General features: G+C 37.8%; 1 long non-coding RNA gene across 6 annotated transcripts; it reads left to right on the forward strand.

Annotated features, from left to right (window-relative positions):
- Positions 1-865: 865 nt before the first annotated feature.
- On the forward strand, positions 866-95040 carry LOC121295356. Of its 6 annotated transcripts, XR_005946908.1 has the most exons (6): positions 866-1807; positions 35826-35951; positions 38604-38680; positions 54455-54582; positions 79993-80133; positions 94474-95040. It is a non-coding gene; the product is annotated as an uncharacterized LOC121295356 (long non-coding RNA). The 6 variants fall into 6 exon arrangements; XR_005946909.1 differs by lacking the exons at positions 35826-35951; positions 38604-38680 and adding an exon at positions 53322-53493; XR_005946907.1 differs by lacking the exon at positions 35826-35951 and having other exon boundaries at positions 867-1807.
- Positions 95041-144179: the final 49139 nt, after the last annotated feature.

Raw genomic sequence — 144179 nt, forward strand, 5'->3', positions numbered from 1 at the left:
CAAGAAACAAGCGGCGCTTTCATCGTGAAGTGATTCAAAGCACAGATACTGACTCTTAGAGCAGCAGATATGTTATTCACACTAGCATTATAGACTCTAAATCTAAAGCTCATACAACCATAGCGTGACAGGAGGTTATTTTTTTGTCCTTCATATTACAGTTTGCTCAGCTGCAGGCGTGTTCATAGACACCAACATATGGTATTGGTATGAATAGTTATACTGAATATTGTTTTTTTTGTTTTGTTTTGTTTTGTTTTTGTTTTGTTTTTTTGCTGTTTGTGAATAACCTGGCGTTCTCTCAATGTTAAGTAACAGCGACATCGTTAATAATACAGCCTGATGACTCGATGGCTAGATGTTAGAATTGACAGCATGTAAAGTGATCTTGGGGTTTAGTTGTGCGGTTTGTTCGAAATGCATCTGGTTCCCAAAGCAATTAAAGAAAGGAAGTATTTTCCACCATCAAATACCCCGAACGTCTGCCAGCCCGTTATTTCTGACTTCTAAAGGGAATTGACACAGTTCTGTGGTTCACTCGAGCAGAGATAGGTTTTTTTGTTTTGTTTTTAATGCAAGCTGTAAAAATACATGCATTCATAATATTAACCATAACTTAAAAATGCTGTTGAGATACCAAAATATAATGCACGATTTCATTGCTTTAAATCTTAGCATCCTGTACATTAATTTAATTTAAATGCATTTTATTATTAGTCGTATGATGATCGTATTATTATTATTATTATTATTATTATTATTATTATTATTATTATTATTATTATTATTATTATTATTATTACAAGGGAAAGGGAACTAATGCTTAAACTTTTAACTGTTTGTGTTGTAAAACTACAACTCCCGTCATCCTCTGCTCCCACTTGTCAGGTGAGCCTGATGATTGTAGTGCTGTATTTAAACTGAGAATGGCACAGTCTGTAGCAGAGCGAAGTTATGCTAGATGTTGAGGGAGGTTGCTGGAGCGCTGTACAGTAACGTGTAAATACAGATGCTTGAAACTGCTGTAAAACATGTATCGGATCACTGGCTATGCTCTACACAAGGATAAACTTGACAATGGGATGATCTGCTGTATAAAGCCGGGATCCGAAAAGTTTGGAACTTTTTCGTTTGGGATCTTAACATTGTGGATTTCAGCACTGGATGTTCCGTAGTACCTGTGTGGGAACATAGGCTACTACTATAACCCCTTACTGGAATTGTTTAGTAATTTATAAGTTTTGTAATGGATGCGATATATATTTTTCCACGTTTCTTTCTTTCATTTATTTTTAAAACAATCCTAACAGTGTATAAGGTTTTAAATCTTTACCATGCGCCGGATTGGATTACGCAATGTGTCGGCAAGATCCCTGCAATTGTAACGTTTTCATGGATACAACGTAACGAATCCCTGGACACAATAAGGGGTCCATGAGTTCTCATTACTAACATACGGTGTGGGAGTCAATGACGATGCTCAGTATTCACCGGATTCATGGCTAACCTCAGTTTCTACGATTGCTGTCAGGCTCTGGGGATGAATTTCTTTGAGATTTGACTGCGCTGTGTTGTTCAATTTACGTTGGATTTATTCAGGAAGTTGTCGCGGATGCCGCTGTATACCTGGGGGTTCGAGAACGTCCACGTTTGTTACATTTTACAATATACTTCACACCTGTGTGTAGATAATCACGTTTATGTAATCTACTGTATATAACATGTACATGCAGTGGAAATGGAATACCTTTCTCACCATGTGGATTTAAATGGACACCCATAATGTAACGCCTTCACCTATTTATAGGTAAGCATTTCATTTATCTATTTATTTATTAAAGCATCGCTTTTAATTACTTTTGGTCAGTTTTGATTTGTGAGCCGAGAAAAAAAAAAAAAAAAAAAAAAAATGCAAGTTACCAGATTCAGTAATCTCCTGCTTTGTTCAGAGCATGGATTTTCACCATAAATGCACGTATACTAAAAAAACACCCTATTTGACGTTAGTCATGTATTTGCAAGGTGAACTCTTCATATAACATTAAAAACAAAACAAAAAAAGCTTCTCAAAATTCACCAGGTTGTTTTAAAAATGGGAAAGCGAGGATAGTCAGTTTATCATGCTACTTTTAAAATAGCAGGTGTTTTAAATGTGATTTTATTTCTACCACAGTAAGTTTGCACTTGTTGCTGACTGCATGGTTTGGCAGATCCGTTAGTTTTGAGTTTAGTTGTGAAACAGCGCCTACAGACCGAACAGGGGAGTTTAACTACAGGATAGCGAGCTAGGTACTGGATATGGCACTCGCTGTATTCAAATAATGCGTGAGGTGTTCTAAGGACCGATGGTGTAAGCCTACTCTTACTGGTTACACTTGTGTAGCTTCGTCATCAGTTAAATTTATCTATATGACACGTCCAGGAGATATATATATATACACACACACAAAACAAGTGACATTAACGTTGGGTTGTAGCTTCACAGTGTTAGCATAGCTTGAATTCTAACCGGATAAAGGGTTTCATTCCGGTTTGAAGTTGAGCAAAAGCAGCAACCATTAACAGACCCCTGTATCTGTTGGCTTCACAGGTGCTGCTTAGAACTAATCTAGGACTACCCAATGTTACTAATGTCGTCCGGGATTGGTACTAATCCTGGTGGTCTGTGAAACCCGCCTATACCCTTGCTGTCATACATTTTATTATTAACATCGTTGGGCCGGTGCATAAACGGTGTACTGTTTATTTACAAGCATAATGTTTTTGGACTGTAGTTGACTCCAAATTGCATAGTAGTTTAATCCCTTGCAGTCTTAAAGTGAGGGTATACACACCCTTGAGCATGTGACTTGCACATTGTGTTTACTAAAGCTCATATAAACTTCTACCCTTTAAAAAAAAAAAGTTTAAGCATTTCACTGAAACCGTACAGTGTACTCTTGTGTATGCCCTCGTGTGTGTGTGTGTGTGTTTTTTTTTTTTTTTTTTTTTTTTTTTTGATAGATTCTGTTTTGATTGACAGTGGGGTGGGGTGCGGGGCAGGCCTTCTAGAGAAAGAGGTAACTGCATCTTTTTTCATGTCCCCCAGCAATTGATGTTAATAGGCCCATGCTAAGAAAATCAGCAAACCTTTTTTTAATGAAAGCACTCCTTTATGTGGAGCTTTTAAATCTATTCCCTGTGCCCCAGCCTCCCTGTTAGAAGTCTATTTATTTACTCTATTTGAGTTCTTTAGTCACTACTTAAGAGGATTTGTTCTGAGGGGTGGACTGAAGGCTACTATACAATGAAAGGGTTCCCAGACCTCAGAAATCCTATATGTGGCGAGAGGCCACAGTTCGTAGTGGAAATACATTGAGGAAATGTGCACATTTTGGTATGACATCCTATAACACATGCATCTGGTGTAAAGACCTGGTATTGCACCTGCGGCACTTTACACACAGATTAAATGTGTGCTATGCACCTGACAGTAATTTTGCATTCTACTTTATTAATTACAGCTAAAGCAAACATGGTTTTTATTTTACTACTGAAATCAATCAATCATAAACATATGTTGTCTACCTACTTATATAATAATTTCAAAGTTATCAAACGCTGTGTCTTCCTAAACTATACTGAAATACTCTACAAACATGTAACAAAGTTTTTCTCATAGAAATCCATCTTTCGGTCTACCAATATTTAGGCATATGTGCAAGAGAGTGAGTAAGCCAAAGATAACATAATAGCACTATATTTAGACGGGTTATATTTAATCTCTTACCTATGCATGCCTGTGTCTGACTACATTTTTATGAAGGACAACTCTCTCCGTGAACCAGCTACAACTGGCCGGCTCTCTTTCGAGTAGTTTTCGTGTGGTTATGACAGGTGAAGCTTGTGTGTGGAGATGTGTAGGAGCTGTGACCTGGGCTGAAGACACCAGCATTAATCTGGAAATCCTCTGACCCCATGTAGAGCCTGCGTTCACGAACACAATGATGCTTTGACCCTGCTGAACTCCTTTGTAGAATGGGGGCTCTGTAGTGGTCTTGCGGGGGCTGAAAACGTAGACAGACTGCTTCTAAGAGTGTGTACCAGAGCTGGCTGTGAACGAAAACACAGGTCCTCCACCACACAACGCTTTTAAAACAGCACTCCTGCTCGCCCCTTCTGTCATAAATCTGACAGCCTAAGCATCCAAGAGCACAGTTAATAGAACAACACGCGAAAGCAGGTTTGGATGCAGATGCTAGTCTGACAATAACCTTTTATTTTGGATCTCAACCACTGTGGGATTGTACACAATGTAAATATCGCAGATCAGTGATTTATATTCAGATGCTAGTAAAGAAAATAAATGGTTGAATGCCCACTGCTTTGGGTATGCCTGCCTATTATAAATCGGATCTGGTGTGGTTGAGTTCTATTAAATCCCTGATCATTGCTGAATCAGCCTAGATGTACATCCGAAGTTTTAACGTCCCTGAATTGCCTCCTGTGGATGGTTAATGGTGTTAGGAACTGTCAAAAGGTCACCGACCGCTTAGAGGGCAGAAAAACATTTCATGTTAGCGAGGTGTCAGCGATAGTCCAGCAACCATGGCATAGTACCTGTATTGCACAAATATTTTCAACGCAAAAGCGGTTAACCAGTGAAAAAGCAAACAACCACCTAAGGGATGTGTCCGAGAGGTAACGGCAGCATGACATTAGCACCATATACCACCTTGAAGCTGAAGCATTTACATTTATAGAATCCCCGAACGATCCCCAAGAAGAGAATCCAAGTTATTTAACAATCCACATTCCTTGGCTGAGAGACTAGAGCCAGGTATTATTTCCCAGTCTTAAGAGCCTGGGTCAGGATTCAATGCAGGTTTGTGCCCCACATTCACAACTCCCAGTCCCACACGCAGTAAAAGAGGGTTACAACAAAAATAATTTCATGGACACAACCCAAGAGCCAGGGTTTAATCCTCTCTTCTGCAGCAACAAGAGCCTCGCCCTAGCTATTGAAGCTATTGCTATTCTGTATAAAAGCCAGCCTGCCAGAGTGCAAAAAATTGCTGATGAAGGGTGCTATCTGGGGTACCAGTAACTTGCAAGAAAGCACGTTTCACCCAGGACCTCCGATATGCAATTTGTCTAAATTCAAAATGATTTGTTTTAAGACCTAATGTTTTGTATTTAAAAGGTGCTGGCTTTAGGTCATTCTTAAGCCTGACCAGAGACTGGTTCCTTTGTGTTGTGTTTTTATTTGTGTGTTTAGCAAGTAAAGAACCCACAGTGAGTGCTTACTACTTGACATCAACAGGTTGTACAGGGGCAGCGAGTTCCAGATCTTTAAATTGACCGCTTAAACAAATCATTTTTGGTTTGCAAAAGTAGCTACCTTTTTTGTTATTAGTAGTAGTTAATCTTGGCTGGTTTCATTTTTGCCACAAAGCTGTGTATATTTCCGCGGGAGGGTTGTTAAACATTCAGAGTGAAGGTATCTGTCAAGCACCTTCAACAGTCCTTCAGCACATTCTTCAGACATAATGTATCTCTATTTCTTTTTTGCCTGCAGTTTCTTAGCCTTAAAGAATTCCATCTATTGTCAAGTCCCAGGACAGAGCTCCCTCTATGCCTCTGTGTGGTGGAGCACACTGGCTCCCTCTTTTTAGCCCCCCCCCCTTCATTAAAATCTTCTCGGAACAAGTCTTCCTTTCTCCTCTGAAGAGGGACCCTCTGTGTAACGCCAAGTGACTCTCTGGGGTAGCATTGAGGGTCAGACACTTGGTTTACAAAGGGAGCTGAAGTGTCAAATAAACTCGGTCAGAGCCCCCGAGACACACACATTTCTTTATTTCGTACCCCCACTGGGAGACAAAGGCGGACTTTGTGTCAGTGTGAAGGCCCTGACAAAACAGTGTTTTACACAAGGAGAGGGTATGGGGCTGTAAATCACGCTCTCCCTCTCTTGCCACCTTTCTCTCAGCATCTGCTCAATGTGGGAGGTATCCATTGATTAAGGTATTGGTAACAGGATGCATCTTAACAGTGTAGTAAGGGACTAGTAGATACTAGATAATATGATTTAAATCTGGCTGTTGATAAGCAAGCAAATTAATTAGTGATAACGTTAAAGACCAACCCTTAAATTGATGGTACCCCCACCTCCCCCAAGTAATCCTGTAACTTCCTAAATTCAGCATGACAAATGTAGCTGGTATTTGTCTATTGCTGTAGCTGCACAAATGTACAACGAATCAAATGTCTCTCATATTAAGTCAAACATAGAAGTTGTCAGTCCAGCTACAGCTTTTAATTTTCTCTCTCTTCACACTGGCTCGCCTGTTGGAGTCCTGTGAGCTGTGCCTGTATTCATCAGCTGTGATTCTGGTTTTCGGGATACTGAATCCAGTCTTCCAATATTTCCACGTGGACCTCCCAAATGCCAGTCACTGTAGGAAGTCTGATTAGGTATAGCTGAACTGACATCGGGCTACTCGCAGTGGATTCTAAACTGACTCCTGCAATCCGAGATCGGATCGTTTGAACTTGTTGTGGATAGAAGGTTAGGTGCAGTTCAATAGATGCTTGTCCTATTGGGTATCTTCTGCTCTGCAGTGTCATGTTTTAAATTGGTTAAGCCACATGGTTTATGGAGCTAATGCTAACTCATGCTGGACAGCCAAGCTAGTAGATGTCAGAGTCTATTGATTCAAGGCATGCTACAAAGCAATGATTCAAAGATGATGTGAATGACAAAGGCTACCAGAAGATTTTCTGTAAAAGGTATTTAGAAGGTGCATTGAATTTAAAAGACTAAATGACTTTAAGTAAAAGGGTTTTCAGCTCAAATTGTCAGGTGGCAAAGTTACTTTGTACAGTACAAGAAGGATTTTTATTTATTTATTTATTTTTATTTATTTATTTATTTATTATTTTTTAAAACATGTTTGCTCTTATTCTGTATTTTATTAGATATAAAAATGTATTTTGCCAGCGTGAAACAGCTTTGTTTCAGATCTAATAAAGTTCAACAAGTAACAAAATTAATAACTGTTTAAAAAGGCCCCCTTTTTATTTATTTATTTACTTCATTTTATTTCTCAAGAGTGACTTTAAAGTGTGTCAGAACAGGAGAGTTGTCATTTATTAGCTGAAGGGGAACAATGGCCGGCTTGTCTCCTGGGAGGCTGGAGCCCGCGGAGCTGGGGGAGGGTGGCCGAAGATTGGGCAGCGACGGCCGAACGAAAACAAGCGGGCGTCTGATATAAAAACTGCTGACCCTTTGGGAGGAAAATAGCACCTTTGTTTCGAGGTGTGTGTGTGAGGAGGGGGTTGGGGGGGATTTTTAAACCAATGGAGATTGTTTGCCACAATTCCACCTCTTGGTATTCAAGCTAAAGTAAAACTTTAAATAAATAAATAATAAAAAAGGCATATTACTTTCACTGTACAGTACTGCCATCTCAGTTAATGTGGCTGAGGTCTCAACTAGAGCCATGTGTATTACAGTCTTCTCTCAAACCTTTTTTGGGGACTGGATCTTGATTAAATTACAGTTTGTGGTACCATCCATAATCCCCCCCCCCCCCCCCCCCCGTTTTGTGGTACAGTTCATAATCTTTACCAACGACGGGCAAGAGACTAGGACGAATTTGGCACCATGCAACTGGTTCCTCACTGTTGTGATATGTACAATACATAAGATGATAGTAGTGCTTAAATACACAAGAAAACAATAAAAACATGAATGGAAAACCCCAGACGTTGTAATTATTACAGCATGTTAGCGACCATGAGTAGGTGTTGTGGGCAATCCCATTTTCCTCCCACCTGGCAGCTGAGTTCTGTCATTGTAGCGGGCAAAGTCAGCAACCTGTCAGCAATGTGTCCAGTGATACAGGCTCTCAGGCTAGCTAGACGAGTGGAAATTATTCCTGACAATGCTGAACTCTTACTGTCCACAAGGCTGGCTGTGGTGGGAAGATTGAAGCTGTGACAACTCCTCCTACCACAGAAGTGCCCTTGTTGACCAATGCACCATTTATTTCTTCAGGTCATACCCTTTACACTGGGGTCCAGTTTGAACCAAACTCAAGGCAAAATAAAAGAAAGGTTAACTGGATTGACTGCAACAGCCTTTAAAATAACAGGGTTTGGTTCCAACCAGACCCTACAATTGAAACTTATATTGCAGCTGCAATTGTAGAGAGAGAAAAAAAAAAAAAAACATCTTCTTGATGGACTGAACATTGCCTTAGTGGAAAGTAATGTCAATTTTCTATAAACCATGAGTGTCACTGACTGGATTGATATATATTTAATGACTGAAACAGCAATGGATCTAAATTCTACCACCTATAATTCCTCCTGGTTTTAGTTTTCTTTATTCATTTATACATCCTGTACCATTAAGGGCCCTGAAGAAGAACAACATTGAATGTGCTTAAGTCGGTGATAGAGCTGGGATTGAAACCCAGGATCTCCACGCAGCCACAAGACCAAACCCTGATTCCTCATTCCTCAAAGTCCAAGCCTAGATAAATGACTGAACATCCAAGCCTACAGCCTCCACTGGCAATTTCTAGGAACCTGCTCCTCAATATTTATAAGATGGATATTATCCACAGAACTGGATGGGATGTCTGGAAGAAGGTTTCACGAAGTGCAGGAAAGAGAAAAGATAACAAGCAGTAGAGGGACCTGTTCAGGAGCTGTGTTTCGGATTTAAAGTAAGGTAGTTTTAAATGAGTGAAAGGACCTTTGCTAGTCTCAACCTGTGTTTAAACCATAGCAGCCCATTAATGAGCGCCCTGTCTAAACAGCCCTCCAGAGTGTCGACCTTGTCCGACGGGTTTCCCAGGAGTGACAGAGCCATCTTTGTTTAACAGGACCAGCTTCAGGCAGTAAAGAGGGAGAGGGAGACAGAGAGAGGCCCATTCAGGTACGCAGCTGTCTGGGACCCCCAGATTCTTAAAAGCCCCTCCAAAAATTATTTATTTGCTTTAAAAATAAAAAAAAATCTGAAATATTATTGAGGATAGAACAGGAGCCCTGTCTGTATTTTTCCCTGTAGTCTCATCTTGCTATGTACCTAGCCATGCATTTCCTCTGAGACAGTTGTGTTAGTGTTGGAAACTGCTGAGCCTAGGATTTGTTTTGATATAGTGTTGGCGGCATATAAATTAATAGGACTGCAGCCTTAGGCGTGAAATAAACACACATTATAGAATCCATCTCCAGGGCTGGCAATGGAACATGAAACAAGCAATGTGATTGGTCGAGCAAGGTTCCAGCTGTCCGTATATTGGATGATATGGACAGTTGGAGCCTTGTCATATCTAAATCACTGCGCTGCCTCACAGAATTTAAAGTATCAGCCAGTAGCCATCTTGCTTGTACAGTTAGGTACAAATGTAGAGCTGCAGCTATGAAACTGAGTGACCAGTTACCTGCAAAAAACCCCAAAGTAGTAAGTAGACATGCCGATTTGGATGAAGAAAAATTAAATGAACTGGGGAAAAAAAAGAAAAAAAAATCTTTATATGCAGTCAACCCAATTTTGGCACTTAAAAGATTGTTTTTTTTTGCGGTTTGTAAACGCTACAGAAAACCACAAAAAGGCACTTCTGCACATCCACCCCTCTCAGACACAGAAATGACTGAAATCTGAGATTGCTCAAACAGCGTGTCCGCGACGGGAGGGAAAAAAAAAAAACTTGTGCCATCGTCAACTCCTCCCCTAGTGTATGTTAATGACAATGTCTACAATATCAAAAATACAGATGTACTTTCTTTTGTATGTTAATAAAGTTAATTTACTCGGCTTAACTTAGCGTGCCGTTTTTAAAGTTATAAACTACTTTATTGGCGTAAGGTTATTTGATTAAAAAAACTAATAATTTTTTGCCCTGAACATGCTTTTTTTTCCCTTCAAATCTACAGTTTTACCTGGATTATAAATGCAATAAGGCCCTTATACGTCGAATATACAGACTTCTAACCCTCACAACACCCAAGGTGTCTATCTATCTATCTATCTATCTATCTATCTATCTATCTATATCCAGTCTGTTCATGATAAACTAGTTTTACTGTAGAAATATTAAGTAATTGCACATTACTTCTTTTTAATTAGCAAACATCAATTTGACACATTCCAATTAATAAATGTCATATACTTTAATTCCATATGCATACCTAATGTAAATTCCTTTTTTTAAACAGCATGTACAGTATGTAATGTTACTTAAAACTAAGTAATTTTCCCTCTTCATATGTGTACTGTAGCCCTAGTATTGATTGGTTTAAGAGTCTTGCATTGTAAACACATTTATCCTGCTTGAAGATTTAATTTGAGAGGTGCAGAATGGTTAGCCTTTTAGAAGTATGGATTAGATGGTTATGCTGTTTCTTCAAAGCTAAAAGGAACTTCAAAACATTTCCAGCTGAAGAATGTTCTTGTCCTGAGCTCTGGCTTTCATTTTCCCATTGTCTGTCCGCGTTGGATAAACAGTTTTTTTGTGAGCTCTACCATACCTCCCACTCTGAAATGTCACATTCCTCATCTCCTGTGGTCAGTGTAGGCCCTATTGTTTCTCCTGAAGCCTGGGAGATAGTGTTAGCTCAGTTGCCATGGTTATATAAAGGGGAGGGGTACCTATTCTTCACGCCCTGCCCTGTAGTTGGTAGAATATACCATGCTGTGAAAATTTCTTGTTAAAAATTGCATGAAATTCTCATATGTGCTTGGTATGTTTGCTGCTCCCAGGCATGTTCTCCAAACAAGAAGTAAAGCTTGAAAATCTTTCATTTACTTAAAAATGAATGTCCAACAGTCATTACCTGCTAGACAATTGAGGCAGCTGTCCCAAGGCTACAGCTAAACAAACAAATGGCTTTGTGTTGGGAGACATTTTTAAAATGTATTTTTAGTTTGGTCTGGATCTCTTGAGCTGCTTTGTCACGGTTAGTTTTTCTCTAATGGCTGCCCTACTCAGGACTTTATTGGCTTAGATTCGCTGTGAGGTTTGTAATGTACATTTTCAATTTACATGGGAAGGCAATAACACATATTGGTTATAAAGGGTTTGTATATGACGCTTGGGTGGCCTATAGCAAAACATTATTAGGTTTAGGTGCTTTTAAAGGTGATGAGAGATTGGATGCAAATTGAGCATCTGTGACCGCAAATGGGTTTAAACAGAGCAATATTCTAAATGCGAGTCAATGGGAAACTCTGCATGTAGCATACTGTAGTAACTCAAGAGTTGCTAGGGTTTTGGAAATGTCTAGAGAGAACACCTTATACTGAAAGAAGACTCCTACTAAAATACTTGGAGGTAAACAATGAAATGGGTTTTACTGTGCGGTTCTGTGAAGTTGTGCATCTCTGTCATCCTGTTTTCCTGGGTCTTGAGCCTGAGTGGAACACAATCCAGGGGTTCTGATGACATCATCACCCAGGAGACTGGCTGTTCAGAGCCCAAATCTGTGTGTAGCAAGAGCTCAGACATTGAACAAGTCAACTGTTGTTGCATTATAAAATGTGATGTATGCCGTATGGAATTTTCTTCTTGAAATAGGCCCTGGTTTATCTTGAGTGCTTTCATGTTCCTGGTTGGGGGCAGTCTTTTCAGTTTATTTTCTGTTCTTTTAAATGATCTCATCTTATTTCAAGGGTTTATTCTGAGATACTGGGATATGAAGTCAGTAAACTTGAGATTGCATACACACCCTGCTATACTAAATCAGAACTGAACTGAACTGGGTCTTGTTGGGATAGTGCAGCGGTTTGAAATACTAACTTGTTCAGGGATAGAAATAGGTCTCCCATTGCATAGCTGTTTGATCCATTCCTTGTTTTACTATGATTTAATAAGACACACCTGAGCTTGATACCTATACACTGTAGCTAATCAAGCTCGCATTAAAACCTGGAATGGGTGAAACTGCTATTCAGTAAGAGTCCCTTGTATTTCCATTCCTGTTTAATAAATCAGGCATTTTGTTGTTACAAATTACAATCTGTGTAATAAAAAAATTAGAATAGTCATGTGTTCCAAGCTTTTCCACCTGTCTTACAATACAGCGCTTTACTATGGTTTGCTTTTGTGTTATTAAACATACCTCTCTGTGACTTGCCATGCTTTTTCTTTGCTTTATTATTTTTTTTGATATGCTGCATCCTTTTGTAAGAGTATAATCAGTATAATAGTGTAAGAGTATTTGCAGTATAATCGTAAATCTCGAAAAACTGCTCACTTCTAAATCTTTTGTAGTCATTTTTGTATTACTTTAGTATAAATACATGTTAATTTGGATTCATATGTTGTTTTTTTCTGACTTTATGTGAACGAAAAGACACACATTTGCCTGTTTTCCCATTGGAAATAGTGATATTTTGAAATATCACTGTCCTGGTCACAAAAGCAAAGTCTGTGGGGAATAATAGCCTTTTTCTATACTTTTTGAGGCATAAGCAATTAGGAAATAACACTTACTACCCAGGAACCGAAAAAAAAAAAAAAAAAAATTACACTGTGTTTTTATGTGTGTGTGTGTGTGTGTATGTGTATGTATATATATATATATATATATATATATATATATATATATATATAATATATGTCAGAGCCTATTGCTCCAACAGACTAGGTTGGACTGCATTAAAGTAATTTTTTTTCTTCCAGGAAAATCGGGTACATTGTTTGCTAAAGCTGTGCTGTGAAAAAGTTCACATTGAGTGCATTCAATGAATGTCTCAGAGCTGTTTTCTTTTAGTCAACAGCGGCCTCTGCTGGACAAAGTGATTCCTCCTTCTCCCTACTGACTGCTGCTTTAGCTTCAACAGAAAGTTGTCATATCCACTATAGCCACTAGGGGCTGACAGTGAAGGAAGCTTGGTTCATACATGACAGGCATGGGGATGCTGGTCCTGGAGTGCTAACCCTTTGTTCTAGCTTCAAAAATACCGCATTCAGTGTTTATTAAAACCATTTAATACAAAGGAATTTACTGTTATGGAAGAAAAGAATAAGGCATATTCAACAATCTTATGTTATCTAAATAAAAAAAAGTTTGATATCCATGAAACTCCAGCAGTTTCTTGATTACACTATCCAGTGTCATAACTTTAACTGTCAAAAAGGCTACTAATAAATGACAAAGCTTTAAGCTATTTAGTGCTCATTTTATAATCACAGCTACATTCTAGTACTCAACACCTTCGATCAATGCCTTTTATTCATGAAAACGGACTTTGAGAAATCCTCTTTAAATAACCCATGAATTAAAGCTTTGTGACTTGGGCCTAACATTTCAAAGTTGAATTTCTCAGTGAGCAGTATATGCCAATACTTTTTTGAACAGTGTAACAGTGCTGCATTTGTGGTGTTGTGGCGTCCTCTGCTGTTGGTTTGTATAGTTGCAGGGAATTCAAAACCACCCTTGTTTTAAAGCTCTGCTACAGGGGTTCCCAAAGTTTTGGTCAAGGAGGGCCACATAACATGAGAGGTGGGCTGCATGATAAAACTCACCAATTTAAACACCAGTATGTGCAATACATATAACATACATATATGATCCAAGACGTACATCTTTTCGGCTGCCTTTTTTTAAATCATGTTTGTATTTATACTTTATTGGCTGGTTTATAGACCCAGGTTATCACTATTGTTGGTTTATTTTACCTAAATTAACATTGGGTAGTCCAGGACTAGTACTAAAGGGACATCTTATAATGCTTATTGTGGATTAATAATGTGCTTAAATGGAAAGCAAATGCTTACAAACCTTGCCAATAGCGATACAGCAGAGCCAGAAGTGGACACTAAATCTCTAGCATTTTGGCTAAATCTATTTATATTGTTTTTCATACTCATTATCTTTAGTTTTGAAATTGGATTTTTTTTTTTTTTGTATAAGAAAAAAATAAAAAACACTGAATACAGAATTTGACATAACAACCAAATCAGCTTTGAAAAGAAAGCACAATTTTGGATTGGAAAAAAAAAATACTCTAGCAATTGCTTAATCATTAAAATATGTATCCTAGATAAGAATCTACATTTAGTTATTCCTGTCCCAGCACTCTAGTATATTAAATACTAAAGTAAAATGTCTCTGATTAGTAAATCAAGTGAACTTTAGTTCAACAGAAAACAACAGTTAAACGAAGGCGTTATCCTCTGGTTTCACAGACTTGTCTAAATTAACATTACATAGTCTGGGGTTAGTGCTAATGAGGGTCTTCAAAGCTAAACATACAAGTTTAAACTATTAAACTCGGATTGACAGTCTTAGGCCCTGTCACCACTACATAACCGATCTTGAGAACCGTCCTCGAAACCGTTCCAGTTAATCCAGCTCAAAGCGTCCACACTAAGGTACCGTTTCATGTTTAGTTAGGCTTAGTGCGTCCACACACTCTTAGAATAGTTCGGTTACAGTTCTTAGCAGCGCAATGAACGGTGGAAATTAATACAATATTATCCCAGCATGCACTTGCTTTATTTTAAAATGTTATGCTTCATATTAATAGAGGTGCATATTACTAAAAAGAAATAAAACAAACATTTTGGAAAAAGTAAATGCAAACGCACACAAGTAGGGCTTGAAGTTTTGGGGTTTTATTTTTAATCAGGTGACGTCCCTTTTAAACAAATTTAAGCGGATTCTGTTTTCATAATTAAACTCAGAAAAAAAGCTGTTAATTACAAAACAATCTTTGTTTTTACCTTCATATCTTGCCTGAGCCTAATTTTGGTCCCCTTAATTTTATTTCATATATATATAATTTTTTTAAAGCATAAAAATGAATACCCATTGTCGTGTGTACACTGATAGCAAGTCCTTCAGGCGCCAGTATTTCGCCAAACGTTCCACAAAGCATTTTGGGATATTTGAGGATACACAAAAAATGTAGTATCACAGCGTCCACACTTCTGATAAACCACACTACCTTATGCGATCTAATTAGAATCAGACTCGAGACTGCCTCCTGAGGTGATCTCCAGTCTGGTTCTCAAGTATGGTATTGAACGCTGCGTAGTGAGGACACAAACCCTATTCAGCATTTATTTGTTTATTTATTTATAAGACTGGGTTTAAAGGCTTAGCTATTCTGTCCCATAGGTGCACAACAGCTGAATGCCAGCAGAGACTGAAATGTGTTCTCAATGTAAAACAGTGACCTCTAGTGTTTATATGTACATACAACAACTCTTGGTAGATTTCTAGGAATGCTGGACTTGTTAGATATGTTTTTTTTTTTCCATAAACATGTGTCTCTAATCTAGATGTGAAATAGTGCTCTAAGCGAGCAGCATTGGTTGTGTTTACCCCATTTATGTCCATCTGATTTTAATCTCATCTGGATTTTAGGTAATAACCTCTTCAGTCTCTCTCTCTTTTTTTCAATAGAAGATGTATGCCTCATGTTATCTGTAAAAATCCCAACCCCAATACTCATGCACACAACAGGTTTCAAATATTCTCATTCCACATCATAGCACGTAGCTTAATTCTAATGGGCTTTAAAAATATTGAAGATACGGCTTTGCGTAAGAGGTTAGTATATTCTGATTATATATAGTATATATAGTATATACTGCATTTCAAAATGAGCTCTCTGTCAGTGGAAGAGGTACATTCTGTTAACCAGTAGAGGGGGCTGTCACAGTGCTGGTGTCATAGGGGAAAAGGTAGATTACACAAGTGCAGTAAGGTAAAAGGAAGGCGCGGCAGCTATTTGATTAAGGGGGACTCAGCATTTTCTGTCTGATCATTTTATTTGCCAGATCATATGGTAATGTGTTCACACACCTCTTTCTTTTTTTACATTTTTTTTCTGTCTGTAAAATATGTGTGATGCAAAGTTTTCTGCCGGTGTGTATTTAAGAATGTCTTTGTTAGTCTGATGTAGGCAGCAGTTGATGTGTACTCGCAAAGATTTATTTACTGTATATTAATAGGCTTTACACGTCATAGTGTTGTCAGTCTTTAATCGAATACACAATACACATAGGTGCTGGAAGTAGGGGTGCTGCGGGTGTGGTAGCACCCCTGGCATTGCATGGCTCCCATCATATTTACAGGGATTTCCCATCAAGGGTTGCAGTTTTGTTCAATGGCTTTCAGCACCCCCATTTTAAAAATCGTTCAAGAGCCACTGATACAGCATTAATAGTATTGCTTATATTATTTTGAGAGTAACTAACTATACAGTTTACAAAAAGTGAAAGCATAAACGTTATCATCCTAGTTTTAAAGAAAAAATAAGACTACAAGAACTCTGACAGCTAAATTTAGAAAAAAACAAAAAACAACTTTGAGTTGCAATAACGCTTGTTTAAACAGACATACACATTACACTTACAAACTTAATTTTAAATTATGTATCTATTGTTAATGTATATCACAGCTATTATCTATCGTTATACTGTCAAACGTTCGATCTACTTATGTAAATTTATACTTACAAAATCCATTTAAAAGTATTTCTTTTTTGTTACTATATCCAATCTACTTATTCCCTGGGATTGAGTAGTATGGTAGTAGTACAGCGATCTATGCGTAAACCTTAGAAACAATGGAACCTCCCCTTTAAATTCTAGACTGCGATCCACTTTTCCCTGGTCTATTCTTCCCCCAGGACACGTGTCGAGGCCATTGGAGTAAGATTTGATTTTCAAACTTTTTTTTTTTTTTTTTTTTTTCAAAAGGCAAAACTAAATAAATTTACCGCAATCAGTAAAATGTACCAATTCTTTTTAAAGAAAATAACACAGCTGAGGGAGAGAGAGAAACTGAAGGAAAGAAAAGATAATAGCAGAAGTGCTACTGGGGTGAAGACACAGCAGAAAGTGAGGATGTCGAAGAAGGCCTCTGCTCTTGAGCTGGCCTGGGGACTAAACCGACTCCTTTCTATAAAAATATTTATTTGTCATCAAATTCTTCACACACTTTTTTTTATCTATCTACAGACAGGCTTCTTTCATTTCTGTTGGCATGGTTGTATTTAAAAGAAACAAAACAAACAAAATAACCATTTACAGCCTGATAAGAAACAGGTTTTCCAAGTTGGGTGGAACATCAAAATGAAGTGACTTTAAATGCATGTAATTTCAATTTTTCTCATTGAACACTCAAAATGAAACATCCCGTCAAAATGGTCACTGTTGATGTGAGGCTGATGATGATGATTACATTTTAATTTGACGCTCTAGAAGAGGACACAATACTAAAATTATTTCCAGGTTTAAAAACATGATCAAGTTTTACATTGGAGTGATGAAAGTGGTCACACAGGCTTGGCTAGAGACTAGAGAACAGGCTAGGAGGGGCCATGCAGATATTTGTAGCGGAGCACGTTTGCTGTGTGGTGTCCTCGGCTCGTGGCTGTGTAACTGGTTGCATCTATGCTAATCATGCTTTTCACAAGCGAGGACCAGGCTTCGCAATACACTGCAGGAGCTTGAGTTTTTAGCCTGAGCACTCTTCGGGTCAGGAGATGGAGGTTCAAGACAGACCTGTTCATGCATCAGTGAGGTTAAAGGAGTAAGACTTGCCTCTGGTGTGTGTGTGTGTGTGTGTTTTATTCAGTCAGGTCCTGCAGACAGGGTAATCCCCTAAACGATTACCATTATCTAGAAATACTGTCAGGACTGACAGTATGTATAATAAATATGTATTTAGAACATACATACGAATGGACAGACAGACATTAGGACAGGTTCCTCTGATCCCCAGACTCTAATACCCTGAATAACTTGTTGCATAGAAAGGGGTGTGACAATGTAAGTGTGACATACCCTTGGGCCACTTGGCTCTATATGTTGTGTTCTAATGTATTGTGGTAGGTTTCTGTAATTGCTAAATATGCTTTCTGTCTGCTGGGATTCATTTTACAAGGCTACAGTGGTGAAAATTAGTATGTTTATGACATTTTATGGAATATTTTAATAATTAGTCAACCCCCTGACTTCTGGAGTAAGGAGGAAATTAAAAACCTGTTTTTTTTTTTGTGTGTGCATTGCTTTCTGTAGGGGTTTTAAAATTGTAATGCTCGAAATGGCCACATGATGGCAGTGTTTCTCCATGCAAGAGCAGTTACACCCCAAATCTTACAGCACGTAAGTGTTCCAGAGTTTGTATTAACTTGTTATTTCCACAGTAATTCTAGCGTCTCTCTGTGAAGACCAAAGCTATGCTTCGTTTCAACTTGTATCAAGTGCAATTCCTCCAAAGAGGATTACTCTAAAATAAAAACAACACATTTGTGTTTAAGAATTAAATACTGCTAAGCCTAATTTGTCATAAATGTACTATTTTACATTTGTCAAAACCAGCATCAGAGTGTACCATATAAAGATGTAAAGGTGAGAGAATTATAATAAAAACCTAAACAAAAAGTCCAGGTACATATTGGTGTAAAGAGTTTACAGTTAGTGCAAGTGCAAACTGACAATTCAATATGGCTGGAAAACTTAAGAGTAGGTAGAAAAGAACTTCTAAGACCAATAAAGGACCTGCATTTTTTTTTTTTTTTTACTGCTCAATAATATATGTCTGTCTTCGGTTGGCTCTCTGACAGTTGTATGCCTGGTTACTGAAGTTCAAACAGGATTGAGACAATATTGTAGGTGGCGTGATTGATATGAGCGAGCGATATGTTATTGGTTGACAGAAATAGCCAGGGTATAAATGATAGTCTGCGGAAGTCATTGTGTACCTGTGTGGAGCGACTTGGAAGCACAGCTGTGCAACAAATGCCTCTCCTAAACCAAAAAAAAAAAAAAACCCAAAAAGGGCTCCTTAAGAGGGGTGATTTAACAGGTGTGTGTGTGTGTGTGTGTGAGGTTGTGTTACTGTAGCAAGAGGCACTGTGCATCCAGACATTTAAAATATAAGATTGTCAAGTCAATAGATTAAGTCAAGCACAATAGTTTGTAATAGTTGTCTTGTACACAATAGCATACTTACAATCTAGAATGCGTCTAGATTAAAACGTCCTTAGTTTACTTTGAGCGGTGTGCTATCTTGAACAATTGAAATACCCCTGCTTGTCTATATCCCTAGTTTTATCCACCCTCCCCACTGTTACAACTGAGAAATACTTCTCTCTTGAAATCTGTATGTGAGGTGTTAGTGAACACAGTTTGACATTACCACAGTACCTAGTCATCTGCTCTAAGTACTGTAATAAGTCACAATACCCCATTATGTTTACTGTTTCAAGATATTAAATGTTTATTTAGCTAAGAGCTTATAAAATATATCCTAATATCAAATTATAAGTAAATGTTAGATCATAGATATACATTTTGTGAGTATTCAGATATGGATAATGCAGATTTTTCATGTTTCGGATATTCTTTCAAAATTGAAATGAATGTTAAATTATATATATATATATATACAAAATCTCACATGAGTAAAATAACCTGGTGCCCCATCAAATTACTAGAAGTAAGAAAGCAGAGGGAGTTGCTTGTTTTAGATGTCATTTATGCATTTGTTTACTCTGCATAATATCTTTTTGATACAAACTGAAAGAACATTTTTGACACTAAATAAATTTCAAACAGTGTTTCTTTTGAATGTTTGTCCTAGCACTAGTATATACACATCTAAGTGTGCAAAGGAGTTTTCTAATTTTATCAACAGTTTTATGCATAAGTAAACACTTGGGCAAAAGTTTATCGAAATCTGGCTCATAATGTGAATTCAAGGTTTTTTTTTTTTTTTTTTTTTTTTTTTTTTGCACCGTTCTTTGAAGGAAATCTTAATGAAACTTGAGGTGTCTAAAGGAATTTTGTGTTGGTGTGATGTGTGCCAGCTAGCACAGCTCTGTCGACCTGAGCCGGGCTCTTGTATCAGAATTTATTTAGTAAAAGACTTTCATTCCAAAGCTGATTAGGGCAATCTCAGCACTGCGCAGGCATGCACAAAAACAGGCACACGGGTCCTTATCAAGATCAAGTTTCTGTTGCACGAATCTTATCGCTTCCTCGCTAACTGTATTTTAAATGAAATAAGCATGTGTGGCTTATCAGTTTGCTGTTGTACCTTTTGCTTGATTTTTTTATCTTAACATTTTTCCCCTCGACTCTGTCCTTCCGGTACTTCCAGCTGGTCTTTTTGTTGTTGCTTTCTTTTGAATCCTTGTTTTTCAGCCCTAAACTGTTTATTAAACAGGCAAGGATTCCAGGCTTTTATACTTGCAGACTGGAACAATTGATCGCTATTCAGCTCTCCCAAACAGAGACTTTTGTGTCTACAAACCAACCAGTACAGTAAAAAAAAAAAATCTGCTCTTGTAATAGTAAAACAGGCATATGTTCTACTTAGTTTAGGTCTACTGAAATTAAGATTGACTGTACTGTATAGTGTAAAATTAGTTTTATGAAAGTACATTTTATAATATATACTGTGCTAGTAGTATGCTGCATACTCTATAGATAAGGACAGTATATTATGACAAACAACTTTGGGCTCAATTCAATCATCTCTTATTGAATATTGTGCATTTTCAAAGTGGAGTAAAATAAACTATTTCAGTTGAACGTCTTTCTTAGTTGCATGTACTGTAGACACTATTAAATTCCATATTTCTGGGTCATTCCACAGTATGTGTTCTTCCTTAATATCTTCCTGTAACATTCAAAATAAACAGTGGACTAAATAAAACCTTGGGAGTTAAAATATTTCCTACACATCTTCATTTTCCAGTACACTGTTTTTTTTTTCTTTTTATGGATAAATATACATAGTGGAACAAGCCTGATTAAGAAAGCTCTTTCCCTTTTTGTTTTGCATGCAAATTGCTTCTTCAAAGCTCTTAGTAAGTTGTTGTAATGGTCATTTTTCTTCTGTAGTGTAGATTTACAGCACTGATACAAGAGCCATAGTTCCTGATAATTCTCATATTAATAATTTTTTTGGCACAGCGATTTGCTGTGTGATGTTTACCGAAAAGGATAAGGTACAAAGTCTATAAGTGGCTTTTATGACTTGTATTAACCCTGTGCTGTCAGAGTGACCAGCTTAGAAGGGCAGTGGGGTTTGTGTTGAGATACTCTATAGGAGTAGAGTTGCATGCAGGGCTGGGATCCCTCTTTAAAATCAATTCCCAATTATTTTGACGGAATTGATGTTTTAGAAAAATAATAATGGTGGTTATTGTTCAGCTGCTTTCATTTTAAACCAATTTAAGTGACTAACAGCGACTTCAGTGGAGGTAATCTGTTGCCACTGTGAGCAGCTCATTTTAACAGAATACTGCTAATTGCAATTGTGATCAGTGACGTGTTGGAATTGATTAAAAGGGAGTTGGGAATGGAATTGATTTTAGAAAGTATTTGGAAATAGAATTGGAACTGAAAAACAGGCATTGACCCCAACCCTGGTACTATATGGGGGTAGGGTAGGTAAAACTTCTAAAAGATTAGTTATGTTCTGTTTAGTTAGGCTTGAATATAAAGAACTACCTGTGCATGTTTGTAGTGTTTTAGACAGAATTCTACTGACTATATAGTGTTGTTAATTGGCATCTCTGACAGACATTTATGATTTGTCAAAACTGCATAATAAATTAACCTGGGTTTATGAATAAGATTTTATATACAGTAATGTGTGACTCTATTGCAGACTGTTAGTATTGCTCTGCAGTATACGTTGTGTAATGTGTGTGTTTTCTTTACTGCTGCAGGTCCTACACGTTATATATTGATTTATGAGTGTCAGTCACCTTACAACAGTAAATCATACTGTAAGAACATACATTTTTGATTGGCAATAAACTGAAAGGTAGTTTTACCTGCTTTGGTTATGAAAAAACAAATGTCCAACCTTTTTTTTTTCTGCTGTTGCTTAAGATAATGTGACAGCTTTGAGTGTTGGTAATTTATGGATTGAAGATTTATAGAATGCAAGATTGATGTTTTTAATTTAAGAAGAACAATGTAAGCAGGCTACTCAAACTGTCTTGCAATCTTTCCTATACATATCAGTTTACAGAGTGAATGACACACAATTTGTTAGGAAAGGTTTTGTATGTTTTTCTTATATCGTTTCAGCTATGAAAGGTCCGGTTTATGTCCAAGGGATTCGCACATGTACTATATAAGGTGCTTTAGGTAGCTGCAGTAGTTTTGAAGAATTTCCCTGCTAATGGTTGTTTGCTCAATTTCAAGTCTGTAATGTAATTATCTCTGTATCCAAAACTGCAGAGTTGTGCAGGTTTTATTTTTTTATACCTCTAGCATTACCGTATAAACACAGACTAAACCTGGTGATTAAAAAAAAAATGTATAAAAACCAAGGGAAAAAAAAAACCTTTAGCAGCAAAACTAGATCCAAGAAATACGCCCCCCCCCCCCCCCCCCCCCCCCCCCCAACCCCCCCCCCCCCCCCCCCCCCATGAGGTCCACATGTTTCAGTGTTTGAAAGACTAGCTCATTTAAAGAGCAAGAAGCACACAAAACCTACCCTTTGTCATTGTGTGAACAGTGGCGCTGAACCGATCTCGGTTTTTTTGGACTTGTTCTTTTGCTTTCACTTGTGTTTTCCAACAGGACATTGACATCATCCCTCCGTTCTAAACCCCACCCCTTCATTTCCTCTTTTGCCTCGTTTCCACTGTCTTTCCCCAGGTCTAACTGAGCTGGCCGGTCTGGGCGAGGTGCAGTTGGGGGGTGATGTCAGCTGTACCTCAGACAGTACAGTTCCCTATCTCATACCCAACGGGGCAAAACTGCACTGTGCGGAAGTACGTCATCGAAATGCGTGCGCTAAAAGAGACAAACTGGTTTGAACAGTGGACGCTGTAAGCGAAGGCTGTGTTAAAAACAAACCCGACAAAGTTGTTGCTTCGTGGGACGCAGAAGAAATTACAGCGCTCTTCAACATTTGGGCAGAAAACCATCACATTTAAGAGCAGCTGTCATGCACAGTTAGAAAAGTGTTTGACAAAATCCCGGAAGTACTACAACTGCATCTGACAAAAGTACACTAGAATTCAGGCAGCTATCTATAACTACACCTTGCCCAGACCAGCCAGCTTACTAAGGGGAACTGAAATCTGAATTCACTCGTCACCAAAGGGTGTTTTTCTGCTGTTAAAGACAAAATGTTCACCATTCACTTGTATTGTTCTGGGGGTTAGTAGCTGGTGAGATGCAGATTTTAGAGGACTGCAATCTTTGATTCAAGCATCAATCTTTCAATAATAATAATAAATTGGCTAAAGTCAAAAGCTGTGCATTAGGCAGAAATCGTCCTTTAAGAGATGATGCAAAGTCTAATTCTCTCTTTTTTGGTTACAAGTGAAAAGTTTATTGGTCTCTACATCTCAACACTGCCACACCCTTGTCAGTCTTGCTTGAAGAACGCTCAGGACGGGTTGTCAGCGGGGTCAGGCCATGAGTGAGATAGCGGGCCTCTTTTCAAGAACACCCAACTAGCGAATAAATAGTAACGGAAACAAAGCACTTCCGTTATGCATTCTAATTATTTTGTATTAATGAGATATTTGGAGATATCCGCATTGTGGACTCACCTACACAGACCTCGTTACATCTCCACTGCACTATTGAATCCAGGCTACCCGGCAGAGCCAAGATGTGAATTTCCAGCCTCCTGATTACTGACGGCCAGCACTTGAATCCACTCTACCAGCTTATCTGTGTTTTGTGCTTCAGTTTATGAGTTAATGATGTTAGCAATCGCCAGTCTCTCTGCCTCTAGGGGCCTTGAATCCCTCACGCTGGCCAACTTGCAATAGACAAGGCCAATAACATACAGATGTTACTGATTGAAAAGTATGGGGATTTTGTGTCGTGTCCCCCCCCAAGTAAAAAGAGAAAACAGCCGAAACAACAATGTTAACTGAGCTGCTGAACATACAGACGAGAAACTGAAAATTGAAGGAATGAAACCAGGATAGACTGTGAGTTGTTGGAAATCTGGTTTAGATGTCTGGGTGATGTCAGAGGTCTCTGGAAAGTTTTAGCCTTGCAAATTCTGCACCAGTTTTACATTAAGATATTGTATATGCATACAGATATTAGAGTGGCCTGGGTGTTTTACTGTGACCTATTTATTTGTATTTTATACTCTAGAGCAATCTTAACTTGATTTGGTTTACAGTGACAACCTAATGTAAAATGCATACTGTGTTTTGTATTCCCTTTTCATGTGGGCATGTGTACCATCTATTTTAAAAAATGCATCGGCTACGAATACCCTTAAAATGGAAACCCAGTCTTTGCTTTTATTTGCCAACACCACATTTATAGTGCAAGATCAGTGTGATTTCTTGTGTTGTACTTTGGGCTCTGCACTAGTAAAACAATGCGTTTTATGACTTGGGCTTGAGCACTGTCTGTTTTCTCAAAAAATTAATGCTTCTTGTTTTTAAACACACGTTTGCCAAGACCCCCCAAGTCTCTCATTCTTCTTGGTTCAAACAAAAACAGAGTTCATATATTTCAGCTGGTTTGAAAGATGACAAGCCAACGCACAAATTAAACCCTAAAACAGAAACATGCATTAAAAGGTAATGTGTTATTAATTAAGAACTATGTTGTGGGGCTGAGCAAATCCCAGTGCTCTGTTTACCTGAGACTCTTTATTACCTACCTGCAACCACTTAACAATCTGGCCGTGGAAAACCTAGGAGACCAGATTCAACTTTAACTGAAAAAACAGGCACCTATAGCAGTCTTAAGTTTGTTTGTTTACAGCAGTCCTGGACTGTGTTGTGTGTTTTACACTATTAAGAGCGGGCTGGCAGTGCCCAATACTATAAAACCCTAAATTAGAATCACTGGGCTTGGCTTTTCTCAAAAATTGCTCCACAGAAAACTTTGCACCATTGGTTTAGGAAAGGGAACAAAAATATCACCTGTTAATGTCCCAGAAGAAGTAACAATTATTCTCTATTAATTTGCATGTACTTTGTAAGTTGTCTTAAAAATCCTAACCTTTATAAACCCCAAATATAGACCGATACACACGTTTTCAACATTTTATATTTTAAAATATGCCAGATATTTTGTGTACTACTTTGAAATGTAGGAGGGTGCGACGTGTATTTAGGGCTGGTGTTTACTTGCAAACATTTGTAGTTCTTTGTTGTCAATAGAAAATAGATATTTGTACTAGGCAACTTGAGCACTTGGGTTGTCAAGTAATTGATTTTGCATAGACCTTGGACAGTACGTAACCTATCACTTTTGGCCTGAAGATAAGGAAATAAGAGACCATAAAACACCTTACAAAGTCTGGGTTTCTGTAACACTGTAATTTAAGTAATAAATCCTATTGTAAAATACAGATCTAAGGGGGATTGTTATATAAACACATCTAACATTAAAAGATTGCTGTATTCAGCCATATAACCATAAAGGGTGATTTCTAAATTACCAGTGAATCAAAAGGAAATAATCTAACATTGGTACTGGGAACACATTTCTGCTGCTGCTTACTAAGTTATTGGCTGTTGTCACTGGCGAGATGGTGTAGTTTATTGGTCCCGGGACGTCACTTGCAATTCAGTTGTGTAGTGGATGAGTTATTTATAAGAATACCATTTTGTTTATAAATTGTGGTCAGCTGATATGTGTGTAATGTAACACTGTCCCTATGGACAACTTTTAGCTTCAAAAGCAATCACCCTGCTTCAAGAAAAAAAAAAAGCAGCTACCGGGTACTGTAGCACTTGACAATGCTAAATCAAGTATTTCTTATTTTCTGCAGAAAATACATTGATAAAAACAGTAAGGGGCGACACGGTGGCATAGTGGTTAGCACTGCTGCCTCACAGCTCCAGGGTCCTGGGTTCGATTCTGGCCTAGGGGGGTCTGTCTGTGTGGAGTTTGCAAGTTCTCCTCACATTCACATGGGTTTTCTTCAGGTTCAGGTTGATTGGTCGCTCTAAATTGCCCACTGTGTGAGTTTTTGTGTGTGTGGTGCCCTGCAATGGACTGGCATCCCATCTAGGGTGTAGTCGCACCATGTGTCTACCTGGTTAGGCTCCGGCTCACCACAACCATGTAAAAGGATTAATTGGTTAATGATAATGGATAGATGGGTTGATGGAAAAACAGTAAGAAAAAGAGACACATGCAGTAAACATTGCAGCTTGTTTATTTTCTAGTTGTTTCCGCAAATAATCTGCATTTGAATATTTGGCCAGGCCTCTTGGCTGCTAAAGTCTACCATTAGTTTGAATAATCTTGTTGAGGGTTTGTTGGCTTCATGACGTAGCACTGGGTAGCCTGGCAGCAGGAACATGTGTGAGTGAGGACTGTGAAATTTACATGCATAAATGTGAGGTCTCGCTTTCCCAGCATTGACTGAGGAAACCTGTCCATGAGGTGTTTAGGTGGCTGGTGGATCCATGTGTCGTGCCAGCTGTTTGCAAAGACTGCATCCAGATAGCTACTCAGGTGGCCTCAAGATGTGTCTGTGGAAACAAGGATGGGTAATGTAAGACAGTACACAAAGGCAAAACTGCATGTCTCCGTAATACACTTGAATCAGAATTGAAGTTGAAATGCTTTGTCTTTTTTAATGATTATTTTAAACATTTTTGTGGAAAATATCAAGTTGAGAAATTCCTTTATCAAATTATGGGGTAACACTTGCATAGACACTTACACCAATGTGATTATTTTAGGCACTGTAGGTAATCATTAATAACTGTTTTTTTTTTTTTAAAGATCTGTATTCATATTGGAATATTCTTGTTTTCTTTCAGAGCCTTTCATGGGAGAAGTATTAACTGTAAATTGCATACTGTAGGATTAGTAGCCATGTCACAACAACAGCTAATAACGTGCTTCCACCAAATAACATTATTCAGTATTGAAAATAGAGTGAAAAATCACATTAATATTGTATACATATAACCCATCAAACTGCCTTGAATTAAGAACAGATTCAGTTTCAGTATTCAGTATTTCTGGTTCTGTAAATTAAACAGGTGCTGTTGAAAATAAGTAATTTTAGCTTTGAAAATCATCCTCATAGTGACCTTACATATTAAACTATTGCAAAGAAAGAACTATGTAGACTATTATATAAAACTATTGTGTCATTCATTTTTTTATGAACGAGAAGAACTGCCTTTTTCTTTCGTTTTTTTTTTTTTTTTTTTTTTTTTTTTTTTTAAACAGTTGGTTTTGCACAGGATCGCGGGGGCGCTGAGAGTCTGGTTAAATAAACACAATCTAAAATTACCTGTCTGTACAAAACTGTCAAAATTGTTTTTTGCTCTCCTTTTATCTCTGCCCTCAGTGGAATTCCCCTGGAATCTGAGTTTGCGATTTCCACTTTGTTTTAACCTAATTAAATATTGTCAGAGCCTGATCGCTTAATGGCACCTTTGTTTGTGGAATGGGCGATAAATGAAAAGTTTGTCTTTCAAGCCAAGGACATTGGCAGCAGTGTGAAGGGCAAGGCAGAGAAAATTAGGCACTTTTAACCCTTTAGTGTCCATGCAGGACTGGGAGGTGAGAGACTTTATCATTGAAATCGAACCACAAACCGACCTGCCTCTACACTGATATGCTGCACGTGATATAGTGATGTCCTTATTAAAGATTCCCACAGTAAAAGCATAGCAAAGTTTATTTGAAGCATAGCAAAAGCATGGTAAAACATAGGTAAGCATTGTAAAGAATAACAAGGTATGGTAAAGCATATGGTAAACCTTGGTAAATGTATAGTATAACCATGGAAAAAGCATAGTAAAACTGCTGTAAAAATACTGTAGTTAACTTGTTATACAAATTATAACATAATAGTTATGTGGTTTGACACAGATATTGTCCTCTTTCTTTCGGTTATGCTAAATGGCTCTTGGATCATATTTACACCAGATGGAAAAAAAGTACCTTTCCAACAATTTACAAAGAGTTGGAAGAAGCCATTTTAACTGCAGACACAATAACTGCTAAATTCTTGCTCTGCATTCATTCACTTGCTGCAGCGGACTGGACTTTTAAGACCTGCTAGCAGACAGATTCAGACAAAGTGTCAAGTCATAAACAGTGTTATGTTTGAAACACTGGTAACAAGAAACCGAGAACAGCCAGAGCACAGAGTTTGTTTTACAGCATACCTCCCCACACAGGCATCTTATCTTAATCATACAGTATCTGACTCACTGCTGGAATTACTTTGTGATATTAAATGTTAAAAGTAAGGGGCAATTGTATTTGTCAAATGCATTTCACTAAAATAAAAAGCTCACATTAAGTGATATGCACTACTGAGGCATTTACTTGGAAGTATATTATACAATGACAGTGCAAATGATCTGGTCATTATTTAATTGCATTACGCACATAGTAGTTCTACAGAACACCATGTTTCTTTCAAAGAATTTCTATTACTCTACTGTTGCTCATTTTCCAATAGCGGTATGATAAATTTATTCACAATGTTTCTAATTGAAAGAGACTAACATAGTCAAGTTTACAACGAGAGGAGGCCATTCGGCCCGTCTTGCTCGTTTTGGTTGTTGGTAGCTTATTGATCCCAGAATCTCATCAAGCCCCTTTGTCTAATCTTTATTTGTGACCCCTGGTCCTTGTTTCTTTTTTTCAGGTCGAAAAAGTCCCTTGGGTCGACATTGTCAATACCTTTTAGAATTTTCAATGCTTGAATCACATCGCCGCGTAGTCTTCTTTGTTCAAGACTGAATAGATTCAATTATTTTAGCCTGTCTGCATATGACATGCCTTTTAAACCCGGAAGAATTCTAGTCGCTCTTCTTTGCACTCTTTCTAGAGCAGCAATATCTTTTTTGTAGCGAGGTGACCAGAACTGATGAGATCTTACTAATGTATTGTAAAGTTTTTAACATTACTTCCCTTGATTTAAATTCAACACTTTTCACTGTATACCCAAGTATTTTGTTGGCCTTTTTTATAGCTTCCCCACATTGTCTATATTAAGAAATTTCTGAGTCAACAAACTTCTAGATCTTTTTCATAGATTCCTTCTTCAATTTCATTATCTCCCATATGGTATTTATAATGCACATTTTTATTGCCTGTGTGCAGCACCTTACATCTTTCTCTGTTAAATGTAATTTGCCATGTGTCTGCCCAGTTCTAAATGCTGTTGAGATCATATTGCATTTATGACCTTTGCTGCTGCAACAGTGTTTGCCACTTCTCCTATTTTTGTATTGTCTGTAAATTTAACAAGTTTGCTTACTATACCAGAATCTAAGTCATTAATGTACATTAGGAAGAGCAGAGGACATAATAGTAATCCCTGTGGTACTCCACTGGTTCCCTTCTCCATTTTGAGGTTTCTCCTCTAATCGGTACATTCTGTTTTCTACATGTTAACCACTCCCTAATCCATGTGCATATATTTCCTTGAATCCCTACTGCTTTCAGTTTGAGAATTAGTCTTTTATGCGGGACTTTGTCAAAAGCTTTCTGGAAATCTAAATAAACCATGTCATATGCTTTTAAATTTATCCATTGTCAATGTTGTATCCTCAAAAACATCAAACATGTTAGTTAGACACGATCTCCCTTTCCTAAAACCATGCTGATTGTCTCCCAGGTCAGGCATATTGGTCTGTAGTTACCTGGTTCAGTTTTGTCTCCCATTTTGTGGATCAGTATTACATTTGCAATTCTCCAGTCTGTCGGTACAACCCCTGTCTCAAGAGACTGTTGCATGATCTTTGTTAGCGGTTTGTAAATAACTTTTGATTTCTTGGAGTACTATTGGGATGATCTCACCCGTCTGAGGGGATTTGTTTCTTTTAAGAGCTCCTAGTCCCTTTAACACTGCTGCCTCTGTTATGCTAAAGTTATTTAAAACTGATAGGAACAGGTCGACACATGGGGCATGTTGTCTGTATCCTCCTTGTGTAAAAACTTGTGAAAACTAATTATTTACTATAAATCACAAATGGAGATTAGATAAAGGGGCATTCAGAACAGAAAATAGGAGGCACTTTTTTGGTTATTTTTAAACGTACGGTATTTTCTTCTTTTTAACATTTGTCTGTGAGGACATAAAACCAATTAGTTATACTCATGAAGTATGTCAGGTACAGTCCCATATAAGACTACTGTTTCAAGCCAGTTGGTTACAGTAATTATTGAGGTCTGAGCAGCGTTTCGGGTGGTGAATATGTCAATGAAACGAACAAATGAACTAGAAAGAAGCATCTCATCGAGATTTTTACTTCCTTATACAGACATTGACAAATGTAGCTTCACTTCGGTGCACACCACACTGAAGCTACTTACTGTACTTGCAAGTAACTTGAGATAACATATCCTTATGCGTTCATGAATTTCTCTCTTGCCTAAACCTTTCAATGGGGAATACATATTTGTAAAAGAACTTGACTCCGAAAGATAAGAATCGTAGACATGCACACATTTTTATCTTTTATTGAATTGAGCCCCATGTCTCTAGAAACGGCTGAGCAGTTTTCCTGCAAAGGCAGGTTCTCCATCCTATGTTTCAAAATAACAAGGAGCCTTTAGATCTCTGTGCAAGGCTTATCCTCACGACAGGGCCTGAAAATAATATGTCGCCCCGCCAGCCGCGGTGACTTGACAGGCCTTTAATCAGGAGGCTGTCTCGCAACGTACCTCCGTTCCCCTGCTGAGTCCTGGGACACTTCTTATCCTGCATGGCCTGCCCTCCTTCAGAGATTTCTTCAGACAAAACAAAGATTGGAGAAGGAAATTAAACTCGGTAGTCCATCACCCACCAAGCCGCTCTGAGATAGACTGCCAGGTGGGCCCTGGATTCCCCACTGTTAGCTCACCTTTCCACTGTCCAAGGGGCAAGCAAAACCCCTACTTTTTAAAGTTACTGTATTTAGTGTCCAATTCAATTAACGTTTTAGTGGGGGGCGATTTAGGTTTGTACAATGAATGGGTCAAGTGTACAGTGGAACAGTATTTATTTTAATGTGTTTAACAACATAGCAGGCCTGATGTTGAAGCCAGTAGAATCAAACCATTGAAATTGTAAAAACTAATAAACGGGAACAGTTAAATTATTGTAATTTTATATCTCTGACAATTCTTTTATATTTTTATATCCTATCATCCCTCCCGTAGTGAGCAATCCATTTCAGTTATAAAAGTTAACTAATGGAAAATTTGTAGTTGGTTATACGATAAATGTATTGTGTTTACCATGTTTTTTTAGTTGTTTTTTAACCACACTTTGCCATGTTGTCTATTACTTGTCATACTTAAGTATGCTTCATTGTGCTTTCAGTATGGTTTACTACTATATTTTGTTGTGGAATTAAAGAGTTACAAATGTCTGCCTATTGTTCTCCTTCCTTAAGCAATGTATGGGGGAAAAGCTCTGGCAAAACTTACTGGTAAATCAGAAATATTTTGCTTGGATTTATCTAAAAGGATTTTTTTATTTGACATTATTGTTGACCGCTTTTTTTTTTTTTATTGTCATAAGTCGGTATTTGTTTTGTTTATGCAATCCATTGTTACTTTTTTAAAGCTACTTATACGTAAATCCAGATTCACATCTCTTGGTTTTCATGGATGTCCTTCCAGTTGGTTTGCAGGTTCAAAGACGTTTGCCGTCTTTGAGTCCAACACCATAGTGTTAAAGTGATTCCAGCAAATGAAATCATTCCATAAATCTATAAATCATACTTACTGTGCGCTTCAGTGTGCTCCAGTATCTGGTACTACACTAGCTTAAATTAAGTTCTCAGCTTGCTTTATTTTTAGGTTGCATTTTACTTCCTAGGTTACTTCTCCTCAGCATTTTCTGGGGGTCAAAGCATGTAACTGACTGCAAAGCAGTCAGTATGGGAAGCAGCTGGTTGGTTAACAACTGGAGGTACTGTAAAGTGGAGACAGGTTCACTTTCCAGGGGAAATGACCAAGAAAAATACAGAAGTCCAAATTTGTAACACTGGGATATGTAAAATGACCACTTACCCTTTGCATGTTGCTGACTTGTGTTTATGATGTGTTTGAATGCGTGTGTGTGTGTGTGTGCATACGCACTGCGTGTGTGTGCAATTATGATTTAGATTTCCGCACCAAAAATGCTCCCTGTGTACATAATAAATATTTTTGTAGAAGCAAGTCTGGTTTTGTGCTGCTGCAGCTTGGAAACGGCTATGTAATTTGTTGCATTTAGGTGAAGGAATTCAAAATAGTTACCCACACCCCCCCTTCAAGGATTATGCCAAGCATGCTCTGTCTTGTTTAAAGACATAGACAACAAAGTATAGAAATGCAGAATACATTTTTCAGAGGTGCCAGCTAGGAGACTCTCTGCTTGGTTGGTGTGGTGGTGTGCTGACATTGTGAGTAGAAGTCTGAAAGCAGGGCGGGGGGCATCTGCTTGGAAACTGGAGGTTCATTAGCAGGAAATCTGAAAGTATACCAAGGTAAAGGCTTAGTAAGTTGTGTTTAAGTGCAATGACAGAATGATTTGAAGGGATCATTCAGTAAGTGGAATAAAAAGGTGGCTCAGAATCCAAGTAAATCCTTTATTCATTGTTGTATTTACTTTAACACATTCTGAATAACTGCCCTTGGAAAGAATTCAGTACGGTTATGCCGAAAACCACAAACCTATAGACCTGGAGGGCAGCTGTGCAGAATGAGAAGACAAATAGTTGTTTGATAGCAACACACAAGAACACACAAGGAACAAGAATAAACTATAAAAACTGCAGCTGCATTGAACGACCAAACGTTTGGACTTTTGACAGGAATAAAGAAATTCCTCCCATTTTTTTGGTTAGCGCTAACCTTGGTAAGCCGTGTTTACAAAATGTCTCACTTCCTGCTTATTAATGAACACAAATACCAATGAATCAAGAATTTCAGATAACACAAGCATTTGTAAAATCTATTGACTTTTTTCTTTGATTAGCTTTAAAGCTGACTTGATGGGTTTCTGTGCCAGAACTTGGCTACAGGTTCCCAGGGTGAGAGCTTAAAGCTCTACACACTGGAATGAACACATACAGTACCGGAATTTAACTTTATGGAAAACTTGACAATATATTGAAGCATGTATATAACAGTAGAAAAGCCTCTTTAATTGCAAACCAAGTGTAGCCTGCATGGATCTTGGTGATACCAATGTGCTGCACAGGTGTAGTGCAGTCAGCTGCTTGGTACAACGTTCAGATTTTTGTGCTGAAGGTAATCTGGAGTCAGAGAAAGAACAGTCCAGAGACATTTCTGCAGTTTGTCCGAACTGACGTCTGCACACTTGGCTGACAAAGCATTTACTGCTGTGCTAGTTTAACTAAGATCTCTAAAAACAAAAGGTTTCAAATGAATAATTTAGGGGGTTAATTTAAGAACATGTAGTGTACATAAGAAAAGTTAGAGAACACGAAAAGGCCATTCGACCCACAAAGCTTGTCTGCATACCATTTGTGAACTTGGAGTGAACTAATTTGAAAGCACAGAATCTATTCTTTTTTTTTTTTTATGTTCCCAGTGTCTTAGCTCCTACTGCTTCACCTGGTAGGCTATTCCATGCACACTATATAACTCTGTGTACATTCTATTTGTTTTTTGATAGTTCTGTAACATTACCACTTTGTATATAAATAAATGGGGCACAGTACTTAGCAATGCTTTGTGAATATAGCCATTGATGTGCAGAAGCAGTTGTTCAATTGCAGATTTTAATAAAATGATTCCAGATTACTTGTAGCCTTTATAGAGCTTATTGGTGTTCTTATAGCAGTATCATCTATCAAGAATGATGTTCCGAACCGGTTTGGCTCCCAACAATAGCCTTATAGAGAGGCAGCACTCTCAGGGAGGAAATCTCGTAGTTTTTTTTTCCTGTTATCGCTGTTCTCCATCCTGCAATCTTTACATGGCTAAAATACAAACCATGTGTTTTCATACATCGAGAGATCTTGGTGCTTTTAAAAACAATGAACTTGCAGCGACCTGGGATTGTGGATTCATTTCAGCTGCATTTTTTTTTTTTTTTTTTTTTTTTTAATTATTTCGGATCCAACTTTTAACTCTTGTACCTCCTGGGGAAATTAGAAGAATATTTCACAGTCAGGCTCACAGCATAGTCAGCAGCGACCGCTCTCAGACAGCATCAAAGGAGGAGAGACTGACAACCGCTTTTATTGAAAAGCCGTGTAACCAATCTCTGAACAAAGAAAAGAGAGATTTCCTGTAAAACAAGAAATTGGTATTTTATATGCCTTTACGTTATAGGTGCCTTTGTAAATCACTGCCAATAGAGATCCATACTGATTCTGAAGGAGCCACTAGCTACATGACATAATGACTTATATTTCTATACCTGTCAAATTTGATTAGAGTCCCATATAAGCATGCTAAGAAAGTCACTGTGTCTAATGGTGTATCACAGGTTGCTCACTAGTAAAACTTTCAGCAGTAATTATGGGGTTACTACAGTGTAGTCCAGTAAGCTATTGTAATAGTATTACTTTACACAGTATCTGGTAAAGAGATTTTTGTTTTAGATACAGGATACATTTCCATTATAATGAATAAAGTATTAGTACAGTTTTGTTTTGAAATCCCAGTTTATTTCACTTCTACACTAGTGTACTCTTCAACAGCTGCAACAGTTGCTGTGCTGTATCAGCCACTATTGTTATCTGTTGCAGCCACACATTGATGATGCTCCGGTGTATGCATGAGAAAGTTCTGCTGTGGGGCATACCTAGACTCCATTGCACCACTAAGGTCATCTCTGTTCCAGTTTCACAGCCACCTTATAGATACATAAATAAGCAGTTCCCCCAGCTCGTCACATCACACCAAGGAGAACCAATGTGTTGTTGACATCAGTTTTGCTCAGACTATTTTAAGCCAGTTTAAGACCATCCTTGCGGTTTGTTCTTTCACAGCCTGACTTGACTGAATTCTAAGGGCCTTTATATTCAGCAACGCCAGACAGTGGAAGAAATAACAGTGGTGTTAACTTCTAAGGCTGGCCTAAACGAAACAGGAGTAAGTAAGTCGTGATAATAATAAACCCAGTGTAGTGCACTCTGGCAGCGATGGCAGTAAACTAGGAACCCTCTGCATTCTTTCACTGGAACAGGTTAAAATGTTCTCCTTTTGCTGTTGGCCACCTGGCAAAACACTAATCTGTCAGCACTTGTGGTGTGGATTTATTTGTACTTAAAGAAAAAAAATGGCCAAGAACTGGTAGGGTTGCAGACGCACTTTGCAGCACTGGAAAATGTGCCTCTGGCATACGAATCAACCTTTCCAAGTATTTCACCTTCCTAATAAGCACATTTAATTAAAACCCATAAAATACAACACAAATACAGCTAGCGTCAGCCTGGGGAAGTTGCTGTAAAAGTACACCATACCCAGTCTCTAGAGCAAACCAGGTACCCTGTTAGTGCGCTAGAGAGTCTAGTATCCAGATTGTTAAGTGCAAAACTAACTGCTGGTGCACAGAAGCTCTATACAATTATCAGTAAGTCACAGCAGAGAATGCTTGACAAATCAAAGTATGTGGTGATCTCACAAGATATAATCTTGATCATAAACGCTGGTTGTCTGGAGGCTGGTCAGCTTGTTTTATTTATTTATTTAGTTGCTGTGATATAACTGTGCATACCATGTCAGAAAGCACAGGCATGCATGGTAAATCACAACAGTAACGACAAAATTACATGGAGACGCAGGATAGCCAGGGATGGAAATTGATATTCACTTTCCAGCAGTAATGAAAATGACTTTGTTGTCCAATATTCAGTTTGTGTACAGTATGAGTGAGAGTTATGTTGAAAAAGTCTGTTGTTGTCATCATGGATTTTCCAGGTGCTGTTATCAGGACCCAGCTGTACCGTACAGTACTTCAAGTTCTTGCTGAAAAGAATGAATAAAGAAAAAAGAGTAATTGACCTTCCGTCAGTCGCTGCCACATGTTGCTCACGTGGGGCTCTGGTAGGTGTTTTAACTGTGAGATCTTTACAAAGAGCAGCTGTTTATATAAGAGACAATGCCCCCTGGGAAACAAGTCAACTCTGTGTAATTCTTTTTACAAAAACAAGCAAAACCAAGAACATTTTGTTCAAACAGGTGATGACATAAATGACAATAGAGGGCCTTGTGCAACCTCACAAAAAGGTTGGCAGAGGCTTCTACTGTAATTTTTAAGCAGCGAGAGGTTGTTGTGGGTTTGGGGGGGAGGGGATGGACGGAAGTTTTTATTTATTTTTTATTTAAAGGTGAATGGATGTTTTGTTCTAGCACTGAAGGTTTAACTCAGTCAAGGGAGGATGAGTTTCACTTTCGTGAACAATGCTTGGTGTTGTATGGGCTGAGAACCTGAACTCCGAACGTCACGTTTATGACACAGGCTGCCACCTGTGGAAAACGTGGAGGAGTTTTCAAAGACCTGCAAAGATTATAGACCTTCTAATCGAACCTCATCAAGAAAACACGCTGAAGGATTAGTTTTTGTGTGCGAGACAAAACGTCCTTTATCCTGACAGACCACAGCACTTTAAGTACTGGGGGAATTACACCTAGGATATGCTCAGTTTTAATTGCGTCTACACCTCCAACCATACAAATGGATGTGTCAGCTAGAATGTATTGTGCTGCACATTTCTGCGTGTGTACTGTTGTTTTAAATTAAGCACTAAAGCATTATTCAATTTGATTTATGTTTGTGGTTTGTTTTATAAGATTGACAGTTTTGTTTTAATTTTATATATCACAAAACTTTAAGGAATGTTTTGTTTTTTTTCGTTTCTTTTTGTTTTTTTAAAAGACATTCACTTCGATTAAACAGTGTTTTGAAAAGCGACGTCTAACCCGCTCTAAATCTATTGAAAAAAGGTTCCTTTTAATTGATCAAAATGGGATTGAAATGATCCTTTTGTGAGTAAGGCCCGTAATTATCAAAACAATCAGGCCATGCCAAACCCTAATCTCTGTGTATTGAGCATGTGTACAGGATTGCACTGTCTATATTCTGAATTTAGTGTTTTGTAAGTGTTTAAATACAATAGCAATGTGCTTGTGGCTGTATAAGCATGGGTGAGGCATAACACACCAGACCTTTGCTTCTGTGTGAAATGTGTTATAAAATATAATGTTACAAAACTATTAGCATTGGAATATCAGGCTGTGGCAGGAAATGGCGTTGCAGGGACCCAGACCAGAAGAAGCACAACCAAAACAGAAGGTACAATGCAGTGGCGCATGCGCCGTTTTATTAATGAACCAAAAAATAAATAAAATATTTGAACAAAAATAAACACTTGCTCGCAGAGCAGAAATAAAACAATTAAACAAAATAAATCACGAACACAAAAAAATAAACGCTAAGGTCCGGCTGGGCAGTAGCCTTCACGGATCCTTATTCTTTTTAAATATCTCTCTCGCCTCTCGCTCTCCCGTTCTCCACTTCTGAACATCCCCCTTAACATGGAGAGCTGCAGGCTTTTTATACAGGTGACCATCTCCCGACCATCTTCTGCACGGGTTTTAATTATTAGCATGGATGGGCTTCATCCACGCTGCAAAACAAACGCACAGCAGTTCGCAGTCAAATGCATTTTTAAAATAATAACACAAAAATGCATGGCTGCACAGTCATATAAAATAATAAACAAATACAAAAATAAACACATAACACATAAACAAATACAAAATAACACAAGGGTGGAAGGGGAGATCCTGTTCTAAAATACACTGTACAGGGCTGCTCTCCCTGCTACACAGTGTGATATCCAATAGCAATCGGTTTTACCTTAGACGGACCCTAAGAGTTTTTAAGAACCTGAGCATGTTATGTATTACATGCGAATGTGGAAACTGTTTAGCATTGCTTTCCTCCCCCTTGCCCAACAAGAGAGCATGCTTATTAATCTGATACTGACTGACTGCAGTGCACAGCCAGTTTAAGATTAAATGTTTGAGCCGCCAGACCTGTGTCGCCTGTTGTTTACCTGCAGAGGTGCAGCTCCAACTGTGTGGGCCTGAGGAGCTGGGCCTCAGCCATAACTCAACCAAGTCAAAACATGGTGAGAACAAAGAGGCCGATGGGAGCAGACGTGATTTATAGGAATATTGCAGCAACAGTTTATTTAAATAGGATTAACTTGAGTTTCTGGATCTCGGCTTATAGTTCCAAACCTCCTCCTTGAGTAACTTTATACTGAAAGGGGAACAAACTTTTAAAAAATACTTTTACTGGTTTAGATTTTGAGTCCGGATATTAGCTCACGTTGGCACGTTTTATTTAGTATCGTCAACTAATAACGTTTAGTTTCCTCCTCCAGTATGTTCTACATTTTTAATTTTTTTTTTTATTTATTTATTTATTTATTTTTTTACCCCTATAGTTGTAAATTTATAGTGATTAGCTTCACTCTCATCCCCCCAAAAATGTGCTTTTCTTCACTGAACACTGTGCTGCATAACCAATGGAATCAGCTCTAACCAGATAATGCTAGCTTGCTGCGAGTCAGTAAGTCTCTTATTACACAAAATGTTTGATCATATCTCTAACATTAATATATTATGGACATTTTATTTGCCAGGAAATAGTGATTATTTTTTGTATGCTTTTTTTTCTCCCTGCAGATCACTTGCAAGGAATACCGTGAAGGTGCTTGAACATATTATATACATGCATCTATGTATGTCACTTGTACCAGAACGTAGGTTATGATGTTTTTTTCTTTCATTCATGAGTTAAACTCCAGATACCAGAACAGTAATGTAATTTGAGTTCCTTGATGCATTGCAAAATACAACTTATTGAAATGCAGCATTGATGCAGAGCAGAACCACTGCATCAGTTAAAACAATACCCTTCAAAAATTATAGTATCAGCACCTCTGTTGTGGGGTTTGGTTTTCTTGAGCTTATTCACAGACTTTTATCATAACTAGACTGGTTCTAATTACATGCACAGTATATGAAAATCTGTGTCAACATAACCTCTGTAATGAGGCATTTGTGCATTTATCTCCTCGCACAGTGACTATTTCCTGTATATTGCCTTTGACAGCTAAAAGACAGGTGTTAAAACCCAGTGCAGATGGACTATAATTAAAACCTGCAATATCACGTGCATTCAAAATCCATTTGTTTCTAAAAGACACTGCTTCAGTCGTGTTGGTGTGAACGTGATAGGGTATCAAGTGAAAGTCAGTGGTATAGCAGTAGGTGACATGGAGGTTTTGAGTTTGAAACTTGTTGATGAATGAAACCCTTGGCTCGGGTCCCTGGAGATGTGAAGCTGATTAAAGCTGTTGACAAATATGGATCCTGCTTGAAATGTGAGACGTCTTCATCCCATCTCAAGACCACCCATGAATAATTCAAGTTGAGGAGCAGTACAGTAATGCTGCTGCTGGGTAGCCATTACTGCTTCGACACATCGTCTTTTCTGTATGATTGGCACAGCGGGAACAGGAATGGATGTATCATTTAACCTTTGTCTTTGGGGTTCATTGCTATCTTTTGATCAAGGATCTGATGGAGATGATCTCACACACGTGGGAGAAATGTGACACATCCAGATTGATCTCGCAACTCAGGAAGGACTACAAGTGACAACTGTCTCTTTCATCACAAGCGAGATGCATCTTCAGATTTCACGTTTCATGTAATATAGTTCTTGAAAAGGTGCACACACACTTTGTATTGTGTTTTTTTTTTTTTTGTTGCATGAATACCATACTTGCTTTTTTTGACAGCAGAAGTAAGGAAAGTTGCAATGGAAGTTCTAAGTAGGGCAAGACTATTTTGTAATTTAACCACACAGGAAGTTTCTGTTTGCTTTGTAATATGCTGATTTGGATCCTTATGAATATTTGCAGAAATATTTTTCATTTTTATTCTTCAGGTTGTTTCTATTGGTTCCCTTGTCATTTGTTAAGCTTGATTAATTACAATATATTGTTTGCTCAGTAATATTGTAGTGATTCATTCTATAGAGCTTTAGCTGTAAAGTGAATGTTACTTCAGTTGCTGGAAAGCATACGTCTTAAAAAAAAAAAAAAAAAAAAAAAAAAAAAACCTCTGGTTTATGAAAAAAAGTGAAGCATGCTGCTTATAACCATAAACCAGCTAAGAACACTTATGAAGGAGGGGCTGTTTATGAATAAGATGACTGGGAAAAGCGATGTTTGCCTGCAGGTGTGCCAGGTCTGTTGAGGCTTGCACATCGAAGGTGAGATGGCTACGTGAGCCCTTTAATGATAGGCTGCTGCAGGTGAAGACATGACAGCGCTACGCCTGCAGATATGTGCTTCAGCTTTAAAACAGAAAATAATGTGGCAGATGTCAGACATTTCCCACACTGGATTGAACATTATTAACAGGATGAAGACACCGCCAAGTATGCGCTTAAATGAAGGGGGGCATTTGAGGTTTGGGGCACGCCATTCTTCTCTCGGGCCTTTTTCTGGCAGTTGTCAAAAGAACAGGGTAAAAGTTCAAGGTTAGAGGATAGGTCTAATCACATCACTGAGTCAGAAGCAATGCCAAACCCAGATTTCCACTCAACTTGTATGGCCAGTTGTTTTTACTAAGATTTTGTTTGCACCACAGCATAAAATAAGAACAAGCAGCTTTACGTGTGTGTGTGTGTGTGTCTATACATACATACATACATACATACATACATACATACACAATTCCTTTTTATTTTGTTTGCTAACATTCTGAGAGGTCCTTAGTTTCCCTTTACCTGGGTTTCAGCTTATCTGAAGTTTCAGAATAGTCGTCCTCATTCCATTGAATTCATGTGACAATGGGATTTTTCATCCTATTCATCCCCACATACTCTACATGTATGTAGACACAGAGTAGCTGAAGGAGTTGAAACGTTCTATTGTCGCACGATTTAAACGGAATAAGGAATGAGGTTAGTCCCAGCATTTGGGATTCTCCAAACAAACCCAAAGTCAGGTAAAGAACTATTAAGAGAAAATAAATAATAACTTAATATTGGAGCACCAGAACCTAAATGTTTTTTTAAAAACAATTAACGTGACATTCGAAGCTACTTTTATTCTTTTAATCTTTCAAAACTAAAAATATAGAATTAAACTCCAAACAGGCACCAACGTGGTTCTGTACTAGTTTTGTAACAAACAGGCTTTCTATTGTGACAACCAGGCTGCAGCATCTGTGTATCCATTTCTGAGGTCATACTGCTAGACTATTGAAGTGTGTGATGCATCTTTGTACATTAAGAATGTGAAAAGCAGTAATCGCTGCAGGCTAGAGCAGGCTAGATGTCTAGTATTTATGCTAATAACAAATGGATTGTTCCCCTACCCTTAATACCTTTGACAAAGATGTTTGTTACATAAAGATGAACTACTAACCCACCTTTTTATCTTAAAATATAAAAACAAATTATTATATATATAAATATATATTATATATTTTATTATATATATATATATATATATTATCTATATATATATATAATATATACACACACATGTACATATATATATATAGATCATACATGTGACACTGTTATATAATCAATATACACAAATGTTTTGAACTTTTTAATTTTTTTTCATAATAGTTTCTATATTTATTCATGTCGGTTTATCAGCTTGGAAATTATGCCCAAATTTAGAACAACCATGCTGAGATCCCGTAATGACATCAGTGTATTTTTCTGAAGAAATCACTATGCAAAAGATACAACTGCATTCGTACTTGCTGAGTTTTTAACCTAAACTCAACGATAAGGGTTAAAATCTGTAACGGCAATGCCTCACACAGCACTGCCCTTTACAAATACGTGTGACAATGCCTGTGATTAGCATGCAAAAATAGTAACCTAAATACTGTTTCCATCCTCTTAAGGAGCTGGTGAAACATGGTGGCAAACCTAGGAAGATATTTCATCGTCGTAGTTACAGTAGATGGGCTTCCAGGCTTGCGGTTTTTAAGCAATACTTGAAATAACTTTTTCATGTTGCGTCTTGCCCACCTTGGTTTGCTAGGGATTGAAAAAAAGAAAAAAAAAAAAAAAAACTTAATTTTCTGCATGGGACTAGACTGAAAGCTAAAGCCTGACCAGCACAAATTGATCCTCTTCTGTGTATTATCCTTCTGACTTTGAGAAAAGGAAGGCGTCATAACTTCTCCACCCCATTGCCCCGCTATAATACATGTTCAAAATATGATTTTAAATGTAGTACAGTAGGGAGTGCTTGACTGTTGCAGGAATTAAACTCCAGAAAACTTCAGAGAGAACTTCTTTTTTTTGTTTTATTTTTGCTTCAATTCTTTTTTTTTTTTTTTAATCTCTGTGAGAGACTGTGTTTCCCTGAGGCCACCGTGGTTTATATATTTTAGATTTTGTTTCTTTTCTTTATTACATTCTGGATGCAGAACAATACTTTGGTTTGGGGAGCGTTCTTGAGATTTAACACACTTTACTGGATTATAGGCTTGGATGCAAGAGCCTGTGGAAAAAAAACAAAAGCAGTAAAAGCTTATGTACAGTGAAGAGGGCTCACAAAAAATAACTCAACCGTTTATTCTTAATTATTTGGTGTGTATTAGTAAGAACAGGTCTACCGTTTTAACTTGAGGAATAATAAAGAGAGAGGAGCCAGGAGACCTGTGATTAACTGGTAACATCCCTATTTTGGTTTCAGGTGTTGTGTAGTAAATCTGAGGCTCTACTATATCATGGCCTCAGGTGCAAAACCAAAACCTTCAGAAATGCAAGTTATTATTGATTTTTGAATCTGGTAAGAGAATGTTGATTAAAGGTATGTTGCAGAACCATCTCTTAAATCACTTTATAAAAGATAATTTTCTTGTTGTGCTGCAAGCCTTGCTGAAATTATTTTTTTTTTTGGGGGGGGGGGGGGGGGGGAATCTTGGTTCCGCCATGTTCCGATCAGATATGTTCACATAAACATCTGAGAAATTAACATCTGTTAAAAGATGTGTGGGCCCACATTTGTGCAGCTTGGGCAACCCTGCTGGAGATGAAAGAGGTACTGTCCTTCCTTGGGGTGGGGAATCTGGAACTGAAATCACTAGACACTTGATACAAGCAGGCGCTAGCAAAGATTGTCTGCTTTGATTTCTATAGGAGACCTTTTAATGGACACTTCCTTCACCTGCTGTTTCTCGATTTTTCCCCCCCAGTGGCATTTTCTGACTCTGCCTATCGAATTGATCAAGTTAATCTCACCCTGGAATTAAAAAAAACAAACAAAAAAATTCCCAAAACAAACAAAAAACACATGAAACTGCATTCATGTTAGACAATTCAATTTTACAATTAGACATTTTAAATACAGGTACACCATGACGCTCCCTGTCAATATTGTGTAAGTGATACAATGTCTAATCAAAAAAGGAGCTGATAATTTGCATAGATAACAAATACAAGCTTATACAGTGACAAACACTCAAGAACAACCAGCAAAATATTCACCACAATGATGGATTTCTTCATTGTTACCCACCTGTATCAATATCCTGTTACCACTACAGTATGGGACCATAAAATACTGAATATTACATGAGTAACAAAGTAGCATTCCCCAGTAATTTATAATATTTTTTTTATTATTAGAAAACAGATAGTAACTTGATGTACAAACGTTCCCATATTACTGTATCTTTATGGTATTTTATTAATTCAGTTTGGTCTCTCCATCTCCATAGTGACCAAATACAAACATATAACTGGATTCCTGCCCCTCGACCTATATTTTTGGAATGTTATAAACTGTATTTTTGTAATCTTAAAGGTGTGGAGATGTGTGTGTTCAATTCCTTTTTATTTTTATTTTTTTAAATGTAGTCATCGCCAATGGTTTTTACCCGGGTTTTCTGCCCAATTTTTGTTCAGGTTCACTGCTGCAAACCCCTGGCAACTTGAGGAAACGGAGGCTGAAGCATGCGTCCTCCGAAACGTGTTCCTGCCAATCTGTCATTTCTCGCACTGCGGATCCACAGTGAAGCCAACAGATCTGTAGTGCCGTAGGACAACACAAACCTGAGTGGCTCCACTGCAGACCCGCAGGCACCATGTCAGCAACAGGGGTCGCTGGGGCTCAGTGAACTGTGGATTCTCCTGCCGACCTAATTCCTCCCTACCCGGGTGGCGCTCGGTCAATTGTACGCCGACCCCTAGAAACCCCCAGTCACGGTCAGCAATGACATAGCCTGAATTGGAACCTGGCGATCTCCAGGCTATAGGGCACATCCTGCACTCCACGCAGAGCACCTTTACTGGATGCACCACTCGGGAGCTTCTTTTTACCAGCTGTATTCCTAGGAAATCTTAGTAACACTGGTATGCATAGCGAATAATTACTAAAAGGGAGGCTTACAGTAGTAACACTGTTAGACAAACCTTTTGATGAGAAGTTTTGACCTATTATGGTGCAGATACTTTATAACAACGAACCCTGGCAGACAACTCTAGCCCTTGAGATCCATTCCAATCTGGGGCTTTGTTCCAATGATGTCCTAAATTAGTTAATTGGCCCTTAGCATGGTCATTGAACTAATACAGGATCTGATTGGAATAAATACCTGGACTGGAATGGATCTCAAGACCTTGACCATCTTGATCTCAAGAGCAAGATTGTGCTCTACTATGCCAAGATATTCATCTGTCAGTTCTAGCTTTTTGCCCAAGGGCCATTTTATTAAATGTTGTGTGTAGGTTATGGATAACTATGGTTAAAAAGGTGTACGGCCCTTTAAACTCCATCATGAAGTTTGTATGTTGTGCAAACAATACATGATTATCTTACCATTACCAAATTCCCCAAAAATATTTACATATAATCTCAGAATTCCTGTTTGTAATGTCAGTGACGCACTGGACTGCAGCGTGAGGTTACAGCCTCTTGCTCCTTATCATCTTAATGCCGAGTTGCAATGACTAAGGATGGGTATGGCTTGCATGATATTTGGCAGATAAGGAAACTGTCATTTTGAAAGCTGGGTGGTGGGATTGCAATGTTTCACACATAAAATGCCTTCATTAAATGGAAGAATGCAGACTCTGAAGTCATCCAGCGGTGAATGTGAGAGGATGTTAAAATAAGGTGATAAAGCCGACAGAATGTACTTCCCAAAGCTTGAGTGACAGTGATCTAATTTAGCTGTGGGAACTCAATCCAACCTATTGTTATACTGTGTAATTACGAAGAGGGCCAATAGAGTACAGAAAGTTTATTTTTATTTATCTGATTCTCACCATTCAGCCTTCAGATCCCATTCCTGGGGTTGTCCGTGATGCTCAGCATGATACCAAAGTGGAAGTCAGCCTGCTCCTGTGACATGCCACCTTTCTACGTCATTTTAGAAATGGAGGGACTCTTATTTTAAGATATTTAAGGACATCTTTTATAAGTGTGTGTAATGCAGGCCACAGCGCCCCACTCCCAATGCTGTCACTTGTTTGAGAATGTGTTATATTTTTTGACATTCCTATTATGCTTGCTAAATCTCTATTTTTTGCGCTTTTAAACAATATAAGCGCAAAGTCTCACTGATGCTCATGTCCATGCACACTGTGATCATATCTGATTAACAAAACAGAAATTAACAAATATAGGTCACTTTACAGGGAACCGGTGTAGCATGTCTATATTGGTAGACTGTTCATTTCACGAGCTGAAGTTCCTGTTCTTGTTCATTCTTGAAGTTTCTTGTTATGTCAGGAGGTCACTGTTAATAATGTCATCCCATTGCCTCATCTGATCCATCTGCCTTGCCACTTGTTACAGATTAACACCTGGTCTGGAACCCGCCTGCATGGACCTTTTAGAAAATACCACTGCTGGATATACAATATATAGATACAGATATACATTGTATACAGAATAATAGATTTGAACCTTCTTGCTGGGTCATTACAGGTTCATAAAGCAGACAGTGCTGTTTGACCCTTTTTGGTTTTGGCACACATGGAAGTGACATTCCTTGAAGTGTTCAGACCTCCCTGCTTCACAGTTTAGACAGATGGTGGTCAGCATCTGGTAAGTGACCAAGCGTTTTAACCCACAACCTCCTGCATGAAGACCACCACTGAGCTACTGTACTGGTCATTTGAAACAATTGTTTATCTAGAGGGTGAATCCACCACAATTATTCATCATGTTTCCTGGGATGTCCCATTTTAAATTAAGGGAAGCTGTATTCATGCCAGAGTTTGACCAGTATTGGATCCTGGAAATACTATACGGTGGTTTTCGGGTTATGAATGTATAGATCTAGTAAATGGCAAAAACATCAAGAACAAATACATCGTTGCCCTTATTTTCTCCATGGTCCAGCCGTCAAAGGTGGTCAATAGACAACTAGGGCTAGAGTCGTGGTTTTATTAGCCAAGGGAAAGAGTCTCAAAATACATTTTGTTTACTTTCAATTTGAGTTCCACTATGGCCTCAGTTCAAATATGTCATCAAATTGAATGTATTGGTAACAATCAGTGTTGACTCAAAGTGTTTTCTCTTCAATTTGTTATAACAAGTAACAGACACCTACAGTACTTCAATAGAGCTCATTTTAAACACTAAATGCCAAAAAATCTCTATCCTCAGTAAAATGACACTGACTCTGATATTACGTTAGCTCCACAGAACAAATTAAATATCCTAGATTATAGGTAAAAATGCTGTACCTTGACTGAATCATATTTGCCTATAAATCTACAGTTAGCCAGGGCTGGTTGGTTTCTAGCAAGAAGTATGGCATTTATGCCCATAACACTGCAGTATTAATACAGGAACTCTGATTTAAAATCATTAGCAGTTTTAAAGTGAAATGGCAAGTAGACAAAGGTTTTGGCTAATGCCTTCGTCTGAAATCGTTCAGTTAACACATGATTTGAATAAAAAGAAAAGCATATAACCGCGTTTATCAATTTTGTCAAAACATGTGTCATCATTTAAAAAATATAGCTTGCAGATATAGAAAGCTTTTAAATAAAAATAATTCAGTGCTCTCATCCAGACCTTATGAAGACTTTTTTTTTTTTTTTTTTTTTTTGCATGCTATGGTCTTCTCTAAATAGGATTTGTAGCCTTCCATTGCATCCCAAATCAGTTCAAGCACTATTAAAAGGCTTTACAGCTAGCTAACCGTATAATTTGAGCTGCATGCATCAAGCAAAGCATTCCAGTGTTACAAAAGCGGTTGCAAACATTGTCAACAAAGAGCTTGCTCAGTGAACCAAGACCTGCCAGACCCGGTATTGGCAGCGTTCTGGGTAAACTTGCAAACAATGACAGTGCCTCTTTTCATGCTTGTTTATGAGCACCGGCTTCAAGTACATACATATTGTATCCAGTCCTTCCACAGCTTATTCAGGGTCATGAGACAAGCACCACTGGAGGTTCTTGCTTCTGTAGGCTTGGTGCACAAGGGAGACGTGGCTAGTGCCATGCCTGACCACCTCGGTTACCAACTATTCAGAGATTTACATGAGTTGCGCTGCGTTCGCAGTTTGTGTTGATTGGGGGGGGGGATCCTGTGTGAGCTGGAACCCGCATCATTCTGAACTTTCCAGCTCATAGCCGTCTAGTAGACTTGCTAATCCAAACCCAGAGAGACTCAAATACTGTCCCTTAGAGCTACTCAAACCTACCCAAGCAATGCTGCTTCTGTTTATACATTTATAACTATAGGTTTGAACTGCAGGACTGTATGTGCTTCTGTTCAAACTAGAATAAACCAGTTCTTGGTCATGCTTCATTACCACCAAACATTTACTGCATTCTGAAAGGGATAAACACCGAAAAGAATTGTAGCCGGGAAATAGCCAACTGTGTTGGGTGTCATTGTTAAGCTTGAGAACTGTGGACTGTATCAGCAGTCATTCAATATTTTGGGCCCATTTGGCAAGTGAACGTGAATGAAATAAAACAATGTTCATATTATAAATCTAGAAAGCAATTGCTAAGAACAATCACTAAAGTCATTTCTTTTGAGTTCTACCATAAAATAGTTTTATTCCTTTTGAAAATTTGTGTTTTGAACATGAATCACTGTTTTGAGTTGTCGCTTTCAGAATTAAAAATGCACTGTGCATTTTGTACTAACTTGTTGACTTAGCTATAACTGACAAAACTTGCAATTAGATGGAGCATAATGTAGCTGTTGTGGAATTACTTTCTGTGGTTTTTCTTTTTCTTTTTTCTTTTTTAATCATAGGATTAATAAACTGGAAGTTTGAAGGATAAATGTATATTTGCATAGTGCCTTTTGTTTCAAACACCCCAAAGTTCTGTAGACGGCATTATATATACCTGATTCACTGCCTTTGGTGTTTCTCATGTCACATGATCCCAGTGCCAAAGCGGATGAACTTAGAGGAGAGTAGCAAGACTCTCATACAGGCACAGTTTATCAGCTGGAAAAGTTTGTCTTTTGTTGTCAGCGAGTATTCATTTTTAAACTATCTAAGCCTTGTAAAGTCTTGTATATCACCATAAAGATATTGTTCAAAGCAGAACTTCTTTTTTGCAAATCGGAGAAATAGCTAGGTTTAATAATGGGGTTCTAGAGAGATTTGGCATGCTATAACAGTGTTACATGGGCATATTCACCTTAGGCAATGTGTGTGTTTTTTTTTTATTTTTTTTAACATACATCATTCATTCAAAGCTGTCAAAAAAAGAAGACACATCTACAAGCCGATGAACAGTTGGTTGCATCAGAGGGAAGCATTTTCATATAATTGTAGCTTTTTTTTTTTTTTTTAAACGCCATGCTTAACAGTGAGTTAGTGATTGTTGCCTCGCCCCTCGTTTTTCCCGCAGGTAATGTCTGCCTACAGTCTAGTTATTAATAAAATCTTCCTCCTGCTTTCCTCCACACACCTGCACTGGCCTGGAGCAATGCCACACAGAGAGTGCACATCTCGGCATTGCTTTCCACTGAGGTCATGTTGCTAATCCTGTTCTTGAGCAAAGAACATTCAGGTGGTGCTAAAATCAATAAATGGAACCAATTACAATGTTACTGTTTTGTTTGTTTTACTGAAAATGATGGGAACAGCTCAGCAGTTAGACAGTTGGAATGCAATGTCTAAGCTACAGTAGTGAGTTTGAGTAACTTGGTAGCAATCATGCCCACTGATTGTAAGCTGGCCAGGGCTGGTTATGTTTTTTTTTTTTGTTAAACTGGTATGCTGGTTCATAAACTGCTTCATTTTTGAACATTTCATGGTCCCATTCTTTTAGATTTTTGTTTGATTTCAAGATTCAAAGTAGATTTTTAAATGTGCAAAATGCATGACACCCATTTTCTCTCATGTACAAGGTCTTTTCAGACAAACGGAGCAAGGCCACTTGGCCGGCTGCATCACTTACCTTTTTATTATGTTTATTGATGCTGGCCACGTGTAATAATTACCTTGGTAACCAGGCACTGCTATGAGATTATTCCTTCTGTGATGAATGCTTTTCTGAAATTTAGTTGGCTCTAATGTGGTTGGGCTGAAAAAAAATAAAAAATACGTGCATGAGGAATACATAAGTTTTAGTACACAATGCTCCCCGCAGGGTGTCACAACAGACTACACTGCAATTGTTCTTGTTAAAAAAAAAAAAAAAAACGGGCTATGTTTTTCTAAACTAGATTGATAACCAGCAAAGAATCGGAGCATTGGTGTTCCAGGTCACAGATAATGATGCCCACCAGCAAAACACAATTCTCAACTGAGATACAAAATCGAATTTGCAAGGATGTCCTTTCTCCCTGTTGGCCAGGGTGGGTTTATACCAATTTGGGAATTAATTCAATTACTGAAGTTCATTTCAGGATCTGGCTTACGGGTACAAAGCAGATGAGTTTTTATTTTCTGAATGGACCCCCCCCACCCCTTTGCCCCCAATATACCAAAACCACAGAACATTTAAAAAGTTTTAAAACAAGGCATTGAAACTCAGTCTTTTGGAGAGACTGCATTGAGTTGGCAAATGTCAAGCACATTTAAAGTCTGAAACAAACAAAAAAAAGATTAAATACCTCTATACCCCCCCCCCCCCCCCCCCACTGTGAAAAGCATAATTAAGGGTTCCCAACTGTTGTAAAAATATGCTTTCATAGAAATGCATAGCTTGGCATTTTGTGCAGACAGCTTATAATTCACAGTCACAGAGAGTTAAAGAGAGTTTTAATTTAGTAAACCCTGTTAAAGAAATTACACCCACTGATACAGATCTGATCAATGTTTGCAGGTTACAGCATCTTTTATTACAATGAAATATATAGATTTCCTAAGGATCACACTAAAAGTTAGTGACCCTAGAATTACCCCTAACCATGGTGTTAAAATCAATTTTCTTACCTCCTGTTAGCAATAACATTATTATCTCCATTACTTCAATTTGTAATGTGCTGTTTCAAAGACAGTGCTTAAGATGCTGCAGCTGCTTCGTGGCAGCAAATAATTTTTTCTGTTGCATTTCAAACTTACTCTAGTTGCCTAGCTGCAAACAGACCATGCAGCAAAGGTACCTACAGTGTTATATTGGAAATATCCCAAACTGACATTAAAAAACAGATTCTCAGCGCAATAAAAGCTGAACCAGGAGCAATGTTAATAAAGCTGTATAGCAGTTAAGAAAGGATTGGTTAGCGCTCCTTGAAGTGAGTTATCTAAGTGCGGAAAGTATACTGGCCTGTTGCATCACTGAGCCACCAAACTGTTCAGCAAGACACTTTAAATTAAGTCTACAAGTAGCAGTGAAAAAGGCACAGTGCCTTTGTTGTGAAACAGAAGAGTTATATCTCCATTGTTTGCAGTCCTTTCTCTGAATTCCATACACGCTGTAGGGATGTTTGCTTAATACCAAGAGTGGGAAAGTTGTAATTATAGATATCAAGTAGAGAACATAGTGACCCTAGATCGATGGTGGTCAATACACCAAACACTGCGATCCATACTGACGGATCTCGACGGGCTCCGAGATCCACCGGTAAGCTGTGACCAACAACTATGAGCGTCATTTAATATAATAGTGTCCAATACATAAAATAGTAATAATAAAACTAAACAACCACAAGAACAAAAATGCAGCATTTTTAATATTAAGCACAGATAGTTATAAGACAGATACTTAACCAGCATTTTTCGTCCGACTCTTGAAACCTGGTGTAGGCAGGGCTTTACGCTAACTTTTATTTTGGCACATATGCGCCTATGTTAAATGTCTGGCTGATGTTTCTGGATGTATGCCTCTTTGCACATTGCGTGCTGTTTTGAAGCACTGTGTTTTAATATATTTTCACGTTTGAACTTCTGGCTCCCTGTTAAAAATGCAGTCTTGCCTGCCATCAGTTCCCCTGCATCCTGACAAAAATGTGCAAAACATTGATTTTTTTTTTTTTTAAACATTGTCAAACATAAGCCAATGAAAATCTTTTAGCCACTGTTGGTTGAACTTGTATGTTCTTTTGTTACTTAGAACTGTGAACATGCTGTAACTAACATAGCCCTTCTGAAAGTTCCCTGTTCGGTTTCATCTTCTGATATGCCTTCATTGCTCCATTTCTTGTAAGACGTGACATATCTGAATTCTTTTGAAACTTCTCCAATTGCATGAAAATAATTTGTTATTTTCCTCACCTTGGTTTGACAAGTTCTCAGACTGTCTGGAAATGAATAGACTTCGCATTGATAAATCTGTGAAATATGCATATGCGCAAACTGTTGGGATATTTTCATCTGTCCTAATGGGCGGCACAGAAGGCTCTCCCCATCAGCCGTAACAAACTGTTGTTTGCTTGTATGTTCGTGCTTGTTCTGAATTGCCCCGAGATCCACCAAAAATCTTTTGCGATCCACGTATTGGCCACCACTGCCCTAGATAGCTGGAGCTAGATAACCGTGGAACGCTATGCTTTCTGACTTGTATAAATGGGAAGGAATTAATATTATTGAAAAGCTTCCTCATCCTAGGTGTTAATTATATGTGTTTTTTTTTTTTTTTGACAGTGTCAATGGTTTGTCTGGAGTGAATACAACCCCATAGAATGAACTAATTTTGCTTCGTAAAGTCGAATGAAACAGGCTGAATGTTATGTTAATACATTGAATTACATACCGCTTTGAAGTTTTCCATATACTTAATGAAAAACTGGGGACAACTGAAAATCTACACTATCTTTTACTTTTATAAATAAACAAGGACTGCATTTGTATTTTTCATATCTCTGCATATTGTACAGTAAATTGTTCACCTTGGAATGGGCTAGGATTTTACAGGAGGGTGCAGATGGAACATGCATAAAAACATCACTTCACTTATATGAACACCTTATTGGGTTTTGGGTCACTGTCCCACCTTGTTCAACCCAGACTCCAAAGTTTTATAAATGTTTATTTTTAAACAGTATAGTTCCCATGTTGCCAGCTGGTTTCAGTCTAATTGAAACCTTACAGCTTCAGGGTTTACCCACATTGGTTAATGTTGCATATGAAGAACCAGATTAAATGCCTCCATTACCCCACTGAGAAGAATGATAACGACAAGGTGCCTGGGTGCAGTGCTTTCAAGATGTCATGTCAGCACAGACTTTAGCATCCCAAGAGACAGTTTAGGAGCTGTTAGGGATCTTTTTTAAAGGTTACCTCTTCATAATTGTTCAAGTACAGCCCATTAGTTTGTCTAAGTGTTTTGGATTAGGCTTCCCTGACAAAACTGTGCATGCATGTTTTATAAAGGAATAGAATTGTGTGTGTCGACTTGCCTTAAACATTACATACTTCTTTTGAACCATGTATACAGCTGAAGATGAAATATACATTAATGAGGACTAATCCTATTAGTCTATATGGGGGGGCAATTCAGTTTGACTGACGTTTATGACATAACATTTATAAACTCCATATTTGTGTTTACAGTAAATAACTGTAAACCTAAGGGTGTTTTGTACGTTAAGAATGCTTATGTAGCACATGTTGTAGTGTACAAAATATATGCTTGTATGTTCACAGTATACAGTATGTTCACAGTATAGGGCCCTGTATATTTTTAATTTAATGATCATTTTTTGTCTGCCCCAAAGGAAAGAATGAGCAGCCCTTTACTTTTATAGTGGTACATTTTATAGATATAAAAGCATTAACAGTTCATAAAGCAGCATTTTTCACACACCCCTCCCCCCTTCTGCTTAATTAAAAAAAGCATTAAATACAGAAAGTATCTTTTTAATGCTATATTGCCTTTAAAGCATGTTAACAGTACTCTTTGTGGTTCAGCATTTTAATCTTCAAGCTGACATATTTTGTATTTTTTAACTTTTTTTTTTTTTTTTTTTTTTTTGCAGCTTCCGTTAGATAAAACTGGACAAAACTTGACTTCATATTCTAAAACCAAAATATTGTAAAGCAAACGACATTCTTCCTGCGTGGTTCTTTCCACATTTCGTTACCTCTTGCTGCAGTCTCTGGGGTAGAGTCATATCTAGCGACAAGCTTAGTTAATCCCAATGATGTGAGGTAAATGACACACCTGCTAGTTTTCAGTTCATGCAGTGGCCTTTTCTCTTTTACCTGTACCTGTAACATCTGAGTAGCACAAAGTCCTTTTAATTCAGCTGGATTATTTGCCAAAGCAAGATACCCAACACCCTTTGTACATAGGTAGTTACTAGGGTGTCAGACAAGCTGAATAGTGCCGTGTTATGCACTGAAATCTTTGAGGTTCTTTTTACAAGTTATACCATTTTGTGATCTATTTAGTGATGCATGTTTCTCTATAAAGACATAGTTGTTTAAATGCATGTTTGCGACAGCCTCCAGCTGCAGAGAAGCTGACAGCTTTATACCTATGTGCAGTTACCAGCACAGATTAATACACCGAACATGCCAGGAGACGACTCTAGCTCTAAGTCCCACTTGTCTGTGTAACACTTACACAAGGAATAATTCATTTAATAGGGATACCCTTTATGGGTTTTGAGAAAGTAAAGTTTAAGATACATGATATTTTGTTACCCTTTTTTAAACCCACAGTTTCTGTACTGAAACTTATACTATGCTAAAGAATATGAAGGAATGTACACATCTAGAGAAGGGGCTAATGTACTGTACAACATATGTTAGGATGTAAGCTTCCATATGTCATATATCATTTTTTACAGGTATAGTTTGGGTAAGTGCTTTACAGGAGAGATCTGGTTACCATCCTGTAGCTCTAGGGGGTGCTATAGACTGAAAACCATTTTTTTTTCTTTTTAAGCAAAATGTAAAGCCTTTTTCATGTCTATTTTTGTTTTCCTCAGAAAACCATAAGCTTTAAATTAAGTTTCAGGTCTTATTTTAACGAAAGGCATGTATATAGCACACAATTATGTGAACACTATAATAATAATTTAGGTATTTCACAGTAAAGTAACATACAATTTTACAAATGCAGATTGGGTTTGTTTCTTCATTAACATTGACATATCCTGTGTAGGGTCATCCTGTGTGTGGTTGCAATATGGTAGCACACAATAGAAGACTGAATGAGAACTGCTCGAAGTGACGCTGCATACAGGATTGGAGGTCTGGGATGCATTCACGCATTGGCTTCAGAGATGAAAGGTCAGTGCCTATCCGTGGGACAGGCTCAATCAGCCACCCAGTCCACTGTTCAGAGGCTAGATCTCGATTTTTAAAAAAAATAAAAATAAATCTACTGTGTAAGCAGCTTACACGTGGAACAAGAAAAAATACTTTGAGCAATAATCCTCATGCCACACATCGGCTAAAAAGTTGAAATATGCTTTTTTTTTTTTTTTTTTTCCTAGACCAAGGCAATATATTATTTAAAGGAGCAGTTTCTGTGCACAAGTCAGATACAAATTGCACAGCCTGCTAATAAACTGCAAAGTACATGAATGTGTATCCTGGCATTGCCAGCTGGGAGCGGGATATGAGATTAATCAAAAGGATCCCACAGCGGGGGTGGGGTGGGGGGTGGTGGTGTGATATCTTCCTAATCTTACGGAAAGGTTGAAAAATGCCATTAACTACAATGGTATCATAATTTACTTAAAACATTTTGTACAGTAGCACAGTGGTACATATACGACACCATGCTGCTGCAATGGATCTCCAGCATGTACTGGTTCATAGTGATACAAACATATGAACTGTTAACACTGTGGTACTATTGCAGCTTCCACTGCCCTTAGCAATGGGACCTTTGCATTCCTATTGCTGTGTCAGTGTGTATTATTTATTGAAGTTCAATTGGTTTATTGTAACTTTCATTCCATTTAACTGTCCAGACTATCAGTCGGGAACCACCTTCTCTCAGTGATGTGTCACTTGAATCAAGATAGTCTTACTCCACTTTTATAGGAAGAATGCATTTAAGCCCTCAATACTTCATTCAAGGCATAAATGTAGCTTCTAGTAGTGTATTGTCCCAAATGATGTGATTATTTTCCATGCCAAAAAGGTGACGGTGCTTATGAGACAGAGAGACAAAACAGACAGCTAATTATGTACCAATAAACCTTGCCCTCACATCTGACTCTGGTGTAATTGTTCAAGATTGCCCCCAGCTGTAGATAAGCTGAGAACTTTATACCCATGCACAGTTCCCAGAACAGATCAATACATCAAACATAACAGTTGTGTCTTACTTTCTGTGTAATAAAGGCAGATCAAATATATTTTGTGTTTCACATCCATAGGAATGTGATTTCGGGCAATGTCCCATATATCTATAAATATTTATTATTTTAAAAGATCTGATCAACAGTTGCTCAGTTATAAAGGGTGCTATCTGAATACCTTGTCTGACCATATTTACATAAATAAAGAAAACAGTTACAACTTTATTTCCACAGTTAGTGTAATGCTGGAAAAATCATTTTGTTGTATTTTAAACCATTTTAACACTTCTAACTTACCATAGTTAAGCCTATAGCAGTAAATGGAATCCATAAGACTATAGTTGATCAGAATGAGTAATAGTTTGTGCAGGAGTACAGGAGTGCAAGTTTTTTTTCTGGCTGTGTGAAGTCATTCATCTTTGCTTGGAAATCTTTATGGGGCATTGCATTAGCTCAGGTGCTCACAGTGCTACAGCACCCCCCCCCCACCCGGCCAAGTTATTGAGTTCCTGGTTTTAAACAATTGGCTTGGCGGTGGGATCAAAGGACTCTTGCTGGTCTTCGCTGTCAATTAATTAAACATTAATTGGGTAAAAATAATTGGACACATGGTGGCAGCAGTGGGCCAGGTTGAAATTGAAATAAAAATAAATTTCAAGTTGGGGAGAAAATCAGAAACATAATTGGCGATTCCAGATTAAAAATAATAATAATGGACACTATAGAGTTGTTCAATCTGTATAATATCTTTATAACATCCAGCCAAGCACAGAAGAAAACTGAGTTCAAGAGGTATGCTGTACTTTAATAATCATGAATGAACTTTCACCGAACTCTCAAGTCTGACTGCACCAACAGATTCTATGCTCTTATTGTGTCTTTCAACATAAAGGTTTACAGAAAGGACAAAAAACAGCTAGAAGGAAATGAACGCGGCTGTCAACACATCAGTCAAATATTAATCAAGAAAATGACATTAGTCACTTTTTAGTCAGCCTTTATAACACCTGTCCTGTTTGTGGTTTTGTCGGCAGTTATAAAAGTAGTCTCTGACATCACCTGTGTTTATAATCTGTTTTAGAAACCAGCCTGAGAGACATGCTTTAGTGGTTAGGTGATTTTTTTCTTTCTATTAACTCTTTTTTAGCCTGCAGTGGAATTTTCTAAACTAGATAGGTTGGAAGGGAGGAAGATTAAAAATAATAATAATAATAATAAAAACAAAACATTGCCTCATGTTTTGAAGCCATTTTATAGAGTTTGACATAGATGAAACCTGTTTCAGACAGTTTGAGTGTTTTTTTGACTAATTGTATGTGCGATGCATCTCTGAAATGATCTGTTATCTGAAGTAGTCAGCCACGTGAGAAAACGGCAAAAGGAATTCACTGCTGAAGGAGTAGTTTTCAGCCTACGGTATATCAGTAGGGAATAATTAAGATCTTTCAGTCTTAAATACACTAGTGGCTGGGTCAATCATTAATTACAGTACACATTGAAACATGTCAACATGCAATAGTCTTGCTGTATTTCTGTAGCTTGACCATCAGTACTTCAGAATAAGTATGCACCGTGTACAGTATGAAGGTCAGGTGAAACCGCACATTCAATGAGATACAGTAACAATTATGAAACTGAAAAATGAATTTCATTTAATTTACAGTACATTATTTACATTCTACTAATTGGTCTAGTTGTGCTGCTCTTTTTTTTTCTTTCTGTAAAACACTGTAGGAAGGAGTTAATTTACAAGTTGCTGGAGGCAGTAAAGGAAGTGAGTCACAAGTTAATAAACATGATGCCCGAAAGCCAGCCTGACAGCACCTGTCTGCGGTGCACAACTAACTACAACTGAAGGTATTCATACCTAACTTAGCCTTGTGCATTAAACAAGACCCCCACCCCCCGTTCTAAACCAGCAGAGCTAAACAACAGTTACTTTAGGCTGTGCATGGATACGTTCCCTCATGACAACACTCACACTCTGTATGTGTATACGTGTGGGTGTGGATGTGTCTGCAGCTTATTTTAGTTAATAAATATTAACAAAGTTAGTGCCCAGTTAGACCTTTAATTACTCAATGTCTTATGTAAGCTGCCTGTTGTGTAGGTTTCAGGCCATTATCCCCTTCAGAATCTGAAAGAGAGAATGAAAAGAAAAAAAATGTCAAAAACTAGAATTAAAATCGAAATAAATTGCTAAATTCACAGCTATACAGTATTTGTTTTTGGTGGCTTGTGATAAAGTAAGGGGGAAGGTAGTGGGGGTATATAGGACTGCATTTATTACAGAACCCATGTCTAGTATAAGGAACATATAGTCATGTTATTATAAAGCCCAGAAGGGAAACTATCTCCTAGAAGACAGAGCGGAGAGAATTTAATTAAGGCACACCTGTTGGGAATTAAGGGATCATATATATATATATATATATATATATATATATATATATATATATATATATATATATATATATATATATATATATATATATATATATATATATATATCTATATTATAATATATACTCCCTCTCTCCTCCAGCCTTAGGGGTGGAGGCGGTGGACGAATCCCACTCCTCTCTACCGTCTCTTTTCAATTCTTGTAACGCCGAGTTTTTTTTTACGTTCCCACGCGTTCTTCGTTCAAAACACCTGCTTGTTGGCGCGTCGGCCGTTGGAAAACCTGAGTTGGCTAGGTAGCGCTCCAAAAGGAGTTGGTCGTTTGTTTTGTTTATTTTTATTGTTTGTTGTATAAATAAAAAATACAGGCCCAGCCCTGTTTTGAGCCCATACTTTTGGTGGAGTTTTCTTAAACACACAGTGACAGTGGAAAAAGGACTGTGGCAAAAAAAAATGTTTTATTCAACATCATGTAATCAAAGAAACTACAAAATGAGATCGCAAAAGTCTAACGGAAGGGCTATAGCTGTATTTTGTGTTACGCCTTAACTATGTCATGGCGACATCATCAATCCTAATAGGATCATTGTGGTGGTGGGATCAGGTGACTCTGAAGTGTTCTCTATTTTAGGAAACTAGGACACACCATTTTAAAAGGAAACCAGAGATTGAATGATTTTTATTATTTAAGGTATTACGTTCTCCAGAAAAGAATGACTTTTACTAAGCTTTTATTTTTCATTTTTGCACTTTTAAGTAGACCCGTTTTTAAAGAAACAAGGTCTATGGGACCCGTACCAACTTTTAGGTTTTAAAAGGCATTTTAGAAAAGTACACATCCATGCAATAAAGTAAAGAGCAATATTTTTTATATTGATTGGATTAACATGTCATCACTGTTTTGAGTACATTTTGAAATGTACATGAATAATCAGTCACTTTAACAGTAACACTGTGACACAAATTATCATGCCTTGTTCTTTATCATTACCTCTACCAGATAGAAACTGCTACTCTTGTAAGCATCTAGCACAGATGCCAAGACTGTCCCGGCAATACCTGTCATTCTGGATTGGCAGGGAGTCGCAACTGATCTTTCTTGAAGCGTCCAGCGCCACATTCTTTGGGCTGTCTAAGCATTGAAACACAGACTACAATCAGTCTGGGAAAGCTGTATGATTAAAACCTCAGGTTTAATTGGATATTTCCAGTGTGCTACAAAAGCAAACGTCCATGGTATTATTTGCTGTGACCATATTCACATCGTTGGCATATGTGTTCAGGTTACATTTTTTGTCTTTTTTTGTATAAAAAAAACAAACAAACAAAAACACCCTAAACTAAATGTTTCTGTTCTCAGTCAAGCATATTAAGATTAAAAAGACAAATCCAGTTTACTTAGAAAATGTAATAAGTGCAAATATTATTTATTTATTTATTTGTATTTATTACTTTTCAAATTACTGTAAGGAAATTACTGTGGAGATATTCAATTAGCATTCAAGTCTGTAATACCAACTTCAGTAATGGTGTGCCAAAAAACAACATTACAAAAAAAAGTAATTTTAACGTATAATCGTCGTATATATATATATATATATATATATATATATATATATATATATATATATAATATATAATATATATATATATATATATATATATATATATATATATATATATTATATATATATATCATATATATATTATATATTCCAAATGGTTTACCTGTGTTAAATAAAACTGTTGAAGCTTACAAAACCAGTATCATGGAGAAGGACTTTTCAACATGCTTATGAGACTAGCAAGCATTGTCTGGTTTAGCATTCTGCTACAGTACAGAATATAGTGCCAGTGTAACTGGTTTCACAGAGATTCTTGTGGTCAGAATTTATATTTGCAGATGCCTCTTATCCTTGGCAGCTCCCATGCAAATCAGGAACGTGGGAATTCGCTTGTAAAAGTCTGACATGTCCTACCTGAACCCATACGTCGTGGTTCTTTTTGTCCTGTTACAAAGTACATGCGGTAACCTAGCAATGGACAGCAAGTGCCATTCGGGGGCCCAGTAATCTGCTAACTTGAACTCAAATGCTGTGTCATTTCTTGTATTCATTCTTTATTATTTTCCCCAACCAATCACAAGCTCCTCAAATACCTGTGAACCAATAATGTCTTGTTAGGGGATGTGGCTCAGTAGCAGTGTGTGTGTGTGTGTGTGTATATATATATATATATATATATATATATATATAATGAGAGAAATACTTATTCATAGAAGTTCATATTTTGCATAAAGTATTGGGTATAAACAATATTGTATTGTATGACCATTTTGGCACTGTATAGATCTGCTATCACTGTAAAAAATGGTATATTGTGAAATAGAAAATGTTTTCAGGCAACACTACAAGTTGCTCATCTAGTTGCAGGCAATATTTCTTGTTTCACAATGCTATCAGTACCTGGACATTTACAGTTAACTGCATTACTACTACAGTATATTCCATTTAAGAGCATTACCATCTAACTACTGCCCATGATGTAATATGTATACGTCTCACCATCCGTATAGCTTCCTCCACCTACTGTACATTAATTTTTTTTAATTTATTATTTTTTGGACGTGTAATTGTAGTGAGTAGCTGTCTCATGAATTGCCCATTACTGTATTCAAGCCCCCTTTTCTTTCACATACATCAGTGTCCTTTCAGCCGCAGCACTAATGATGTCTGTGAAAGAGTAACCAAAGGTGATGTGCCTTCTTAATCACTCTGGGGCCTTTTGACTTGGAAATGTTCAGTGTTTGCAGCTTCATTTAGTTGCCGGATATGGGAGTAAACTGTTAACTGCTTTAGGTCAGCCTGTGCTCTATTTTTCCTCTTTTCTAAAGGCCCGCTGTTGACTCATCTCCATGGAAATGGCTGGGGAATTTGTTTTCTCCCATGCATTCAAGCCCCCCCCCCCCCCTTTACCCCCATCCCACAAGTGTCAAATAAAACACTTCTCCAAACCAATCACATTGTATGCAGTCAGTCACATGAAACCTCAAGAAGAAAATGTTCAAATTGTTGGAAACTTCATGGGGGAAATCTATCTGATCTGTTGTGGAAAGCTAATGTGGATTCGGGGCAATGCTTTGAGTGGCTTTTCCATGACAATTGCAAGATGAATGTACTGAAGACATAAACTCTACTTACACTTATTAAGGCTTTGCTTAGCATGGTAATTGTGTGGTTACATCTGCTTCTCAGAAGCATGTTACCTGGTTTTCTGCAGGGTATATATTTATGGACTTGAATACAGAGAATTGTCTTGCTACTCAAGCAGTGCAACTGAAAATGACTGCAGCTGAAGGGAGAGAGAAAGAGAGAGATAGGCAGTAAGAAGCTAGCAGGAGCCCTGTTCAGTTACCAGTTCTATCTGGAGGAAAATGTTAAGTGAATGTAGAGTGATGGATAAAGTTAGTACAGAGTAAAATAACAATAGGAGACAGGTGTCAATAGTTGAAAATAGGTGGCTGTATTCCTACTCAAGGCTTGACTATAGTACCAGTACCATACCGTTAAATCAGCATGGACTTCACCAAGACTGGCTATGGTTAGGGTGGGTTTTTTTTTTTTTCTTTTTGTTACACCATGCATCTTTTTACCCTTTTTGTATATAAATGTAAGTTTATGCCATGACTCATGCACTGCAATCTTTAAAGCCTTTCTGGCGTGGTTAGTTCTGTAAACACGGCAAGTTTAGAAATAAGTGAAACATTACACATGGAACAAAGCACAGGAAGCAGAGAATCGAGAGTGTTCTGTTGGCATTTACCTGGGCCGCAAGAAGCTCACCTGATTTGCTTTATTTACGGAGGCCGACGTGTGTTTACTGACCTGTCACAATGTATTAAATCGTTTTTTAGGAGGTAAATTTGCTTTGCTGTTCTGTTTCTGGCGCTTTTGTGTTGCTGTTTCGTCTGGTGCCCTGAGAATTGTACACTTGAAGTGTCCTGACAAGTTTCAGTAATGTATTAAATTCCCTGCGCTTCAGTTTGAGTGTACAGTAACATGTTGACCTGAGTTCTTGGAATGTGTGTGAGTATGTATGTGTGTTCAGGTGAGCACTTGAATCAAACCAAGGGATGCATTCTCAGTTACAGTTAACTCCAAGTCATCGTTAGTGCAATTTATTCCTCCAGTTTTAAAGAGACAGATGATGTTGCCGCTGTTAGTTTCTCATTGGCAATTAAAGAAAGAGATAATTTGCATGAGGGTAAAAACACATGGAGGCCCATAAATATTTACCCATTTAAAATGTTGCACCTCCATGCTAGGTGCATGCAGTTTTAATAACTCCTACACCTCCTAGTAAGGGTTCCTTTTTTGCTGGTATGTTGCAACAGAACAAATTTAGTAAAAACAGATTCCAAATGTGACCAAAACCCAATTAACAAACTTGAATCAAACAGTATCAAGAAGTTCAAGGTTTTCTTGTCACTTTTGCTGATGTTGGAGAAAAACAAAAGCAGTCAAACCAGGGAAAGCACCCCTCAGTTTGCTGACGTTCCCAGTGTTTTACATGCATGAACTGACCTAGATTCACTGGTCTCTGTGGTGTCTGCCAGTCTGCAGTCTGTCTGCAGCGGTCCAACGTCAGCTCAACAGCAGTGGTTTAAAGACCGCTGCCTCTCGGCCAATACACTGTGGCAGCCTCAGCCACTCCACTTCCTCCTTCAAGCCACGCTCACTCCGCGGCCCAGCACTGCCACCTCAACATCAACTGTGCTGTAACACACATTCCGAGACAGGATGGCTTTGTGTGGTTCCAACCAAAGCAAGGGCTCCACAACAACACTGGATTCAAAAGAAAGCTGTTCATGTTTATTTTTTATTGTGTTGCCTTTTGATTTTGTTTGTTCTGGCTCATATCCCCTTTTGGCCCTGGGTCCACAATGTGATAAGTATTTAAAATGACTCCTGTGTATAATGTTGAACAATAGATTCAAGTGATGAGTTTATTGTAATATTGGTAGATATTGTATACGCCAGTTCTATTCCGAGAAATTATGTTGCGCTCAAGGTAGACAAGTACTGCAGATGGACTGTAGAAAACTCACACTGGTCAGATCAATCACCTGACTTTCTATTGAAAGTATAGTTTCTTAGAAAATGCATATCATTACATTTAAACAATTTTAAAATGTGCTCCTCCATAAACCTACAGAAGGCAGGAGAAACATTTTAGAACATGGACCCTGAACAACACATGAGAGTGAATAGATTTGATTTTCCCAATCTCAAACACATTATAGCAGTGTGTTTGTTTTTTGTTTTTTCTTTCTTCCTCATACAATAGAGAGGTAATGCACTGGTACTTTTCTCCCCATAACTCAGTATATTTATATACAAAAACCAAGATCAAACTAAAACCGTCGCATCTCTAAAGAAAACAGACAAAAGGAAACTACGATATGGAAAGATAAAAGGTATGTTCTGTATTATTATTGTTATTCTTCCTATTATTATTTTATATCTACTACAAACGCTGTAAAAACATCTCTCGATGCTAGAAAGGGTTACAATTGCTTCAAGAGGTCCCTGTTTGGAATCATTTGTCCTTTTATTTCATATGATCACAGGATTCGTTTTCTTTTTGTTGCTGCATGCAATTTATTTTGATTTGCAGGTGGTCCTCTTTTCTGCAGACAGGGTTCCTTTTGAATCAGAACACCTTTGACTTTGACCTTGGCACTTGGCTTTCAGACAAATGTAGCCATGTAGGACAGGATTAAAGCCCAGGTGGGTGGGGGGTGGTGCTGTGGCAGTCCGGCAGAAAGGGCTGGAATCAAAGACATGAGTAGGAAAGATTAAAAGGGTTAGCTTGTTCCAACTAGGCTGAATTACACCCCGGATTGCTTTTGTACTCTGCAGAAAAGCCACTCTGCTATGTTGTCTCTAACCCCAGCAGGTACTGAATTATGGAACAGCATGACCAAGTAAAGAAAAACTACTTGTTTCAGCACTTTCCACATTGAAACAAAAAAAGAGCTCTACTTTAATGGGGTGTTCTGGACTCGCAACAGAGGAAAGCAATCGACCACACTGCAATGCATCACTTACTTTCCCTAGTCTGTATTTTAAAATAATTGTGTCCAAGTAAGGTAGGATATATTATTAAAGGCATTTTGCTACTTTCTATAGCAGTTCCTCCAAACCTTGCTTCAACAAAACCGATCCATTAGGATGTAGTGGAGCATACTCTATGATGTCGTTGATAATAGAAAAGCAAGTTGCTTCTCTTGCTACTTTTGCTTTCAGAAGTTGTTGTTTTATTGTTCAGCAAGGTGCAGTGAAATGACAATAGCTGGGTATTGTACTGTGTAATGCCAGTGATTTTACAGGATGTTTTCTTCCCACTATGTACATATAACAGATACGTCATCTTCTGATTAAAGTTTCACTGTCCCCTTTCCTTCCATTGCCCTTTTAATCCAAATTAGCCAATTCTTCTTATTCTGTGTAATAACTGAGAAGAAAAAAGTTATATTTAAACAATGGGAGATCAAAGTCGAATCCATTTCAGTTTAAATTTGGACCTTTTTACAAACTGTACACTTAAACACATTTGCAGGCAAACCTACAATTAGGAGACGCTCATGCACAGGCATCCTACTTTTTAGTGATTTTAGCAGGAACATTATTGGGCTACGACATTGTTTAGTTCAAATAGGGCTAGGTTTTAATTTCATGGGTTTTTTTTGTGTTTTTGCGGGGGGTCTTTTTTGTTTCTTTACTGTTTTCTATTATTGCAGCAACATGTAGCGTCTCTGAAATTAGTATGGTACGCTAAATGTAAATGTAACAGGTTGAGTCTTGTTTTCCCTGCTGGTTAGATGAGGAAATGTGATAAAAGCATGGTCAAATCTCTCTCCTTTGTACGTTGGTTAAGATGTTTGCTCAGGGGCTTGCAGTATAAGTTCTTCAACCAAGAGATGGAAAGAAATACTTCCACTACCTCTTCTGTGGCTTCAAACTACTGTTTAATTACTGTATATCTGTCTTATGTTAAATGAGAATGAGCTATTCACTAGCCAGGGGGCGGCAGGAAACTCATCTGCTCTGACCCCAACACTCCTTGTTCCACTGCTTTCACTCTGGGTCTAAGAATCATGTGTTGTAGATTAATAGGCCTGGCTGGGGCTACTTTGTTTGGACAGCTTGTGGTGGCTGCAGGACCTGGGGGATTGCAGGTGTGCATTAATATGATGTAATTTGCTCTGGTCCAGGATCTTCCCTTTGCCTCTCTCTCCGCTCCCATGCTGGGGCTGTGCAGTGCTGCATGCTGTGTTTCAATGGGCCGTGTTTTTAACATTTTAACTTTTTTGCTTTTTTAACTTTTTTTTTTTTAGTTGTGCTTAGGTATAGCCCAATCACGAAGACCATTATGTTTATTATTCTGGCCTTCTCTCAAACTGACAAAATACATACGGCATCAAAAAAAGATGACTTTTGGCTTAAAGCAGTATTCAGTCGAAAGCCTCCATTTATAAAATCTCTGTTCCTGAGATGTACAGCGGTCTAGTAGTGGATAATGTCTGTTTCAATTTGTGGCAGTGGGCATTGAATCCCATTTTAGTGGATAAATTTATTTTTAATTGTTGGACTGACCCCGTTTAAAAACGAAATGGGGCCACACACCCCTTATATAGGCTATATATATATGTGTTCTAGTGTATATCAAGAAATAGCTTTTCAGTCGAGCTATATATATATATATATATATTATATAAGTATTATAGTTTAAAAGTAAGTTTTCAGTCGATACATTTTTAGCACATTGCAGAACTGCTTGAGAAATTCCAACTGATTCTGAGACATAAAACAAACCATGCCATTCCTGTACCATGTCCATCTGATGTTGTATTAAGTATTAATGTTTTATTTTCAAGTGAAAATGATAAACATTTGAATAAGAACCAGCTGTCCAGAACCATTCTCATAGGATTGCCATACCCTCTATTAACAATTTAGACTGGAGCTGTAATTTGTTTATTTAGGTTTCTTGCTCTTAATTCCCATGTATAGATCAGAGTTCTATTAGTCATTTCACCTTCTCCTGCTTTTTCCATGTATTTCAATAAAACAGATGCATCTGATTTTAAACAACACATGTACAAACCCTTGTCTTTCAAACTGTGCACAGTGCACTGGGGGACTGCATTCTAGCATGAAAGCAATGGCACAATAGCACATGCAATAGGTTTGGACCGGATGGTGCTTATAATGCAAATACAATATGACTTCATTAATAATCCCTGGTTTACTTTTAACGCCTTCTTTTAAAGACACTTTTCGCTTTGTTAAGCAAGTTTAATTTGCATGGTAGGCAAAATTCCATGGCAACAAACTTTATGTAACTCAATATTATGCTATAGTTTTGGTTTTTTTGCCTCAAATGCTGGAAAACTGCAAACCTTGTACCATATTGTTTGTCCAAATAGTTTCCTGGCATAGTCTGATCAGAGGAGTGTATTATAGGGTGCATTTAATTTATAGGTTTTGGTCACATGGGTTAGTAAGTTACTGATCTGGTGATGTATTATAAAGGTTGCTGTGTTTTTCATTACATTGCGGAAATGGTTAAATACAGAACTGTGCAGAATTGCATTTGACTTGAACTATTGGATGGAAAGCTAGGTCTCAGACTGTAAAGCAAACGTGTATGGACGGCGTTCACAGTACTGTATATGTGTGAATGACTGTATGCCACTGCTTGTGCTTATGAGTGGCTGTGAGTGAGCTTATGGTTGTTTGTATGGGAGAGAGAAAAAAAGAAAAGAGATCGAGTGTGTGTGTGGTCAGAATGAAAGACTTTAATGATAATCAGGCGCTCGACTGGGGGGTGTAGGAAGGCCGCTTGTGGCTCGTTTGAATTATTGACAGGAATCTGGCGGAGGAGAGCCCTTGTCTTTCCAAATAAATCTCTGGGCTGGAATTCGATCCACTAATTTACATTCAGATGGAGAATAGACCTTGTCAATTATTAAACAGTTTTTGTGCTAAAAACAAAGCAAGTGCTGGTATTTCTTTTCACTACTGCAGTGCTCGAATTGTTACACTTCTGGGTTTATTTTGTAAGACAGTCAATACCTGTACTGTATGTCTTAGATACACTTTTGCTTGTAGTAGGTAAAGCACCTAAAGGTAAACAGAGTGCTGTTTTCCTCTTATAGTACAGCACGTTCCTATTAATCTGGTAGAATGTCATATTAAATAAATAACACAAAATAAAGCGCATTCAGTTGTCAGGAGATGCCCTGTAGATTCTCCCAGTGTCTGTCTGAGTCCTCTTGATTCACAGCCTCCTTGGGCTGATTTGTTGTAAAGTTCTAGAGCGCTATCACGGGGAAACATATGTAGTTTTTACCAAGAGCCAACTTCCCAGCGTCTCAGAATGTTTAACATACTACCTTTCATAAAGTAATGTTAAACATACGGAAACGTTGGGAAGTTGGCTGTTTTGAGCAAAAACCTATTTGTGTGAATCTATATCTATATCTGTGTGTGTGTGTGTGTGTGTGTGTGTGTGTGTGTGTGTGTAGTTTGCACGGGTATAGGGGTCAAGGTTGGTATATATAATGACTGAGAATCCCAGAATAAATGTTAAATAAAGACACGTAATAGCTATAGTGCTTTGAAACATGTTTTATATGCAACTAAACAGTTCTAAAAGCCAGCCCTAAAATTAATAGGCCTGAAAAAAATGATGCCTGTCTGCTGCAGTATCTCTGCATGCAATCCTACTGACGTCAACGTTCTAAGGTTAAAAACGCCCAGTGGGGTTCTTGAAAGGCTTCCACCTTTGCCCCATCCCTGCTGGAAAAGACATTTGAAATGATCTCCTGTCTGTTCTGTGTTAGCATCCCATCCCCTCTCCTTCTCTTCACTAACCATCAAAGCCAAGCATGAGCTGGTCTTGCACACAACGAGACCTGCCAAACGTCAACGGTGATATTACGAGCAAAAAGCAAAAATCTGCAACCTCTGCTCTGCCAGAAAAAAATAAACCTGCACATCTAAGGGCTGATATTCTATCCCAGCCCTGATAGGTATTAGCAGGAGGCCAGGGCCGGAGGTTTCTTTTTTTCTTTCTTTTTTAAAGTGAAGCTTTGATAATTTTTAGCAGGATGTCAGGTCATTATGAAAAAAGAAATCCGCTCCGTTTCAACACATTTTCACATTCCCTTACTACTGTGTATTTATCCAAGTGTCTCGTGTCAGAGACGAGAAGGTCTGTTTCAGTGAGGGATGGACAAGTCTGCTGTGCCCCGGATTGGTTTGCAGTAAGCTGGAAACTGGCTCTGTGTAACCCCCAGTGTACTGGTTCTTAGAGGCTAGACAAATACAGTACTCATGCATAAATTAACATTCATGTGCAAGGGTTTCATATATATATATATATATATATATATATATATATATATATATATATATATATATATAATATATATATATATATAGATATTATTTTATTTATTATGATTATTATTTATTTATTTATTATGCAGGGAGAAGGTTAACTCCTCCCTGCTGAAAAAAAAGTGCAAATGCACATTTTGCTTAATTAATTTAATTGGTTTTGTTAATTGTTAATTATCCCTGCCTACCTGGCTATCATTGTAAATTAGAGCCATGTGCAGGGTATTTAAGGAAAGCAGCCAGACTGTTCTGGGCTGCTGCTGTGTGAAGAGCACGACTGTGTGTGTTATCAGTCATATCAAAGAAAATGGTACTGTGTGTTCTTTTTCTGTGTTTTTTCAGCCGGTAAACGGCTTAGATGTCCGATTTATTAGAATAGGTTCCAGTTTTTGGTTAGTTAGTGCTCGTATAGAGCTAGGTTTATATATATATATATATATATATATATATATATATATATATATATATATATATATATATATATATTAATATGTTATTTTTTTGTGACTCTTAGAAAGATCACTTGTCAAAATGCTTTCTTTAGTCCACCAGAAACAGCTATTTGAAAAATCTTTTAAAAGTGAATCCATGTAGCAGTATTTCTATATAAAGTTTATCATTGTTGCTTTCCTAATTATCAACATAAATCTCCCAATACACCACCAGGGCAATAAATTACAAAAAGGAACAACCCCGCCTCGCCCAGAGGTTTACACAATTAGTAAAATAAAAAATAAAAAATGTGCCAAAGCACATTAAATACCATAATTATAGATTTATTCAAGCCAGTTCTGTCCAAACAGTTTGTAATGTATCTATAAATCCCTCTGTGTCTTGTGGTATTTCATAACTAACAAATGCCCATGCAATTAAGAACAGATCCATAGCTGATATAGCTGATGAAGAAGCATAGATGTGAGGTATAATATGCTGGATGCTTTGAAGGCGGATTTCAATTGGCTTGTTTGCCAGACCCCATGTTTATATATTAGATATACAAACTGCTGTAAGAGACTAATATCATTATCTATGATACTGCTAACCTGTGGATTGAGTTGGAAAATTGAGAGTATTAAGTGAACAGCCAGAGTGGCCAAAGCTGTTGATATGAAATATGTGCTTAAGATGCAAATGACGTTTGTAAATAGTATCCATATGTCTGTAAAAGATTAGATGGCACAGGGCTGAGTGAATGGTACATGACACAGTGAAGTGAGCCAATGGCATTAGAGGAGAGTTTATAATGGGGAGGTCAGTCTCAAACAGGTGTTTTGGCGATTATGTCCTAAAGCACTGTTTTCTGACTCGATTCCTTTCGACTGCTTTCCATAGCAGAATGCTTTTTAATCCCCAAACTATTTTTGAGTAACTGATCGTCGAGATGTCAGGAGCACTTCCCAAATGTAGCTGTTTTGGCTTGTGTGATTGCTGGATTCAAAACACTCACAGGAGAATAATTGCAAAGCATTTGATTTCATTTGACCCTTGGGATGTAATCCAATAGGCAGCGCTTCTTTATATTGACTTTGACCCTTCTATCCCATCTGGATTTCTCTGTTTCCTATACTGCACACTAGTGCCTTTAGACCACTGTAACTAATTTATACCATCATTAATCTGCACAAAACTGGAGCAGAAAGCAAGGAATTTGAATTCCACTTTGTGGTGAGGAGGTCTCCTGCAGATCACAAGGGATTAAGAACAGCCCACGAACAAAGTTTACATGAGCCGTTTTATTCATCTATAAACTATACTACCTATTCAACTTTGTATGCTGTATTTTCAAGATTTTATTAACTGTGTTCTCAGGATTTTATTAACTGTGTTTTCTGTGCAGCTATGTTGATCACTCAAGGGAAACAAATCTGAATTCCTTTGTTGTCATGGAGCTTGATACAAGTGACTCACTCCACTTGCATGTTGTTGTTTCAACCCAGAGACAAATCCTCCAGGTTATCCTTATAGCTTAATCCAAAACTTAAACTTACTATAATATTTGAAAAATGCCACTCGGCTTCCCAATAAGACAACTGTTCAAAGTGTGGATGTCCGCTAGGAATTTGCACAGCAAATTTATTCCAGAAGGTGTTTCTTATACTGATTGTATAAGAAGCTGCAGCTATATATTTAGGAGACCCAATTTCACGGGTATAATTCAGGCTAAGGAAGGCTGTTGTGATGCCCATACACCATGCAGCACAATATCTTTTACTTTGAAATCGCATGTGAAGATGGATATGATTGATATAAAATGGCAGTGATTATCCCGGAAAATGGTGGTTTGTGGTCTCTGCCGGCTGTGTAATGGAGAGCAGTAACCGTGATCCCAGGGATGATTGAGGCATTCCGGTGCTCTTCTTAAGCAGGGGAACATCTTTCCAGCTCATCCTCCGTGCTGTCATCAATCTCGCTTATCTGCCCTGCAGCGCTCAGTAACTCTGCAATTCAAACTGGGGCAGCAGGGACCCAACTCTGCTTTCTGTGTGAAGATATCCTAAACTGTGCCATTGCATTGAAAGCGCACAGTCTGTCCTAAGATTACACGTTTTTAAAGGATCCTTTATGTAGTCTGTCCTACAATAAATCTCTTACAGTGGCTATTTACAGTAATATGATAAGAAATCCTTAACAAATGCAAAATGATCCATAGTCATGTACCCATTGTCAGTTCTTATTATGGTTGCTTTTTCAAATGTCCTTGGAAGACCGCTGTTATAGATGCTGTAATGTGATATTTGTGAGACGACATAGTGGTCATGGACAATCATGGTCAGATACATGGTAAAGAGTAGGGATGCATTTTGGTAAAGCGGAGTGAAACCGTGTTAACAAGAGGTACAAAAGGAGCTAGACTCATCGGAATTGTTGAGAGCAGTGCATTGTACAACACGTCACCAAAAGCATTAAAAAAACACACCAGGAAGAATAGACTAATGTGGTAAAAGCAAGGTAGAACATGTCAAGTCACCTTGAGTAGGGTGGTGCTGGATAATGTACTGGACTGCATCACAAACAATTGAAAAGACCTGATCAAATTCTTGCATTCCAGAAGGTGGGTCTAATACATCCATTGTATTTTTGCATACATTTTATTTGCAGCTGTCTTGCTACAGGGCAAGGGTACACTGGGTGGAGTTCCACAAACCGGGACAGTGTAAACCCTTGGGTGCGTCGCCATGGTGCTCAAGTGCATATATCCTGATCAAGTGTTAAGAACAACAAAGCTCTTATCTCCTAAGGATTCACATTGTACAAGGCTGCCAGTCAAATGTATTCAGTCTTATAATTACTGAACCCCACAAGCAAAATAGTGAATTATTATTTGGAGGGATTCAAGTAGCATGTATGGCAAAAAGGAGCACGAAGACAGATACTTTTCAGGTGATCTATTATTGTTTCATTTTGTTTCAGGAACAAAGTATTTGGTAAAAATGCTGGGGTTTCTGTTGTGTTTACCAGCAGCAGTGTCATGGTTGTACTTTAAAGAACAATAAGTAAAAAATAAAAACAAAAAAAAACAAAAAAAAGCTTTTGATATTTAATTGTTTAGTTCTCTCTTTTTGATATATTTCATATGAGAGAGAGAGAGAGAGAGAGAGAGAGAGAGAGAGAGAGAGAGAGAGAGAGAAACACACACTGGTTTATCATTCAGCAGTAGTGCCAGCCAAATGAATGCAGAGGATTAAGAGATTTTTATTTTTTTGGAAGACATACAGTTTTTGAGTCCAGCATGTACAGTATTATAGCACACAGCTGCTTTTATTTTATTGTGCTGAGCTGTGGAACATTGATAACTTACGTTTGGCCAACCTTTAGAGAACACACTGTGGCACATCAATCATAGAAATCAACAGTTGTCATACACGGAGAAAGGTCTTGATCACTCCTCAACTTGAGCCTCCATGCGCTTCTTTTTTTTTCTTTTTTTTAACACGTTCCTATTTATGAGAAGGTGGTCTATGCTAGTGAAAGGGAAATGTTACCTCGACTGTGGACACACATGAAAGGAAAAAATGTTGTCCTGAGTTATGCTCTTGACGTAGAAAGCAACATTTGTCTAATTGTGATACAAGAAGTTTGGGTCACCCAAAGCTAAAAGACCATATGCGTGTATTCCATCACTGAACACAAAACAAACAGACCTGGAGCCTGTAGAGAGAAACAAGTGTGTTATAAAAAAAAAAAAAAAACCATTACATTGCTATGGTGACATATATCCTATTTACTGCAAATGCCCCCCACCAGAACAAGTGGGTGGTGGATTTCCGTGGAAGTTTTAAATGTAATAACGCTTTATTTCGAGGAGGTGAATACTGGGTAAATAGAGCAGAACCGGTTTAAATGCTGCGCCTAAACCATACAGACTTTCAATATCTCTGCAGAAGCTGGAGCAGTGCACACTGGGATATGAGTAGCAAACAAACATATCGGAATGCACAAGGCCACAAAACACTGATCCCAATGACCCAAAAATATTATTGATATTAGCAGCTATATCACAGGTATCATTAAAAGAAACTAGTAATTTTACTACATTATGACTGATAGATTATATATATAAATAATTATATGGGTAAAATTGATGGCGTAATGAAAAGTTTTTCATTTTAGCAGAAGACTTTCTATCAAATCCACCGCCCAATGCAGTCATGCCCCCCAAAAAATTATAATATCTATATATAAATAAACATTGTGTGTTTACCCTACTCACAACATGTTTTAGTTTATGGATCAGTTTTATGCACATTATATATAACATGTTGTTACTTTTACTATAAGTAGTTACATATTTTAATTAGAAATACAGTAAGAACACAGAATGGTAATACAAGTTCCAGTTAATGAAATCATGTTTTGCCACGTGTTATAATAAACTTATTGTATAATCTCTGCATATAGGAACATCTCCGAAGAGAACATTTTGCCTAAGGGAACATCCTTGTGTTGCAACAGATTTTTTCCATTGTAAGTGCTCCGGCTAAAGGAACAGGAACTTTGCTTAAAAGAACCCATTTGCACCGATAGCGAGTCGTTCACCATGGATACAGTACTGTTTTGTAAAAAAGCGAGTGTGTCTTGAGGGACACAGATTGGTTTATTAAATCTTTCCAGAACCACCATCATATCATCAAATTTTATATTTTGATTTTCACGAGTGAACCTCATCGCTACAAAATGACATGCAAACAAACAGCAAAATGCATCACCATTTCTCTTGCTACACAAAGTTGGAAATTGTTCGAGCTCTTGAAAATAGCCTGAATCAGACACAAGTCGCAGAGCAATTTGGTGTTTCCCGTTCTGGCGAGTTGCTTTACTAGTCTGTAAAATAATGTGCATGTCTTGTATATTGCTGCAGCGCTTTGTAACATGTGTAGGGGCGCTGTTATTTTTGCCTCTGCCACAGTGATAGACTGAAACACACCCGCCAGCTAAGAAACTGATATAAGAATCAACCGCAGATAGTGATCAAAACCACTGGGACAAAATCATCCCTATACTATCTAATGTAAAAGAATCTGCTTGTAAGAATCAAGCAGTCCACTTAGAAGAATAATTTTGGGGCAAACTGACTACATGTAATACGGTACTGCAACACTGCATTGTTGTAAACGGTGACTGCGCCATTACATTGTGCAGATATGTTTTTTGTGTTCTCTGTTAGTGTAAATTTGTTTCAATAAAGTGAATAAGCATTCATTGAATATATACTGAGTACAGCAGTGTTATTGTGCGATATGCATGTAGAGGGAACATGATTGCGGTGAGGAGGAGGAGGGGGACTACGACGGGGGTTACTGAAAAACTGAGATTTGCATTGCAACAGAAAATAAGTAAGCCACAGATGCTTAAATGCAGTGGTAATCCTGGCAGTAAAATACTGTACTGTAATGTCAATTTAATTCAAAGGCCATTACAAATAACACCACAGGGTAGTTAAACTAGGCACTCTAACGAGACGATTACTTCTCAAGTATACTGTAGTCTGTGGTCCCTGCACACACATGTGGGAACTCATGACATCTACTGGTCAACCCATTACACTGCAGGAAACAAAGCTTTAATTCTCAACCACAGTAATCCTGTCGGTCCGCTTTTAAGAATCAACTGCTTATAAGAATCAAATCACCCAGGACGGATGTTATTCTTATAAATGGAGTGCACTGTACATAGCGTTTTAAGCTTTTTGAATTTGTATTACTATAGTTTTATTTCCGTTAGTTTGTCTGTTACTTTATTATTATTATAGTTTATTAACATACACTTGCCTGTTTTGCTTTTACTTATTCAATTTATTTCATATGTTGATGCACGTGCATCATGACAAGTAATACACATGTATTTATTTATTGATTCATATTGTGTGTGGTGTCTAACTCCATATTAGAGAACACTTTGGCTATAAAAACAATTTGCTTGCTTTAGACAGAGAACACTGTATATTGCATCAGTCATATATATATATATATATATATATATATATATATATATATATATATATATATATATATATATATATATATATATATATATATATATATATATATATATTAATATATCAACAATAGCAGATACAGATCAACAGTTACACAACCTGGAACAACTTATTACTTTCGATGAAACAATTAGGTTCAAAGATGTAAACGTTGGTGGACTACTCGGAGCATTGTTGTAAACACCTACAGTAATTACAAAGCCAGGCTATAACCTTTTGTCCTGACTCCAGGGCATGCTAGTCATGCTAGTTTAATGAGTGGGAACAAGCTTTAAATTAATTGGAGTAAAATAAAATAGACACTCTCTTCCTCATACTGTAGTACCAAATCACTTCTTGTGGTAAAGGCTTATTTCCATCGCCTGCCAGTAAGGGGCCACCCATGTGATTGGTACTATATCTGTAAATTGCCCAATACTTTTTCTTTAATTTACTTTTTGATCAGTTTTATGCTTTCTGCTACAATATGGCATTAGCATTGTAAAATACTTCCCTTTTAGGAACTTGTAATTAGGCCTACTTTTATTGTAACTTACTTTTAAGTTAAAGACAAGCCAAACTGCTTACAATTTATATGCCATACTGTTAGATCTCATCAGAAAAAGCAAAAATGCATTTATACCAAGGGGTCATGAGCGAGGGTATAAAATAGGGGTGTAGCAAAGTAACCTGCTCCTTTGTAAATGTTTGGAGTTAACCTAAAAGGAGTAAAAGTATTGCTGAAAACCGTGAGTGTTTCTTTTGTGTTTGTAAAGTGTTGGCTGTAACTATTTGTCTTGTGTTTGTGTTTCGTGTGGGTGTGTATAAAACCTAAACATTTGGTTGCGGGGATTACAGTTACGAGTGATATAGGCCACTGTATCATTCCATCATTTATTATTTACAGGTGTTTTCCGTAGGGCTCTGGACATTTTGTTATTATTATCAATAAACACCCCTGCACCTGAAAGTAATTGTCTGTGTGTGTTGTACCTGCACTGCACTCGCCTGTATCCACTCATCACTTTGCCAAGAGATACATTGAGTTACCAGTCATTTAAAAAAAAAAAAAAAAAGTTAAAAGGTGAAATGTTCTGCAAATATGAGCAGCAATGATCTTTGAGTTACAGAATTGGAGATTGGACTCCACTGACACATCTGACCCGTGAAGGCTCAGTACGGTGCGGGTATGGATGGTTCTCCTCTGGCTATTTGTTGAGCCGAGCGAGAACCAGACCGTGGAACTCCGGCCTTGCAAGACATCTGAATCTGGCTGCCAGCCGAGCCAGGGGCAGGGTTAAGGATTTTCGTCATTTACGTTGCGTCAGTCATTACACGTCACAAAGAGAAACAACAAACAACATGATGAGTGAAAAATACAGCCATGTGACGCTGATAAAGTGCAGGCTCTAGTTTATCTGTGGGCAGATAGAAGTGTTCAGGAAGATCTGGAGTCGTGTGTCAGAAATGAGAAAGTTTGGTACGGCCCGGTGCAGCTCAGTTATACAGTGGAAAAGAGGCAAAATATTAGAAGAGAGGGTAAGCCTTCTGATGGCAGTATTTGCAGAAAGAGAAAGCTTTTAGTTTGCATAAAGTATCTATCCAGTCCAAGAGAGGTTCATCTCCCCAACTCAATCTGCCCATAACATTAAAGAAGGATGTTAGCCATAGCCATATCCTTTTCATTTGATTACAATTAATTTGATCACGTATTACAGATAACACTACATAAAAGCAGAATTTACATGATATCTGGGTTGCAAAACAGTTTTTAAATAACGGTAAATTATATTTGTTTACTATTTTACTTAATAAACACTTGGTTCAGCACACATTTTGAAAATGCTATTGTTAGTGTCCTTAATTACACAGTGTTTAAACATGTAACATCAACGGTGCTTGGTTTATTTAGTTTTTGTGGCCAACAGGCAACATGACTTCATAAACTACAAACCTTCAAGAATAAAATGTTTACAGGTAATGCCCAAATACTGTGCTTTCATGTCTTAAGACTGTGATTAAGTGTTTATCTTCTGGAGGACTGCAAGGCTGGGAAGTGGGTGGTCTACCTTACATTTTCCTGAATAGTGTACATTGTAGGAGATATCCTCCTTAGCGTGGCAAGCAATGAAAAATGGGAGCAAACTGTTTTTAGGACTCATTCTTATAGGAATGGGATGATTTAAAAATCAACAAGTTTCCGCATGTGCTGTTTGCTGCTGCAGCAGAGGTTTTTAACCACAATTAAGATTTATTAGTTGTTTATTATAGGGTGTAAGAAGAATAGCACTTTTAACATGCTTCCTAAGGTGCTTCAGGTGTCCCTGTATCTAAAATTACACACTGTTATTAAAGAAAAGCTAACCCTAATTATTAAGGGGGTAGAGATATGTGCTGCGGTTTATTCAGGGATACGACTTGGATAAACTGTAGGCTTCAACATAATCTTTTTTTTTTTTGTTTTGAATGAAGACACACTAAGTAAACACACAACAATGGTCTGGTTGAAATTGGGTGTGCCCAAAGCAAATCTGATAAGGCTTCAGACTCCAGTCCAGTAAAATGAGAGCAGGCGTGGGCTCGGCTCAGCGCTGTAATCTGATTTGGAGGGGGAATGGGTTGCCTCACATGACTGGTTTAGCAGAAGACTGGTATAGTGTGCCAGTTTCCCCTGAGAAGAGGGAAGGTGTAACGTCAGGCCAGATGTGGGTGGAGGGAAGGCAGGCAGGCAACTATGCAGTTGAAATCCTTTAGGTGAAGGTTTTTGTAGTTTTTTTTGTTTGCTATTATAACCTATTTTTTTTAAATTTGATATTCTGTGTAAGGAGTTCAGATGTGCTTGTGATGCATGCCAAAGCATCAACAGTAATAGAAAGATCACAAGCCTATTAGTTTAGTGTTGTACCCAGCTCTTCTTTCTAACACGTACCTGTTATTGGTTTTGAAACAGTAGTCTCAAATTTAACCTTGACTCAAATTGTCAATACCTGTCCCTTAAACAAATGCACTATTTCACAATTACTCATTGAATATTCTTTAGATTTAAACCATCAACCTTTTGAAGGGGAACACTTTTGCCACACCATGAGGTTGTTTTGAAAGCATTTACCCCAATCTTTAATCGAGGAAAGGATAACAACACTTTGACATAACTTGAATCAAACAATGAAAGTTATAGGCCTTAATCAGTTTCCTTTGTTGTTTGTCTGCCATTTTGTAACATTAACATTGATTATTTATTTATTTTTATTTTTTTAAATTGTAAATTAAATACAAAAAAATTAGAAAATAGACCCATAGTCAACTTCATGGTAATATTTAAAATTGTAAACATATTACATATATTTAAAGTTCTACACAATGAATGTGCTTGCGTACTCTCAACACAATTCTAACATGTATAGAATGTATTGTCAATAAAAAAATAAAAATAAAAAGCTGTAAACCAATGACACATTTTAGTCCATATTGTCTGGCCTCACCTAGGTTATGTTTACACTTGCAGCACAGTGAGAGAGCGAGAGGTTGAGAGAGAGAGACAGACGGGGAACTGTTTGAGTAACTGGACTTCACACAGTTTTCATTTTCTTGTTCGTGAAAAGCAGGAAGTTCATTAAAAGCCCCCCAGTTGCTGCTGTTGTCTTCCGCCTTTAAGGGGAGCAGTCGGTGTAAGAAAGGAGAGCCGGGTCAGGGAGCCTGTGTGCTTTCTAACTGAGGAGACGCACACAGAGGATGTGGTGGGGAATGTTCTAATCCTAGCTTCTGCTGTCAGCGGGACGTTTTCCATAAGAAGAAATCTGCCTCCCACAATCCTGATCATGGCAGTTTAGTTATTGTGGAGAGCAGAGGAGGCTCACCTTGACCTCAAATACTAATCAAAGCCAGTTGGATTAGTTTTTTTTTTTTTTTTTTTTCGTTAGGACATAGCACAACTAGAATTGTCACATCAAGCAATTTTTATTGTCATTCAAACTCATGCATTAACGATTGCCATAGTAGTCTATACTAAATCCTTAGTTTTGAGAGTCCTCCAGTTAAATAATACACAACATATTAAAATATGATCCCAGTTAAGATAATTTACAGTACTCAAAGGGAAATGATTGAAGGGATTAGTGGAACCCTCAACCTCTTCCACTAACACACAATTTTTCAGCAGAGCTATTGGGGCTTATGAAGAGTTGAAGACTGTCATAGACCCTCATGTATGCACATAATGTCTAAATCTGGGTGTAGCTAACTGTGTTAGAATTGTGTTCATGCAGTTAATTTATGTTTGATAAAAAAATGAGGTTTAGCAAGTATTGTAAGGTGCTGGATTCTCCTGTCGACTGAAAAAATCTTACTGTTTTTTTTTTTTTTTTTTTTTTTTTTTTATACATTCCAACCTCTTACCCTGAATCACTTCACTTGAGCTTCTTGAAGCAAGTCGTTTGTTGCTTGGTAACACTGTATTAGTTGCTAGGGTGACCAGCAAGGTTCTTGTGACACTTAGAAAAGTAAATGATACCTAAACACAAGCCCAATGTAAAGGGTTCCCTGCACTGTATTGCATCATGTTTGTAATTTGACACTGTAGGAGACACTTCACCTGGTTTCCCATGAGAAAGCTACTAAAGAAGCCCTGTCTCTACAGTGTGCCTCCGTGAGATTGTTTCCAAGTAGAAAGTGTTTGAATGAAGCCACTTTCCCTTTCTCCCTGTGAACTATAATGGAATAAACTGACACCTGTATAATTAATTAATACAAGGGCAAAGTATTTTTTTTTCCCTACAGCAGCAATTCCAAATGTATTTTACATAGCTGTCCTTAATTCACCTGGAGAACCAAACCTTTGTGCTGGTTTCTCCCACAATAAATTATGTAAATAAAATGTTGATGAGAATCTTGCACATTTTATTTAGATTGGTAGATACCATGGGACTGTGTTAATTTATTTGAAATACTAACCCTATTTCTACAGGTCATCTCTATCCTGTCTGCGGTCTGTATCCATGTTACTAAAGAGAAAGTAAGTGGTTATTTATCCTTTTAATCACAGGTCATTTTCCAGCAGTGACAGTCCTTGGATAACCGTAGTCAGAAGCAGTTGCATGATGGGCATTAAACACAAGCCTTGCATTGACTGGCCGGGTTGTCCCTAGGTCTTGTGCTGCTGAAGAAATGGACAATGACAGTGCGGGTAAGACTTTGAGAGACTTCTTTTTCTTGGTCTGTTTACCTCTCTTATTTTATGTTTCCTAAATGTCCACAGTTTTGCAAAATATGCACATTTGCTCTTTTAAGTCTGTGAGTCCTGTGTTTATAAGTGAAGACATCTAAAATACAAGCAACCACTCAACACTAAGCAGATTCTGTTACACACATACTGGGGACATATTATGCAGTAATTAATGTAATTGGTTACTAGAGTGTAAATGTTACCACTTTGTAATTCGAGCAGCTATGTACCGTAAGTAACACAGTTAACAGTCAATAACAGCACAGAGTACCCATTAATTAAAATTGTTATTGAGTGGTAGTAACCACTTGTGTGTTTTTATGATCAATTCAATGGGATAATTAAACATAAACCCAACTGTGTGCACGGCAGTATCAGAGCCTTGGTTATCGAGCAATTCTAAAACAATGACCTAGTGATAACAGTATAATGACTAGAACTGAACTGCAGTGTCTAAACCATTCCTTTCTACAGTATGTAAAATGTGCTCTCAAATGGAAAGCCTTGAAAATGTGGAGCCATACATGTCAGCTTTCAGCGGTGACTTTATTGTTTACCAGATTTGCCCGCTCTTGGGCATTCACAGGTTTGCAATTCTGCAGCACCCTTTACAGTGTTAACACATTGATACTATTCAGGTAATGCAACACAGACTGGGCATTTTTAGACTGTGTACCAACTGGCCGAGGTCCCTGGAGAGTGCTGATTCAAGTATCTAACGTCTTAACAATGCCACTTGTTCCCGAGATCAGGTTTTATTCCAGGTACTGTACGGTACTTGTTACAGCACTGTACTGTGTCTTCCGATATTTGTATTGTTTGGAGTTTATTAAACAGAGGGTTTCCGAAAAATCTAGCATTGCGCATCCCCAGGTGTTGCTACAACTGCTCTAGTGCACTGATAGTGTAAGGATTATTGCCCGCATTGTCAAACGGGTAACCAGCAATAATGATCCATGATGTGGTACGAAACAGAAAAGCCAGAGGACTTGTTAAGTTTTTTTTTTTTTTAATTTATTTTTATCACTTCCTGCAGTGATTTAGAGGACAGATCTCAAACCCGAGTTCACTATTGAAACAGCCGTATTGAAACAGACTTTAAAGTTATAAGTGTAAAACAATTCCAAGATATCAACAACAAAAGTAAACGTGACAGGTATGTTATTTAAACAGCTGTAGCAACACGTGGTGACATGTAACGCTATATTTTTCAGAATACCGCTACTTACTCTTTAAGATAATTCATGATACTGTTGCACAATCTTAAGAAAAATCATCTAATGCTAATTTAAACAAAACAGCAATTAAAAAATAAATAAATAAATAAAATTGTTAGAAATATCTAATAGGCTCAGGAAAGAGAAGGTTAGTAGCCTTTTTCATTTTAGTGTGTGTGTGATTAACATTCACAATACAATACAGAATAAAGTGATCTTTGCCATTTAAATATTAGGGTTCAAATGTGTTGGGAATATTTACGGGCATGTATTTTTCATTATTAATATGAGGTGTTATTGTATAGCAGCTCATTTATGAAATTTCCTGATGTTAGGAAGGCAGAAGGAAAAGTGAGTCTTGGCAACACTCAAAGGAAGGGTAAATTTAAGATGGAATTAAAGTTCTTTATTTGAAACAAGATGACTTCCTCCACCAAAATACGACTGACAACTTAAGTCACAGCCGTTGAGGAATGGTAGGCCTGAAAAACAGCCTGAGGTCAATTGTGTCAATAACAATGAAGTTAGTGCCTCATGGAGGTTAATTGAGTTGTACTGTGACAGCACACGTGGAGATCTGGAAAAGGATACCTTTTCAAACTGCAGGTATACAAGGTGAGGCTTCCGGATAGCAAACTTTAACTGACCCCTGTGGCCCGCATGCTGGGAGCCTTAATCACAGTTTGTTTCCCTCTCAGTCAAAAAATATAGCTGCATTTCAATGTCAAGTGGGGTGGGGGGGTTCTGAATACAACGTGGGATAGATAAGATTGGCTGCCAAAGTGAGCCTATCTGACAGGTTGGGGCCTGACGGAAGCCGATGCTGCAATACGGGCCTCAGCACAAATATTAAGAAAGGCAAAGCAGGGCATGGGGAAAGGGGGGCGATGGAACGTGACGCCTTGCAAGTTCCAGAGTCTTAGGAAAAAAAAAAAAAACGATGATTGATGCTATGACAGGCCTTTCCTCCCCATGGGCAAATCTTAATTCGTATCAGGTATTTTCTCTGTTCATGCATGTGACAGAGATAGAATGATTCTTGGTGATAAATCTCTCTCCCGACCTGTGAGGGCGCTGTGTAAAGGGAACAGAGTGCCCTGGACTGGATGGCCAGACAATTCATTCCCAGGGTTAGAAGGAAGTCGTCATCTAGAAAGGGAGTGGAGCTATGATACACTAAATCATCGACCCTGAAGGGAAACGACGTGGGAGCTGCAAATTGGAGGAATGGTTGCACTAGTTATCCAAGGGCTACAAAAAGAGGGCATAGCGAAGTGATCTGTTCCTTGTTAGGTAAAGCTGAACAGGAAAGAGAAATCTGTGTTGTTATTGTGAGTGTTTTTCTTTTTTGTTGTTAATAAATATACTGTTTGTTGTTATTTAGACTGTTAACATGATCCAGAGCTGTTGCCAAAGGCCAGCACTAAACATGGACCACACTGCACCTTGTTTGCATGGTAAGCTGTATTTGCACCATGAGCACTAGAGCACACACTGTGGACTGTGTTTGTGTTACATGTGGGTGTAAAAAGGTCAGGACTATTATTATTTCAGGACCAACCCGTGGATTAAAGCAGACTAATACACACCGCTGTATTGCTTGTTAACATTGTTATTATTTACTGTCTTTGGGTCATCAGAGCAATTGGGTTACAAAATAAAATATCACTGTATCATTGTCTGTCTGTTCATTGATCACTACGGCATTCCTGCACCTGCACACAGTTAACCACTTTGCCACAATGCAGTTACTCCATACAAGGAAAAAGGCATTGGCAATCTTATAGACCTGACCATTAGGAGGGAAAAAGGATATTGTACGATGTCATAGTATTTTTACATCTTATAGACCTGACCATTGGCGGGGAAAAAAGGATATTGATATGATGTCATAGTATTTTGTAGGCTTGCACTTCATTATAATTTGTGAAAAGGACACGTAGTACTGTATGCTAATGCATAATATTTTCTTAGTTACTACACTATGGTAAAGGGAAAAGTAGTACATTACAATTATTGCCAATAAAACACTTTAATATAGGGGTCTGTATTTTTTAAAGTCAAATGTTAGAATTAGTAATCAGGTCTGGACTTGTACTCCTATGAAGTTATATACAAGATTAATAATAATAATAATAATAATAATAATAATATGTTCAATGATAATGTAATTCACAAAACTATTTCTTCTCTTCTGCCACCAAAATATCAGAGCTTTAATAGACACACATTGCACATACACAGTGTTATTAAACTTTAGTCAATCTCATGTTTTTTGTTTATTGTGTTTGCAGAAATGGAAATGGAATTTGCATCTATGGCACTCTTGGCTTGGTTCTGTGGGGCTCTTTGATAGACATGGATTGGCACTGAACTGTAACTTGCATAATGGCATAGAGTCATCACATCTGCACTTTGTCAGAACTTGCCTTAAAGCAACCACTAGCCTCCTTAGCTCTAAACCATTAAAGAGGAAGAGGCACACAAGTAGTACTCTTTGTGCTTGAAGTATGACCAAGATACAACATAACACACAGCAGACCCCTACTGTATTTGGTTACACTTGATTTTCAGACAGCCATATATTTCAAATGGGGTTACGTTTGATTAAATGCACTTTTAAAGATGTTACTGTAATGTAACATTTAGCAAATGAGATTAGGTTTTATTTGATTTCCACATTTATTAGTGTATAAATAACACAAAATGAACTGTTAACACAACACAGTCTGTTTGTCAGCTGCTTATTTGTCACTTAATTGTGTAACTTCTCTGCTCTATGGCTCTATTTGATTGAACTTCCAGGTGTAAGAAAGAGTCTCTGTGAACATCGTTAGACCTCATTGTGTTAAGCCAGATAAGTACATACCACCCTCTGAAGAGTACTGTAATCGTGAATGATCATAGATGCTCTATTGTTTGATTGAATCCATTTCTTAGGAGCCCTGGTGGAAATGTGTTGAATACAGTAATGGAATGGTACAGTTGATCTCATTAATATAAAAATTGGACAGTTCTTATTTTCTGATGCTTACAGTAGACAACTGTTTTCTGGTGCACACAGTGGACCCCATCGTTCTTTGGTTCTATCAGGCACCACCAAGGTAGTGCTGTATTTGGAAAGGACTGAAGCGAGACAGGCTTTCAATATGAATGAGCAATGCTGTCAAGTCCACTTGGAAAAACCACATCTGATCTGGCAGCTAAGTGTCTGATGTGCATATACCCAAAAGAGCATGGATGACACATGCTGTCATTAGGGATAAAATAAGATAGTTTTTTATTAGTAGTCTGTGTAATTGTCAATAGCCTCCCTGCAATAAAACTAAAATATGAAATAATATTATCAACATGAGGTGGTTTTGAAACTGTCTAGTTTCTGCATGGTGCACCAGTTGAGAGGGGGACCTGCACCCCCCCCCCCCCCCCCCCCGTATCTCTTAAATCATCTCCTTTTTAATTGGCAACAGCAGGTTGGTCTGTCCTGAGTTTTTCTCATGCTAATCAAGTGTGAAGGCGTCTGTTCTGGCGTGATTCATTGTGGGAAAGGTGACCTCACCTGGATCTTTGCAGGAATTTTACATTCCTGAGCCATTACCAAGGGCACCACCACACTGGCTTTCCACAAACCTGTTTGTTTTAGCTGGACTGTGGACTTAGAAAGATGTCAAAAGGTGGTCTGACACAGGAATGCATTCTATAAATATGAGAATCAAACACATTTTATTTATTTATTTATGTATTTATTTATTTATTAACTTTCCACTGAAACTGCTCAGTTTGGGGCCCTTGTTCTGTAAAAATGTGTAAGACGTTGCTGACTCGGATGTCTAGCACTGTGTATCTGCCTAAAGCACTACAGGAATAAAATATAGCAGTTAATCTGCCCTGGAGATTTGTTAAATCTAGAAGGATTCAAAAACGACCCTGATTTAAAACAAAAATTAGAAATAAAAGTGTTAAAGGTATATCAACAGGCATTAACTAACAATAATAATAACTGCTGTAAAATATTGCAAGTATTATTTCTATTCTATTCTAAACCGATAAAATTATTACTGTTAATTATCGCCCAGTTAATAAATAATGCTCGACCGTTAGATGAAACAGATACATTTTTGCTCCCTTATGATGGTAAAAAAAAAACACAAAAAAAAAACTTTTGGCTAAAATTATCAGTTCAGTTTTACTTTCAAATGACAGGTACTACTGCCCTGCCAAAAAAAAGTTAGACACTGCATTCCTTGTGGAAATTGTGCTTTTATTGGCAGGGACACACTCCACCACACCCAACTGTGTATGACTAGTATCCGTGTCATTGCCTTAAAACCCTGGGGTACAATGACTGCCCACTACCACTGGTTCAGATTAATATGTTCTTGCCATCTGCTTGGCTTGGATTCAGTGAGGATTTGGTTCTTTACTAAATTCTGGTGAACTGAGTTTATTGTTACTCATTACCATTTCATAAAGGTGTGAAATAGAAGGACAATGTGGTGGATACAGTACCTTTGGAACCTTATGTCATGGAAAAGCGATGCCATTTTGAGAATTTCCCCACCCACTGTCATTCCATGCATGTACTAACCATCACTGCTGTCTCTTCAATTGCTTATTGCAGGGCTGTGGTTGAAGGTAGAATTAGCTCATTACTAAAGAGACCGTGATGAATGTTGCTCATCTGATTGCAGCTTACATATGTTTAGAGAGCTACGGTAGTTATACAGACTCTTGTCTGTAGACAGTACTGTAGTCGAGAGTAAACTGATTTTACCCACTTCTCATATGGAGTTTACACACTTGTATCATTTAAGGACTAAAGCGTTTCCTCACTCCCCTTTTGTGATAAGCAAATCCTGGTTATACCAAGGGTAAAAAAAACTTATCCCAGTTTATTATATACATTATGGGCAGAATCTCTTCAGATTAACCTTTAACCCATAATTCTGCCACCACAACCGACATGCATGTAATCTAAGCATCTCTGCACACCCTTAGTGTCTACCATGAACACCAAAATGGTTAGTTTACCTACTTCTATTTTCTAACCACCACACTACTGCCTGTGGTGATACATCCCAGTGTACTGGATATATCACACCTCGGAGCCAAATTGCAACACTACGCGTTGATGTCTGAATGTCCAGTCGCAAGGGTGATGTATATTTTCCATGCTAAATCACCTCGATATGCTCAGCGGTTGTTACAAGCAGGCTTGACTGTACTTTCATTGTGCTTTTAAATCACAGCATTTTCTCACAAGAAAAAGTCCCCTCACTCCCTACCGGTTTGTCTGGTTAGTCAATGGAAGTTTGTTTATTCTTTATCATTTAATTTGGTCGTTAGGTACAGTAGCAATTCATAACAGCAACCATTGACAACCTGCAATTAATACTAGTGAGGAAATGACAAAGTCTGGATAGGTAACTCTCGGTGACTTGCAACCTTGGGGAATGTGGAAGGGGGGGGGGGGGGGGGTGCATACTTCAGTCACTGCTGTTTTAGAGAAGGGAAGAATGACATTATGCACAATATGATTATGGCAATAATACCTAATGCTATAGATTTTTTTCAAAGTCTAAGCTTAGCGAATCTGATTTAGTTGAAGTAATCCATGTTTATAATTGACTCGCATATAATAGTCCAATCTTCAAGCACACTACTAGACTCATTGTAATTATTCACTTAAGCATTTACTGTGTTTTTTTTCACTTGGCTTTATACAATCTTTGACTGTTGTACCAGTCAGAGCACTAAAGCCCCTTTTAAGTATTGTGTTATATACAATATGTCTATATGTATACATATGTCTGTCCAATTTGTGATTCAAAGCTGTAAATCGCACACACGCAGTCGCCACACACCTGGTGTAGTGAACTACTAACATGATATAGGAGGCAGTAACTGAGGAGAGAACCCCATGGTCTCCAGGTTCAGACAGCAGTGAGCTGTCTGTCTGCTGTGCTAAAAGATCTCGGCCCTGTCTGCGGTGCAGACAGATCTGTTTTTATATTACTCAACTCTGTCAACTACCAAAGAGAGTTTAATACACTGACCTGGGAAATGTGAAGATAACAGCCTCCCAGTCCCACAGAGCAACACCGTATGTGTCTGTCCAAGGTTGAGATCAGTAGAGGGGAATCTCAGCACTGAGACTGGCCGCACTGTTATGAATTGTGCTTGAATCTGGAATTAGGAAAAAGAATAATTGGACAGTTACTGGTGCTCTCGCTTCAATTGTACACAAACTATTAACAATATGAACAAACTAATTAAGTTATCGCTGGACACACTGTTAGATAATTATCTTGATGAATCTTTATGTTTTAAAAGCAAACCTGGTCAGCTTGTCAAAGGGGCGACACTGTGCCTTTAAATGCTTGTTTCCCACGTGTATCGGATAAACCATGGGAAATGCTGAAAGTCTGCTTCCTTTCCAAGCATCTCTTACTGTCAACCAAAACCCCAGCTCAATATTGTTCAGCTCTGCACAAAATATGATCCCAGTGGGGGGGTTGCTGGTGTTGGTTGGGGCATTGTTTTCTTTTTCAATGCTTCAAAACAACAAAACAAAAGAGAACCAATCAGCTTTCCATTTCAGAGCATTGCAGCCTGTTATTCTGGTATGTGACAACTTTTTGACATGTCATTCAAAAGTTTTAAAAGGATTATGCTTCAGTTTGGTTTTCTTTTTGTTTTTAAAGGAAAATAAGTCATTGTGGTTTTAGGGGGGTGGGTTTGACATCTTTATGGCACTACCTCTAGTCAACAATATTAGCATGTTCTGGATGCTTTTCTGGACTGTTTTTCCTTCTTTTTCTCACACACAGCTAAGGGGAGAAAATGACCTCTCTGCAACTTTCAATTCACCACACTTCTATAGTTTTGAATGGACCGACTCAACAAAGGCTGACATAATTTTCTCAGGAGCTGATTGGTCCCCGCCACCCACGGGATGACATCATCCCTGCCCCTCTGTTTCTCGTACCATAGGATGCTGGGTTGCTGTGACAACTGCATTTGCACAAGTTAGCTGCCCACAAGAATTGGCATGCCATTATTTGGCTAGTGTTAATGAATGTGGGCAGGGTTGATCTTGTGTGTGGTAAACAGGCTTGAGAGCATACTAATAGAGAAAGGAGGGATTTAAAATAAAAAAGAAACACAATAACACACATGTGAGCTTCCCAGTGGAAGATGTCCAGAGAAGTGCTTGCTTTCTGCAGGGTAAACTGTGTTTCATGTATAAACTACAGATGGAATGCTTTATCATTTTCGTATTTGTGGCTAGTTAGATTTTGTATTCTATGTCTGGGGACGAGGGGTGATTAACAGCACTGTGTTTGAATGTCCTCCTGTAATTAATTGTCCACTGAAGTAATTAGATGAGCCTTGTTTTAAAGGGATTTGCACTCACCAGGCTTTTGGGCTTTGGGCTTCCTAATGACTTCGTCCAATCGCATGATGGGAATTAGCAACCAAATCATATTTGCAAACCCCCCTCCTTCTCAGCTGAGACTAATTTATGAACTGCAGGCTTGATTTAATTTTGGAGAAAGATGTCGGTTCTCATGAATGCTTCTTTTCAGTGTAGTATAGTCCAACTGATAAAACCGAAATGCAATGAATAATACTAATAGAAAGATTCCGTTCCACAGTGGCGATTTTGTATGTGAATACTTAAACAGTTTTGGCCAAAAACTAAAAATATTTTCTGAAGCTTCTCAATAAACATGTAATCTAATTATCTGTTCCAGTTTGCAGTTCGGACAACTTGGTCATGCCACACACAGGAAGAGGGAGAACCAATATCCTGTCAATTTTATGGAAGTTTACCACAGTTATTGCACTGTAAATTTTCTGTTTCACATTATGTTTATACTTGCCAGGTAACGCTATATAATGCGAGGCATAAAAAACTGTTATCTATTCATTGAAGTTCAGTTCAAACATTCAACATATATGCACTAGGAGTGCTTTTGTGTACTCCAGCTTGTATGCCAGCTGAGTATGTTTATTCCTGTTCCAACAAATATTTAAGATATAGTTTTGGAATAGGAATGGTAGTATGTAATTTCTCTGTTGCATTAACCCATTCAATAAAGCTCAGCTGCATGCAAACTTAGGTCTTGGTGTCACACACAGCAGATACATAATGGGTTGCAAGAAATGGAAAACAAGCCCTGTTTTTATTTAGATGGAATGCATTGGCTACTGTAGCTGTAAGCACACTATAAAATACAATACAATAACAAACTCACCACTGCTAGCTTGGGTCTGTATAATGCGCAGACCATATCGTATGTGGAATGAGTTGGCCAGTTGGCCTCAGCAGTGTCCCACAGTGGACAATAGACTACATTGCAACAAGAGGGCAAAAGCAGCAATTACAGTGCATTGATTAAGCACACAGATACAGTCTAAGCAGTGGAACACAAAGTACTAGAAGACTTGGGATTGAATGTCAGTTCTGCCCTTGTATGTGGCCCCTTCTTTTGAGGTAGTTAATAGGAATCTACCCCCTTTGCTGCTGCAATCAAAGCCCCTGACTGTTTGCTATTTATCATCAGTAGATGATAAATAGAAGAAGATGCAGATTTCTGTACAATACTTCTACTTTAGTGCCTGAGACTCATGACTGTAATACACTGCTGCAGCTATATTTCACTATAGTGCTCCATCTCTTTGCTGGCATGAACATGTGATATGTTATCAAACAAAGCAGCCACGACCCACTTCTTACATCAAGGGGGGGGGGGGTGTAAATTTGAGGCAGTTACAAAACAAGCTGTCCTCAAGCTTGGGTTTGTGCGGACTTGTTAATCCCCTATTGAACCACGCTGGGGAAGGAGGGCAGAGGGGGGGTGGGGAGCAGGCCAAGGGGTAGTCTGACATCCATGGGAATCTGGAAAGCTATTCAGCGGTAATTATCGGCATCAATGCGGAGTGGAGCGGGAGGGAGGGCAGAGAAGAGGGGTGGCCACCGTGGAAACTGTGGAGTGCCAAAAAAGACAGACAGAGAGTTCCACCATCATTAAAACTGACAAATACTTTCAGATGAGTGCTTGCCCATTGCCACTGGCGACGTGCACCATTTGCATTGCGGAGGCACAATGGGCCACTCGAGTGTTTGGGATGAAAAAGAAGAGGAAAAAGGGTGGGAATGCGATAGAGACATTTGGGAGATCCGATCTTGAATAAGAGATGCTGTGCTCTCCCCCTCATCTCAAGTCAGTACTGATGCATTGAGGGTGGGAACACCTGATACATGTTGGCACTTTTTTAGATTAGAAAAAGTGCTTTTATTTAATTTTGTTGCATAACTGTATGTGAAAGCATTTCACTGACTATTTTATATTGAGATTTGAATCAATAGTCAAGTATATTTATGGTTTTCACTATTGATTATTAACAGACTCCTAATCTGAGTCTTGTCTCCAATATGGTTCATTGTAAGAGTTAAGTAGATGAATATTGAAAAGAGAAATATGCCTGCAATGGTTATGTCTCTAAGTGTATGTAAGTATAATAATATAATGTGGCCAGTTGGAAGCAATTGCAATAAATACATATATCTACACACTTCATAGAAAAAAAAATTACAAATGCTTTGTTAACCCTATTGTTATATTACCAGTGCAACATAGTAACCTACTTGCCAGCTGTAGTATTTAAGTGATAAAACTAAAAATAAAAAAAAAAACCTGAAAGAGCCTTGATATTTGCAACACATCAATGATTTAGGTTCCCATTTTCACACAGTAGTTCAAGTTGAAATTGAAATGGTTGACACAGAAATAAAATGGTCTTGTTGTTAAAGTGCCTTAAACGATTTCCAAAGAACAAGATTGGGGGCCCTAATACCCTGTCCAGTGCCTTCAAGAACTCCCACCACCTCAAAATGGGGACAGGGGCCCCTTTTTGCATACTTCATAAGCATATTCCAAAAATTATATATATATATATATATATATATATATATATATATATATATATATATATATATATATATATATATATATATATATATATATATATATATATAATATAAGTCACACTAATATTCCCTAAATAGACCAGATATTTTTCAACACTGTGTCATACATCACCTTGACAAGCAATTGCAAATGATGGGTATAACTTACAGCCACAAGTGCTTGGAAGGAGACCACCGAAAACGATTTGTCTGTCCAAGTTTGGCATTAGTGGCAGCTCATGTTCAGTTTAACTGCCGTCCGTTCATTAATCCCACATTCTTATTAACAGAGCTCCTTCTCACTTTCTCACAAATGTTTTTCATCTTGAAGAATCAGGGAAATTATTACAAACCGTTTGAAAATTGAAAACTTTCCAGCTGAGGATGAGTCAACATACCAGTGCCTTTGTGGGCTGACCTATTGCATCAGGTAATCAGCAGGAAAGGCCAAAGAAAATGAGCATGAAGCCGAGGCAATTTTCTTTTCCAGCACTGCTGTATTCACCTTCCTTCCATCTCCTTTCCTCCCTTTAAAACTCCAATAATATACAGTATAAAAACGAATCTGCTAGTAACGCAGTGGGATTTAAACTCAGTTGGCCATATTCCTAATGTTTACAATGTGACCATGAGTGCACTGATTTTTAGCAAGCCAGTGGCAAGCTAGGCAGCTCTGACAGAAGTGCGACAGTAATATATTCCAGGATGGCATTTGCACCATTGAATCGGTTACAGAAAAGTGAGTGCTACAGATGGTGGGTCTTTCTGTGTGTTTATCCTGGCTTGCTTCAGTCTTTCATTTCATGGCACAGTGAACTAGAAGTGTATGGCAAGTGTTTTAACGTTTGATCCACAATATCCACATATTCAATATTAAAAATCTGATTTTTTTTATATCAGTAATACTTGTGTTTTATATAAATTTTGGAGCTAATCTGTAATCTCATCTTGTATCAAGAATGTTATGGTTAGCCATTAGAAGTTTGGTATAGTCATGTAGTGTCTAGGATAAAAAAAAAAAATGGCAGTACAAAAAATTTATTAGAATACCAGGCAGCAGAATGGTACAGGTAGGATTGTGGTTTGAGTCCTTATCTGGACGTTCATTTAGAAGGTAATTGTAGCCCTATTCACCGGTTTAGACGGTGAGCATTCATGCCTTTTTAAATGAAAGCAAAATGAATAATTCAGTGGCTTCTTGGCTTAGGTCTGACATTACTATTGGCACAGGACAGCCTACTTGGGCCAAAAGCCTTCAGGTGTTTCTATGTGTCATTGCCAACCTGCATGGCCTCAGATTCAAGCAGCATTCCCCTTCTTCTATTCTTGGAGGTTGCATTTAGTTGTTGACGTAACAGGTCTGATATTAAAACAAAATTGGAAGCAGGACTTAAAAATGTGAAAGCTAAAGCTGTATAAAATGCTTATGGCAACAGTTACATGGTCACTTAATCATTAAAAAAAAAAAGAAAAGTGTCCCATATGTTGTTTAGCTTTCTATGAAAGGAAGTCCCCTACCCCTGCAGTAGAAGTCCATGTTGAAAACATTTATCAGGTAAACTAAAAAAAAAAAAAACAGTTAGAAAAAAGGGGATTCCCTTTTTTAATTTCCTTTTTTAAACAATGTCATATCTAACACTCGAACACTGCAACTGATAACCAGAGTATGCATTCTTTTAAAATGATCCAATGAAATGACCTCATTGTAATTTGATGAGTCAAATATAACTCAGATCCAGAGGTATGTATTTTAACCAGGATGGAACCCTCGATATATGCATCTCATTTTGAAGGGGGTCCTGGCAAGAGAAGGTGGCAAGAAACAACATAAAATCAACGGCAAAAAAGAGAGGCGTCATTCAAACAGAAACACTTGCCATACAAATGATTGTGCCTCTGCCATTTCAAACAAAATCAGCTGCACGCATTCATTTGTAATAATATCACTGTTGTATACTATGGTAAAAGTATTGCAAAGCTCAGCAAAAAATTAAAAAGAAACAAGCATAGTAAATCGCAGGTAAGGGATAATGTAAGACACTGTAGATGCATAGCATGGGAAGAGCATGATGAACAATACAACTACAGTTCAATTATGACATTTTGTTTTTTAAAAGGGTCTGTTCTCTATCATCCACACTAAGTGATTACCTATATGGTGTCAAGTGTGGAACAGCTGGGAGGCAGACAGATGTATTACCCTGTAGTCCCCTGAAACCATCTTAACACTATAAGTAGCCTTTTCATGGCAGTGGGTGGGTTACTTTGTCAACCTGTTTCAGAAACATGCTGTTGGAGCCCAGATTGCTTTCCCTTTTTCTTGATTTCCTCACTGCTTGTTGGATGATATTTGAGACCCCCTGACCTCCGATTGTTATCTGCCCCAGTCTGATTGAAGTCACTGGAGGGGAGTCTGTAACTGGGCTTGCCTGTTGTTTGGTGTGAAACTCTGGGTTTCCTGTGAAGCTGACTTGTGGTCCTTATAGCATGTTCCAGCCCGACTAGAAACACTGTGTGGCTGCCAGTCACAATCAGGTGCCTGATGTTGCCTGCTGGCGAATAGGAAATTAAGTGAAAGAAAGAGTGGCAAATCTTGTTACTCCAGACTCTTGACCTCTTTTGAGAGTATTGCCACATGAAAAGGTGAAAAATGCATTTGGGATACCATTGCAATACCGCTGTTTTTCTTGCATATTACCTCTTGCATACTTCCAGAAATTCCAGAAACTTTAACCTAATCCTAACCTAAAATTGTAATTTTACCCCAAACCTTTAACTTAATCCTATCTTTAATGTCACTATCATATTACAACATCGCTACTCAGTCTTCTCACAGGATGATTGAAAAGCTCCAGCTGTATAGAGAAAATGATGCTCCTCGGGTAATTGTAGAATACAAAAAGTATCGCGACATGAAACAAATATTGCACAGTGATACTTATGGTACCAGTTTTTACATTTATGGATGTGCAGAATGCAAACTGTTTTGGGATGTGGTTTGTCAAACTGTTTTCATTGCTTTATAAAAAGCACTTTAGTTTGTGTCATTTTAACAACAACAAATGTTGTACCGACCCTGAACTCTCTGTGTCTCTCTTTATTCTGCAGGTCTGATTATTTGCCTGCGTAGTGCCCTGTACTTATACCAGAAGAGGCAGCCTGATTTGCAGGGGGTTCTGAGGACATCCAGGCTGGCTGGAAGAAGACAGTAGGGCCTCCTCTGTTTTCTTGGCAAAAACGAGTCAGTCCAGAAAGTGTTTGAACAGGGGTCTCAAAGTGTTTGCATTCCAGGAAGTTTCCAGACCTTAATCATTCATTAACATATTGCATCTTATGCAGGGGAAATCCCTTATGAAAAATGGATTTTGAAATACAGTATACCGCAGGTGCATTTGATTTCATATTAGATATACAGTAGGACTTCATTACAAAATAATAAACAACACCTGGAATACTAATATGTAAAATTGAATTTTTTAAAATTATTTTATGTTCTCCAGAATAGCCCATAGATGAATTAATTTTGAGAGTATTCCTCAAGATTTTATTTGGAGTTTTGATTTCAGAGACACTTGCCAACTCAATATCCAAGGAGAATAAGGATACCCATCAATTGCTGGAAATACTTAATGAAGAAGAAAAGTAATTGTAAACTAATATATATATATATATATATATATATATATATATATATATATATATATATATATATATATATATATATATATATATATATACTTAATGCCCATTTTTACCGCAAAAAAATAAATAACAGATACTCAAACATTCTCTACCAGTTTCAAGTGCACTGTACAGTAGTTCAGCCAACACTTAATCAACATTAACCCTGCCAACGCATACAGCAGCAAGGTGGTCATTCAGAACCTAAGCAGGATCCTTTCATTGTTGAACTAGACACCACCAATGCCCTCTAGCTGTCAGGCTACAGTTCAGGAGTTGCTGATAAACCCTGACAAAGTGTTTCACAGAAACTGATTGTCCTCTTCTTATCTCTGTAGAATAAACACAGGGGCTTTATTTATCCAGAACCTGGGGTCAACCGTGTTTGTACATTTCAGGAAAAAATGTGGTTTCACACATGAAAAAAAAAAGTGAATATGTTTAGAGACAGAGATGTTTGCTAAGTGAAGGGAGAAGGTTTGGATTAGGTTATATGGATTTGGTTACATAGATGAAATTATATGTCGATAGCCAGAAAACTGTGAAATACACCCCAAAATCCTTTATGACCTATATGAGATCTCATCACCAGGTGCCAGAGGTAATATCACTATTCACCACAAGAAGAACAAGGAAAACTACTTCTCTTCCTTTACCTGTAGGTCTTTAAACATGTGTTCTGTCATCAAAAGTAACTGCGCATATGTTAGAGTAACTGCAGACGTCCATAATAAAAATAAATAATAATTTAACCACCACAGCTCTGTAATGTTGTTTTATTTTGTATGTGTATTATTTTGTTCAACCTCTAAGCTTGGTTAATTCCAAGGGAGATATACAAATTCTAGGTCAGATATTGTGATCCAGTGTGGAATAACTCTGTGGCAGGTATATCCCCTTCGGTCATTCATTTTGTATTGAATTTGTAGAAACTTTAAAACAGTTTGTGTAAACTATATGGTGTTCAAGAGGTTGCCCTGCCATAACTGTGAAAATACTGTATTACATTATAAGCACAGCTTCTGGTTTTCTGGATTTATTTTTGATCATGAGATGTCCCTTAAAACATATTTTGAGCCAATTTGCTTTCTTAATCAAACACTAATTGCCAAAGGAAGCTGTTTCTTTTTACCCTCACATCTTAATTGAGTTAACAAATGATGGTCATTGAGCTCACCTGATTCTGTTTAAACCTACATTTTGTTCTGGCTCTAATCACCGAATTCAACTTATTCATTTCCACTGCGTTAGTTTCTAGCAGTGCGTCGTTAATTTAAACAATCTGGTATTCAATTAAGGCTTAACAACTAGGTTTAAAGGGAGGGAGAGAGATGGACAATAAAAACTGAAAACTAGAAGACCTAATTATAATATAGATACATAAATAGGAAACTTTAACATGGTACAGTTGTGCGCAGAGTGACTGAAGGGGACAGTATTGTGTTGGTATTTTTATCTTGAGAACCTTATTGGCATTCCTGACCAAGTGACAGTGACCAACTTGCATGAGTTTAAAAAGTCAGGGCTTTAAGGGTTAGGTTGCTGTTTCGTTATTGCTATAAGCCTTTGAATGGCACAGGGCTGGGCTTCCACTGTGTAGAACATTTGGTTTAGGACTAGACTTTTTTTTCTTCTTTTTTTTTTAAATGGTAAGAAGTTTATTTAGTTTTTTTTTTTTAAATCCCTGTCAAGCAGGAAAAGAGTTGGATTTATTGTTTTTTGTCAAGGGTTTCATTGATAAACATCAGGGCTTAAGTTTAGAGAAAGGGAAACGGGTAGTTATTAACAATTAGATTAAGTGAAGGAAACATTTAAACAGAAGATATTCGAGAAGCATCCTGTGAAAAAGATCAGTTTTTGAATAGAATCTCTGTATAGAATCTCTGTAGCCTGTTAGTTTGTAGATTCTCTTTGTGCAATGGATGTTCCCAGAACCTTTTTCAGTGAACGAATGGATAACCTGTTGTGTTTTTATTCTTGAAATTCTCGATAATTAATAATAAAAGTAGATGCACTCCTCTTTTTGCTATATTTCTTAGCCCTCCCCTTTCTGTCAAGCACCCTGGCTTTCCATTGTCTGCATTTTTTTCCTCAAATATAATCAGGTTTTATTATTTTTAAATTACCAGATGAAATGGATATCTCTCTCTTTTTCAAGGCTGCCAGGTAATTATAATAATAGGAGAAGGGAGACAAAGCAAAGCTGGTATTGGTTACAGAGCCAAGTTCTTGTGTTCTCTCCTCTCTCGCTTTTTTTCATGAAATGAACCTAGCCTAAATTGGACTGCACTAGCTGTTTTCAGTTGTTTGCTAACTTCGCTGTTTGGGCTGGCAGCCTATTGATTTTCAGGCACAACTTCTGTTTGTTTTATTTATTTATGTATTTATTTTTTTCAGCAACTATTTGTTAATCAAGTTTAGTTCTTCTTTAAACATTCAAAATGTAAAAGAAAGAACTTGAACAAATGTTTTAACAAAAAAAAAATATCCATTTTGACTATACAATAAATCACAAAGACTCCAAATTACTCCAAAATTATTTTATATGTAAAACCTGTCTCTGTGCATCATCTTAAATGTTCCAGTGATTCTAAATATAAAAACACATTTTAAGTTTTAGTATTGAACTGTTAGATGTCTATATGGAGACTGTGAGGACAGTTGTGAGGATATACAAGTAAATATTGTTTTTATGAGAAAGACGTGTACAAGTTTCCAAGAAGAGATCAGCTAAGAAGTGATTTTTTTCAGGAGTTGCACAAACCATTCTGAGAAATTACATAAATAAGTAAATCTGTGCAGGAGTAGACCACAGATATTGCAGTATTGGAATTAATGGAGCTCTAGCCTTGGTCTATAAGTGGTCTATAAAACTAAATGAGCTTCTTAATGTTTTCATAAATAATGTGGCCCAGATTTCCTGGTAAGCCGCAGGCTCTAGTTTTGGGACAGGCTCGATAAGGTGTGTAGATGTTGCCTTGCACTCACGTTGGTTACTGGTCTCTCTGTTGACTGCTGTACAGTATTTAAGGCCAGTGTACTTCATAGTCTCAGAAATGGCAAGCAAATAGGCAGTCAGTCTATGGAGGCACCACCACATATACTGAATCCACTAATTAAAAGCAGAAGTTAGTGACCCTGTTATCTCTAGTAACTTCTGCTTTGAGAAGTTACATGCATTAATTGAAGTCAAGAGTTCACGATTCACTGCTTGTTTCTTGAGTCATTTCAAGTGATATATGCTTTTTCTAGTATAACACGGCTTTCTTGGAACATATGCAGTATGTGTATGTGCAGGACTTAAGAACTTTTTGTTCTAGTTCATTGACGCATTGTGCTGTACTTAAATGATTTCATGGGATTTGATCACTTTCCTTTTTGGGAAAAAAATTGTTTCTAAAGGGACTCTTTTTTTGGGGGGGGGGGTGACATTGCAATAGTCTTTATTCAGGAAATGCCTGCATTGAGGGAGAAAAGTGAAGTTATACTTCAAAGGCCTGAGATGGAAAGAGACAACACATCTTGTTAGCAGTGGGATTCTCAATTCACTTTTCCATCTGGTTGACCTGACTCTCAGAGGGTGAAGTGACTCACCACAAGGTCACCCGCTAAATCACTGTCTGACCTGCAACACGAAACTGGGGTCACCTGGCCTTTATTCCTCAGCTCTGACCTTACAGCTGTATTGCTTCCCAACACCATGACCTAACATGGGCTTATAAGTAGACTTGCTGAATTAAGATGGTGCTTTTGGATAAAAGTTATATTTCCTTGAGACCAACAGAGGTCAAAACACTTACGTTTGTAAAGGGCAGTCTTATACATTTTATACTTTCACAAATAAAAATGCAATAAAACCTTAGTTCATAAACAGCTATTTTAATGGTCTGAACCAATCAACTAAGTAGGTCAGAAAAATCTGAAAGTGCTTTACCAAAAAGTAACACCAAAAATAAACCCAATGAAAAAGGAACCTAATAAAAGTAATTTTGTTGTTTGCCCTTTGACCACTTTCTTTTCATGCTGGGCCCACCAGTCAATCTTTTATAATTGGTGTATAATTAGACCAGGTTAGGGGAAATTAACACCCCTCCTGCTGTCCAAACTTCATGCCTTCTCGCTTTGTGCCAGATAGCCCTGTGCAGGATGTGGCTGAGATAATAAAGACAGGATTGTAGGTTACACTCCTGCTCAGCTTCCCGGTCAGTGATGGGTCTTACTGATAATTACATTTGAAAAGTCCGCTGCTGTGTCAGGCAGATGGGCCATGAGCTGACTTACTGCCACAGGCTAGCACTACCACCCACAGACCTGATCTCCGCAACATGTGCAGGACTTAGTGATAAAGCTCTGCGGATTAGCTCCAGAGCAGGACTCCAGTACCATGCAATTCCCTAGATACAGGCATGGAGGGTAGTGGGGGTGTTGCAGGTAGCTTGCCAAGGATGTCATGTAATGTAGGGAATTTTTTCAATTTTTTTTAATTTTTTTTTTTTTATTGAGTATACTTTTATTGCTCCCTTTTTCAAGTGCAGATATGTTGTTTTAAAAAGAAAGTAACTTTCTAGATTCTGTAAGTCTGTGTTGTGTGTTTATAAACTAGCGTATCACCATGATGAATGTGTGTTCACAACTATTGCTGGTCTCCATAAAAACTACAGCTACTGGACTTTTGCAAAAGGAGAAATCGATGTAAACTATAGCGCCAAGACTTAAAAGTTAACCCTATGGACACTGATTTAATAATCTTGATTATTATTATTTTTTCTCAGAATTCAAAATCTTTGCCAATGCATTGAAACACAATCCTTTACTTACTAGTTTTTCATACTGTTCTTCTTATTCCAGTTCATCCATTTGAACTCTGTCTTCCTCATTTCTAATTCCGTAAAGACTTCGCCTGATTGCTTACGGTTTCATGATCGTTTAACCCTTTCTGCTGATTGTGTCTCTGGAGCAATGTTCCCATGAAAGACTGAGAACACCAGAGCTCATCCTATGCTAGCACCTTGGTCAAGCTCAAACAAGACTGTGGTACTCTGAGGATACATCCACAGCACCTCCAATCCTATAGAGCAGGAATGACACTTTTTTTTTTGTTTGTTTGTTTTTGTTTTGTTTTCTTGCACATGCAGTGTACAGTGTTAGCTTAAAGCAAGGCTGGCCAAGGTTGACCCGTTCCAACCTTATTCTAAATTGTTTCATTGAACCACACCCTGAAGTAGTCAAATACATAACATTGTACCTGTTTAACCTGGAGTGGAATGGCCCTCCAGGGCTGTGAATGAACAGCCTTGCCCATTATATTGTCCAACACACTTATACATACATTGTATATGTATAGCAATCTCCTCTCTTCCCAGTTTAACTTTTACCATGAAACTTCATTCCTACCGTCATTTCAATCCATTGACATTTCTTAAAAGTTGGAAACAGAGATGGTTGTTCTTTTTTTTTTTTTTTTTTTTTTTTTTTTTTTAAAAAAGAAAGGTGTTATTAACAAGGAAGTGTGCAAGACATAAAAAAGCTAGAAAGAATAACTTTCTGAGGAAAAGCTGGGATGGTATATCAACATCCTGGTTATATAATATTTCTTAAAATATAAAGTACCACTCAAAAATAACTGTATGTTTTGAGGATCGTGTGGATCAAGTAATAAAGGATGTTTCTTATTGGTCACCTCATGCATCCAGTTTGGCTGAGAGAACCTGAAAGCAGTAATGAGAGACACCCTATTCAATGATCTTATTATAACTCACAAAAAATGAAAATCGTGCTCAGGAACTGATATTAAACATAAAACAGTTGTTGGGATCTGTACAAAGATGTACTGAAATGTTGAAAATGTATAACGCTAATTAGCTTGATTGGGATTTGAGTTTGGAACAGTCCCAGGGACAATTCAAAAAGCTTAGCAAATTCTCAGTCAGATACTGGAGAGAGCATTCCTAACCCGCAGGTGGTGAAAGGTTAAGGTTACATCATAGCACAGGTTTGAATAACAATGTTTAAAACAATCCTTTTCTATCAGTGCTGCTACTGTCAAACTGAGGGAGATGCCATAAGAGATAGCAATGAAAAGAGACGTGGCATATCTGTCTGACTCCTGAAAGTACAATGATCCTCTAAGAATCCTGAGTAATGATGTCACGCTGGAGACGAGGAACCGTCTTGGCTCTATTTTTCATGAGTCTGAAGTCATTGCTTTCTTCATTTCTGTGACTATTCTCTTATCCCTTTTTATTACAAAAGCTTGCTAAGGCCATGTCTAATATACTTTGTGTTAACTGAATTTCTGCAACTTGTTAAAAATGATTGAAGGATAAAATGAGTCATTTTACAAGGAATATCTGTGGGTTCCTATATCTGGTGAGCTTTTCACCTTTACTTCCCAGATTCAAGCGGCGACAAAAGTTTTTCCTATTTAGAGGTTTAGGATCACACTCAGTAAAAAGATAAGAATGTGTTAATCTAAAATAAAGATTAATAAAACAGCATTTCTTATATTTTCCTCAATTTGAACTTTGTTCTCAAACCTTACTTAAATATTTGTAACCTATAGAATCTTGTCTCTTAGGAACTGATCCATTGGTTTTCTACTTTTGCGTGCAAGTACTTAAAAACTTCAAACTCTGAACTCAAAACCATTCAGAACAATTGCAAACAAAAATGCAAGAAATATCCCTGTCGTGTGTAAAATGGGTTCAATATTTATCTGTAATTTTTGGCTTTGAGAACCATATGGAATCCTGTTCTATCATATTATTTTCATATGCCCTGAAAATAAATAAAATACTGTATGCACATTTGAAGCCCTCTATCACCGCTAACATGAGAGGCTCTCTTTTAGAGAAACCAGCACAAAAGGATTACTTGCTAAAAATAATCTATATTGATTTATTTTAAAAGCTTGTTAAGAGATTTTCTTATCATTAATTTATTTTCCTCTTCAATAATTATGTCTAGTAGTTTTCTAACATGTTTAAGGTTACTATTCTGTTTATATAGAACACTGGCGAGGAGGACCTACAGGGCTTATTTAGGAACGTGAAGTCAAATAAAAATATATATTTGTTTAGTGATTTCAGATGTCTGGAAGCCCAGGTTACTGTGTCTCTTAATATTCCTACACAACTCTGTAACTATCACTAATAAACACATCAATCATGATTTCATGCATCTGTAGGAACACACATATTGCTTCCATGTGGGTTCAGCATAAAACAATCAAATGTACCGATACAGTAAGAAAAAAAAAAAAAAAGTAATAAAATCCTTTTTATTTCTAGAAACAAAGAGGCAAAAAAACAGGTGTTTGGAGCATAAACCACCACCAGTACCAAACTCGACCATAAAAACACCTATAGCTTCAGAATGCACATATTATTATTATTATTATTATTATTATACTTTCACCTTAACTACAAGTTAACCTTTTAACCATATTACATTTTGACCATGTTCCATTCCTACCTTCTGAACCCTTGTAAAATAAGTTCATAATAATGGTCTGTAATTTGGCATGCTTTCTCATACTTTACTATACGCACTATTCTTTTACCATGTTATGCTACAGTACCTAGATTTATTTTTCATTTAAGTGGGTGTTACCAATGAAGGTATGATATTAGCCACAGGAAATAAAAACTAAACACTATCACTATCGTACAAGGTGGCTAAAGGCCAGCACTTGAAACACCCATGTAAACCGAGGATTGCAGTGAAGGAAAGAAGAGACCAAACATCCGGCTAGCAATTTCTCTTGTGTCCTGAGAGCTTTTTTTAAAAGAAAATAATCTCAGATATGTTCCCCAGCTGAGGGGAAGCTGCTGATGAAAACAATTAAACAGTACAGTAAGTTTCTAATGGAAACAAACCCCTGCCTGTGTGTCGTTTGGATCCCCGCCTCACCTCCTATATAAATGAATGGACAGTGAACTCAAGAAATACAAAATTACATTTACCTTCTTGGAAGAACTGGTATCACTAGAGCAGGCTGTGTCATGAGAAATCAAACTTGCCACTGCCCTCTCTTGCGTGTTTGTAGATTCTAAGGAAACCGGTAGTCAGAGTTTATATTCAAATCAAACTTCTTCATTTCAATGAGTGGAAGGCAAAATATGTATTCATTTTCGGTTCTCGAGAATACACACAGGACCAAGCGCAGGGTTAGCATGGAAGAAGATCAAAGCCAGGGCAGACTGTCCATGAATGATCAATCATCTGTGCTTTATTTGAATTTGGCACTATGCAATATTCATAATACCTTCATGAAGGCTAAATGACACTGTGTAATTACATGCGTAATCCTTCATAATCACGTTTGTATCACATCTTATGACAATATGTTCTGAATACTTCTATTTATGTGTCAGTTTCCAAAGTGATTCAAAAGGCTGCATAGTGACTAATTCAGTGTTCCCCACATGTCTATAGCCTGGTACATAACAAAAGAAATACATCCCCACAAAAAGAAAGTCTGTTAATATAAGCCTAAACGTAATGACATCTGTGAAACTGGACAACCTATTCTTGCACTTCTTCCCTTCTGCTCAATTCACTTTTGTTTTAGTTTTTTTTTTCTTTTAAAACTAAGACTACAGCAAGAGACAGGTTTCTCAGCATATCTGCAGGAAAGATCAGTGCAAACATGCTGGTCGTAACTTAAACCTTCTGATTGGATCTCTTCAGATCCAATGGTGCAGTAGAGCCACCAGACAAGATAAATACTGCAGGGAATTGTGGGATGGGTGGCGATAGTAGCTGTAGCAACAATGATGTCATCCAGGTGTTGTGTAGCAATCAGCTACTTTTGGCATTGAGTAATAGAGTCACATCAGTGTGAACTTATCTACCGGTAGAGTGAGGGCGGGTATGGGCAAGGTTGACTAATTGTTGATGCCAGCATTGCTGGGGGGCTCCTTAGTTTCTGTTTTTTTTTTTCTTTTGGTGTTCAGTTGTGCATAACAAATATGGCGCAGCATTGCTAGCGGTTTAAAGAGCTACGGGTGGGGGTAGATTGTCAGTTCTGAGTCGTTCTTCTGTAAACAATCCTCGGTGAAATCATTGCTTCAGCACGTTGCCAGCAATCTTCACTCAGGTCTTACTGTCTAACTGGCACGTAGCTACACTGCCTGCAAGTTCACCTGTTCTTTTTAGAGAAAGGGGACAGTGGTGGTGTTTGTGTTTTTAAGAACATCAGATTTTAATGTTGGGACACGTACAGATAGACCTGTGTAGCAAATGAGTACTGACTACCATGTTATAAAATATTTCTCCAAACATTCGATACAAATACAAAATAAGTTGTTTTTCCTTTTTACATGGGTCATTATAATGTAACACAAACTAACAATATTGTTGTTTTTATGTATTTGATTGTTGTGTGTACACTTAAACGTATATATAACGAGAAATGGGTGATAGGTACCGGTACTTATGAAAAATAAAATGATAACACATGCATCTACATAATTACCCCAGTCTACTTCTTACACAGACATGTATAAAAAAAGGACTGTATTTCTAACAGTGGGAGTCACCCTGTCACAGTTATAAGTACATGTATTAAATAATGTAACACAATTTCAAGTACAGTGTAGCTGCAGAATAATTACATTATTTTGAGGTGTAGCTTAGATTAACCTGAATTTTATTTTGAGTCCGGACTCAAGCCTTGAAAGCCTGCTACAATACAAATACCAGTAAAGTAAAATAAAGAAATAAGTAATAAAAAACAGAGCACTCTCTTCCATTGCAAATGACAAACAAATAAATGTTCTGCTAATAATTATCTTGCAGTACCAAACACATTGGCTCTCAAAATCTCATATAATCCTCTATTTAGGAGCAAGAAGCCAAAAGAATGTCATGCTGCCCTGCACAATGTGTGCAATGGTGATGTAACTTCCCCTATTAGGAAGTGTGTATAACCTCACAACTCATGACATGCTCATTGTGTAAGCATGTGTAATTTCCTTGGACAGACCGCTATTTTTCTACTTGAGCTCAGAGACAGCCACAAGTGTTGGTCTGTGTTTGGCTGTTGGGATATGGTCCAGAGAGTTGTACAACATATAATTTTAGTGCCCTTGAACTACTCCATCAGCCACAAGAAGCTCTGAATGTTTTAACTACAAGAGGTTCTGACCTTGAGTTGAGAAACAGCTCTCAAACATATGTAAAATAATTTTTTTTTATTGCATTTCCTTCTGCATGGTACAATGCAAGAACTTATTGGAATCTGAACCAGAATTGTACTTATAGGATGGATGATTATGAAGTCAGTAATGTAATGGTGGAAGTATTGGAATCTTGTTGACCATCATCTGGTGGCATTGTTCCATTGCTCTGTGAGGAATGTTTTTTCCATGACAGCTGGGCAAAGTGTCCAACTGTTAATATTCTCTATAGTCTAGAGTACATCGTCCAAGAAAGGTCGGCATGTATTACCCATTTTTGGTATGATGTATAATGTTGGAGATGGCATAATGAGGAAGCAGGGGCTTGTGTTCCTTCCACTGAATTACCAGTTCAGAATAGGGGTAATCTAATCTCTTGGGTTTTCTTTTTTACTTTAATTGGTAACATGCTCTTATTGGTATTGCATTACACTTGTCAATAACATATATAATTTAACGGTAATGATTATCTGCTGATGAAAGGTAGAGAAATCTCAGGTTAGATTCTAATTGCTTATTCCATGAGTCAGCTTTCTAGTAATGCCTCTGTGTTTGCTCGGACAACCCATGAGTCAGTCAAAGAAAGCTCTAACAAGCTGTCTTATCTTCAAAACCTAGGTTTGTTACTGGATGATGAGACATTATTTCTTGAATTAAACTTTATATGAGCAGGGTGGAGGGGTGATATGAGTGCATCATCCTGAAAAATGTCCCTTTCATTAAAACTAAAATGAAAACAATTCTAACAAAAAAATAAAAATAATAATAGTTCTTAATTTGTTTGACTTATCTGGTCCATCTCCCTTGTTAGAGGTAGGAACACTTCTCAGACTTGGAGGTGCCATCTCCATTTGCTCAAGGCTCTATTTTGCGGTTTTAATTCTTTATTTCAGAGTTAAAAAAAAAAAAAAAAAAAAAACTTCCCGTATTAAAAGGTGTCATGTTTCAGCCTGAAACAAAAAAGCTCTTGTCTACTAAGCAATTTACCTGTCCTGAAGCAAAGGGGTGTTTTTTTTTTTGTTTTGTTTTTTGCAATTGTCAAGTTCAAGATCACAGTTCAGAGGGAGGACAAGCTTATATACATGTTGTCTGGGCAACGTTTGGTAAAAAAGACGAGAGCTTTAGAAGACTTTGAGACTTTGCATTATGGGATGCAGCATTAGCAACAGCAACACTTGTGTTAGAGCCTGATGTATCTGGAAGGCTTACATTGTTTTTGTAAACATGATAAGATGTTGTTCATGCCATCTGCATTTTCAATCATTGGGGGTCAGAATAGTTTAAGATGCAGTTTGCCAGGCTGGTTGAGTTATCTGTCAGTAGATGTCGTTAGATAATACAAGGGAAGTATGTATCGCACTTTGTGTTAGGGGAGAGGATACATTAAATGCATTCATGTTCCATGCTCTACAATCTTATTTTCAATTGTATTCCTTTCTCTGGAGTAAAACACTTTTAATCCAGTAATGCTGTAAGATAAATACAATCTATGCACATTAATCCAAGTATTGGTACCAAAGATGGTAACACATGCAGCTCAGCAAAAATGCCCAGGGTGAATTAATAATGTACTGAAAGGAAAACATACATCATGATGATACAAATGAAAATACATTATATTATAAACCCATACTTCCGTATGGTATTGCTCTGCTTACAAATACTTTTTTTTTTTTTTTTTTTTTTTAATCTGTGCAATACTAGCTTGTAATGGAGTCTGGGCGACTCCATGCAGATGATTTGGGGTTGCACTTCGGAAGTCTCCCGATAGGCAGACAGGGATAGCACTGCTAAGGGATGTTGGCCAGGCTGGCATACCTACCTGTCACGTACCACCATCTCTTTATCAGACAAACTCCACACAGGGCTAAGCAAGCACAAGATCAGCTGCTTCTAACCTGAATCAAACATGTCAGTGTAGTCTCCCTGCAAAGCCGTTATTTAAGATGAATTGGCCCCGAATATAGTCATTTTGAAAGGGGATGTCATAGCACGTCACTGAGTAAGGAAGACATCCCATCCTTGTGTTCAGTTTTTATCACACAACACAAGAGACAGGGTTTAAAAAACTAAGTAAAGTACATACAGTTTTATTGTAACTCATCTGTTAAAGCTGATTTGAAATAAAGTTCGATACCTTAAGTTTGCACAATACATGCTTTTTGTGTTTTGAAACATTGACAACTTTCTGTTACAAATTTAAAACAAGTTTGCTGGTCCTCTTTCTACTTCACTAGTCCACATAAAAACAAAAAAAAAAAAGATGTAAAAGTTATCTCGCTCCACATATGATGTGTACGGGTTGTAAATACAATGTATAGTCCCTGACATCAACTGTATCAATAAAATGTATTGTGTCCAGATCCCTTGCAATTTCCTATTTCATTCTGTATCAAGCTTGAGAGGTTCTTTACATGTGGTATAACCTGTATGCATAACTTCAGGAATCAATCAATACCACTGAAAGACATTTTATCCAAGACTTACCCAGCCAGAGATAAACTCACGGGTTGTGTGGTTATTTCAGTTCACTTTCTACCTGCTTGTGTCTAAGCCCCCAGGTAGACTCAAATGAAATGTATTCATTTAAAGTCTGCTCCGACATGTTCTGTTACCCGGCTGGTTGTATCAGACTAATAGATCCGTAACCCATTTTAACAGTTTCAACTGCAGGGAGCTAGAGAGCACCAAAGTGTTGTGCATTTCAGAGTTTCAGAAAACGGCATTGACGTGGGTTTACATCTTCACATCTACTAGCTGTAAATCGACCCAGAAACTTGTCAAAGCTATCTTGTGTTTTTACCACAATGAGAGTTACACAATTGGAAATATTTAGCATTTTACAAAATCCAAACTGAATCTGACAAAAATATCTAATAAGACAATATCCCTGATGGGTCCAAATACCAACGTGGGTTCAGACCCACCCAATAACTGAATGTATTTGTTAAAAGGATCACACAAGGGGATGAGCTTAAGCACAGTATCCAACTTTATCACTATCGGTTAAGAGTAGGAACCACAAAGAAGTAAATATAATCGGCCATATTTTGAAACTAGTGCAACTTTTCTTGGCGGTATAAAACAATTGTAACAATATACAAGTAGTAAGAGTCTAGTTTCAAGTAGGAGCAGTTAATAGACAGTTATGAGTAGTTTCTTGCTGGTTTCAGACTCTAAATACACACACGGGTCTGTGAAAATGATCCTGTGCCGTTGCACATCCACTTGACACAAGAAGAATGACCTACTAGTTTGCTTTTGGTACGCTGCCATATGAACAGAATGGCATTTTGTGGTATACTGTATCTTATGAGAGGGGCAGGGGAACATTCCTAATCAAAATGTTGGAAATTATGTACACTGTTTACAGTACTGCAGCACTGTTTTTTACTTTACTTTGTTAACGTTGAACCCAGCTTGGGCGTGTCGAGGGCTAGGGGATGCAGCATTCTGAGCAGGATGATCCACAGTGCCCACAGTGAGATCAGATGGTAACACACCTATTGGCTACAGGACATGCAGTGACCCACTAGAATCTAACGTCACGATATATTGGATGCAAAACAAGGTTTTTTTTTTTACTGTAAATATTAAATCCAGAGTTATTTTCATTTCTCATGTTTTCCTTCTTTTAATGCTACCACATGTTTCGTATCACATGTAATCTTTTCCATGAAAGTGGATTTAGAAAAGGAAAACGAGATGATCTGACTCATGCTTGCCTTAATAAGTTACAATTCTATTGAAAATCGCTGTTAAGTGAGTACAACCACCGGGATGCAATCCAAATCTAGGTTTCACTATGAGTTTAAGAGGGCACACCTGAGCTTGTTATACACTGTGGCTAATCAAGTTTGTAATAACCTGGAATGGGTGAAACTGCTATGCAATAGGAGTCTTATTTCCATCCCACTAGACTGGTCAAACCTTGCTTAACTTTTGAGGTCTGATTATATCACAGTGAACACAGTATCATGCTTTACCATACCTCGCCTGGATTTAACATGCTTCTTACTTTTAACATGGTATAACATACCCCATTAAACTAGTTTGTCTGTAGGTTGCTTTATACTATATGTGATAAGTACAGGGTAGGTATACAAGTACCTACAGGTACAAGGTTACTACATTTTTGTACAAAGTAATTATTTTGTTCTTAACAAATACTTGCATTCTATCCAATTACATAATTGCTTTTACATAATTACATTGTGTCTTTATGGTCTTTTCCCTTAAACTGTCCAATATGGGGAATCCTGTAGCAAGGAAAAGAGAAAACAGACCTAAATGCAAAATAAATATAAAATGTTTGCTGAACTTGTTAAGGTGTTGACCTGCTTAACAGGTTTTACTTTACGTTCTGGCAATCAAACGTGTGGCAAATAAAGGGGCAAGGGTCTGGTGTCATGGTGTCCCTGTTGCTCAAGGATACAAATCAAAACTCTGTGTGACTATTAAGCCAAACTGACACCATTACACCTGAAACTCATAAATAACACAAAATCTCTGTTTTGTAATGCTGCTTCCATCAAGCAACGGTAGCTGCAATTTACTCAAAAAGGTGTCCTTAACATAGCCTTGTATTTTTATCGTAGGCTCATGAACTACCCGGTAAGCAAAAAATACAGTGGATAGTGCATCTTTAAAATGTGTGTGAAAGTTTGAAACTCTTTACTTTTGTATACATGTTTTTCAAAAATAGTTGTCCATTAACATGAATCAGAAACAGATTTGTTTCTACATTAAGGCCTGGCCTGGCCTACGTGCTGGAGAGAGCTCTTTCAAAGGTAAGGCCCTGTAATCTGATGCCTTGTTACCTGCCAGGTCCTGTTTTTCACTCATAAGTACGATCTGCAGGAGCCAAAATACCTGTAGCAACAAAACAATCACAATCCAGTATGAGAGTGGTGAGGAGATGGAATGTGCTTCTGACAGAAAACTTAAGTTAGACAAGACCAGGGGATTTCCATGGCAACAACCACATGCTTTCTTTAATAATAGGCAGCATTTTTCGATATCCTCTCGCTTAAGTTTTGGGTGGAGTATCATGAACACTTTACCCCATTCCACACTGCATGGGTTAATGAAGTCACACTATCCTTGTGGATGCATAGTGCTAGTGTTCTAGTTCTGAGTTCTAGTGTTCTCTCAGACCATATAGTGGTGGATGAGGTTTCCAAAAACAAAATAAAACCAACTAATAGACAGTTTTCCTCTCCTAAAAAGCCAGAATGGATGGGCACAGAGATGGAGCAACCCTATGACCTTTTTTCCAAGGTATAAACTGTGTTGTATCATATTAAAGGACCCCCAAGAGGCTATTTTAAAGGTATGTGAGGTGCCATCTTGACCAAACATTGACATACCCTTGGAGGAACCCATATGAAAAGTGCAATTAAGAAGTTTAAAGCCATTGTTTACAGGGGATGCCAAAGGGGTGATTGTAGAACCAGCATCTGATTTTATCATGGAGTTTGATCTCCCCACAGCCATCTCACAGCAGCAATTGTTAAAGTTGCTGCAGTTTACTGAGTAATAGTTTGGTTATGTCTCATTGAAATTCAGTAATCATTCAATGACAATAATTTCAAAGGGAACTTTTGTTTTTTGTTTTTTTGTTTTTTATAGATATGCGTTTGGAGTAACTGATAGCATCAAACCAGTTGAGGGTGTGGAGAGGCACCTCTCTGTTTTATTTCATTAGATATCAAGCATGACAAACAGGTCAGGTTGTTACAATAATTTTCCCCAGCTTCACAAAAGTCATTCATAACTTCAATCGCTCTATCCTGAAATCTTTAGCAATGCTAGAAGAATCTAAGATTAAGTAACCAATTGTTAGCCAGACAAGGTGTACACAGACTGTATGCATGAGTGCAAACGCTGAGTTGAAAAACCTGCCTTTCAAAACCTGCCTTTCAAAACTGGTGGGTTGTAGTAACCAGTTCCTGATAGTGTTTTTGGACCAATGCTAGGCTATCTTTGCAAAGCTGTTGTGTTGTATTCCAGGTTTACTTGTCTCTATGCCACCACGTCATCTTGCAATGAATGAAAGCTCTGGATTCGGCACTACTTTAACACGCAACCTCTGCTGCCTTACCTTAACCTGCAGCACAGTATTGTTTAATTTATTACAAATTTCCCAGGAACTTATCAGTGCTCATATAATTTGATTGGAGTGACAGCAAGTTGTAAAACAAGTTACCATGCACACAGTATGTTAAATAAACAGCGCATAGTGCGTATATATATATATATATATATATATATATATATATATATATATATATATATATATATAGCACATAATGGAGGTTTTGGAGTGGTGATTAATATGAAAGCCAACAGAGCTTACATAAAGGACACAATCAAAACACAGTGTAGCATGTAGACCCATCACTCAACAATGATTTATTTGGGCAACAACCTTACAAGGGTGCTTGCTTACAAGCAGTCAGTACAGGGATGGAAGAATAATAACACATTAATACTGTCCGCATTCTTTTTGAAAGTATGTTTTTATGAATAAGTGAAAGCTTTATATTCATGAAACTTTCCTAGAATATAAGATGCTAACAGTTAACAACAGTATTGTCTTCATGAAAACAGACTTTGAAAAAGCATTCTATTAAAAACTCCATTAAAAAACATTCTATTAAATGAGTTAAACTGTGTGAATATAATAGTACAAGGACAAATCTGAACACTTATAATGAGATGTGCAAACAGTAGCAACAGCCTAAATGGTTGATTACTATGTTGCTTGTTAATATGATGTTGAATTCCCGTGCAGAATAAAATGATGTTTTTAAAAGGATGGACAGTTTGGAGCAGGTAACATATCATGTAAGAAGATTAAATGGCCCATTAATTCCTTTATGAAAATGCATTACCCGTTCCTACAAAAATATTATTAGAATTTTTGTTGCAGCCCTTAATGAAAATTTGCAATAACAGTATGGGTTAATCGAGTTTATTAAGAAATTCTTGTAGTGGGAACATTTTTCCATTAATATTCTCTAATTCTCTGGAAAGAGGATCTGTCATGGTTGACTGCCTGGCTTGCCCTGCAGGCAATCATCGCATTTTAATAAAGAAGCTCACCTACAAGAGGACTCAGCTGGCTGGGACCTCAGGAAAGGGGATTCGCCTGTCACTTCAGGTTTAGACAGACAATTAAGGCAGGATTTATTTAGATATTTATGGCCAATCTCAAAGTACTCAGTCAACTGGGCATGGGTGAGACAGATTTGCTAAGCTTTTGCAGTCTTGAACTTCAGCTTAATTAAAGGTGTGGAACCTCATACTGTTTTAAAATAGTTTTTACATAGTTACCTAATACACTAAGCCAGGGTTGGCCAAAGGGTGGCTCCTGAGCCATATATGACTCGCTAAGCTCGGCAATATAACTTTTTTGATGTAGAAGTGACTACAAGTGCAGTCGATAACCTCTGCTAGAAGCAAGTACAGTCAAAATGCTAATAAATTGATATTGTGTTTAAGCATGAAACATGTTTTATAAACACAAACACAACTAAGCTGTGTATCTATGAAGTCCTGTTAAACCTTATCTCTCTTTTTGTTTCTTTTAAAAGGCTACTGTTCAGCCAGCTATTTAGTTTCAGTAAAATACACATTTTATGTTACACTTTCTTTTATGGTGTTAGTAATATGTATTTTACATATGGCGAAAATATCCTTAACAAAAGCACCATTTGTAAAGAATGGAAGAACATCTCCTGGGAAACATATGTTGTGATACAACTGAAAATGACTGTGGGGCACCATTGTGGTTTTTTAGTTTCTATTTCTGAGTTATGACAGTTTTATTAAGAGCTGCACACAGTGTAGCAAAGCAAAACAAATTAAATCTCTTCCAGTGTGTTATACTTAGCCACTTGCGCTAATTACAATTTGTAGATACATTTTGTTTCTTAAACTTTTTTATGTTTAAGAAAAAATAATTATTTGTATTGATTATTAGCTTTGTTCCAGAGGGGATTACCAGACAGTAACAACAAGAGGTGAAACTGACACATGACTCTCTTTTTCCTCATTTTGTAAAGCAAGGTCCCACATTAATAGCATCGCTAATACAATCACAGAATGCTTTGGTGTCAAAAGGTTTCCCTATTTTTCAATAGCAGCTGCAATAGAAGGCATGTCAAGGAAGAGAATGAGATTACAAGATTATGAATGATTTTTAAAGCTGTGTTTTGTGCAGCACTGAGGTGTTCAATGATGGGACTATGCAGGCATGGGAATGGCTTTTACAATGCAGAATATTGCAGGTAATGACATTGCAGAAATTCTGCTACACTTACCTTGTCAATAGTTCCAGATTTACTAATCCTAATTTGAATTAAACCAGCACTGTTCTGGAAATTGTTCTCAAGGACCAACTGTGCTGTTTTGAAGATTATACTCCCTTCCCTCTGCATTCGTTGTAGAAAAACAGTTTTTGAATCCTTCTTAATGCAAGCTGACTGAGCACACAGCTCATGGAAAAGGATAGTTGCTGCAGGCTATATCAACTTTTCATCACTCATAAGATAAGATAAAGATAATTTCCTTTCTTGAGCACTGGTTTGCATGTTAAATAAGGTATGATAGAATCAATTACAAAAACATTGCCATGCCAGAGTATAAAAGGCCACTGCAGAGGTACTACCATGGCAATGCAATGGCTAAGTACGTAGGCAATGGAAGCACAAGACTATCTACCTATCGTATAGACTAGTATGCATTGCAATACCATTTGAGACTAATGTTTGTTCCAGATCCATATTGTGACAACTGCTGACTGCAGGTGGTCTGCTAATGGTCCTGCAATAGTTATTTCAGTGCAATACACTGGCATGATAATGATATCCCAATGGTATTTCTCAAGCTTTTCAGTGAGAGTGGACAAGTAAAAGGCAGTTCTGATGGACTCAGCCACAAGTGGGCATCTCCTAACAGTCTTTGCAGCTGGCATTGACCCTAACATTTTAATTTGCACCTGTTCATTATTCGATGTAGGATATGCAAGCCCAATTGCAGCCACTGTATATTTATCTGAAAAACAAAATCTCTTCCTTTGTAAAGAGCTTTTGATGTATGAAACAGTACTATTTAAATGTAATTATTGTAGTCTTTAGTGCGGTAGAACAACTGTTTTGTGAAGCATGGGAGAATGCAAACTGGATTGGGCACAAAAAAAATTCCCCTTGGAAACCAGGGTTAACCTCGTATGAGGAATGGTTCCAACTGTTCTGGGTATGGCGCACTTCCTGATTGTGCCAGGTTTTTGAAACACGTGAAGTGCCAGTACCACTGTTACTCACAAGAATGCTTAATGTTTAGGGCTGAACCTTATGTATTCCATCAGATTGTTGAAACAGAAAGAACAGTTACTCAAACCAATCCATTTATAGTGGATTATGGTGCTTTTCTATTGTATAAATGCAGGTACACTGCTGGCTCCGAATGCAATACAAACAGCAGTACACAAAATCTAGTCAAAGGGGAGGAGCCCAACTAGTATAATATGGCAAATTAAATCTTCAGTGTATGTTATAACCCTTTCAAGTTGTTACAGTATTAAAGACTTTAACACTACACCTGCTATCAATCGTACACAAACACACTTTTTGCTGTTAAGGGATCCCTAACATTTACTCCAAAATGCACTTAGAGTTAATTTTTTTCATCCTGTACTCACTGATCCAATGCTGCATTACAGTTTCACAAAAGCAGAAGTGGTTTAATATAAGTGACGTCTACTCAGCCAGTACATGGGTTGATAATAATGGGACATCTCAACCTCAGGCCATGAATGGACATCAGATTAACTTTTGAGGTCTTGCTGATCACTTTGTTTTCTTTTCTGGTTTTCTGATCATATAAACTAATAGCTAACCAACAATGTGCACCCACACCTGTGACACACAGGCCTATATCAATAGGAATTCCTCGAAAGGGAGTTTTCAAAGTGCATTACACTGAATGCTGTGCCTGGGAAAATAGTCAAAATGCCCTAATGCATGGAGGGGATTCTAAATGTAGTATGAAAGACAAACAGATTATTACACTTACTATATTCCTCATGTACTGAATGTATGCATACACTGTAAACTATATGCAGAATAATGCATGGGGTAGTGTGTGAGATGAGAATTTAATTCTCATCCAAGGGGTGGGTTGCTACATAAAGGACATTTTTTTTCTATTAGTTTTGTATAATTGAAATGCCTTTATTAATTTCTGGAAAAATAAATCCCTTTGCCTTTGCACATGTTCCTAATAGGTTAGATAAGTCAAAGTAAATGTGCTTATACCCCAAGGAAAGCGGCTTCATGCCAGCCCTGTACTCAAGCACATTGTATGAGCAGTGAGTTGGTAAATAGGGGAAGTGCGCTTATTGTCTGCAGTTGTTTAGAAAGCTCCCCAGTGATAGAATCTGTTTATGTTGAGATAAGGATTGGGATTATCTGGGTTCCAGTCTCAATACATTTATCTCATTTTCCACATAGAATCACTGAACACAGTGGGACATTGTGTTCAGCAAATTACATCTGTTTTAAAATAAATAAATAAATACAATTTTGTCGTGAACCTATAATGGAATCGGCCTTACCTCCAGCTTTCCTTTTGTTTTTTTGATACTGGTTTATAAAAATATACCACTCACTTTCAAAGATCAGAATAACTCCAGTCCAACGCTCCATTGGATCATGTGGCAATATCCCAAAAAACGCCACCCTAGGATACCACTGCAAACTTAAATATGAAAAAAACAGGTTAATTACAGTAGTTAAACCATCAAAGCCTGCCTTTCTTTATCACTTTGTGGAGTTTTATGGTGCAAATTTGCCTGAGAACAAATGAGCAGACATTAGCAGGATGTGTCTTGCATACTAATGACAAGATACTACTTGGCTACCCCAAAGGGCAATGCTAGGTCACAGTGGCTTAACCATAAACCTCAGAGCTGGGAGACAGCTCCAATTTACAGTCACGTGGGCTTGAGAGCTGAGCCGAGCCTGGGCGGCGAAAGTTTAAAAGTTCAGCGCAGTGTCAAGACTTATTACTTGGACTGAACCAAGACCGAATTTAACATGAGCCATAACAACCAACATGAAGTCTGCTTACAGGGTCAGAGAATCATTAACAAGGTAGACTGACAATGAATTTCAAAAAGCAGTTGCCTCATGTTTGGACATACTTACATTGAGGATAATGTTGAACAGTACATCTATAAGGCTAATTTTTAAACAAATACGCTCTTATTACAAAACCAGTACCAAATATCTTAGAAGCGTAATATTATTTATTTTATCTTGTAAAAATGGAGTGAGGTAGCCTTCTTTATTACAGCACTGACCGGGAGATAGTGTCACAACAATTGTAACGTGTAGTTGGTAACATTAAAAGGATATTTAAAAAACCTTTAATATTTAAAATATATACAGTATATAAACCTATTATTATGCATGGGGGAATTGAAAAAAACTTACCTTCGCAACATTAAGTAGTTAGATTGATTCCAATTTAACCATAAAAGTAAAACCGTGTGCAATTTGTTACCCCATATTCCAGTTTCATATTTACTAGTATTTTCTAATACAGGACGTGAAGTAATCACAGAGGCCTGTACATGTTCAGTTGTATTTCTTTACTCAGTGTGTTCTAAAACAAGAGCTCATTTGTTCCAGATTTCTATGTCTGATGTTTTCTCACTATAAAGGGGATGGTATTAGACATTTCAAGTTCCCACACAACTGTTTCTCAGTCCCATCACCACTGTCCCTGGTAGAGACTGATAGTTATACCACGTATATTTGCTTTTGTGAGTTACTATCCACTACATTTATCCACTGTGCCACTGAGCTACCTAACAGTTTTTAATCTTCTTTTGCCAATATGATACATGTCAAGGCAATTCATAATACATGTGGCAGCATCAGGCAATATTATATTAGCCCTTCACAAAAGAATTCAGTTATTTAGGTCAACTGCTAAAAGGTGATTAGCGCACACGACCCAGCAGTGTTGTATGTTGGTAATCCCAACTGTAGCACGTGGCCAGAAAGGTAAATTAAATCTGGTACAGGCACAGAAATACTAACACGTGTTACTTAAGAGACGTGACTTATTCTTCCGAATTATTGCTACATAAAATAATTCATGGAAGTGGTTGTCAGTTAAGCATAAGCTGTACGTGACAACCACGGAATTCCTAGAGGTTCTGGTAACTTTTATTCCACAGTATTTGATTTCTCACAGGATGTATATCAGTTGTGGATTTCCAAAAGTACTTGTTCCTCAGAAAGTACAAAGTGTGAACTGGCTTAACTATCAAGTGTTGATGCATTAAGGTGAAACAAAGTACTATTGAATGTGTTCCTTCCAGTAAATTAGTATACTTTTATATATTACTGTGTGATTAACTATTGCAAACTTGTGTCTATTTTAGATTTTGTATCTGCTTGTGCATTCCTAGCAAGTGAAATTCATCAACATGTCAAAGCTAGTTGTAAGCCGGGCCTCTAAAAAAATTGATCAACTGGTCAGAAACCTTTTTGATTATGTGACTAAAGCTGTATTTAGTAAAAATGGTGTGATTTATGTACGTCACAGTATTTCCCTCACTGACTCATTAACTCAGCAGTGGCTCACTATGTGTAAAGTCTCATACAGTCTTTTGGAGAAAAATACATTACCTAACCCCCAATAAAACCAAGACTTCTTCAGACCTGGCCCAGATAGAGATATGAACCTGCCAACGGTCACGTCAGAAGCATCAACTTTTAAAAAGCAAAATGAATAAATGAAACTAAGAACATCAAGGGGGAAGAAAAGAGCATTGGCATTCATAAGTGAATGGGGCTGTCTCAATGGAGGTAAACACAGACACAGGAGGCACACAGGTGCATTGGACATTGGACGTTGATAGGTAGTTGGGTCAGAAACTGTCAGTAAAATGTTTAACCAAACTGAAAATAAGAAAAATAATAATAATAATAATAATAATAATTATAATAATACATTGACTTTTATGCCAGCAAAGTGAAAATGCAATGTAACTAAATTAGTTAAATTGGATAAACAAAGTTACTATTACTAAGTGATACTAGTAAAGCTCTCTAACATTATAAATATTTAGTCCCTTTGGGTCAGGCACCACAAGCAATAATATATATTCTGCCAATTAGGTTGTTAGAATTACACTCCATTGACTGTCTGCACTACATATAAAAATGAGCTCAAATTTGTTCCTCTTTTCTTAAAGACATTTCACAAAGAAATAGAAAGACAACCAATATTAACAGTTGTGCCTGTGATGAACAGCCTATGGGACGGACACCCTGTACGTATTATATACAGTATGATAATGGTATGTATCCTTTACAAATCTGGAAAGCTAAGTGTTAATCCTGTTGAACCCCAATTTTCTTTTGAGTTATTTAACAAGCTGCACATTGTGTGCTTTAAAAGTGCTGCAGGAAGCCCTCCTATTAACATGTAAATGCACATTACATCATGCAGTTTAATGTTTTACTTTTCTTAATTACTTGCACTGGTGTCTAACTCGGTGCAGCTGAAATTCATGAGGGCTTGATCCCCTGCTAACAGGGCTGGTCTGCTCCTTGTTCCACTGCCTTTCCATTAATGATTTCCATTTTCTGTTTAAAAGGGAGCCCCTTTTATGTGGTTTAGAGATAAACTGGTTTGTAGCTTGGACTTGGCAATGGGACCGCAGAGACCAACAGACCATTACTGCAAAATAAACCTAATAATTTTTCGTGGTAGCATGGTTTAATTACCACTTTCCAGCTGAGATTTTAACCCAAACCTTATTACTGCTAATGCGCAATACATGTCCTTTTTTGTTTTTGTTTCCAAAAACTGAGATCACAAGGGGGAAAGTGACGCATGAAGAAAAGTTTGAAACTGTTTTAGCTATTAAGCTAGATGACTTGAAAAAGCACTGAGGGTTATTTTGTGGGATACACACATCAGTCTTGTCGGTCTCAATTTAAGAGATGAGCCACTGCTGGGTTTAGAGAGGGGAAAAAGACATGTTTTGGAAGCAATACGTTGGAAACTCTTTGTTATATTTTAAGAAACAGGACTCTTCATATCCAAAAATTATATTAACTGGCCTTAATTTAAAGTTTACTGTGACATACATTGGTAAAAGCACAGCAAAGGGTAAGATAGCAAAATTATTGTTCATAAATACCCTGATGCATTACAAAAAACAACGTGATAAATTATTTGATGCTTGGTGTTTGGTTATGGGTTAGCAGCAATGAAGAGCTCAGGACGGCTTAGAATATGTGCAAAACTGAACAAAGAAAAAGTACTGGTATAATCACCGACATGGTATAAACCTATAACATATGTATTTTAAATGCAGTCAGCTGGCTTTGTTTCTGTAATCCCCCCCAGGAGTCAGACACTTAACCTAGCGATATAGGGCAGAGAAACTAATCCTATACCGACCATACCCCATCGGACCCCCTGAGCTGGCACTGTCATCATAAATGAGTTTCATTACCAGGCCAGACTATTGTATAATACAAAAATAAGCTCTTCAGCTTTAGGGTATTGTTGCTTGCATTCTTCCACTGTCACATAAAGCTATCAAGAGCTGAGTGGAGCAATGATGTGCTACTCTGACCTGTTATCTCTGAAGGCTTGTGAATTTACAATGATGTAACACTAATGGTCTGAATTTTAGTCCACATCACAAACCATTCCACCCACTAAAGTACATGGGCCACCTTCCCATTGATTGTGCCATTCCCACGAGAGGATCGTGGTTGACAGTGATGATACTCTAGCACCGACATTACCCACAAAACACTGAACTCAATAAAACAAAAGGATTGCTGCTGTGCTGGATGTAGTGCTGACTGGAAAGGGTTAAGTTTTGGACCCTTTTCTTTTTCAGTAAGGTGGGTGGGGGGGTAAGTAAAGTGAGCATTCTATTGAGGTCTTAGTTTGGCTAATCTCACCCATGTGATAAGCCAGCGAGCTTTGCTGTAATGGAACGCAGCAGACTGTTGTGTAGGGGACAAAAAGAGACAGCGGCTTAATCTGTGGGAGGTAATGTGCTGTGTTTCACTGCACTAGCAACGCTGGAGGAAAACTGCTTCTCAGGGCCCCCCGAAAAAAGAAACCCTCTTAAACAGGGAGGGAGAACCCTAAATAAACTCCGCCCTTCAAAACAAAGCAAAACAAAAAGGAACCAGCTCATTTGCATGTGGTCTAAGAATTCGCAGCCATGCTATGCCCTATGGCACAGCACTGATATTCACCAGCTGCACAGCATACCCTGCAAAAACATGATGTTTTAATGAATTCCAGAACTCAGATATAATGTCATTATGAATGCCCTTGAGCACTGAACAGACACTCATATGGGAAGGATTGAAAACTGGGTTTCTAAAGTTTTCAGCCTGTGGTCGATTGCAAAACATTCTAAGGCCACCAATTTGCCTATTAGCAAGCTATATCAATGTACATTTATACTGTATATAGAGCCTAAAATTGGTGCTTTAGCTGTCAACAGGGTTTACTTTTTCATCAATTGAAATGCACAAGGCTACAATATGGAATAATATAAGACACCAAGGAATTTCTGTTAGAGATGTGGGACAATGCAGCTTCAGTATAAATAAACAAAAAAAATCACTTTTCTCAAACATTCATCCAAAACTCTTCACAGTCTTGTGGGAAATATCAACAAAGGCACACCCATATTCTAATTGGAAAAACCTGCCCTTAACACTACTGAAGAATATAAGGTATGGGTCTGAATCAGATTTCAAGAAATGTCAAGCATGTGACAGATATCCACTAGATATACATTTTCTCAGGAAATGTGTAAAAATTCTTATGATTAAGTTGACCTTTTCAGTTAAATACATTTTAACTTTTCTGGTGGAATTTCCCCAAGACTGGGGAAAACAGTAAACTGGCACACTGTAATGGACTTACTGAAATGCCCAGTATCTAATGATTTCATATGCAAATCATCTAGATATGTATAAATAACTTCAAATCTTAGAGCACATTACAAACTGCACCCAAAGGAAGTTTTAGGACATCTCAGATTAAGACTTGCCCACCCTTTGTGATGCAGACGCGTTCAGGACTAAACAAATCAATTCCCCTGGCACAGATCCTACTGCAGTGACTACAGGGGTATGTAGACAAATGTTATTTAACCCTAGCAACATGACGTCTTTGTCTTTTCAAAATGTTATGACGGCGCCGAGCCCCATCCAGCCGTCCAAGCCCAATGTGCACCGCTTCTTGTCACCTGTCCCTCTGCTCTATCTTTCCAATGAAGGAGAGGACAACCCTTTGAACGGCTGCCTTGGTAGAATTTGCCTATCATGATCTGCTTTGGAATGCGATCTTCTAGCATCCTCATTACTTGTCCTGCCCATTGCAGCTGGTACGGTCTCAGCAGTATGTCCACCATGCCTGCCCTGTCCAGTATCTCACTGTTGGTCAGTCCCTCAGTGTAGTGGATATTTAGGATGGAACGCAAGTGCTGTTGTTGGAGCTTGCGTAATTTTCTGGTCTGATGCCTGTACAGGGTCTAGGTCTCTGACCCATATACTTTTTACACAAACAACCAAATGCTGAGGAGGCACTATGGATGCGGTTATCCAGTTCCATGTCAAAGGCGCAGTCATCGAAGACAGTGCTTCCCAAATACTTGAAGGCCCTTTTCAGTGATAAGGACTCCACCTCTACGATGATGGGGCACTGTAGGATGGATACTTTCAACACCATTACCTCTGTCTTTCTGATGTTTAACTGCCACCCTGAGCAAATAGCTCTGCCAGGATACCGTCTGGACCTGGACTTTTTCCACTCTATTGCACCCACTGCTTTCTCAATTTCCTTGATTGTCTTGGAGGGTCTAGAGCATCTATTATGGTAGACCATTGATGACATTCATGTCTGAAACCCCTGACACACCAAGGAGCTCGGTGAAATGCTCTATCCACCTTGTCTTGATGTCATCAGAGTTTCTCAGGAGGCAGGCTTCATCCTTACTCTTTATGGGGACGGTAAATCTCCTCGAAGGGCCGTAGATGGTCTTTAAGGAACTGAAAAATTCCCCAGTATTGCCAAGTTTGTCCATTTTTGGAGTTCAACAGCCTTGTCTCTCCACCACTTGTTCTTCTTGTGCTTGATCGTCTGTTTAATATCTGCATTGTTGTGGCGAGCCTCCATGCCTGACTGTTTCCTAAGTTGTTGCAGCAGTACCTGGATCTCACAGTCATTGTTGTCCAACCAGTCCTTATGAAGATGTTTTGGATGGCTAAGAACTTCAGTTGCTGCTGAGATCAGGGCCCTCTTCAGAGATGACCAATTAGGGGACTTTCCATCATCCAGGTAAGCTAAAGCAGGATCCTGAAAATTTGCTCTTATCTCAGGAGCAGCCAGCTTGCCAACTGCATACATCCTTGGTACCCTGCTGCCGCTGCTGTTTTGCAGTAGTAAGACACACCTTTGCCAACATCAGTCTGTCCAGCAGTCCACCCCTCTCATCACCCTGGTGACATGAAAGTCTGCAATGTCACACTTCCTGGTAATGATGTAGTCAATGCAGTGCCAGTGACCTTGAGCTTCTTTGGAAGACGGAAATAGGTGTTAGTAATTGCCAGGTCGTGTTCTGCACATGTCGATCCTGCCAGATGTCGCATTCGTTATCTACCCTTGCATTAAAGTCGCCCAGTATAATGATCTTATCATGAGGTGGTACCTTCCGAATGACTGCAGACAGGTTGTCGTAGAAGGCATCTTTTACTGCATCTGTATGCTGCATAGTTAGAGCATAGACACTGAAAACCAACCCCAGATTCACATTCCTCTAAGACTGGCTTCCCCTGCCAGTAGAAAGTATATCCTCCAACATGAATCAGGAAGGCGTACTTCACACAAGGCTGAGATGTCAGTGCTAAACTTCCTTAATTCCTGTGCAACATTTAAAGTACTGTGCTCCGGTCTAATGTTTCTGGGATCATCAGTTAGCGTTCGAACATTCCAAGCACCAATCTTGAGTTTAAGTTTGTTATTTCGACCGCTGAGCAGAGGAATGTGACGCGTGCGTTGTGACCCCACCTTTTCTAGGGGTTTCTCATAATAGTAGGAGATGCACATCCCAAAACAGGGCACCTCTATCATCTTGTGGGAATGCCGGAGGATGATTATCCCTCCATTTCCATCTGAAGACTATTTCCCCAAGCCACCGCTACTCCGATTCTCTGCTAAAGGCTCTCAGCTGAGCAGACCTGTCCCCATCACATATTCTCTGTAGCAGTGGACTTTGGGAACTCCAAATTGCTTTCCAGACTGCACACGCATCATACAACAGTGCACCTGCATAGTGAGCACCTGGTATCGACAGCACCCTTAATTCTGTGTCACAAGAAACTTGCGACAACTGAGGAGATTGTGGTTGCAGGGGGAGACCATCGGCACCAACATCTGGTGAGGGTCCTTTTGCGTTTCCCCTATAGCCTTCGTCTAACCAAGATCGAACCCCAGGGCGGGGGGGAGGGGGCGGGGCTCGTAACCATGAGCACGGGATCCTTTGGCAAGATACTACCAGCCGGATCAGCTGGGTCTTGAGCTAGGGAGTCACCTGACTGCCCCATTAGGACAGTCACCTTCACCACCAAGAGCACAAACAAGAACACACTTATTAGGTAATTATAGAGCCACCCTGACCCCTGGCCCTAAAGGTATTACTTAATTAGCATGACAAAGGCCCTGACCACACTACATAACTGATCTCGAGAACCATACTCAAAAACTTTTGAATGAATCCAGCTCAAAGCACCCACACTAAAGTACAGTTTTATGTTTAGTCGGACTTAATCCCTACAAACACTATTAAAATAGTTTGGTTACAGTTCCTAGCAGCGCAATGGACTGTGGGAATTTATGTGACATTATCCCACCATGTATTTTATGTTTACCCATGCCCACGGAAGACAGCGCTTCTTAGCATGAATGTTATGGCTTTGTTTCTGTAAAACACAAGGTACGTTTTATCAGAATGTGTGCATTTCATCGCGCCAGATATCAATCTGCCTTGATCACGTCACTGCATGAGCCACAATTTTACAATAAGCCTCAGAAATTGTATACGGTACAGCAGTATTAATAGTCGTTCTCAACTCCTTCAGGTGTCTGTTCTGAGTACTGTATTTGTAATGTCCACGCGCCGGAAGATATCAGAAAGCATTTTGAGATATTGGAGGATACAGAAAAAATGTTGTTTGGTATTAGTGTCCACACTTCTGACAAGCCACATAACTCTATGCAATCTAATTTAGAACTGGACTTCTCCCTGAGGTGGTCTCCAGTCCGGTTCTCGAGTACGATATTAAATGTTGCGTAGTGTAGACGCTAACTGTATTTAGTACTTTTACACCAGTTTTAAAGGCAACTAATACGGTTTAAAGACATAGTGTGGACAGGGTTAAATGGTCAGTTTATGGCTTGTCTTCAATTTAAAAAGCAATGTTATATTATTTAGTGTTTGGACGGTATTTCGATTAGCGAATGGAGACGTCACCATTTTTAATTTTTTTTTTTTTTTAATTTCAGGATCTATTTACAGCAGCTCGATAATAATGATGCATAGAACATGGTTTTAAAATACCATCAACTCTTAACCTCTCAAAGATTATTCCCCCTGTGATATTTCCCTCCCATGAAAAGTGTTAAGACAGCTACTTCAAATCAAAACACCACAAAAGCAAGTAAGTGTTTGGCTGTCTGTCTGGCTCGGTGACTCGCTAGGTCTGTATTGGAATTCAAATTGAGACAATATAATGAATACAAGTCTGGGGAATAAGGAAATACTGCAATCTTTAAGTAGGGCTCTCTTCCCTCCTTTTTTTAATTAAAAAAATCAACATCACAATAGCAGGCTCTGTACTTGCTATTAGAGGCGCATTTGCTATCAGAGGCCTAATAAAAATGTAACGTTCTTTAAGCCCTCCTTCACAGCGTTCCCAGATTAGCAACGAGCGCAAGGGAGGAAGCCAGGGTCTCAAGTTGGTTTAAGTCCTTTGTATGATAAGCATTGGCTCCTAATTCAGCCAATGCAGTCCCCTTGAGAGAGAGAGAGAGTGTGTAGTGAGGGAGAAAGTGGGAGAGGGAATGAGCAAAGCCCTGAGAGGTCTAAAACTCCCCCTTTTCCTTCTGAGCCCCCCTCCACCTCAGCTGTCCAAGCCTACAATAGGCTGAGCATCTTTTGTGGCATTAACGGCTTGTGGAAGGGCGAGAACAATGTATGAGAAGTGAGGAGTGCGGGTTTCCCACACGGCCCAGCGTGTCCCTGCACACCCCCCTCCGGGACAGGCAACCAGCACATTGATCCCATCTTTTCTGTCTTTTATTTTTTTTTTAATTGCGCTTCAGAGAGAGGGAAAATCCTTTTGCGGCATGAAGGATGGGGTGTGCCCAAGTCCTGATTAATTTGTAGTGTCATATGATGGCAGTAACTTGCAGGAGGGATTTACTACTAGGTAAGATATTAGCTAAAATTAGGTTTTGTTACAGTTCGGGTTTGGGAGTTGGTTCTGCTGTTGTTTCTCTATTCTACTTGATTGAGTGTCAGTTCTGAGGTAGAAAGCATATACGCTGGGTATAACGGGTTAATTTGTTTTGTGTTTACTGTTGTGTGTTAGATTGATTAACCTGGAATACGTTTTAGGGTTAAAGTTTCCACTTTTAATTTAGGCTTTAAAATGCTTCATTTAAAACTGTCCTTACACTGATCTATCAAAGCAGGTTGCTAGCAAAATTTATACAAGGCAAAATATATGGCGTACACATGCATTTTAAAAATGCACAACATGATTTTTAGACATTTTTTATTCTATATTGGTTTGGATACAAACCTCAAGAAGATGCAAGCGGGCTTTTGATATACTTGAATTTGTTTAACAGGCAGTGTTGTGTGTGTCTGCTGTTACAGATTCTATCATATCCCCTGTCAGTGACATGAGATGAGGTTAACAGGTCTAAAACCACAAATGTAGATGAGCCTGGCTCTTTTGCATAGAGTTAAGATGCTCGCTTGAGGTGCGCAGGGTTGCCAGTTCACCCCCAGCCTCAATATCATCACTGGGGGGGGGGGGGGGGGGGGGGGGCTGGTTTTAGCTTTGCTTTTCTTTTCTTATTGAGTCCTCTCCCATCCCGGGGGTTTAAGTAACAGTACCTACATGCAAAAGTTATATTAAGCAATCTAATCAGGTGAAGTGGGGCCTGCATTGTCGTAGTGTACCTCCCTCTAGAGAGCTGTGGAGGCTGCCTTTGTGAATTTGCCCTGCATGCATTGTGCCAGCTTAATTCTTCAGCTCTGATGGAATCGAATTAGAAGTCCCTAATCAGGGAAGGGGGTGTCTCTCACTGCTGGCTCTAGGCTGAGCGCTTGGTTCAGAGTGTGTGCGTGTGTGTGTGTGTATGTGTGTGTGTGTGTGTCTGTGTGTGTCAGACTGGCTTCTCTCCATTGTTAGTAATGACAGCTGATTTCAGCCAGCACGTTTCAGTACATAGCTTCACAGGCATTTAGTGGCCAGCTGCGTACTTAACCCCTTCATTAAAATAAGCAGTAAAAGTACATTTCCCAGCAGCAGCAGACAGACACTAAATACATAAATAATAATAATAATAATAATAATAATATTGTCATAGTCTATGTCCTTGTCTATATTCTGTATATATACACATTGTAAACTTACACATTGTAACACGTATTAATATAATAGAATGGAAATTATATTAATCGTTCAGAGATACATGTATAGGCAATAAGGTATATTATATATAATATCATATATATCATATATAATATGATATATATATATATATATATATTATATATATTTATAAGTAATTTGCTTAATTGTACAATGCCTTTCATGTCCTACAGGATGATAAAAGCATAATGTATATGCTTTTATCAAAAGTTAGGACATGAAAGGCATGGTACAATTAAGTACAATATAGCATATATAATATATATCTATACTTATATATATATATATCTATATATATATATATCTATATAATATATATATATTCTATATATATATATTTTTTTTTTTTTATATATATATATTTTTTTTAATTCTGTTCAGCCTCACCTATGTAATTGAAATTGTAACAATGTGCATCTCTTTGTTCAATATTTGGTACTACTAGCTTTGATAGGCCAAGAACCTGGCAAATGTTGCTTTAAGCCATGTTTTCCAAAATTGCTACACACAGACACACACACACACACACATACACACACTTGCTCATAAATAAATGTGTTACTAGAATTCTGCTACTGGAATCTGGCACTTGAAAAATGTCATGTGTGAATCCACCTGTCTGCCTGTCCACCTCCCTCTTTATCTCTATAAAGGACTGTTAATCTTGTTATCTATCATTCAGTTCAGTTTTCTGTTACTATCTGAATTCCCACACTTCGTTGCTTCTGTGCTGTCAGGTCTAATCAGTGTACAGATCTGTATTGATTTTTGACCACCTGTGCCAGACACCCCAGTGCTTTATTGACATTTCCAGATTCCCTCCAATTCAGAAGGCCTATGTCTCCAGGGGCAACAGTGACATTGGATGCTGTACAGTTCATTTGTCACCAATTGTCAGCGTTTTGTTCTGCCTTGTATGTTCACTCGGTTGTGTCATGGAGATATGCGGGGCCGAGTGGGACGGATCTGTCTAATCGGCTGAGAAACCCCCAGTGGGGAGGGAACCAGGAACCAAACCGAAATCTGCAACTGTGCCTCAATCTGCTCAGCTCAGTGTGAGAGGGGAATTGAGCCCCCAGGCCCCTAACAGAGAAACGTAGCCACTTTTTTTTTTTTTTTTAAACACACACAGAGATCCATTGGAGGGGGAAAAAAATGTAAGTAACATACTGTTTTCCATATTTAGTAAAAAATCGGTCAAGTTATGAATTTAACTTGTATGTTTGGGTTCATATTGCTTGCTGAACATTTAACATTAATATATTAACTAACTATTATCAAAACACGAACAATTATTAACTTGTTAGTAAGCCAGTGGATAACAGTTAAAACACACACAAAAACAAAGTTTCCCTTAAAATAAAGCATGATCAAATGTTTTTAAAACCTTACCTCTTTGAAGGGCTGTGAACATGACAAATGATTCTTAATTTAACTCATCTTTGGTTTTCCCAAGCCTATGAAGTTCAGAAAGTTCCCAGCACTAACAAAGGTAATATCATTTTTTCTCAGCTGAGGTTGAACCACAGCACCCAAACTAACCAGAGTACCAGAGTATGTTTCAGCTCCTGTTGTGCTGGCCCCAAACCCATGGGTGCTGGAACTAGGGGTGCTGGGGGTGCTGCAGCACCCCTGGCTTTGCATGGCTTCCATCATATACAGGGGCTACAGTTTTGTTCAATGGCTTTTAGCACCCCCACTGTAAAAATTGTTTCAGCACCTCTGCCCAAACCTTGTACCATCATCCAGTTCCCTACGAGCACATTTACGGCATAGTCTAGTCTGTGCAATGTACTTAGTGTGTTTAGTAGTTTAACTTTGCAAAGCGGGACTTTCCAGCTCACAAAACCAAACCTATACTAAACAAAAACAAACAACAATGGTATCTGTTTCAGCTTTCTCATAGATTTCCAATGATTGGAAGCTGGTTTTGATGTTGTGAGAAAATGTTAGAGTTTATTACTAGCTTGCCTCTGTGGGCTACACAATCAGTCCACTCATTGACAGTTACTAGCTGTCAGTCTTAAGTCCAAATGTAATGAGGGGAATTGTATTGGCAGAGCCAACGAGGCAGGCAATACAAAACAAATTGTACAGAATGTACTAAACACCCTGAACCATATTTATATAACTTTCAAGATTATGCATATTTCTCAGGAAAACTTTTAGTCCCTGGTAAGGCAAATAGTTCCAGATGGGAACAAACTGTGCATTTGCAGAATTAAAACATGTTACAAGAAGAACTGCAGTGCAAATACTGAAATACCACCCTTACAATATAGTCTTCAATCCCAGATAAACATACTCCTAAAGCTGATATAGTTCATATAGTGTTTTGTTATGAAATAATGGTAAGCACATTCCACCAAAAGGGGTCCTTCAGACACAAGCTGATCAACCCTAACTGAGTATATTTGACTGAATTCTTAAAAATGCTATCTTTTTTTTGATTTTCCCAACTCTAAACCTAACCCTTTTCTAATACAAGTGTGTTCTTACATTATCGTGCTAAAAGGTTTACATGTTAAGTACATTGTAACTATGCATAATAACATTGTAATTATTTGTGAGTACACATGCATTTACTATGTAACTACAATATAAAAACACAGTAATTTTACATTTTATGTAAGGCATTTTCCAAACTAAATGTGGCTCACAATGTTAGAAAGTATTTTGAGTGATCAGCTGGGTGCTGAAACTCTGGTAGGATTAGTGGAGGTCAGCTTCCATACTTTCATAAATCCAATGTAAAGGAATTCCGCTAATCTCCACTGCATATCTCAAACACAACGTGAAATGTATCACTGTTGGAGAGACACCATCACTGTCAAATGTGTATGTTTTCATTTCTTATAGGATTATTTTACACTGTGGATGACCTTGACTGCACCAGGGAAAGCATAAACTGTTTGAAAGCTTTTATTTTCTCAGGGGAAATTTATGCTTTTAATAGAGAAGGACACTGTTAGTCTATAAAGTCATCCTGAGAAGAGAGATATGGCGATAATAAGATTCTATTTTTCTTCATAGCGGTGTTCCCTGTAACACATATTATTAAACTTGTACCCTAAGTTCTGGTTGCAAACAACACTGTAGCAAATGACCAAGCCCTCAGTACGATTGATTTATTTTTTCATTTCATTTGTGTTTGTTTTAGGAACAATGTTAGGTTAAATGCTTGAAACAACAACTAGATTAGCATCAATTTTTTCAGCGTATAAGAAACATAAGCTTGATCCTTTTACAGCTGGCAGGGCTTAGCTTTTTTATTTTGCATAATTTTACATAATTCAATTTTACTCTTACGGTAAACTCATTCCATTGTTTCTCCTTTTCAATTTGTGCTTTTTTCCATCATCCCTCTTTCCTGCTCTTAGTTTGTATTTTGTTTGTTAACTTGAGCTTATTAGGCTGTTGTTTAATCAGTTTAAGCTCTTCAATATTCTGATTAATAATAATAACAAACATACAATACTGAATAAAAAAGTAATTTAAACAGGACTAATGAGATAATCTGTTACTTCAAAATATTCAATCACAATTCATAGGTAAAACTAAAAGGAACCAAGTCAACAATTCAGCTAGAGAACAGCACATTGAAGAAGTCTGTCTATATGACTTTCTATAAATACAATTTTATTTTAAGTAATGTATAAGGGACTTATGAAGAAGATAATATTCATTGCTTTGTCTTAAGCCTTTAGATAAAAGTTTTATGAACAGGACCTGATAACTTACAGCACATCTCTGCTTTAACTTGACAGCACAGTATATTGCATGCTTCTTCTTCTTCTCCCTCTGAAAGTTTTCACCTTCTAGCTCAGACACTTTGTAAAATGAATCCTCCTGTTCCGGGATGAGGGGCAAGTTGCTGGATCACGGCTCATGCATCACGGCTATACAATTAACTACACATCAATCTCCCACTGTCCTCCCCAGGGAGAGGACTGCAGGGATCAGACTCTGTGAGTCTCACATCACACAGCCCTGCCATCCCCACTTTATCTTCACTGCAGGCGAGCGGCTGGGCATGCGGGCCATTGCGGAGGACCAGAAATTACTCCCATACATCATACTCCAAAGGATGGAATAAAATTGATGCTTCCCAGACCCTTCTAGACCCGTATTCTGATGGTATATATTAAGAATCCAACAAGAGAGCTGTCTCACAGTGGATAACTTGTTTTCTTTCAAGTTCCTCTGTTTTTTTAATAACCTTTTCCATTTAAAAAAAATGAGGTTGTGGGCATTTAATAGTTATTTTCAGCAGCCTGGATATAAACTTTTCACTTTCGTTTTGACATAAAGGATTCTTTATTGTCTCTGATTAGAAGTATTGCCTTACTTGAAACTCAAAATATATATATATATATATAAAAATAATATTATTGCGTATCCTACATTGAAATACAGCACTATATGATCCGTAGATGCATAAAGAATGAACTTGAGGTTTTCAGGATGCTAGGGATCTGTGGTCTGATAAACATTGCTAATACATTATAAGGACACTTAGCACATTCCAAAAGCAGCACTCTTCATTTTTGAAAGTCAGTTGATACACTGCCAGTTAGTTAAATGGTATTAAACTTCAATCATTGTGCTTGCTTGGTGATGAGCACTTGATTAATTTATACAACTCAAGACCATAAAATCATTACATTAATATACAAAATCATTACATTAATATACATTATATTACACTGTTGCCTGCCTTGCTTTTCAAAATTAAATGGTTCAACAGATTTAACTGAAAATAAATAGTATATGTTCAACAATTTGCATCCAGTACTCATGGGTAGGGGTGTATTTTTTTCACGGTAAAAAAATGTCTTATTTTGCTTTTTTAAAATGGGTATGTCACGTTATTTAGCAATTTAAACATACTATTTATTAAAGAAGAAAAATAGCCTTGTCATATTCAAAATTGATCACATTCTCTAGAGCTACTATACAGCAAATGTTCCTAAACATTTAAATGCTTACCTGAAAAACAATAAATGTCAAATTGACAAAAACTGTCTATGCAGAGTATTCAATCGTTTACCGGAAGCAAAATAAACCAGCTGCCAGGTTCCTAAATGCAGAGTAACAGGTAGTGTGCCAATAAGGCAAAGGTTTGCTGTATTTATTTTTAAGTCATAAAAAATTGTATTGTAGCCATACAGTTAAACAGCTCTTACAAAGTGCAAAAGGCACTCACTCTATTGGTAGAATGACCCGTATATTTACACTATTCGTTCAGAAATTAAAATCTTTATGGGGAATTACATATTACATGGCAATAGTTACATTTCACAGATGTAAAATTTGTGATAACCGTGAAAATAATTTCGCCTTACCCATGGGGTTGAGGTGCTAAGAACGGTATAAATGATTAACCATGGATAGGCAATTCTGGTATTGGATTTCCAGTCCATTACAGGTTTTATAGGTATGATGATTGAATGGTTTAGAACCTACCCTTAATATATGTGGTGGCTCTAAATACCCAGGCTCTTTAACTCTATAATAATCATGCTGGTGGCTTCCCCTCTTATAAACATTTTACAGTAAGAAAAACAGTAAATGAAGATTGCAAAACATCTGAATTATACATATTAGGGTGGAGGTGATAAAATCCTCCAGTGTTTAGATCTCACAAGTAAAGTGTTACTGCAAAGTCTGTGGTTGTTGTTTTCTACTATAGCATATTTCTGAAACCTATAAATATAAACTGAGTGCTCCTTAAACAAGAGGTTTATAGTGTGCTCCTTCAAATGAGGCCAATTATTAGAGAATCTGAGATTCCAGGAATGATGTACAAGTCACGTTGCTATTTCGCTCTGCGTCAAGCTGTACTCATTAGAGCCTGGCAATTTCTGATTGCCAGAAGTCTAAGTTGTCAAAGAATATCAGCCCAAAGACACGCATAGAAGAAACCTCATGTAAACATCACTAGCAGTATTACAGTCCATATGGAAATGATCATAAAGCACCGAACACTCTGGTGGTGTTCTCTATACAAACACCCCAGTGTCACGTATTTCCCTCAGGTACCACAGTGAAAGTGATCAGCATCTACTACAACACTGTAAATGCCATGTTTAAACTTTGGCATTTTCCCCACCCCTCTGTCAAATAGTGGTACCTTATGTCAAGTATGTTTTTCATCATCATGGTTTCATAAATGTCATGTTAGTGTTAAGTTATGGTAATGAAATGAATAGTGTGAAAAATGTAATGCAGACATGTTAAAAAACGTAATCTGCACCTATGGCTTTAGACCTAAGCCACATATAGGACAAGTAGAATTTGCTCTTTTAATGGGAAATGTCTTGCCCCATTTGAACGTCATCAAAAGAGTGACACACTCACTACCCCCCTTCATAGTTTAGGAATGGATATCTCTGAAAACTCCTATGTGTCCACTTGCATCAGGAGTCACCTATAACCAATACTGCACTCTGATCCCTTAAACCTGTAGCTACAAAGAAGCATAATTAACATCCCCTCGGTTAAGATAAAGAGCAAACATTTTCCATGTTATTTAAAAAAAAAAAAAGAATCTGCATTATGTTTCATTCAGTTCAGGTCAATATTTCTTCCTGGTTTTCATCTCAACACAACAAATTCAGTCCCTTGCTTTGGACATGTATTGCAATAGCACTATATATGATATTAAATATATTTTACTTAAGATTGAGGCTTCATTTTGGGGCTTCATAATATTTTCAATTTGGGGTTTTAAAATGGTTAAAATGTATTTGTAACTGTGCTTGTAAACCGTAGACCCATAGCTGTGTTCTGTCCATCACACTAGCTGTGTACCCTGCTGTAACTCACTCGGATAGGTCCACTAGAGATCTTCAACAGCTGGTGGATGAGGTCACCAGGGAGGGTGGAGGGGCTCAGTTTAATTAGCTTGCTGCTCCTTTCCCCTAGTGCCCTCGCTCACGAGTGATGAGGATGTTGAATAAGCCTGTTTGTCGCACTGTAAGGAGGGACAGCTGACCTCACTGCAGCTCCAGGGCAGCCCACAAGTGACCAGCTTATTGGCAGCCAGCTGAACATCAGGATATCAAAGCCAGCTTAGAAAACAAGACTGGGCCAAAAGTCCAGGTTGTGCTGGTGGTAGTGTGGTGGTGGTCAGATTAGGGGTGGGAGGTGCTGGGTGTGGGAGTTATCTACTATCCTCCACAAACAGGAGATATTTTAGTGTAATAGGTTATAAAAAAAACCCAAAAAAAAACAGTACTGAAGTGAAAGATATTATTGAGCCTTATTGTATAGCAGGTGCAAATGCAAAGGCAAATTTTCGGAAAGGAATAAAACAATTTTTAAGTGTAACTTGGTTGCCGGAAAGAGTTGTTCAATTTCTAGTTGTTTCCTATTAGTTGTATACCATTAGCATGTCTTTATTCCTCTACTAATTGCCCTCAGAGCCTTTTAAATGCATCCAATAAACAGTCCTTACAAAAACGGAAGATTTAAAAGTATAAAATATGTAGTTTAGGTAGGCATAGGCCATGTAAAGTAAACCCAGACCCAGAACCCAGACCTCAGTATTCTTTTTAGATACATAAAAAATGTTGCCTTCTCTGAATATTCTTATAAAACACAAAACCCTTTACAAACAACTCAAACTTTCGATCCCAAAGCATAAAACAATACATTAAGTATTTTCAGCACTGGGTGGCCACTGTAGTGGACATGCGGATTGTGGAGGGCAGAGATTATACTAGGCAATTTTCTTTTTCTATTCAGAATAATTTTTCATGACACAATTAATGTGTGCGAGAGACCTGTTTTTAATGCACTTTATTTATCTTTTTCATTCGTGTTGGAATGATGATCACTAAATGTGCTGAGGCCGCTAGAGCTCATTGCCTTCCTTGGGAGTCAGAAGTACACCTACCCAACGTGAAAGGCATTTAAGATTCAAGTTAATAGATTTCAGAGTTAAATCTCATGAAAGGCCTCACTCTGAGTTTTAATTTATCTGTCTGTCAGTAGAATTGCGAACTGGAAACCTAAAACAAATAAAGAAATTCTGGATACGTGTCACCATGGCAAGGCCGGGTACCACAGGCCTGTTCTCAACCCCTACTCGCTAGTGTGTAAGCAATGCTGGCGTACAGTCTCTGCTGGGGTAGCATAATGTCCCAGTAGAATAGAAGGAATCTTCTGTTATTGCAGTCACCATCAGTTAGACATTAACTGCAATGCTTTGGTAGCATCAATTGCAATGAACATCATCTGCTTGTCTGAGCTTTCAGATGTTTATAAAGCTTAGCTACTTGTATGCCTTGCTGTGTTTGTTTTGATGCATTGATCTGACGCCAGTTGTGTGAAGTTTTTTTTTTTTTTAACTTCATTACTCCTGACAAGTATAAAATACATATAGAATGTTTTTTTTTAAAGGGATGTCATTTCTGGGAAGACCATCCTGACAACAAAACTATTAAACTTCTCTTCATGGGCTTGTTTTTTCCCCACAATTATTTAACTGGTAGGACCTCATTGACTAGCAATCTTTTAACATTAGGTGTTGTTGTATATGTTTTATTTTTTTTTTCATTTACATTTTTTTCCTCCAATATTTGTATTTTGTTTTTATTTTGCTCTATAGCTGCCTTGAGTTTCTAAAAAAAAAAAAAAAAAAAAAAAAAGATTTTATGAAATGGAAATTGTAAATCACTGACTTTAACTTACATAAAAGTTCTAAGAAGCCTTTACAGAAAACTAATGAATCATCTTTATTGGAGCAATATGGAGATCTCAAAATAACCAAATGTAAAGGAAACAATCATAAAATGGCATTTATTTCATAATTCTTTAAGAAAATGACTTCTTATTTGTCACAACCTTCTCCACAGGTGTCTCCGAGTCTCTAATTCTTTCCCTCCAGTTCAGTGAGTTGCTACTTCTCACTCACTCAATGATTGATTTGGACATTCATCAGTTACTTGATGGAGTTGAAGTGTTATGAACTGAAATCAGACTATGGAGCAAATTGAATCAAGCTGAGTCCCAAACAATGATGAACGCTCGCTGCTTTTATACAGACTGAAATCTTGGCAGCTGTCAGTCACAATGACAGATTAAGCCCCAAGGAAAGAAAACAGGTTACATCATTCCATTTTAACATGCCAGTGTTTGAAAGATGTGGCCGATCCAGGCTGTAAAGTCAACTGGAAGTGGCATTAGATGAATTTGGTTTATTATTTCAGGGACACTTGAAATTCGAATTGTAAAAATTCACCCGGCCACAATTCCATGCAAGAATTTGGCAGACATTAATTGATTGTGTTTTCAATAAGGTATGTCTTGCTTATACTTCTATGCCTCCTAGGTTTGGGGTGATTGATGCCAAAGCAACATTTGAAAGCTCCTGGTGGCCACAGCTGAGCACCATTGCCAATCAGCATTCATTCATTGAATTGGCCCAAATGGATGAGTGCACTACTACTTTTTATTTGAACATCAAACAGTGTTAGATGAAAAGAACAAGGGAAGTGAAACTATTTAGATTTTCTTATCACGCTGTACACGTTTTTTTGGAACATTTGGATTTTGCGATCTAGTGTGTGTGTGTTTTTTGTTTTTTTGTTTGTTTTTTTAACTGAAAAAATTGGTGTCCTTTGAAAGGTCTCTCTTTCAAGTACATACCCTACTCAGGACAAATAATTGTACAATAGATTGGGGTTGCAGAACCTCATGAAAAGAGAATGCTTCTTTGTCTTTCCAGTGAAGTCTGATGGCTTCAAGTTCCATCATGGCCATTGACTTTGATAACTTTTGTTAAGGGCAATCCGTTTGGCTGTATAAAAAAGTTACAAGCAATACCCCTGTAAGTATCTCCCAGTCAGTTCTGGCAGTGTATTTCTGTAAAGAAAGCTCTACAGCTCATCCATTTGTTTCAGGGAAAACCATCAAGCTTGCACCTGGTGTCAAGCCCACCTATAACTACAGTTCACAGTTGTGTCTCGTATTATTTTCCACTGCATGTGGCAGAAATATTAAAAGGATACCCAAGGGTCTGTACTTGCATGCACCTCATAGTGGCATTAGTAACGGTATAATACAACAGGTCTACCCTGCATTTAGATTCAATATTTGCCCACTCAGGCCTGCGGTTAGACGGTCTCTGCTAATCACAACAGCAGCGGTTTCAGAAGGGGTTAAGTTGTCTTTTGGAAGCTTACAAAAGGGGAAATGTGTTTGACATACATTCAGCATACAGAGTTGGGGAGGCTGGAACAGAAGGATACGATTAATGAATATGAAAGAAGATTGTTACAATATGGCTATCTTCACTCTCACCTCCTGTACTGTAGTGCTGTCATATTTCACTACTGTGGAGGACTAAGGCAGTGTCTCAGTTTCTGCATGAAAAAAATGCAATGTAGCCTTTGATGGAAAGTCCCTATTGGAGATTCTGATGATGACAACATTTATGAGGTCACTCACTGCTATACACAGTGGTACTATGAGGTAATAATAAAATGAGGTCACTAACAACTGACCATGATGGACATAGTATGACATTGTTTTATATGTTTAATATAAAATGGCTCTTATAAAAGGATCCACAATTTTATGAGGTCATAAAAAGCCAAATATATTGCATTTATATGCCTTAAATATAATTTATACAGCATATATTGGTTTTTCATATGTTTTTTTTTTTTTTGGCACAGTACTTCTAAGCAACAGACAAAGCAGCAATACTTTTATATTACAAGAAGCTGATATTTAATACAAGAAGCTGGTATTTTATATAATGTGTTTTATGCATCAAAAGGGTACTGTTTTTTAACTGTTCGAATGCCTGCTGTTCCCCCAGAAACATGTCAATTTTAAGGGGGTGACGTAGTCTGTTAATTCACTAACCTTTCACCTCTGGAGGCCCGTTCACAAATCCAGCTTAGGCCTAGTGAAGTGAAATGAGTTGTAGAGTCCACATCATCACCATAGAATTTATGGTAGAGAACAGCAGGGTTATACAGGGTGTTATGATTAATTGTCTGAGCTTTGTGGCATTTTCTATTCTAGTATAATCAGGATAAAGGGGTTAGAAATGTATCTTCTGGGTCAGTTAATACTAGTATTGATCTCAAATGCCATTATATGTTTCTTTTTACCTGTTGGAGGGTTGTTTAAGTGCATCAGCGTCTTTATTACTATCTTTCATTAAGATTATTTGTTCTATTAAAGGTTAAATTACAACACATAAAATAAATGTCTCATCCTTGGAGTTTCAGGGTTTGTTTTAATATCTGTATGTCCAGAATTGAATAATATTTTATTGCTCTGTTTCAAAAGCTCGTTTATTCTTTACAAAGGTTGGAGCTGCATTACAAAAGTCTGGCTGCCAAATGTAGCAGCTGTTCTGTGATCATTAGAAGGTGAAACTACAAACAAAGTACACAAAATGCTGAGCTAGGCTGAACAAGCTCTAGAACTAGAGCTGAAAAAAGAAAACAGCAGCAGAACTTTTTAATAGGTGTTTAACAGGCTCTCTGACTCTCCACGTTCGGGTTTGGAAAGCTGGTAGATTTTGTTTGGTAACAGTTTGGAGACAGATTTTTCTATCTGGCTATCAAGCGATGGATTTTCACATTCTAAAGACCATTACTCTTATTTATTTATTTATTTTCTGTAAGTACTGAGACTGATGTTAGAAGTTCAAATCTAGAGCCTTGCTTTACTCATGATTGGTATGGGTTGTAATATTAAGAAAACCCAGCGGGTAAAATCATTCAGTAAATATAAATATATAAATAAACTTGCTAAGAAAGTTAAGAGGACAGGCCTCAATGGCTGTACTTAACGAAGCAGGTGGTTGCAAAGTGCAGGCAGGTATTCTTTCAGTGCATTTGAAATGTACATCCATGCTCCTCCCCATCATCCAGCAATCCATTGACCCAGTTATTACATTTCAATCCTCAATGTGGATGGCTGCCTCATTTTTATCACGCACAAAACAATGAATGGGTTATCACATTTGTAATATGTGTTTTTATTTAACTCTTTAATGCATGGCAACCTCATGTAGGGAAGGATAAAAAAAAAAAAAAAACTCTGTTCTAGTTGTTCTATGGAAGATTACTTTGTTTTTTTCCCAGCTCTTTTCAACAATTCATGCATGAAAGGTTTCAATAGCTGATTTATATATTCAGAGACAAACAAGCAAGATGTTCATCTCCATATCCTCACCGGCAACTTTTCTTATTCTTACTGGTTTTACTGTTCCTCATTCATAAATGCAATCAAGGTCTGTTACAGATTTTACATCTACGTGAAATTCACTATACACAAATACACAGTATTTGTGATACATGTATATATATATATATATATATATATATATATATATATATATATATATATATATATATATATATATATATATATATATATATATATATAGTAAGGTGGCAGGGGGAGGGTCAGATTCCTCCCTGCCTAAAAACATGTGAAAATACACATTATGATTGATTTAATTGCTTTTGTTTAATTTGTTTAATTGTATTTTTTGTTAATTGTTTAATTATCACCTGCATCTGGCAATTATTAAAAATTAAAGCATGGTGCAGGTGCAGTATATAAAAGGGAAGCAGTCAGCCTGCTCGAGGCTGCTGCTGCTGTGGAGTGTAGAGCCCGACTGGAAGTCGTAAGGTCTGTTTAAAACCTACGTTTGGTTTTATACAGACAAATGGATTGCTCTTAACAAAAGCTACCAAAGTCAATGGCCATGCTGGAACTTGAAGCCATCAGACTTCATTGGCAAACCAAAGCAGCATTCTCTTTTCATGAGATTCTGCAACCTCAATCTATTATACAATTATTTGTCCAGAGTAAGATGTGTACTTGAAAGAGAGACCTTCAAAGAACACCAAGTTTTTCAAAAATGTATTTTGTATTTGTGCCAGCCTCGCACAGCACACTTATTAGGTAGTAAAATTCATTTTATTAATGGAAATGCCTGAATCTAACCTGGATCACAGGTTTTGAAAACCATTGAGCCATGAAGTTCTCCTTTCCAATCTGCAGCAACTTCTCAACAGGAATTTCACAGCAGGTTACAGAAATTCATCACATGATGCAAAAACAGACTAGTCCGGTTACAATGTCTGGGAGAGCGCTAAAGTGTTTGGAGCATATCGGACTCATTTATTGAATTCATTTTGTGCAGCCTATTGTTATAATACCAGATTCAAATTCTTTACATTCATTTTATTAAAAAAGCCCTTGACTATATTTAGAAATTATTTAAATTTCTCTAGCCCAAATATATCTACCTAGCCTTTCATCAATAAAAGTATGATTTACATCATCCAATGCTAATGATCCCACATGGGTAAGCAGCATAAGCCAACTCCTTAAATGGCTGTTTTATTGATTAATCAGGTGGTAGACTGCTTACCTAACACATGAAATGTAATAGCACCATTTACTTTTATTAGCTTTAGTGTTGGTTCCACTTCTTCCCTGGCCATTGCAGAGCCGAATTCTCCTAACTTCATCAAGAATACAGATTTAACAAGTTTCACTCAAACAGTTTAAAGATTCAACAGGGATAACCTAAGTAGATTCCATCTAAAGCTAATTGTGCTTCTTTAGTCTCTTGAAACTTCAATCAAAAGAATATAATGACTGCGTTATTTCCCTGCCATGTGGAGACATTGGATCAAACTATGCAGAAGTGCAAGTGATTTACTTTAAGTTTTTGTTGTTATGTTATGCAGTGGCATGTTTAGAACTTGTTCACCTATAAAACAGGGACAAAACACAGGTCATAAACTGCTTTGATTGAACCCACCCCTTCAGTTGGAATAATACAACAGTCCATTAAAGACCCAGAAATCAATCAACACCGTAGTCAAGGAGTGACTTCAACAATAAAATCTTAATAACTATGGTATTGGTGCAAATGACAAACACAAAAATAATCTGTAGAATGCCACCAAGTACAGCACAGCTTTCAGTATTTTCTTTCTCCACTGTAAGGCACAACACCTTTAATGCTGTATCCTAGAATCCATACCATAATCCCCTTGGAGTTGGCAGAGACCCACTGCAGCTGTTTGCGAGTGTGTGCCAGCAATAAACGCGGAGCTCCACTCATAAGAAAGAAGGAAGGGGGGCTCATCCAAGATCGCCTGGCAAAGTGCCCTGACAGTCTTCATGGGGCGACACTGTGCCGAAAGCCTGTTTTTTATAACTTCAATACAAACTGCAAAAATGTATATCTTACAACTCCGCTTGAACTGTTTTTAGGTTGTCAGATCTATAGAAATATTTAAATTGTATAAGGCCTTTTTTCCCTATGGTGTCCACTCTAGGAAAGCCATTGCTCATCTAGGAATGGTGGTTTACTCATTCCGGCTTCCTTCTTTGAAGACAGTTGCCAGTCTGCTTTTGTCAGAGGGTCAATGAAAATTAGAGAACATATGCACCCATGCTCATACTGTAGTCAGTACCCTTCTCTCTACAGTACATAGACAAAAATTGGCAAGTGGGTTGTGAATTTGCTTTGCGGAGAGACGCAGCTCCAGGAACATCTACAGGCTTCTGTTCATAGCTTTAAGCTTTAGATTGCTGTTCTGTTATTGCTTTTGAACAGAGCAAAAGGTTGTATCCAAGACTTTTAGTAGGTATAGAACAGGGTTTACATCTGGGTTGAGAACGTGGTATTGTGTTTTGTTTTTTTTAATGCAGAGAAAATAATAAAATAAGTCAAGTCTATAAACGTTTTCGCGAGTATTAAATTTAATAATATTATATAATAATATTATATTATTATTATTAATAAATAATAATAATATATAATATGTGATGAAATGGCTGCTGCATATTTTCCCTGTTGTGTTGTAAACTGTATTCATTGCTCATTTATCCTGATTTTGCACTCAGCGGCATTCGAGTAGAAAGAAAAAGGAAATGAGTCCCTGAAAGCTGGTTATTTTTCACTGCCCTTTACCTCAGCGCAACGTGGAGGTCAATAGAGATGAAACGTGTCATGACACAAATGCTCTGTAAAGTCTTCAGTCAAATAGGTACAGGGTGTTAAATATAACACTACACAATTCGGAGAGACTTCACACGGCAAAACATGGACACCTGGGGCTCAGGTTTCTGTCCAAAATCATGCTAAGCTACTCTAGAACATAAATTAACAAAAACAAAAAGAACATTATTTAGTTATATAACTCCCACTGTGAGAAGAGCTGCTTAGGCCAAAAACATGTTTAGGAAATGTAAGAACTTGGGAAGAGCTGACCTATTTTAATTCAAGAGCAATTTACTGCCTCCCCCAAACCTCTCCCCTGCCCCCCCTACACCCACTCCAATCCACTGTGTTCAAACACACATGTGCACACATTTCACATCTAATGCATTTAGAAATAAACAAAATAATTCAAAACAGCAACATAAAAAGCTAAAACAAGTAAACAACTGCAATGTAACAGTGCTGTAGTTGGCAGCAGAGCTGGAACAACTTGGCAGTACACAACAGAACACTGGACTTCTGCATTTCATTATCAGCTTGTCTTCCGTTCAAAGGTGACTAATGATCTGTGTGATTGTAATCCTGTCGCCGTATACACCCATAGCCCCATTAAGATGAGTACATGCATTTCAGAGGACAAACCTGCATTAGTATCATGTTTGTCTTTGCTTCTTCAATGAAATATGTACATAAGTGTGTTCCTCCTCATAAGATTTGGCCCCTGTTTCTGGTAATATTTTAATATTTCTCTGGGAATATAATATTGTCTCATTGTGTTGCTGGTTGTTAACAATGAAAAGGTTCATTACACTACACTGTACTGACTATAGCATAGTTTATTCCAACAGTGCAGTTTTGAAGGGGGATTCAGCTCTGAGCACACCCCTGTGCTTAGCAGTGGTACTGTCTGCATTCCCTGTGATTTGAAGGATCACTTCCCCTGTGGATAAGACCACACTGAGACCACATGGTGGAGATGAGCACGGTTTAAGGAAGTATATACTGGCAAGACCACAGACTCAAACAAGGAAGCAACATTATTTCTGGGGCTTCGAAGCGAGTGCAGTTTGCCCCAGTTCTTTTGTTCTGAATGATTAAGAAAAACAGCAGTGTAACCAGAAACTCTGGCTAAACTAACAAGAAACATTCTAGTTATATGAAGTTGTTTTATTTATTAAACAGGCACCACCTTTGCTAACAATTGCACAAGGAAACGTATCGCTGAATGTGGGACAAAGTCAACTACATTCTGGTATGACTTTGAATTTTAATTATTTTAGTTCAACAGCACATTCCAAATCATCCCAGTCACTTTTAACAGATGCCACTGAAAGAGTAAATATAATGAGTGTTTTTCTTGTCTTTAGGAGTAGTGAGTTGTGAGTTCAAGACTGCAGACTCCTCTGACTGCTGTAAAATAGATTCATCCAAAACTTAGGCTCACTATGCATTTACACATGTTAACTAAACTATACAGTGCAAGGTATATATGATAGGACACGAACAACAACTCTGAAGCAAGAACGAAGCACCCAAGGAGATGTAATTTAGTTTACAAACAATCGAGCCAGTTACCAAACCAGTTATTCATCCATCCCAACTCTGAAACGCAGGCTTTCCTGAGCATATTTGATAGCTTTTCATAAACTGCCCGGCTGGCAATGTATTAGTTACATTGGAATACTTTGAAGTTCTGAGTTTTATCTTTGGTGGGTGTGGAATGTTTTTTTTGTAACTTGAGAAAAGGGTTTAGTTTGGAATGATTTGTAACACTACCGGTAATATTATTGGGAAATGAATTAAGGCAGGTATAAATCAGGGGTTTAAATAATAACAATAGAAATGATGATGATTGTTGTTGTTAATAATAATAATAATAATAATAATAATAATAATAATAATAATAATGTTTTTGGCAGTCAGGGAGTCATTCTTACGTTGGCACATAGGGGAAAATGGTACTGAAATCACAGCTTGGTCACAAGCAGTAGTTTAGTGTGAGAATGTGGAGAAGAGAACTGACACTGCCTCATCAGCACACCCAAGAAGTAATAATCACCACAGCCTATGGGACAGAATGAGGTCACAAAGCCTGAATACACCCTCATTAGACTGCCTTTGGACAATAAGGACCAATGATAATCAACAACAAAAAGG

Source organism: Polyodon spathula, chromosome 20, assembly GCF_017654505.1.
Source record: "Polyodon spathula isolate WHYD16114869_AA chromosome 20, ASM1765450v1, whole genome shotgun sequence".
Taxonomy (NCBI): domain Eukaryota; kingdom Metazoa; phylum Chordata; class Actinopteri; order Acipenseriformes; family Polyodontidae; genus Polyodon; species Polyodon spathula.